This window comes from Melopsittacus undulatus, chromosome Z (assembly GCF_012275295.1).
Source record: "Melopsittacus undulatus isolate bMelUnd1 chromosome Z, bMelUnd1.mat.Z, whole genome shotgun sequence".
NCBI classification, from domain to species: domain Eukaryota; kingdom Metazoa; phylum Chordata; class Aves; order Psittaciformes; family Psittaculidae; genus Melopsittacus; species Melopsittacus undulatus.
The window spans coordinates 33,078,550-33,222,728 of NC_047557.1; the positions used below are offsets into that span (position 1 = coordinate 33,078,550).

General features: G+C 38.6%; 1 protein-coding gene across 1 annotated transcript; it reads right to left on the reverse strand.

Annotated features, from left to right (window-relative positions):
• Positions 1 to 13,553: 13,553 nt before the first annotated feature.
• On the reverse strand, positions 13,554 to 96,248 carry MPDZ (multiple PDZ domain crumbs cell polarity complex component). Its single transcript, XM_013130535.3, has 45 exons — positions 96,233 to 96,248; positions 95,674 to 95,840; positions 87,285 to 87,506; positions 86,201 to 86,340; positions 83,960 to 84,173; positions 82,059 to 82,187; positions 80,649 to 80,852; positions 77,530 to 77,644; positions 75,755 to 75,843; positions 73,845 to 74,040; positions 72,465 to 72,554; positions 70,275 to 70,351; positions 69,424 to 69,570; positions 68,049 to 68,216; positions 66,916 to 67,101; positions 63,998 to 64,207; positions 62,136 to 62,252; positions 59,702 to 59,860; positions 56,830 to 57,111; positions 55,813 to 55,936; positions 51,450 to 51,648; positions 43,960 to 44,064; positions 43,704 to 43,796; positions 42,999 to 43,176; positions 40,787 to 40,897; positions 33,037 to 33,199; positions 32,223 to 32,419; positions 30,126 to 30,217; positions 29,765 to 29,849; positions 29,342 to 29,422; positions 28,862 to 28,954; positions 28,692 to 28,766; positions 27,109 to 27,286; positions 25,166 to 25,311; positions 24,758 to 24,841; positions 24,465 to 24,658; positions 24,090 to 24,237; positions 21,002 to 21,088; positions 19,570 to 19,666; positions 18,871 to 18,914; positions 17,685 to 17,807; positions 16,677 to 16,781; positions 16,446 to 16,558; positions 15,112 to 15,235; positions 13,554 to 14,287 (listed from the first exon to the last, which is right to left on the reverse strand). The coding sequence occupies exons 1-45, from the start codon at positions 96,246 to 96,248 to the stop codon at positions 14,141 to 14,143; spliced, it is 6,114 nt and encodes a 2,037-aa protein (XP_012985989.2). The 3' UTR covers positions 13,554 to 14,140.
• Between the last annotated feature and the right edge of the window lie 47,931 nt (positions 96,249 to 144,179).

The following is a 144,179-nucleotide window of genomic DNA, read 5'->3' on the forward strand; positions in this document are numbered from 1 at the left end:
TATCTCTAAATGTCTACAGCAGACAGCATTGATTTCAACCCATGAAGCTCTAAATAAAATTTGGGCTTTGCTGGTTTTTCAGTTGCTCCTCCCTGCAGCACTGCAGCTTTCCTGGATAGAGAAGGTAAGTGCACCTTCCTAGAAGCTCTACATTACAATCTTTTATGGGAGCCTCATTCCTTGACGGGAAAAGGGGTAATGGTTTTAAACTTAAAAAAGGGAGATTTAGGTCGGGTATAAGGAAGAAGTTCTTTATTCTGACAGTGATGAGGTACTGATACGGGTTGCCCAAAGGAGCTGTTGCTGTCCTATCCCTGGCAGAGTTCAAGGCCAGGTTAGACAGAGCCTTGAGCAACCTAAGCTAGTGGAAGGTGTCTCTATTCCATGGCAGGCGACTGGAACTGAGTAATATTAAGGTCTTTTCCAATCCTAACTATCCTGCGATTCTATTCTATGATTCTATAACTCAGTGTAACTGGTACAGGTCCTAGATCCAATCCAAAGGGAAGGTGATCAATATTTGGCAAAGAGCCAGGAACACCACAGATGCTGTTTGTGATTCACAGAATCACAGAATCCCGAGGGTTGGAAGTGACCTCAAAAGATCATCTAGTCCAAAAGATCATCTAATCCATTCATTAGTGGCTTAATACCTTAAACTGAGGACTGATTTGTGAAACTGCACTGGCCAAGTAGTAACTTAAAGAGACAGACTCTGGATGTTGTACAGATGCATATTTCAATTGCATTTCCTGAATGCCATCTATTTTTTCCTTTATAAAATGTGTGTAAGAAAAAAAGATGATTTCTTCTATTTTTTATGGCTGTGAAACATGGAAGCGTTTATGCTCGGGACAGGACTAAAGCATATGCTTAAACCCCATCACTTGGATGTTGTTCTGCATAAGAGTGAACAAGCTTTACCTAAGCCATAGCCTGTCTCCTCCCTGTTTTCCCACAGCCTCTTACATGCAAATACATTCGTTCTGTCCTTCATCTGAAACAGGTTAGATCTGGACCTCAAGTAAACACTAACTCTATCAAGATACAGATACAATAACAAATCTGTTGGTTAAACAGTTTCTAAAAATTCTCAACAATTTTGATTGGTAGCAACAACTACCTTATATTGTCAAATCTTTATTGCAAGTATATATACTTTTGTCTGGGTTTCCCTGCATGAGCACTTGAGTCTGCATCGGGACTTTACTTGTGTGGTATGATTCTGACCATGCTAATTCACCTCATATGGTGGATCACCCAAATTTGACACCTTTTGGAGGAGACTGAAGCTGAAACTGTGCCACAAGAGCAGTCAGCTGAAGGAGCCACATGAGAATTTGCTGAGAACAGCTACACTGAAAAATAAATAAGATGTATATCTTCAGAAACAAAAGTTCCTCCTTAAAAATCCATTTCTTTGGAAACATACGTTATAAATGCATCTCCAATATACCTGCATATGCTGTTGCTATGCCTCTCCAAGTCTCCTGGAATAATCAAGTCACAAGTGAACAGTGATGTGGTAGCTAGATCTTAACAAAGTCAAGCCATTGGAATAATCTTAACTGGTAGCTCTGCCCCTTTTAAACTGTATGATGTCTTCAGGATGATACCTGAAGCCTCTACATAAGCTAAAACAAACTCCAGAATTCCATCACATTGTCTGCAATAGCAGATAGTCCTGCACATATGCCAGACTTTTCTGGCAATCTACATCATCTTTGTTCCAGATAAGTAAAAGTATTTTGTGAGGATTTTCTTTATATTCTGTTTGGGTATTTGAACAAGGTTCTTTTTAAAGGTCATTAATTTATTTTAATGGGTGGAATCGTGTAGGTGGATTAGCATCACAACTACTCTTTGGCTTAAAAATATACATTTGGATGCAAAATGAGCACTTCCACTGGCCCAGAAAGCCCTGATGCCACCCACTGGACTGATCATCCCTTAAAGCATTTGGACCATTGTCAATTATTTTTATATAACACTAGATCCAGAAGATGCTTGCAGCACTACGGCTGGAATCTTCCACTGAGCAGATGGTAAGGGGTGTGTTACTTTTAGTTGGGCTGGCTGCAAGGCAAACGTACGCTTTACAAACCTGATTCAGATCTTCCTGGTTTGATGTAATCATTAATGCAAAGACAGCTGCTTACTGTAGTTGTCTTACCTCTAGTTACAGTTTTATTCACTGAAGTAGTAATTATAGGCCTTCATAAAAAGCAAGGAGGGAAACAATAATTATGCAGATGGAGAGGGAAGACTTTCCAGATTAAATTCAGATTTATCTTCCCACATCACCTAGCTTAGGAGCCTATCAGTAAAGCATATAATACCTATACTACTGCCCTCTAGAACTGACATTGGTTTTAAACATTACCCATCTTTCAGACTGTGTGCTGCTTGCCTCATCACTCGTCTGAACACTACAAAGCCTGAAGACAGTTTCCTGGCGTAACTGCACTTTGCAAAAGACAGCTCCTTTTGTTTTACCATGGTGATGTCCCCGTTTAATCTTAACTGGGCTTTAGGGATCAAAACACACACATCTGAACCACACCTCAGGTGTGTCTCTAAAATGTGTGGAAGAAGTTTGCTATTTCATGGAAACAGAGATTGCTTACCAGATCTCCCTACTGATTCTTAAGGACAGAGCACAGTTTCCCCAGGCTAGTTGCTGTCAGCAGAAATACCTAGGAAGGAAATTTGACTTCTCTGATCCATCCATGCTTTAGATGCATTGCAAGCACCAGAAACACAATGCAAAGCCTTCCTGCACCTCTCCTGAGACAGGATAGCATTACGTGGCTCCTAAAGTTTGAATACCTTTGCTCATCCTCACTTCCTGGTTTGCCAGCAACCACATATGCCACTGCTCACACAATGTTTTACCATCTGTCTTCCACATACTTTCACCCTGCTTTTTTTGGAACCACATGGATCGTTGACAAGGATTCTGTCTTTTCCATCTTCCATTTCTCCCCTGCCAAGCACATTTTCCTAATTAAATAATGCTGTACAGTGTACACAAACAAACAATTACGTACCCAATTTTGGTGCAACCAAGTTTAAGACCACATTCACAGTAGAGAGGAAGTTGGCTTTATTATCACTACTAAAATGTGTGAAGTGTGGATTTGAGAATTGTTTTTAGTCAGCAAACCATATGATTGTATTTTATGGTTGGCTTTCACAGAACAAGGATGAGCCTAGCTGAAGTTTTAATAAAAGGCACACCTTTTCTTACAAAATGGAGGGCCATCTCCCTGTTCCTGACCCTTTTCCTTTTTTGATCCTTCCTCACAGATGAAGACTGCATTACCTATCATTTTGAGACTTCACTGAAGACACAGCCTCAAAGACAGCCTTAGCTGCCTTTGGGAACTGACTACAATAAATAAGGAAGGATGCCTGGCTTCCCAAGACTTAGCAGCCAATAGGTTAAAGAAAGTTTGTCCCTTCAGCTCTTGATGTTGTTTTGTATTCTGTTGCTTCTGATGCTTGCACATGTATCATTCTCAGTTGGTCTTACCAGTTCACCCTGCCTTTATACTTTTAGCTACAGCAGTGTTCCTGGGATTTTGATCAATAGTTAGTTCCCATGGCAAAAAGTGAATTAAGGAAAAATTTACCCATGGTGATTTAAGCAGTGTTGCATCTAAGCGAAGGCATACCCAATGCAAGTGAAACACTTTTTGAAACCAAAAGGGGAACCAAATGCCTCAGGCCATTTTATCATCTGAAGTACATAGGTGTAAATATGAAAGGTCTCTGATGTAGATTAACAGGTGTCACAGGTATGTAAATTACCTGTTTGGCACACTATAGAACTTACTTGTTCTTAGATATTAAAATATCCTGAAGTGTGACTTCACAACACAGAAAAAGCTTTTCTTAATTCCCTACAACAGCTCTGTGTCCTTTTAAAATACTTAATTAGAAAACTTGTAAGTACTTTAAGGATGAGAGGTTACTCGGCAAAATCCTTACTTCAAGTTTCACTGTAGGTTAAGAAATATTATTAGAACTCCAAAAGACCCCCAAAACTAAAGCACTAGACTGTCTTCTCATTTTTCCTAGGCTGCACTAGTGTAACCCTATAGCCATCAGGTGTGGTATTTTAATTTACATGTGTCTTTATGTACTTCTCCTTTTGCAGTAACCACAGCTCCTTCGCAAAGGAAAGCATCCAACAGCAAGTACTTTTAAAAATCACTAGTTAGAATTAACGTGGCCAACTCAACTAAATTTTTCCACCTGCAGTAAGCTAAATGCTTCCTGACATTTACCCAAGCATATGTGTTGCATCCCTTTGCTGTTACTTCTGAACCTTCCCAGCTCAGGCCACATGTGGGCTTCTAGGCACAACCTCACTACACCACTGAACTTACCTGAAAAAGATTCATAATGCATTGACAGCTGGTCCCCAAAACAAGGACTATTTCCCCAAAAGAGCTATTGAATTATGTAACTCTTAGCCTACAAGGCACTATTCCCCCACCTCACCCCACCCCACAAGGAAAAAGCTGCTGCAGAAAGGTTTCTGTGACTCTGCCATAGCCTACCTAAAAGTTTTTTCACACATGCACACAAACACATACACAGATTTTACCTGTCTCTTGGCTTTTCCACTTTCCAGCTGCAAGTTAATAGGTGTGAGAGCAATGTCAATACATGCCACTTTCAGAACAATCTTTTATGTAACCCAGATTAAAATTTAACAGGCCTGTTTCACTATTCAGTGTTTGCAGCCTTTTTCAGCTGGATCTGATAAGGCTCAGTTTTGCTGCAACTTGTTTTCAAAGCACTTACAAAAACAGCTTCCCTGCCACTGGCACTTGGAGCAATACAAATCACGGAGCAAACGCTGTAAAATTTCCTGCATTTTGGAATGAAGTACAGTAGTAGCCTGGCCATGCTTAGTATAGTTTTATATGCGTAATAAAAAAATAAACCCCAAAAGGGGCTGGAAGGATTTGCAGTACCATGTCAGTCACTAATCTTGCATTAGCTGCACACAATGCTAGTTCACATCCCAGTCCTGTAGGTAATTGCTTTGCTGGCCTGCAAATAGCTGTCAACTAGGAAAGCATGCCTGACGGAGGCTGGAAGCGTGATTGACACATCTCACTCAGCTCTACGTTTGCATAACTGACTGATATCATGAAGCAAGTTCAGCCCTCCAAGCTGCAGCTGAGGAACTGGCATGGGAGGGAAAAAGATGGCTGCAAAATCTTCAATGAGATGGTGGAGAAACAAATGATCAGCCTTCACTGCTGCTAAATCTCTTCTTTCAACATATGCCTCACACACTGATGGGAAAAAGTGAATTTCTATAGAAAGCTGGTAGGTAATGATATTCTGCATGTACTGTAAGTGTAAGCAAGCCTCAAAGATAGCCCGTGCATCTCTTGGTAACATTCTGTCATTTCTTCAAGAAACAGCTTACTGGCTGAAAGAATTCACACATGCATCAGGTGAGTCCACTGAGAGCTCCTCTGAGCTTCTATCAATGGAAGCCAAGACTGCAGTCCTTGAAGTGCCTGGACCTAAGCTGAAACATGCCTACTGTAAATAAGCTGCTGTACAGTTCCATATTTTGATATCATCCTGTTTAATGTGCTTCAGAAGCAAGCCACATGGGCCAGATGCCCTGAGCTCATTACGTATTTGTCCTTCAAGACAAGCATTTAGGTGACTTTACTCTAGGAGTTCAACACCTTCAAACTTCAAATTTTACATCCCTGCCAAAAACTCTTGCAACATGTTATCAAAGTAGGATGTGGCACCTGGGCATATGAACCCCTTTTATAGATAATAGAAGAATTTGTGATCACCTATATGGTACTTTGAAACAAAAGTCAGGAATGCAGATTCTAGAGATTACCAAGTTTCTTACCTTGTACAACATCATGCATATATGTTTATATTCCTCAGGACTGCCAGAAAAACTTAATGAATGTGCAGATCAAAAGAACTTTGGTGCCTTCAATATATGGTTTACAAGAGGAGTGCAAAACCTATGAAAAAGCATGGAACAAGCAGGCAGTTGCCCATGCCTTTCTCCCAAAACTTTTGTGTATTTCCTAATCCCTTAGAAAAAAAATCACATGGGACTTCTTGAAAGGCTATCAGTAAGCAAGCAGAAGCAGTACTCTTACCGTTTTTCACAGCAGAGATTAAAACCATCAGTTTTTGGCTTCCCACTAAGATGGTCAGTAATGATTTCTTCATTACTTTAAACTCTTCCTGCAATGTTAGAAATGCCTAGCAACTTTGTAAAGCACAGAGTAAACTTCCAGCAAGTGACAGGCACAGACTGCTTTTTACCTGCTCTGCAAATTACTTTTGTTGAGGATATGTTTTTGGAGGCATAATTTTGGAAAGCATATATCCCTATGGATATTTTTAGAGGTGCATTCCTCCTTCAATTTTAAAGTGTTCATTTTGTGATGGCCACTATAAAACATTTTAGATTTAATGCACTTTTTTATTTAAAAATGTTTTTGGCCTTCAATAAAGATGAAAAATAATAAGAAGAGGGCTGGAGCCGGATAACTTCATGCTATTTCTGTGTATTTTTGGAGCAAGAATACATCAGTGTAGACATTTTAAATACACCAGAAGTTAAAATAACTTTCTTCTGACTGAAGACTTTCCATTAGGCTGCTGATCAGAGCTGAACATCAACGACAGACTGCAGTGGTTGTTAGTTCGGGAGTGCTGAAGTTTTTGCAACCCATGCTGTTTGCGACTTACTTTGATTCTCTAGTGCTATCTAGTGGCTAGTACTGAAAATGATTAATGAATGCATAGAAATGCAGCTACACAGAAGCCATCACCTATGGACAAATCTAGGGTCCTCTTCTGTGGCTAGTATGAGCTTGAGGTGTGCATGTGGGTCTGGGTACTGCAGACAAATAGCCTCTCCCACAAGCCTTCAGCACCCCCAAGCTCCCAGGGTGTCTAAGCTGAAACCAGCACCTGACTTCTTTTTGTCTTATACCAAAGAAACACTCATGCAGGCAGCATTATCTTGATTGCTGGTGGCCACCTCCAAGCCTACTTGTGCCTAAATGGGTGAGCAATTCCCATCTGCTGCTCCTGTTCACTTCGGAATTTCAAACTTCATGCCTGGAAGTATCTGCAGGCTAACAGCTCTTACATTGTACTGTTCCCCAAAATACACATGTGTACAGAAAGCCTCTGACATGCTCCCCTCACCCTTATTCAACCCAGCACAACACAACCAAATCAGAAGAAACAGTAGCAGGGGAAAGGCATGCAGGAATGGTCTGTCTGCTGGCAAAATAAATAGCTTTGAAGAGTCTCTGACTTTTTAGGGTGGGGAAAAAAAAAAAAAGAGGACACTACATGACAGTAAACTGAATTATTTCTACTAAAAGCTAATATTCCATAAAACTGCACTTAAAGACAAAGGTCAAGTTATGTAGTGACTGCCATAAGAAAAGTAAATGCCTATTTCCAGAAGGAAAGCGGCTATATACATAGAATTCTGATGGTCAGCTGCCATTTGACAGGAACAAAAGCCAAACTGTTTGTAGGGAGATAAGGCAGAGATTGAAAAGAGAGTGTGCTTAGTCACAATAGGAAATTCAGCGCAGTCCAAGAGGTTCCAACCTTGTCTTAAGCAATTCACTTTTCTGGCCAGGACAGATTTATACTTACTGCAAAAGCTTTGTTAGACACAAAATTTAACACAAAGACAATCACTGCTGTTGTTCAGTGTTGTGAAAGGGCCTGTAAAAGCTTCACCAGGAGACTGTGTCCGAGGACATTTTTGTGAAGTTATTAGCACACATACTTGGTTAGAACAACCTCTGACTCTACATTAACAATAAATTTGAGCAGATTACTCATTATGTATATGCTTAAAAACAGCAGTATGTGAGAGAACTGGAGATAGAACAAATGCAGGTCCTTTCCACTCTCTTTAAAGCCAAGACACTGAAGGCTACATCTTAGGAAAAAAAACCCCACAACCAACCAAACAAACAAGGAGGTTGTGATTTCTAGGACTGCAAGTGAAATTTGTCAGGTTTGTGGTCCACACATGCATGCTGACTGAGAGCCCAGTAGACATCAATCCCACCAGTGAGTGACCCTGGATTCTGCTGTGCCCAGGGGTGGCTTTTTGACCACCACATCTCTCAGAAAGCAAGTCTGTCAGGAATAGCATCAAAGCTTTTGTCTGGCTAGGACTTAAACCCCATAATTTCTCATACAGACAGAAACCTATAGCCATTCTTCAAAAATAGTGCTGGACCTTGTCTTCCATTAAGGCATGATTTGCAAGTGAAATGGTAGAGCCTAAGCCTTTTCTTTACAGGAACTTTTCCAGGACATGGGAATTCAAGAACTCAAGCAGTGAACTGTCTAGGTGAATGCAAAAAGAAACTGCAGATGCAGCTTGTATTTGGCCCAGCATTTAAGATGACCATGAAACAACACTAATCTACTACATTAAATATGTCTCTTATCCCATTTAATCTGCAACTACTGAAAATGAAGCCCAGATACTATATTTGGATTTGCTTGGTTTCCCTAGAAGAATTCTAACATTAAGAGTGACATTTTCCTTCACTGCTCCTATTTGTATATATTCATCAAAACTAAGGAAAATATGGTTTTTTTTCTTCATTCCAAGATTATTAGAAGAATAACACCTGCTCTTTACAGGCACTTTACACTTGGGGAAAGGTATAAAATCTGGAAAATAGAGTTGGTGTGGACTTACTAAAAAAAGCACTACAAAAATATGAATATTATCATTTCTTTCTTCTGCTCTTGGTGACAGTAACAAAGGCTAATGCTTTCCCCATATGACAATCTTTATTATCACTTGCCCTCAGTGGTTCCTGTCGCAAACAGGAATTCCAGTGACATTTGCTGCTTTAGCCATTAGGATTATATTAATATTTATGTAACTCATCTGCAACACTGACCTTTCTGCTCCCAACAGGCATATTCACATTTAACACTGAGTAACAAATTTTTTAAGCCACAACAAAATGTGTGTCTTTGACAGTTTCAAAGAAAGATTCTCACAAAACAGAGAATAACTAATTTCTTGTTAAGTACCCAAGGTGCTGCTCCCATTGCTTTTTGTAAAATCCCCCAAAATGTGAAACTTTGAAGCACTGGGTGTGGTGGCTATACATCCCCATGATGAGAAGGTACTTGAAAATTACAGCCTGCAAAGACCTTTAATGTGTCTTGGCCTAAGCGCTTGTAGATGTGCCCAAATAGAAACCCAGGCTCCCTTATTTCCATCTGGTATGCAGTGTGGAAAACTGATAAAGCATCCTGCAAATGTAGCCTGTGATCTCAGCCTTCCCAGTCCTGATATTGTACAACCTATGAAAACACACCAAATTGCAACACGCTGTTGCTGACCACTGCTGAGAGTCTTACAAAGATATCCCTCTTCCCATGGAAATACTCATGTAGAACATTCCGTTTTAGCTATAATGTTTACCTTGCTCAGTCCAAATATACTCTTGAACAAACTGAACTACACTTTACAAAGTGTAATCTTAACCATTAAACTGCCAAAGGAGAAATAACAGAAAACAGTAAGCACTGAAAAATTCGAAGCCACCCATCTTGGTGAAAAATCTTTTACTTGTCTATCCCTGAGTAAATTGGATATCTAACTGCAAGCACTTGAATATCTAATGTCACACTCTCAGCTGAGAACACAGATAATGTTTATTGTATGTGATTCATCTTTTTGTAATATATAGGTATCTAAAAGTTACATATTTAAAACTACCTATTTGAAGGTCAAATACAATGGACTGACAGAAAGTAGCTTGATGAGAAAGATTAAGTGTAAGCCTGCTTGGTTCACTTTCTGAAAACAATTTGCTGCTGCAATTTAACAAAAAAAATCTTGTATTAAAAATTAATAATACAGTTTGGATGATTCCATTATCTTCAACTGAGATGTATGCAGATTTCAGGTTTAGTAGCTCTTCAGAAATCATTCTCCTTTCTACTGAAATAAGGGAAGAAACACATTTTTTTCTGCCCATTTCACGTGATCATTTTCACTGGGATTAGATATTACCACAGGAGAATGAAAACTTGTAGAAGTTAGGAACCTCAATCTATTTAAGCATCATGTTGCATTAGCAGGTATACCACTATTAAGTGTTTGAAATTAATCAGTCTAACACATAACTCCACAACACTGGCTATGAACTAAAATGCATTAAAATCAAGATCTACACAGCTGTTGAGGAAGATACATGATCTGTAAATCAGAGAGAAATAAAAATAGCTTTTATATACACTGCAAGTGTTGAATATGCCAAGGACAACAGTGTTCACAGTTTTAATATCATTTGTAAAGGAAGTGAATTTTTTCATCTATTCTTAGTAGATTCATGTAGTACCCAAGACAGAAGAGTTCCTTACACGTGAATATTTTATATGCATCAAAGAATTTGCTCTAAAAAGCAAGAAAAAGATATGTACAGGAAACCACTACCAGCAACTTTCCAATGTCACTCTCACTTTAAGATAAGGCTTACTTTTGAAAATACTAAGTTCCTCCACATTTCTTCCAAGTCTGTCAAGAAAGCAAAATGTCTCTTTGCCAATTTAGAACAAAGATGACAATGTCTTATTTTTTGTTGTTGTCCGTTTGTTGGGGTTTTTGTTTTTTGTTTTGTTTTTTTTTTTTCTTTAGGCTAGTATATGTCTAGGTCTACAGAATATATAGCTGCCTTTTTCTTTAAAGAGGCTGGATATAGAGTAAAGGGGAAGGATTCTCAATGGCTACTAAATTCTACCCACTCTAACAACTGTGAATTACAATACAACTGCTACCATAAAGCTAACTCAGAAGCAGAATCCAGCAGAGGACTGAATAGGAAAGCAGCTGTGCCAATGATACGTGCTCACTGCAAGAAATGAAATATGTGTATACCCATGAACCAGCTGTCTTCTGTCCAGACCCATGCTTACAAAGTGCTAATCTTTTTCATCAGTGCCACTCTAAGATTACCAGTGTTGAACAGCTGAGAGGTAGGCACAGTTAAAAGAAAGGACTGGGTATCTGAACAAACAATGGCCTGGAATCTTTAAGTCACCAGGCCCTTCAGCTCCAACACTGTCAAAAGCTCCACAGTTAGCACAGTCATATGTTAAAAATGTAACCAAAACCAGAATACCTGGTAGAACTGGGGACACAGTACCTATCACTTTACAGGAGTAACCCCTGTGATACAAGAATTGTGCTGATTACCAAATGATAAAGCAAATTAAAAATCCTAAGCCTGCAAAGTGTATTACCCCCCATGGTCCAGTGCATGACAGCCACTAAGCAGTGGTCATGAAACAGCTTTCCTGGAGTGGGGCTTCAGGGAGATCCTGTGCTCTGAAGCAGCAGCATGGGTCACAGCTAAACACAAAGTCCCAAGCTCCATGGCTCACTGATTTGATTCCTCGTGGCAAGTCCCATGCCCACAAGAATGCTTTTTAAACAGGCTGATTAATGCTGTCTCTTTCAGAAAGGCAAAGTAGCTTCATATTAATTCCTAGATAGTTTTGATATATGGTCTCATGGATAAGAGTTTGCAAGTGAATATAAAATCTCAAAATCCAAATAAAGCAATTTTTAGCAGATACTTTAAAGTTCACATAAAAGAATAATGGTTTTTCTTAACTGTTCTAAATAAATCTTTCATGACAGAATGAACAATGCAAGCATGCCATTGTAAGGCAACCAGAAACACACCTGCAACTTTTTCATCATAACAGTTTGGAATTTATTCACTCAAAACTTCCATTTAGACAGAACAGCAGTAACAAAATATCTGTACACTACTTCTGTTACAAATATAGATACTATTTAAGGTGACTTTACATACTCCAATGTAGGCATTTCTCACTCTAACCGAGAAATAAGTATAGAAAAACAATTCCTAACAACAGTATCTAGTAATGGTACCATCTGTTTTCTTTCATCATACCCTACCACAGTGTAACTTCTGGAATAGTTAAAAAGACAAAGAGGGTGGTTTATTTAGTTAATTCATTTAGACATAACTATCAATCTGCTAATACTATCTCACAAACATTCCTAATACTGCTTTTGTGTCCCACTAAAACAAATGTTAGTCTTTTTATCTCCCCTTAGTAACAGCCTGACCATTCCTGACATTTTGAGTTCAGATTTCTCTTAAATGACAACTGACATGGTGGCCTTTCTTGCTACAGATTTATTTTTGCTAATTAACACAAAGGTTATTGTTGGTAATTACAAATCCCCTTCAAAAGACTTAGCACATTTTTCTGCAGGAAGGTAAATCATAGGCAAAGTGCACTTCACCTGCTAGATTCCTAAGAGCCAGTTTAAATGAGAAAGGCAGGCTACAGTTAAGGGTTTGGATAAAGTCTTACTGGCGATCCCAGCTTATGAAATTGAGTTCATAAATTTATTGACCACACTGATAGTCAAACAACTGCTCCATGGACTAAACACTGTCTTCTATTTGTGCCTTTAAACTTAAATCTGAGGGCCCAAACTGGTATTTGTGGCCCTCAAATCTTCTCTTCTGCTTAATGATGATACATAAAGACCTTCACTGTTGTCTTACTACTCACCTCTACCATGGTAATTTTCAGCATTTACCTACCCTCAGCTCCTGGTTTTAGGTCTCCTCAGTCAAAGGAGGACCCAACCTTTGCTGCTAGTGGCAATGGCTCTAACACCGTAACATCAACTTCTTCCACCTTGGCTTAACCAACATCCACAAGCTAAGCAAACCTGCCCTCACAGGTTTGTTTTTGGCTCTGATTCAAGTAGCCTACACAAAATACATTGGAAAAGAGCAACTTTCTCTTCTAGAGAAGACTGAGAGGAAATCTCATTAATATGTTTAAATATCTCAAAGGTGGGTGCCAGGATGATGGTGCCAGACTCTTTTCAGTGGTGCCCAGTGACAGGACATGGAGTAATGGCAATAACCTAAAACACTCTAAGTTTCACCTAAACATGAAGAAGAACTTCTTTACGTAGAGGGTAGCAGAGCACTGGAACAGGCTGCCCAGGGGGGTCATGGAGTCTCCCTCTCTGGAGGCATTTAGAAGTCATCTAGATGTGTTCCTGTGTAACCTGCTGGTGGTCCTGCCATGGCAGGGTGGTTGGACTGGATGATCCCCCAAGGTCCCTTACAACCCTAATGATTCTGTGATTCCCTTACACATCTTTCACATTGGAAAGGTTGCTTTCACATCCACATAGGCTAAAAACACTACTATTAGAAAAGAATTCTAGTTGTTCTAATACTGCAGTTGCTAGGCACTCTCATTCTCCAGGAGTAGCTTCCTGTAGCAAATGGATTTTTCAGCCTTGAGCAAGTCCTCTCCTTTCAAAACAAACACACATACACCCCTGCCTCAAACAAAAGAAAACCCCAAACAAATAACAAACCTAAATCCTCAAACCTAAGCAAAACTAAAACACAGATTTATTTTTATTTTAGACACACCATGGCTTATGAAATTTAAATATGCAGAAAAAAAACCCACCCAAGCCACCCACTCAGGTCCTCCTACTTGGATATTGCGAAATAACACAAATAACCACGTAAATACATTAATAATCTGCCTCCAGACTACATACTATTTCTTCTTTTTGTAGAGGTTGATATTTTGCTAATGCTTTCTTCAATAACCTTTTTTCTGTTTTCTGACTATTGCCACTCTTCCCACCCCCTTGTTGACTTTATCATTTTTCCAACATATTTCAAATATCCAAAGCTTCTTAGCAGAACATTCCAGTTTTGCTGTGTGGTTATTAATGCAAACGTTCCTTTCTTTCTTTTTTTTTTTCCCCTGGTGACTGAGAAGCATTCAGTATAACACTAATAAGAAAAATATCCATGTCTTTACACAGCTGACATAACTTCATCCCAGCGGCTTGACAGTAAGAGAAATATTTCTATTGTATACAAAAATGTGGTTAAATGTTGTTATTCTTCAGTGTTGTAACACAGTTCTGTGAAGCTGAAAAAGCAAGAAGGCTACATAAACATTTCCATTCTCTTTGCTATGTGGAGTGTAAATAACAGTCTTATTGACCCTACACCTTCAGGTAGCCAGCTCATGACAAAACAGTCAAAGTGACTGTTCCTTTTGTCCTTTTCAGAATAGCAACAGCTTCCTCATGGGTCACCCCTTCTAAACTCTGCCCATTCACAGCAATGATTTGATCCCCTCTCTTCAGGCGTCCATCTTCTGCTGCTGCACCCTGAAATGATACAACATGTAATTGCAGACCCATGCATTTCTTTTCCTCCCTTTGGTCTGAAGATGGGCTCCGTACACAAAACCCCTTAAAGCTTTTTGAATTTCAATGATTCAAATACAGCCAATTGTAGTACAGCCTGCTACTACTGCAGTATGCCCTGCCTTCTCTAAGTTTCACAACATTTAGAAATCAGGTCTGTAGGACTTTTTGTTCTCTTAACCCTGTTCACACAGCCAATGTAACAACTAAACTCTACTATAACAGAAGTAAGATTTTCAGGACCTGAAGAAGTTTTCACCAATTGGTACAAAATTTTACTAATCAAAACCTAGCTCTGTACTTTGATTTATTATAAAAGATTGGGATTCTTGATTCCAGTTTTCTTTGACTCAAGGCTGTTTCCTAGGACAGTCCAATCTATCAGTACGTGAACTATTCCAAAGGTCCAGACTTGAGCTTAATTATTTAATCTTGGTCTATCCTTCAGACTCTGAGTCAAAATAAACAAAAAAGTACCTTCTACTACCTGAAGAAAATACACTCTAAACTTACGGCAAGAGGGCTGTTTTTCTAAGTGCACAATTTCATTTTGGAGAGCTGAAGAAGACTACCATATGCAGAGTCACATACCTGGAAATTCTGAATCTTCCTAAGGCTATAGCGTTCAAATGCTGCAAGCACATTCTCACCAGCATTTGCACCAAGGAAGAAACGCTGTGAGAAACTAACAATCCTTTGGCTTCAAACTCAAGCCATGGTTTAAGATAGCAGTTGCTATGAGCTAAGTAATAAATTGACTGAACAAATTTAAAATTTACACTTACCTTTGCAAACACCGTCTTCACATAAATAGGTAAGTCTCCATGGGGACTGCCATAACCACCCACAATACTAAAGCCTAGGCCATCTGGTCCTCTATCCAGAGTAATAGTCTTGTACTGAGGAGGTCTAAGAAAAGGAAAAAGAGTATTGCAATGTTGGCTGAACTTATGACTTAACCTGTAGAATGGTCAACAACAAAACCCAAAAAAATTTAAAGTTAAGCAATATATTTGCTAGCAGTGTTGAAGGCCAGGCTAGATGGGGCTTTGAAGCAACCTGCTCTAGTAGAAGGTGTCCATGACCATGGCCGGGGGATTTGAACTGGATGACCTTTAAGGTCCCTTCCAACCCAAACCATTCTATAATTCTATGACTCTATTCCACTGTTACTACAAATGGTTTTATTATAATGAATTGCCTACTTTAGTTAATGTAAAACACCGTTACTGTCTAATGTGCTCATTATTACTCAAAGGTAGCTATTTCAAACATCTCTTCCACCCAGCTCAGGGCACAGTTCAACTGCAATGTCCCACTAACAGTGCTTAGTAGTAAAGACGAAAACCCGTAACTCAATTCTTTGTAACAAGTATCTACTTTAAAAATCCTGTAACTCATAACACACCCTAAAAACCATCTAAAATTAGCCCAATAGTTTATTCTGTAAGGTGTAATTGCTTCCCTCTTCCTTTAATGTATAAATGTGTATTTCTATACATGTGTTAATACAGACTATTTATGGGTATATTTCCCCACATATACTTTACTAAAGAAATTTTCAAGTCCAATCCTTTGAAATACGTCTGTGTGGCTAAAAAAAACCCTTTCCCTCTTTTCCTAATCTTAGAAGAATCATGCCTCAGATTTACAACTGAGTTTGAGTCAAAACTTGTTTTCATAGCTGTACCTTGCAGTATACCACAAGCAGTGTATCTTGTATATGAGGAAAATCTGACACTCTTGATAGCCCATTGCTAGAAAGCACATATGGAAATACACATAGCATTGTGGAAAGGGTCTTGCTATTTAAGTCTGAGAAAAAAACATTTTGGGTGTATCAATTAATCCCAGCTATCAAGGCCAAGTGAAACAAAGGAGGCTGTATTCACAGAGAAGAAATCAAATCACAAGTCTACAAAGGAGCACAACAAAACAGCACAGCAAATCATGTCACAGAGAATGCAGAAGAGGATCTACAGCCTACAGGGTCCATGTATTTCAAATGTGTAGGTAATGATTAAGTCATCCATTATTTGTTAGAATTTTTAAGTTTTTCCAGGCTGAGTTCCACCTAAAATAACACATTACAGAGGTTGCATATTCTATAGTTACTGACCCTAACTCATCCTGAAAAATGCTGGTTGAAGTTAGTCCTGCAAAGGAAAGACTGGACGTCGGTGGATCCTGCTGATGACCAGTTACGACACTCACTTCTCCTCCAGCTACAACCTAGGAACAGAGTTTGGAAATGAGTAAAATGAGAATGCTGACACTAAAATAATTCATTGTAGCAGCTGGCAAAACCGTATTCAGAAAATACTTCAAATGTCACTGAAGATTTTTTTACCTGCAACTCAATAGTGCCTGAAGCATTCTTTAAGAGACTAACAGCTTGGGAGTGAGTCATGCCCTCCGTAGATGTTCCACAGATGCTAACAATCCTGTCCCCAACCTGCAGAAGAAAATGTAGAAAATCTAGCTAACAATAACTTTCATTACATAGATTTATTTGTCAGGTTCTTTCAATAATAGCAGATCTGTGCATTTGTATTTAGCCAGATTTTATTAGTGATACACTGCAGAAAGAAAGAAATCAGTAACTGTTCATGGTACATTTTCTCTTGAAGGCAAATCATCTTTGAACTACATAATGACCCATTGCAAAGGTAGAAAATTCAATATCACAATTAGCAAATTACACTGGTTTACTGTATTCTGTGCAAAAAAGTAATTATGCTTTACAGAATTGATCCTAAAAACTAGAAATATACAGCACATAAAAAAGACATGCATTTTCAATGTCATTTAGCTGAAGTTGTAAATTATCAGAGATTGTATGTTTGAATTCATCATGAAATAACACTATTTTCAAAGGAGCATGAGTCAAATTCAACTACATACGGTCAACTGAATACTGTATGCATGTAAGTGCTGTATGATAGAAGACCTCCCACTTTAACTAAGAACCTAAAAAGTACTACCTCTATCCCAAGACAAATAAGCATGGAAAACATGATAAAGACTGCATACACACAGACCACCATGCTTACCAGCAGAGCTCACTTACAGAATCCATCACTCTGAACTACGCTCTCTACTTTTGATTTTCATAAGCTGACTACCTCTGTTATCCAAGATTCCTAGCATGGTAAGAGGTAACTGCTGAAAGGTAACTAACTTGGGGAAGGAAGTCCTAAAGGAACCCGAGTTCCCTTTCCATCAATCCAAATGGCAGAAATTCTTGTCACAGCCAGAAGCACATATGACTACATCATTAAACTGCTAACTTACTGCCTGCCTAACACAATTACTGCGCAATACCCATGAAATCTTTATAACCTTCTTAACAACTTACTCTGAGTTTTTGAGTCTGAGCTGCAACTCCATTCGGGTGCATCATGGCAATAAATATAGAAACATCCCCAAGAGGACTTCCTACACCTCCAGCAATGCTCACTCCTAGTGAATCTGTAGGGCCCTGTTATCGTAATAAAAAAAAAACCATTAGATTTTTCTGGAAAGAAAAACACATGCAGAGAATTGTAAGCTTATCTCAAATAATTACGAAAGCCCCGCTATTATAAAATTATAATTCCAATGTCTCAAACCATTTTTTAAGCTTAACCATTTCACATCTTTTTGAGAAAGGGCAGAGAGCGAAATGTTTCTTCCTGTAAATGTTAGGTGACAATCTGTTGACTTAGATGTATGCTCTGTCTTAACCAAACTAAATAATTACAGGATCCAGTGTCAAACCTTTACTGTCAGCATAGAAAGTATGGGCAAGGAAAACTGGACAGGTGGAATTGGTTGTCCTTAATATTGTCTGTATCAATCTCATGCTACAAACCTCCCGAAGACTAATCTTTATGCTCCCCCTAGTGTCCTATTATTGAAGAACAGAACTAGCTGTTCACTACTGTACACCTAACTGCAAAAACTGCTTTTGTAAACTAGTATTTGCAGATTCTACCATAAAAAGAGAATGCCTAAATATAACACATGTAGTTAAGCTAACTAGATGTTGGGTAAAGTCAAATCAATATAAATATTTTGGACAATCAGAAACAGTCTGATCCCATGCTCCTGTAAATAACAAAATTGACTGAATTTCACATTTGAAAACTTGGCAGCTGTCATGTAAGAGTGTACGAATTAAAAATACGTATATAAAAAAAAAAAAAAGAAATACCAAGCAATAGGCTTGCACCTTTGGAACAGTCCCCCTGATTTCACTAAAACAGTCTGGATATAACAGTCTCTTAATGGTAAAACTAGCTCCCATTATCTCTTACTAGTCCTTCTTCCTCTTGCTTTTGGGTCACAGAATGTGATAGCATATAGATCACACTGCTTTTACATAAACATATAGGCAGTGGAGATCATACAGTGTTGACCTGAAAAGGCAGCCAAATGAATTAGGCATATAAATTCTTCACTCAAATCAGCTAACAGGGCCAGACTTCTTTTCTGTAAACACACATATTGACAACATCTATGAAACCTGCTCCTGATATATACCACTTCATGTTGTAACTTACCTTTTTTATTTCAACTGTTCTTAGTCCCTGTATTTCAGAAGCTGCTGTCAACGAATTTAAAAAAAAAAGGTTAAAACTAGCATTTTTAGGAAGTTTTAACATGACAGTTATTCAAACCACTATAATGATTCTAACATTCTGCTGGGCTACTGCAGACATATTTTTAAAGCAGATTTTGAAAGTGTCTGTCACTACATTAATAGGACTGAAATGCTTCCAGAATGGGTGAAATTACTCATTCCATTCTCTAAATTTAAATACCTTTCAGAGTAACACTGTTGTGCATGCAAGAATGGAATATAAAAAATTATTATTTGCTAGTAGTACTTTTGCTCAAACTAACTTTGTTCTAAATTTGAGCATGAGACAGCTATTCCATATCTAGTCTAATTTAATTATACAGTATCTGGATTTCTATGAATGAGACAGCTTGACTGAAGACATATGTAGACTAAATAAAAATTACGACAACTTAAATTCTGAATATCTATATTTCTGGTATAAGAAGCTGACAGTTTATAAAAAAGTTACTCAAAGATATATATGACCCACTGTACAATAACCACCCCTGCAGCACTTTAATGACTAACAAATCACTTTCAGGCTTACAGCACATAATGATAACATTTTAGGGAAAGTGAAAGATCTCAGCACTCAGTTCACATGTATAAAATACTGAAAGCACCAAAGAAACCTTACTGGCATTCTTCTTTAGACCACTTTCAGAGACTTCAGGTGCGCTGGACCCAGAAACCGGGAAAGTGAAGGATGAGAGACTGCTGCTTCCTTCACTGACCTAAATACAGTGTTACACAGTGATTAAAGAAAAGCTTCAGACACCCAGTTAATAAAACTCACCCATGGTACTTAGTGTATTCTGCTGTATTTTACTCTTTCTGTGCCTAGCTAAAGCTAACACAGTGAACCTCCACATATTTCTTGGTCACTCTAGAGGGCTTGCTTGTTTGAAACATTATTAGACTAACAGAGACTGCATGCATAGAACCACCATGAAATGTTTTGAACCGCTGCTTTTGAGGGTCAGACTATGACCCTATATTTGCACCCTCTACAACCCCACCAAGACCTTCTAGTGCAAAAGTCAGCAACAATTATCAAGGTAGGGACAGAATGTAAAAGACTGATCTTTACATATCCTCATGTATCTTATGGTCACCCACTGCATGAACTATAACTAAGATATAACCGTGCAATTCCCAGACAGATATTCACTGTACCAGCATGGCAATGTAAAGGAACAACATGACTCCCAGTGAGACTGGTTTGCTGACTGTTACAGATTCTTCAAAACCTTCAACACTGTTAGCTTCTTCTTACTTAAGTACTTACAGTTCCAACCACTCAGAGCCTGCATGTTTTCATCTTGTCTGGCAGTACCCATTTTGAAAGGAGCCTAACACTTCAGTCTTATCCAGTCTTAACTTGCTCACTTGAAACTATTTTGTTATTATTTGTCTTTAAACTGTTTATTTTCAGTAACTGATGATCTGCATACCCAGCTTATAACCAGAGAAATTCCTAAGGTAACTTGTGAGCTCTCAGAAATACAGACCTGCTGAGGATAATTACAGTATGAGCTGCTACCACGTAAAAGATGCACATTCAAATGCAGAAACTGATGCAAGTTGGAAACACTCCACCATGAGATCAATAATAAAATAAATGAACTTGAGAGAAGTCTGGTGGCAAAGGTGCAGGTTACCTGCTCCTGATGACAAAGTTTATGGTAAGAAGATGCAAAGAATGAAGAAATTAATTAAATTTACTGAAACAATACAGCACTGCAGACCAAGATCTCTAAAGTAACAAAGAGGTTAAAAATCGACTCCCATTTTCTTGTGGTATCAATGAGAATCATAGTTCTTTCTGCTTCTCAGGCTGGAACCATAAAAATCAGACTAGGCAACACAGCAAAACCATTTCTGGATTACATTTCTGGCTAGATCACGTCTTTTAACAGATACAATATGCTAAAGTGAACATATTAGATAAAAACTACTTTTCTTCATCTTGGATCAGTAAGTGGAAAATCACTGTCATCATAAGCCCAATTATTTTTATTTGCTTTCATATTTAACTGTTGTTTCTTCCAAACTGAACAGTTACATACCTGGCTGCTCTGGGATGTTCTCCTCTCAGAGTGAAATGGACCAGCTTTTATTCTTCCGACCTCTAGTCTTACCATACCTAGAGAACACTAAAGAACCAGTCACTTACAACACATCTCCCACATGTACAACATTAAAGACTGACAATATTTAATTCACTTATTAGATGGTGGAAGAACTAAAAAATATGGTCAGAGAGGAAAATAATGCCTTACCAGCCCTGCAGTGAACTCTGACCAGATAGAGACACAGAAATGAAGTACAGTGTGATATTCAATACTGAGCAGGATACTTGCTGGATTAACCAGAATTACAATACAGATGTGAAAATTTCCCAAGAACCAAGAAGGCTAATTCTGTTACCTTCCACTTAATAGGGGAGTTTTGGCTTCTCAACTGTAATGTCAACATATATTTTCAAGATGACATTTTTCAAGGAATAGTGAAATTGACTATTTTGACAATAAGCACTAAAAATAGTAAAATACCTGAAAACATCAATCATTATTTCTGTTAATATAACTAAGAACATGGAATTTAAACTGGTAGTTAGTCATCTCTCTCCCAGTCTTGAAATTATATGTTACTCTGGATCCATACCAATGTAACTAAAGAAATTTTGGGCAGGTGTTTTTCCCAACATCAAACATGGCCCTTCTGCATCTGACTCACAGCAGAGTCAGATGCGGATATGGGTGATATGGACTGTTTGCACATTGAAAAATCCTTCCACTGCTCTTTAAGCTTTTTATTATGACTTTAAGTATTTACATCTCTGCATAAAATGCATGCCCCAGAAGAAACTCTACCCTACAATGAAATATTTAGAAACCAAGATATTAGGCTGACTTTGGAAACAGATACATTATCACAAACAATATTTAGAAAGGTGAACTTCCAGAATAACACAAGTAGTGTCAATAGAAAGCTACCCATCTGCAACATGCTCAATACAAAAATTTCAAAGTTTTGTTGCTATTTTGCTTTCCTTTCTTTCTTTCACGAACTCCTGTATCCAAATAATTAAGTACTACGTAAGTTTGCCTCTATTTATCATGTACTATCGTGTAAGACCAATATATCAAAACCAACAGCAGGACATGTCCATTCAAACAGGGTTTCCATACCGCATACCCTGTTGCTATTCTTTCAGGAGTGACACTAGAAGGCTTATTACTAAGGTGTTCTTTATTTTTTAAATAACATTGGCTTCACTGTGTCCTGGGAAAAACTTAATCAAAGCTCAGGCAAGACCATTCTTTCCTGCTTGTATTAAACCATATGGACAACTCTTATCCAAAATGGAAAACTGAGGAAGTAGCCTACACCCCTAAAACTATTACATCCTCCCATGAAATGCAAACCCACAAATGAGATTTTAAAGTTATAATGTGTCAAAGTGGGAGGTAATACTTTCCAACAGAACTTGTGAATACATGAGTTCACATTTAGTTTTATTACAGCTTACTCCCTACTCCAGAAATCTCCCATTTGATGAATCCCTAAGATAAATGAGGGGGAAAAAATGATCAACTTTTCACATTTTATAGATACTTAAAAAGAAACACTGCACGAATAAGTAGAATTCTTAGCCTGACAACACATTTGAGTGGTCTCATGCTACTTAAAATGTATTAGGATTTTCCAAATATTATAAATAATTTTTTAGTCAGGTACATTTCAGTCCATTCAAGACAATTCACTCCCATGATCTTACACTCATGAATGAAACAGAAAACCGACACCTGAAATAAAAATGGGAAATGCCCACATGTGAGTGATTGTGCTTTCTTCCATTTATATTATGAGAATAAAACAGAATCATTAAGAATAATATATCTGAGATGTTTTAAAGACTCATTCCTCAGAGCTAGGGCAATTAATTCCAAGTAGTATTGAGTGGGATGAAATATTTAATACATAAATATAAGAATGACAGGTGGTAACTAAGAATCTTCAATTAGATAGTTCAAAATACGTGCCAGAATTAAATTTTGACATACATGTCGAAAATGGCATTTTAATTTAGAAGAAATGTAAAAGTTAGGTGTATGAAGAACACACTGTCCTTAGATAAAGTATCAGGTAAGAATGGAAAAGTAGCATTACCCCAGAAAAGCCTATTAATGACTTCACTGTCAGAACAGAGACCTGGCATTCTCAGTTCTCACAGGCTAATGCTGAAAATAGGGAAAATTTGCTCCTAGCTCCCCTTTCTATTCCCCTTTCCCCTCAAAAAAGGTCAAGGAACTGTTCAAGATCTAGAAAATTATATCTTTGAATGCTGAGTGCAAAGAATCATGATTGTGTGTCCATGAGTAGTGGGTGTTAATTTTTTTCAGGTGGAATGGTTTTCTATTGGAAAATGCTGACTCAATGGAATCCTTATCATGCAACAGGAATGATTCAAAACCCTGGATTGAAATAGATGAGCTAGCTGACCAGCTGGACTTCCTGCCAGGAAACGTATATCTGACTTAATTCTGATTTCTAAATAGCAGGAGGACATCAGAAACACAAAATTTATTGAGAATAGAAAATCTGGTTCCAAGAGCTGCAGACAGGAATTTATACTTAATCTTTGTGAGAAAGCAGTTTCTCATACTAGGTGCTTTGGTCACTGGAAAACGTGTTATATTATTTAATGGATGTAAGGTGACCTCTAGATGTCCAAAAAAAGAAAAAAGATGAACATTGTCAATTATCAAAGTAATCACTTTTTGGCACAGATACTGTGATGAATTTTCCATCATTTAAAGTCAGCTCTGTGTATCTTTCTGAAAATGTGAGACAGTTAACCAGCTATCAGTTTGTTGGAAAAAATACAGATTAGTTTTTAGCTTGTTCTAGGTACTGGTCTTCTGCTGTCTTATAAACATATGACATTTTGTACCACCACTACTTCCATTTTCATCAGGCAAAGTATCAAAATCTTGATGCTTTAGACTACAGGAAGCTTATATTTGGATCCAAAGGTAATTCTCACTGGTATTTCAATAGCAATCTGAGCTCAGTCTGAACAAAACTAAAGCTTTCAAAAGATCTGGACAACAATTCTTCACTTTTATCCACCTTCTCTTTTCCAAATACCTTTAGCAGAGCTGCAACAGCCTCCTGGTTAGCATTTCGAACATCTTCTCCATTCACTGTCAGTATCTGGTCTCCTTGCATCAATCTTCCATCTGCATCTGCTATTCCTCCTTTGACGATGTCTGACACAAACACCCCTGTATCATTTCTGCAAATACACACATGGAGTTTGCATTACAGCGTTATTGAGGCCTACTTTTATGTCTCTCAATTTTCTATTGAGTAATGTTGCACTAGCTCTTCTAGAACGGCTAAATAGCTTAAGCACAAAAACTACAGATATGGCCCTCAAGCCCACAGGATCTAAGCAACTTGCTGAGTACGCTGAGCATACCAAGCAAGTTCCAGATATTGACTCTCCAGGTATATTCATACCTCTTCCCAACAATACTCAGCCCAAGACCTTTGCCAGGCTTCTTTTGGAGCTCTATATTGAGTACATCATACATGTCTTCCTCCTTGTATTGGGCCTCGTCTCTGTATACAGTCAGACGAACTTTTTGGGGAGTCTGTCGGAGGACATTTATTGCTTCATCATGTGTGGCATTCCTGAGGTCAATTCCGTTCACCTGCAATGAAAACATACAAAGTGTGGAGGACCTTTCAGCAGACAAACAAAAGATGCCTAGCTAGCAAGTGATAATAAGTGATCAAGGAAACCACTGCACCTCTAATATCTGATCCCCAGCCCACAGTCTCCCATCTTTAGATGCTGCTCCTTCTTCATACACTTCATGGATTATAATTGCTCCCTGTGAATACATAAAAATAAATTGCCTGTTGAAAAAACGTGCCCCTGCTTTGAAGCAAGACCTACTGAAAATGCCTACTATAATTCATCAGTGACAAACAGAACAGTCAGATGTATGATAAACAGATCACCAAAATATTACAGAAAATCAATTATTCTTTCAATTTTAAAAGTCCTTTCACTCTCTTCCGCCCCCTAACTGGTATTTTTAGTATCTTTCTATAAATGCTAGAGAAACAGATGAAGAAAAAAATCTCTTTTATCAGACATTTTAATTTCATTATTGTTATTTCACTTTAGTGACAAATGTATTTTTACAACCAACCAGCAAAGTGTCTGCTCCTCCAACAATGCTCAGACCAAGACCAGTCCGCCCTTTGGAGATATCGATGGTTGTTTCACATCCAGGAATGATGGGACAAGTAGCTGGGTCAGAGACTAATGTGGCTGGAGTTGATGATCTGCTTGTGTCTGAAACAATTAAACATTCTCATTACAGTAAGATGGCTTGGTATTAGAAAAGTGACTTTAAACCAGCATTTTGAAAGCCCACTTTACAGCTATACAGCAAGAGCTGAACAGATGACCTACAAAGAACAATGGTGCCAGCTCTTTGCTCTCCTCAGACAAGCACCGCCTTGTAGTTTTAGTCACAACCATCCAATTTTTATACCAGCAAGCACCTAGATCACAGTCTGGATAGCCAAAAGAAACTATTGTACACAACAGATTCTATTTAGGACGCAACTTAAATTAAGCACCTATACTAGCAACTATGCAATGTAGACCAGAGATAATTGAGGTACATAATAAGTATTAAACACATGAATTCAGGGATGTCAGCCCTGCACTTTTGTCTTATGTTAAGTCAAGGTACATCTAACTAAATATTTACTCTCAGACAATGAGTTGAATAAGAAAGATTGTTAAGTATGAATCAAATGTAGTGATATTTCACAAATCCATGGTCAAGTCAAACATTTTATACAATCACTATTTAGTGGCATTCAAAAAGAAATTTTAACTGACACATCTTTTGGAAACTGTAAGTTTTGTGGTAGAAATATTTATTCTCATAGTGCAAGTATTTATGGCATACTTATGCTGCAATTTATCTGTAAATTCAGTATCTCTGATCTGCCACAAATGGGTCTTTGCCTTAGCATTTCAATCAGTTCTGTACCCTTCACAGAAGAAAAAAAAAAAAGACTAAAAATAATAGGAGAGGATATTTTGTTGCAACTAAAGGAAAGAATCAGCAATTGAAATGTCTGGGATATTCAGATTATCTCTGTTATTTATATCCCCTGCGCTTGAAAGAAAAACCACTAGAGATGAGTTGCTTATTTAGAAGGAGGCTGTTAAGAGAAAACAAGGTGCAGAGGCAGCAAAAAGTTGGGCCTGGTAAAAGGAAGCAGAAGGATAAATTATAAAATCAGGTGGAGAACAAAGAGGAAGGAGATCTTCCAACAGCTGGGTTGTGGATGCCTGTAAATGGTAGTGAAGCCAAATTGCAATCACAAATCCCCAAGATGCTGGAGGGAGCACTGCCAAAATCTCCATCAGGTCTTTATCCCTAGGACTTGCTGTGGCAGGCTAGAGATAGAAGGGATAGACTTGGACAAAGCAATAGATTTTACCCCAGAACTAAACGCAGAACAGAAGACAATAGTTATTATTATCAGGTCTCCTGTGGAGTCTTTATAGAAGTATAACTGCATACCTATACTACTGCTTGTATTAAGTAATAGAAACACGACTTAGTAATACTTGCAGTGATGTACATATAAACTGTGATATGTGCACAATTAAGTTATTATTAGCTTCTTAGTAGTGTAGTGCTTAACCAACTGTTATAATCAATCAGACATCTCGACTCTCCATTTTAAAGGGGGAGAGTCAAATGTGGATAGTTATAACTGGCAAGACAGTCTCAACCATTCCTCTGTTCTAGGAAAGACAAGATGACTTTTCTCCCTCAGTAAAAGGAATGCCTACCACTTAGTTTCAGACAACCATGATAGAGGCACCTGCTGTGCAGCCTTTGTGAGGGAGGAGGAAATTCCCCCATCCTCCTGCCTCTGCAACAGGCCAGTGAGAAAACAAGAGGTAGGTCTTTGGTGTGGAGCCTCACTGCTTCGTTTAGATGGATTTATAATTCAAAAGTACTAGAAAATGCAACTCAGCTGAGAGCATACAAAAAGAGAGAACTTGTTTACAGGCTCAGTCTTTTTTTTTATGTCACAAGACACATAGGGAGAACCTTACTTTTCACAGTTTCTGGTTCTGGTGAGCTGGAAGAGGGAAGACATGCTGGTGGCTGCATACTCCTCCTCTCTGCTGGGGCAGTACTGAGAGGAACTGGTGCCGCAGTCAGGCTATCTGTCTCCACTGAGTTGATTTTAAGCCTCACCATAGTTTTGGATGTCTTCAGCAGATTAATAAACTGAATGACAAAGAGAAAAGCTGGTGAAGAGTGTAACTGCACTGTTCAGTTAGAAAAAGAAATACAACAGTTGTTCTGCAGACTGGAGCTACAAGGCACAATCCTGCAGGTTTTCTTGGTAATGACCAAGACAAATATTGATGTTTTTTTTATAAGAAACAGCAATAGAGAGAACTGTGGGCCAGTTAGCTGATGTTGATCAACTAGCTTCCTTGAAACTTCACCAAACTACTCCAGATAGCTTCTTTGGACAAAATAGTATGTTTATAGCAATTATTAGAAAAATTGTAAAACTTATGTCTTTTAATGTTTGGGGGTCCCCAGTTCTGATACCACAGAATTCAACGCCAAAACATCTACTGATTAAAGTAAAAGTCCTACTGCCATCCCAGCTCCTTAATCAGATGCAAAGCTGGAAGAAAAATCTGAAAATATTACCTGAACTATGGGAGGGAGAAGGAACTAGGTTGTAACACAAAATCTGTGTTAAAGGGATACTGAAAAACCTTTAAAATCAACTACCATCTCACAGAAAAAGACACCAAATCCTCCTAAGAGTTTATATTTCAGTAGAAGTATTTTCAGAAATTACCTACTTAGTCTTTCTGTCTCATCTCTTAAAGCCTACCTACTTCCCTGCAGGCAACTTCTTACTCAATTCTTCTGAGACAGCAGTGCATCCAAGAGTAAGATGGATGCTCTCCTAATTCCCCTTTTAACAAACAGAAAGTAATCTTCTCATGCCAAAAGAATCACTTTTCTTTGTAGCAAGGCAGATGCTAGCAAAATGCTCTTCTTGATTCATAGAGAACTCAAACTGAGTGTATAGAGACAGAAGTCAGAGATAATCTTGTTATTTAGGAAAGGTGATTGTTTTCTCCAACGGCTGAAATAGGTCCTTTCCAATCCTAACTATTCTATGATTCTATGAAATACCAGGCCTGGAATACAATGAGACCATTATTACAGACATTCCCTACATATAAGCACAGCTCACCCATGTAAATTTACAGGTATTAATTTTTGCTGTTTCTAATACTTTCAAAGTTGTGCAGCTATGAAAAATCATTATTGAGCAACAGTTCATGGCTCTTCTCTCACAGATAAGCACCTCTCAGTCACCAGACACAAATCACAGGGAAAACAAAAATCACAACTGTAGCACAAAGACAGATGATTCATGTAGTGCATTAATGTAAAATAGCAGCTGAGCTTTAAATTCAGGCTTTAGCTAATTCTGCAGTAGTTTCCTTAACCAGATAATGCTTGCAGATCTTTGTTTTTTCAATCAGCTTTGAAAATGAACAGAGTATAGCCACAAAAACCTCACTCTTTGTTTAAGACATAGTCATACCCTACATTAACAGGTGTGATTTCTGCAACATTCCTGACAGTTCAGAAGCACCTTTTCTACTGGATATCCCACAACAATTTCATCATCCACTGCCAGGATCCGATCTCCAACTTTGATTCGTCCATCCTGGAAAAAAAAACATAGAATCAGAACTCTGAGCTCTGGATGCTGTTTCAAAAGACATTTGTCATTCTTTATTTGGATTTTAAATGTTCTCACACCTTTGCTGCTGCACCATGATCTGTTAAACTCTTAATAACTACTCCATGAATTGTGTCTTCCTCACTAATGGCAATTCCAAAGCCTCCTTGATCCTGGGACAAAAAGAAAAAAGCAAATACTTATATACTGCATTTATGAAAATATAACAATACATTCATTAATTAATCTGCCAGTTCATTTACTTTGGACAACAATAGCAATGATTTTACCTGAGGCACCACCACCAGCTGGTTAACAAAAGGTCTTCGAATAGGACAAGAGGTGACATCTTCAGAGACACAGAGCAACTTGCAAATTTATGTGAATTTAAAGAGCCTCATGTGGTTGCCAAAGACATTATGTTAGGAAAACTTTGGGGTCCATTCACAAAAGACCTCTAGAAGACTCTTCTAACTTGTTTGCCATAAGAAAGTCCATTACAAAAAAGCAACCTAGTGCATAGAAATATAGCTGACGTAAACTTAATTTTCAGCACATACCTTAGGGAGTTCCACGTACTGAATGTTTTTACAGGAACTGAAGTCAGAACAAGCACTGGAGTTTGCAGCAGTGATATCAATCTAGCAGAAAACGAAAACATAACTGTGAGCAACAACATTCAGTATTTTCCATCAAAATGAAGTGTCACACAAACATTTAAAGTGGGTCTGGTTATTTTCTGGATTCATTTAAACTGCTGTAACTGTATTCATGGAAATATTAGATTCACTTCATAGTTTAGACAAATATAAAATAGAACAGAACTGAGCACAGCTGCACTAAATTTAGCAGGTTTACTAAAACCTCATTTGTTTTTCCCTTGGATTTTTTTTTTTATTTTGTAGTATTTGCCAAGCAAACAGGGCAATCCCTTATCCAGAACAATGTTAATACCTTAGTCAGTGAGAAAAACAAAAATTTACCTCTGGAAGAGTCCCTGAGGTACACTGTGAAGCCTCTACTGACTTTGCAGGGCAAACAGCCATCTGATTTACTGCATCTTTATTTCTACAATAGATTCAGTTAAGAAATGTAGTGAGAATGTAGTAATATAGCACCAGATTTCTTAGAACAAGTTTAAGCCTAGTGCTTTCCTTTATTTCTGGCACTCACATTGCAAATATCAAAACCAGAAAACAAAAGACACATTTAATAATTAACAAGACCTGGGTTCAAAAGCATACCTACCTTAACCAAAATGAACACTAAACCAGAAACACTTTTTGCAAAATTTGAGCATATTAAAAATAAACCTTTTTAGCCAGATCTTTAACCAGAACTTACCTGATAAAGATTATTTTTACTTTAGATGGTGCACATTTGATTATTGAGGAAGCATTCTGATGAGTCCTTCCATAGAGTATTTGTCCATTTATCTGCATAAAGAAAGGTAGTTATTATGTCCCCAAATATTTTAATTCCCTTAAGCTATTTTTTTAAGCTTTAAAAAAATCCATTATCCCACATCGCTGACTAAAGAAGCAATTATATTGAAACAGCAGAGTATATTGTGTCCAGCTTCCACTCCCTTCTTCCAGTATAAAATTTCTTACAGTTTGATTTCAGACTAACATTGTCACAGTGCTAAAAATGCCATTGTCTGAGTTATACTGCATTGACTTGGCATGTCATCTATTTCCACTTGCCATTGATCACCTCATGACTGATCCAGTGGTAAAGCAGGGCCATGGGAAATTCTAACCAGAACAAATAAATGGATCGCTTATACCCAGCAATGAGATATTATTTACCAAGTCTCAACTCTGAGGTAGGCACTTTATACAGAGGAGTTTGAACATTTGTGCATTTACAATGTGAAGGTCTGACGTGATGATCATTGTCTTCATTTGACAGAGCAGACTCATTGAAACCCCTTGAAGCTCAGATATGATTCAAGGTATCAGTGTCAATTTCCAGACTAAGGCAAATTCACTTACAATTTTTTCAAGCTACATTTCTTAGAAATGGAAAAACTACAGTGCAGAATTCCACTCTAGGAAAGGGGAAATTATTAGAAGAGGACAGTTTGGACCTACACAAGGGGAAAATAATGCAATGCATACTGAATTAGTACTAACAGAAGCAAAGTAGTGGCAACAGTGAGCAACAGATGCAAGACACTGAACTGAGGGCTGAAGCTGTGTCCACCAGGCACAGTCACAGGGATACGGAGTCTTGTGATCTACACTGAAGGTGACAATCCAGTGTTAGACATGGGCTTGTGAAGAACCAGGTAAGGCTGTCAGCTGCTGGATGGAGCACGGTCTCCCACAGCTGAGACAGCTACTTGGGAACACAAGGAGCAAGCTCAGATGTCTCCTCTCAGAGGAGGCTGAGACAATCTCTTGGCATCGTTACAGAGGTTTACATCAGGTTACAGTTAGCAAGACATCACATGAGAGCAGACTCAGACATACATGTTTCAATGGGTCCAGAGGATACTCAGTATCTGCAACATCAAGGTTTAAAACAAAACCATACCAATTTAACTTATCCAAGGGAATCATATAGCAGGTAACATTGGACTGTGCAGCTATTAGGTCCCTCCGTGAGACTGGGTCCACAGCACAACAAATCCCTAATTTTCACTCCTAGTCTGCAACTGCCAGTTTACATTGCTTACACTTTCCATGTCTCCCTCAAGCTTCGCTCAGTCTCACCACTGCCTCCCTGTACCATCTTCCCACCACAACCTCTAACACCTCCGCACACAGTTTTGAAGTTACACAATGCACTTCTGTGAGGGTAATGTTACCTGCTGCTACCAGAAAGTATCAGTAAAGCTACAGCAGAGAACATATCTGCAACTACCATCAGCTGAACTGTGGTAATATAAAAATGGACTTTATGCTCATATACATATTGGGAATGCACTTTCAGTGGTTAGGTCTGTCCATAAAGCCACTAGTAAACAGCTCCAAAGTGTCATGAGATAAAAGTCCATAATACAGATGGATCTGCTGCTGTTTCTACTATTTAAATTCCACTGTATATGTTACACAATATAAAAATATTCTATCATCATACTTCCAGTAGACACAGAAGTAATTACAAATTCTGGAACACTCCACAGATGGATGGACTAATGGACTTTTAATTATTTTCCGTGGTCTGCAATATACTGCCCTTCCATACATCTCCATAACCCAGAAACTGCTGTCATCCCTCATTTTTGTCCATTTTAAAAGCACATATATTAGTACTACTATAACAAACTGCAACTATCTGGCAAATGATGGAATGAAAATCTGGTAGCATTGTGATGTCAACCTGGATAACTTGGGGATTTCAAAGCCCACTGAGGAACATCCACCCTGCAGCAAGAATCAAATATTTTAATGCATTTTAAGTTGGATTTCAGTAGAAATTGCAAAAACTCACCTCTAGTAACTCATCTGCAATCTGTAACCTGCCATCTTTTCCAGCTGCTCCATTTGGATCAATTCCCACTACAAAGACACTCATCCTGGATCGGTCTTTGTTACCAGCAAGACTAAGTCCCAGACCTGTTCTTCCTTTTTCCAGTTCAATCATGTGTAGCTCCCCGGGAAGACTTCCATAGCGCTGCACAATCTTTTCTAAATGTAAAAGTGTGGGCAGCAGAGGTTGGATTTACACTGGAGAGGTTCACAAGTCACCTACAGAGTCAAGATCAGTGTCCAGTGGGCAGTATCCGATAGAAGAATACCAAACTGGGTGAGAAAATTTTAATACACACCACACTTTCTTTTAAGCTAAGCCTTAGGTGACTTACAACAAGACTTCCAGTTCCTTGCCTACCTTCTAACTGCAGAAAAGATTAAAACCTCCCTTACAAAAAAAAAAAAAAAAATTAACAAAAATGCAATAATCTTCCCTCCAGTAACAATTTCAGGTAACGAAAGCTATCACATCGATTACTGCCATCAGTTACCTAAAGTACACTGAAAATCTTCAAGGAGTCCTACATGTGAAGCAGTGAATTTGGACCATGAAGGGAAACAGAGATTGGAATGCAATGAAGACAAACAAATTAGGTTTATATTTCATTATGTGCATCTGACCAAGCACAGCTGGAAGCTGACAGGCACACTTAACACCTAAAACAGAAACCACATGAAAATGAAGAAGTTCAAACTGGATCCTCTCATATCTTTTGCTACAGTGCTATTTCAACAGTGAATATTTAAAACATTGTCATATAGGATAAACTTACTCCAGCTGTAACCGAACTCATCCTCCATTTCCCTTTCCTCTGGGACTCTGCTAGAAGACGATTGTGCAACATCACAGCTCATTCCTGAAAATGCTGAAGGTGAAGGCACAGGCAAGTTACACAGTGAAGTCTTCTCTGGTTCTAAATCAGACTGACCAAATACCTGTGGAAAATAAGAAAAACACAGAGCCTAAGCAGATGCAGACTCTGTGTAGGGCAAACTAGCATACAAAAATGTCAAACAACAATGACTATGGCTTTGAAGTTTAAATATCAAGCAGCTGGAATTCTAAATTAGTAATACGGCACAGAAAGCCTGCAAGAGATCAAAGATGGAAACAAACACCAGGCAAGGCAAGAGATAACATCACTCCAAAATGTATTCAGAAGCAAACAGACCTCACAATAAAAGCCCAATTCAGTAAGTTTTATGTGCCACTTCACATTTCACAAAAATCTCGAATAAAGACTCTTTTTTTTTTAATGCCATATCTGTAAGAGACTTCTATTTAATTTTATTTTTAAAAGCTACTGCACATAATTTCTTTCTATCATATGCTTTGGAAGCCAAATAGGAGGAAAGGGGAAGGAAACAAAGAACTTGGTGCTTTCAAAAAATGCCCTCAGAAAAAAGAAAATAACTGGCATATTAAATGAAAGGACAATTTAAAAATAAAAGGAACAGACAATATCTGAACTTTTTCAGTCTTATTTACTGGTTTCCTATAAGCTGCATGGGAGAGATAAAACAAAGGAGGATAGAGATTAAATCATGAAGGAGACAAATACTTCTGTTGTTCATGTATGTGGTCTATCCATATTCACAAAAAGTTCGGAATTGTTACTACACAACTACTGCAATGGTTAAACACCCAAATCCACTATCTGGCAAGCCTCCATTCAAGTCAGTTCCCCTGAGGAATATGAGTTTTATTAGGGATTCGGCTAAGGGTTTGTAATTTATGTCATTATGGCTTGCTCAGAGTAAACATGTAGTATGAAACTTGTACCGGAGCATCATCATTCTGAAGCCTATACATATTCAAGAGACAAAGAGATTTTGATACTTGGCAGATCAGAAGCTGATGTAAAAAAAAAAGGCTTTAGTTGAAAATAAAGTATTTTTCCAACAATAGGATTTTCAGGTGTTGCCCCAGCTTCATAGGCCTGTTCTCATCATTTCAGTTTTCATTACCTCCATTAGCTTAAGTCTGAACATATAGTGTTCCTTGGTACTGAAAACACTGAGACATCTTCACTAGAGGCAACAGTGAAATGAATTCCCACACACCTTGGGAAACTCAAATCTGCTTTAAATTAAAGGCGTTGAAAAAAAACCAGTTTACCAATTTAATCATACCGAAATTTAAGGAAGGGCCCATCTCTCAAGGAAAATTAATTACCTTCATTCTCTGTCTATCTGAAAGATTTAAAGAAAATGAAAATGCCTTATTTCTGTTCCTTCATTCTGCTTCTGCTCGGAAAAAAAATAAAAAAATCTTTTCATAGAATCACAGAATCATAGAATGATTTGGTTTGGAAAGGCCCTTAAGATCATCCAGTTCCAACCCCCCCACCATGGGCAGGGACACCTCACTCAAGACCATGTCACCAAAGGCTCTGTCCAACCTGGCCTTGAACAATGCCAGGGATGGGGCATTCACCACTGAATTCAGGAACTTGTTCTAGGAGTTTAACTAAGAAGTCATTAAATGTCAAAAGTGTGGTAAGTTTTAATATGGCACCCAAGCCAATCATTTTACAAAAAAAGCATATAAATGCTATATGATTTTTGTATCATATCAGTCACATTGATCTGTGTTTGAAATTTAAGGCAATGTCATCCAGCTGAGATGACACACTGCATCACCCAACTTCATGTAGGCATTATTTACAGTTTATGCAAGTTATACTCTAAAACATGCAAATCATTACAAGGCAGAAGTAAACCCAACTAAAGCACCAAAATTCTAGCAAAGACATTGTTATCCATCAGAATAAGAGCTGGGTGGAAATGGTATTTAGTAACATTCACAGCAATTTTTCATAATCAAAAATTCATGTATCCACCATGGAGAGAATTTGGTGACAGACCTCTACCTCAAGAAGGGGTGAAGGAAAGAGCAGTTCTAGAAACCTACATTACATACATTAAAAAATTACATACATTAAAAAATGAGGAAATAGAGGGTGAGAGCAGAACAGATCAACAGACCCTACAGTAGTCTCTGTGCTATAAAATGAAAATTAATATACCAATTTAGCGGTACTCTTGGTAAATGACAGTGCCCAAGAACTTTGCAAAATCAAACAAAACATGACCAAACAAAAAAGAACATAAAATGCTGTCAAGAACCTCTGCGAGATCTATAATGCACAGCTCTATGGCTGTCAGATTAGCATTTATGAACTGCAGTCACCACGATTTGACAATAAAATGTTTCCTTCTGTACCTCTGTGCAAGTGTACACAAATCTGAACATGTCTGATGTTCAAGAAAATGCTGAAACTACAGTAAAAGCAAGGCTCCTTTGTGAGAAGTGTATAAAGGGTGATGAAATAGCATTTGGGTGGAGGGGACCATGTCCTGCATCCAGAATACAGCCTGCCACACATGCAACATCAGCAGCAGAGGCTGGTCCCAACCATTTATACACACATAAGACTTTTGCTCCCTGAATCGGGCCACACATGAAAAACCTAAAATGCTCTAACTCATGAAATACTTTCAGTGGTCAACAGCACAGTATTTCATTTAAAATGCAAAGCACCAGATACTGCATGAACCCATTTGGGTCAATGATCACAGCTAAGCAAATATCAGAAATGTGGAGCAGTATCATTTGCAACAAAGGAGGCACACAGAGAGGAAGAAACGTATCACAGGCCATGTACAAATGTACAGCACACATACAGTAGGACCTACTCACTGAAATCAAGACAAACCTTGAATGGTGTGGGAGCAAAAGGGTTAGTTGGGGAACAACGGAAGGTAACCCTAATTGGATTCGATACCTCCTACAGTAACAGAAAACAGTAATCCATGTTACAGCACCTTTGGCAATACACAACATTATTAATGAATAACCCATTATGGATTCATTTTACTAACTGCAGCAACTTTATTAACTCGTTTGTAAATGGACAAAAGTATTTTAGGAGTTACTAAGGACCCTGATTCAGCAAAAATTTCTTACTGTACATGAACCTTAGGTCAGACAGACAACAAAACACCATTCTTAATGTTAAAAAAGGAATTATGAAGAACCTTCAAAAACATTATGTTTTCTCTACAAATATGCGCAATTTTTTTTCAGAAATACTTCTGAAAATATAGAAAGTACAAGCCATCATTTACGTAACACTTCTGTTCCTCAGAACTGTAGCAAGCACAAAGAGAGATTTCAAAAATACACATGCAATTATACACCACGTTATCATAAATGCTTGTTATACATTCAACATATTTGACAACATGAGAAAACAGACAAAGGGCACACTCACTCCCAAGATGTATAACCAGCTAGGAATTGTTTTATTAATTCAGAAATGCATGCACATAAGAATGAAGCTTTTATTTATTACTGTGTTAGAGGTTAAGTCTGTTCCCAATATGAGTAACATGCAGTAAGCACTAACCACAGGAAACAAACAATAAAATTCTTTCATATTTCCAAAGATGTCAGCATCTTGTTTATGGTGCATTAAAATAATTTTAAAGAAGCAAAGGAAAAATATTTTCAGCAACACAAAATGAAAGCTGCCGGTGTTGTTTGGGGATTTATTTTTTTTTCCTAGTGCAAAAACAAAAGAGATACCAAACCTGGAAAGTCCTAACCACATGAAAGGAAAATGAAGTATGCAACAGCAAAACACCTCACACTGATGAGAGAGTTACACTCTGGTAGATATCTTACATAAAACACCAGGTCTAATTTTGTAAATGAGAACCTATTCCTTTGGTATCTCTGATTATATCAGATTTAGTGATTATGATTAATGGAGCTGGCATTTTTTTTTAACTTCTTCAAAACTTTCTATGTGCATGTGTGTCTGTGGCTTTCTAATTCACAACACAGAAATTCCACTCTCATCAGCACAGTATTTCACCCAAAATGGTATAAAAGAATTTAAATGCAGACATACTAATGGCAAAGAAGCACACATATAATGTTTGGTGAGTCAAAGGCAGACAGTGTGTCATTATCCAACCTTGTCAGTGTTGAACTGAGAAGAATCAGCAAACGGGTTAGTGCTGCTGAAGACAGCTGGCCTACAGAAGAAACTGTTCTGTGGGAAAGGCAGGGAAGGGTTCTAAAAGGTAAACATAATAGAAACTAAACAAAAACATTTTTACATTTTTACATGAATCCTTACTGACTCATAAAACAACACATATTTAGTTAGCTGTTTGTGCTATCCAAAGTCTGCTTTCTGTACTTTGCTATAGACACATGAAGGTAAGCAAAACTATATTTGTTCAGTGTTTTCATCAGCTATGTTTAGAAGACCATACATGAAAAGCCTCCTCCTAACTGTTCTAGCCTATAAAGTGCATAAAGTGCAGAATTCAGCAGCATAAACAATAAAAAATTATTTGTTAATATTTGATATTTGTACCGCTTTGTCCAAGCATCTCAACATATGGGATATTCTTATACATTAGTTACTCACAAAGTTGTGGTTTTCCCAATTAGAATAAACACAATTCTCTGTAATAATGCAGTAATTTAGTTTTATTTTGAAAGCCACTGATTAATTCTCATTATTTGATTTACCTCCTGTGGTAACATACTCACTGTCTCACAAAAGAGAAGGTTTAGTAATATTAGGCATGTCTAAACAGACTTCATATTTAATAACAACTTTTACAGATCAGTTTTTACGTGTCTGCACGCATCTATACTTTTCTGAATTTATAGTTTAATAAGACTAAATTTTCTAGTCTTCTCCTAGACACATACATGAAGACAATACAAAAAACTTCCTTATTAACACAAAATCAGTTTTCATATTTAGACGAAAGTAAAGAATTTTAAAATAATTAAAGTATTAGTACTCCTTGCACAGCTTTTGTTCTGTATTCTATTTTGAGATCAGAACCTGTTTAATAAAGAGGGAACAGCTCTGATTTTTGCATAATAGTTTGGAAATACTGTTCAATGTATACTTAAAAGTAATATCTATGCTAGGTGTATCCACCTGGCAATTAATCAAATGTTGTAGGGCTCTAAGTTTAACACTGCTGGAAAATAAGAAGTATAGCAAACGGAAGGGAATGTGAAAGTTTTGCAGTATCAACTGATATATTTACATTAAAGTAATTTAATCCAGGTACATGCTGCTGTTTAAAAAATATTTTAAAGCGCTTTGTTTTCTTAAATGCTCCTAAAAATAGAAAATGCATCCCTAAACATTTATTCTGAAATATCATTTTGGAAAAAAAAAAAGGAGTAATGTAATTTGGTAAGAACATATGTCTTGGTTCTACGGTATCTTCATCAATGACAAAGTAGAGCTGTGTGTGAATGGTTGCCCAGAGAGGTGATGGATGCACCATCCCTGAAGACATTCAAGGCCAAGCTGGATGTGGTTCTGGGCAACCTGATCTACTTGAAGACGTCCCTGCTCACTGCAGGGCGGTTGGACTAGATGACCTTTGATGGTCCTTTCCAACCAAAACTGTTCTACAGTTCTATGAACAAGGTTTCTTCACTTGTGAGTCAAAGTTAATAGGCAGTTTCTCTGCAAGATTTTCTGTTTACATATACGATTCACATTTGATTTTTAATTTTATAAAGGGAAGTTTAGGAAAAGTAATTTGCCAGCGTATTGACCCTACCATATTACATCTGTCATCTGCATAAAATTTTAAATTGAATCTTGGTAAAAATTCATGCAACTAAAATAACCATCACAAGCATTTTGTATACAACCAGTGAAATCCTAGTAAAGAGAAAACAAAAGATCAGTCACAGTAATTCAAAATCTTGGCTTTTGTATTTCATCATGATAGTATAGCACCTAAAACACTACTGCTAGCTCAAATTCTAATGCTTGAAACAGCACTGTTATTAATGTGCTATTAATGGACCAACTACCATGAGAAAAAAAATACAGAGCAAGGTTTAGTACACTTTCTTAAAAAGTCTAGGACAGGAAAAGCAAATGCTACAATAAAGAGTATTTTTCCTGTTACTGGGTTGTTGGGGTTTTGTGCTGCTTTTTTTTTTCAAAACAAACCCTAAAATAACAGGATTTATTTTATATTTGTTATTTTTTATTTAACTAACTTTTGTTTAGCATTTTAATATGTCCAGGATACTGAAGTATCACAGACTAGGTAGCATTTCCTATAGCACAGTGCTGTAACCCTACAAATTACCTGGGATCATAACCATTGTGATGGATTAATTCTTACTCAGAAATACCCAGAGCAGTGTCAGTATGAAAGACAGATTTGATGGATAGTTTTTATGGCAGGAAGTTATCAACTAGCTTTTCACAGTTTATTTGCATTATTTGGGCATTATTCTGGAGTACACTTAGGATCTTTTTACCAACTACAGAAGCCTAAATGAAAAAACAAAGGGAAAGAAACTGACTGGTTAGCAACACATCACTTGAAACTGACTGCCTTGCTAAATACATGGTGTTACCATATTAAATATAGCTACAGTGTGCAGGCAGCTAGCTATCTGGGTCACTGCACATGAACGAAGGCAGGAAATTCCCTTGTAAGATCTTATTATAAAGTACAGATGCAAGTTTCGTAAGATGAAGACAATAAATATAATGCTATTTACAAAGATCACACAGCAACAAACATGTACAGTGGGATCACTTGCAATGTTTCTGCTTACAGAGAAACAAGGTTTTGTCAATAAACAGCCAAGAAATAACCTACAAACTTAACAATTGAAGAATAATGAGAACGAAGAGCTATAACTAAAAATAGCAAAGGAGCATTCTCTAAAAAAACGCAAGTTGTGATAAAGTAATGGAATCATTCCCATCCCAAACGGGCCTGAACACTGAGCAGTTGCATTTTTGTTCACATCACAGCAAATGCAAATCCTTACTTTAGTATCTCGAGCATCAACAACCAACATTCAATAGAGCTTTTCATGCAACTTTACCTTAGATGACTGATGATAAAAGGGGTTAGTAGTTTTCTGCCCACAATGAGCAGAAGTTGAAGAAGGGCTATAAAGAGACTCTGGCTGGGGAACAAAAGTTATGAGACAACTAGTAAATAAACATGCAGCTTACAGAGACTCTACAATGAGGAAGTTTAGTTTCTAGTGATGCAAACAACTTATATTAAAACTCAGTAGCTTTTGTCTGCAATGTCCATGCAGCTTAGTGACGGAAAACTTTTGTGTACTTCTAGGTCCTTTCATTAATGTCCAATGATTTTTTTTTAACAGGTGCCGTATTTCTGCATGTGTTCCTTGGACATGCTGTCAATCTCTAAGAGTTGGGTTTATTAGACTCCTACTCTGCCCCTCAACAAATTATCTTTCTTGAGGCTTTTCAAAATAGTTTGAGGACGGCGTGCTGGAGGGCAATTCCAAATCCAAATCGATTTCATTCTAAATGGAAATAATACTTAAATCAAATATTTGCTCCTACAATGGCTGAGATGGAACTTTAAAGATTAAATATCCCATTCCCAAACACCACCACCTTGAACACTGTTTTATCTATTACTATGTATTACGTCTCTTTTCATATTCTTTATGCTTACCCTTGGTTTGCTTATAATGCTCTGTACCATAAAGACTACAGGATTGCCTGCCTTCCGTATGGCTTCCACAGCTTGTTCATGGCTGGCATCTCTGAGATCAATTCCATCCACCTGTAATTGGAAGGCCTCATCTTAAAATTGCAAAAAGCTACAAGAATCATGAGTGAGCTTTGTGTTTTGGTTAGGGAACTCTGACTAAAACCTAAGCCCAAACCTTTGTTACTGGTGCAAAGGTTTCAAATGACTTAGCCTGAGGTCCCTCACACACAGGTTTGAGATTTCTAAGAGCACTGAAACGACATCAAATAAATATTCTCCATGGTTTTAAAACCAGGATGTCAGTGTTCTTGGTTCAGGCTCCATATGTTTTCCCACAAGCAACATAATAGAAGAGATATGATAATATGATAAAGAAAGAGGAAATAAGATAGTGTGAAGACAGTGGTAGCATTTGCCAAATATTGCTTCCTGTAAATCCTATCTTGGAATAAGCTTCCTCTCAGGACTTTATGAGATTTACAAACTGAAAATTGTTAGGTGTTGGAGAATCTTTCATTATTGGGTATGATGTCAGTACACTGTACTTTTATTTCTTTTTTTTTTTTTTCCCAAACACGGTAAGACAAGTTTAGCTACTAAATACTTTCCACAGAAGGTAAACTTTCAGGTCAGCTGAAAAGCTTTCTCTTCTAGAAGAAAGGATTTACAAAGGATGAGGAAAGACAAATCTTTGATTGGTTGTTTTTCTTCATTCCTTTGTATGCATTGATGTGTAAAACAGTTTGCCTTGAGATCCAGGTAAGAACAATGTTACGGTGAGGGTAGCATCAGTAAAGCACTCTTATGGTGGCCATAATGAAAGCTAGAAGCTAACATAGAAAAGTTATTTGTTAGTGGCAATTCTTGAACACAAAGTTATAGAATAAGGATTACCCCTACCTTTTTAATTGTTTAACTCTATCCTAAACTTAACCATCCAATATAAATAAAAAGAGCACAAAACCAATCTGAGAGAGAAAATTCTAAACCTACAAGGAACTGAAAAATTATACTAAGGCACTCTGACAACCCATGAGTGAAATACTGTATGCAGTAGTACAGGAAAGCCTTGATATGTCACAACTTGAGAAACTGAAATAATCCATTCAGAAACAATCACATTAACAAAGTATTAGTTACTTAATTTCAGTCACTGCAAGTACCACTGTCAGAGACAACATGCATTTATAAAAAAAACACCTGTAAGCGATGTTTTTTAACTTTTTATCAAGAAAATTCCACCTCCCAACTTGTCATACACTGGAAACTCTTCCACCCTACTGTAGAAAGTCCAATCTATATTAAGGTTCTATTTCAAGTTCCTTTATGATCTTGCGGCAGAGAGCAAACTGAAGTTTAAGTACCACTGTGTAAAGCCAGCCCAGTCTCAGCTAGTGGAAGAATCACCACTTCCATCACCCTGTTTGTTATGTTCTTACTGACAAACAATCAGCTAAGGACATCCGGCAGGGTGTAGAGGAGTGCAGCTCCTAATGACTTGACACTGGCGATGAGGTAATGTCTGATTTATGAAAATCATCACAGGAAAGACACACTCCTTTCAGTATATTCATTCTTCAAATCTTTAAACAAGAAAGCACAAGTGGCTGCATTAACACCGGACTGGCTAAGCTGAAGAGAAATCTATATAAATTCCTCCATGTGACACCACTGTCTACCCTGTCCTCAGGCATGGACACAATGCTCCTACATTCCTTTGTATCAAATCCAGCTTTCGTCATGTAAGCAGGAAAAAAACTCTCTCACCCTTAATTCCTGCACAAGAATTATGTGATCTGAGAAAGATTAATTAGGAAACAAGCTTGGCATTTATTTGTACGATTTGCTAATCACTAGCCAATATGCAAAGGTAAAGCCTTTTAGCCTCACCAAACTTAAGCTTTCTCCTACACATGCTGGTTTGACCACAGGCAGGTAGAACTGCTGGCTTTGTAGGTCCCCATGTGTTTGCTCTCAGAGTTCGTCATCTATGCTTTAGGTTGTATATTCAGCTTTAAGCTGTCTGCACACAAACATCAGCAGATGGTACTACATACACTCTGTATGGCTCAAGAGGTGCCAGCTGGAGCAATTACACAGCTGTTGGCCCAGGACCACCTCAGCAGCTCCTGAGATGCCAGGGTATTGCAAGCAGAAGGCACTCAGCTGGTACCTCCACGATCCGATCTCCGGTTTTTAGCGTCCCATTTTTGCCGGCTGGGCTGTCTTCCAGGATGTGCTTGATAAATATCCCTCTCATCATTTCTCCATTACTCAGGCGGCTCCCCATCCCTCGTCCTCCAACAATGCTGATTCCCAGTGACTTGCTAGGCTCTCTCCAGAGTTCAACCCTGTTGTGACAAAAGAAGGACCAAAATAAATGAAAATCTGCTGTGATTATGACAAAGCTGCACAATAGAGACACCTGGATTTGCACAACAGATTAAAAATAAATAAATAAATAAATAAATAAATAAATAAATAAATAATCAGATACAGCTCCTCCTTGGAAAGTTGGTTTGTTTGGCTTTTTATTCAGTGAGAGTTATATACTGAATTGCTCAGAAAGTCTGCAATTGTGTCTGCTGTTTCATTCATTCTGGATTCTACTCAAAACTTTTAATACTTCTTTCTATCTCTTCTTACTGGTTCCCAGAGAGTCAGTGTATAAAGACAAATTACTAAAATAAGCAAGAAACTGCAAGATTGCAGAAATTAAGGCCAATGGCAAAAAAAATCAACAGTGAATTACTCCTACAATGCATAACATACATAAGTGCAGCAATTCTGTTGTTTTCTTATTCATCTTAAAATATAGGATTCAAATTTTTTTCATTTCAGATGAAATTTTATACTGTGCAACTAGATCTGCACTTACTTTCTGGGTTGGTTCCAGTTACTGAAAGCTGCATTTTGAAGTTCACTTTCTTCTCCCTCCCCCTCTTCACGTTCTGGAAGCTCTGGGAGTTCCCTGCTGATGAACAGGAACAGCTTTTTATTGTAATGGCTGCTGGTCTGAAGAAAATTCTCCATCTTTCAGCTCTTCTAAAATAAAACTTATCTTCCTAAATTGTACGAAGTGTACAGAAAGTGTTACATCTGAGAGTTCTATGCGAGAAAACAGTAAGTCTCACCTAACAGTATGTGAAGACAAAAGCTCAAGTGGCACAGTTCCCTCTGTTTGTTGTCCCAAACTGGCCCTGTACTCGTCCAAATTTTCTGCTGGCACATATGTAATACTGCAATAAAATGGGACATGGTTAAAGTAGCACAAGGACTCCTGGTCCTACCGTTTGTGTGTGTGAAGGAGTGATTATGAAGAAGCCTCTCAAAACTACTTCATGGAGTCAATGACTTCAAAGCCACAGTGCTGGTATGTTGGGAATAAGTAGTTTGTATGAATCCTTTGTGACTTTGCAAAAAATATGCATTTATGGTCAAATTAGGTAGCTGACCAGCACCTAATTTTCTGAGGGTTGTCCATTCCATTTTAAGTAAATGGTGCTTGAACAATGACAAGAGTGTAATCCAGCCTTAATCAAAACAGATTCCTTGTGCAAAAAAGATAAACACTGACGATCTGTGAAATGTGAAACACCGTTACCATCCTAAATGCTGGCTAAAAATGCTTCTTGAAGTCAGCTTTCAGGAGGTTTTATGCTTTCCTGGGCAGTTTTGTATCTATTTTAGGTTTCTATACTTTTGGTGAAAAATATTGCATGGGTCTGGACTTACAAATGTGTTACAGCACACCACTCGCACTGCCGGAAGCAATTCCCTGATTAACTCCTTCCTCTACCCCTTCATGCACTCCCAGTCAGCTTGGGAGAGTCAGACAGTCAAGTTTCACCAAGCAAATGACATGCACACTCCAGAAGCCCTGGTGTAACTTGACCTTGTTTGAATGCCAGGAACAGAAATGGCCCAATAGGCTGGGGAGGGGGAAACAAAGAGAAGGAGAAAGATAAAGCCATAAAGAATATTTCTTTAAAAACTTCCTTCTACAGGCAAAAGGACACCATCATCTAAACTGGGCTACTTAGATGGCCATCTTTTAATGATGCTTTGTCTTCTTAAAAACCCTTAGCTGTTCAATAAGCGACTCAGCTATCAGATGCAAGTCTGCCAAGAAGTAAGGCTGATGGAAAAAGAACCCCATAAAGTGCCTGTCTGCTCATCCATCACTTGGTTAAAACAAACATGAACATATTTTCTCACAGAACAGACATGGCAGAAATAAAATAAAAATCTTGACCATTTCATAAGGACATCTAAGCTACTGAGAAGAGACTTCCTTCAGCTCCAAGTCTAACTTTGAGGCCTGTTCTGTCCATCACTACCTGGCTGCCACCAATTCCCCCTCTCACTGGTTTACTGCTGAATAAAGAAAGTAGAAGAAGGCAGAGCAGATACACTTTTAATGCTGTCTGTCCAAAACACTCTACCAAAATTAACCTAAGGATCATCTTTATTTGTCTTCTTCATCTGTGCTGAAGCATGTTCCCTGTCTCCTCTCGTATTTACCACGTATATGAAACTGCAGAAGATGGTCATTAAGGAAGTGCCTAGGGTGCTGAATAGGAGGAACACTCCAGTTCTTTTAATGGAGATCTAAACCATTCATACTATCACCAGTTTTGTTCTTCATTAAATCTCTCCCCCTCTTCTGCTTTGGCCTTCTTTCAAACACACATGTGTTATGTGCTTGACATAAAGTGTTTTTATTTTTAAATGCTGGGGAGTTAACATACACTAGGGAACAAACACTCAGCATGTCACTGACTCTAGTCTGTGTTCCCTAAGGACTTCCCAGCACTGGGAAATACGCAAGATACACAACATTTATTCTGCAAAGTCCTAGCAGGGAAATGGAGAGAAGAGGAAAAAGAGATTTTGAAAAGAATCACTACTATTTCTGAACCATCTTCAGGTCCTCATGTGTTGAACTATAGCAAAGTGCTAGCAGTATGGTCACAAAACACTCAATGTAAGGTGCCCCTAATTGTGGAAGGTGGGCTGGAACTTTATGTTCTTTAAGGTGCCTTCCAACCCAAACCATTCTATGATTCTATGTTTTGGGCAAATGCTGCTGAAGAAGCACCACCCACTAAGCCCATAAGAATACCTTGCCTTTACAAAACCTACAAGATGTGCAAGCTACATAGAATCATAGAATAGAATAGTTAGGATTGGAAAGGACCTCAAGATCATCTAGTTCCAACATCTCGATAAAAGAAAATGTGTGATTCATCCAGTTAGATTCATAATTTTATGATGATCCCAATGAAATTCATCAATATTCACCCTATAAAAATAAGTAGGAAATAATGTATTTTCCCTTGAAAGACAGCTGCAGTAAAGACACGAGAACTGCAAGCAAGATTTCTGCTGGCTATGAGGCTTGGACAATCTTTCCTGCTAAACTGCAGCTGTAAGCTATTGTTCAAAGCATGGGAAGGAGAATGGCAGCCTGCTAAAAATGAAACCGATATGCCCAGATTCAGCCTGGATGCAGACAGTTGAGTGTGATCACTGATAGCGGAGTGTCCAACATCTTTCAACTCCTGTCCAGTCCTTCTGTGCAAGGATCATGTAGCGAACATTACACAGGGTGTCAAGCTTTAAAGGCAGTAGTAGATTTTAACTCATACTTCTATGCAACATCAACAGTACAGATCAGGTAAGCAGGAGGTAAACCATATGCACTGTGATACCCTGTTGTTTTTCACTATATGAATAAGTAACTGACATTGTGCTGAGACATTCAAAAGGTACGGCTCAAAGTATGCTCTCAACCAACTTTATATACTACTTACAAACATATCCCAAAATCTCTCTTAGGTAGCTAAGCTTCCCTTTTGGTGAACAGCACAGAAACTGAGAAGAAAAGAGGTCTACTCCACCATTTAGAAAATGCATTTGAAATCGAATAACTGAATTACCTAATTGATTTCCACAGACGGAGTCAAAATTAGATAGTATCACTGGGAGCTTTTACATTTTAGCTCTTTGGAAAATGACATTATTTTTATCCTAGTACCTAACTACACAGTCCTAAGTGCCTAATTTTAAGCACACAAAGGAACATTCAACATGTTTTTAACTGTTCATTCTTACTTACAATAATGAACTTCAATAATATGTCAGATTCTTCATAAATCTAAACCAGAACATTTACTTGTGTTTTGAAAAAATAAGCATAGAAGAGAAAACTAAATTATATGTGTCAAATGTATGAAAAGGTATATTCTGTGTAGGAGTTCACCTTTGTCTCCTGCTCATGATTTCCAAAGTTCAGTTAACTGCAAAGTTTTCCCTAACTGCTTTTATTAGCTAAGCTGCATTACTGATGTAACTGTACTCCTCCCCTATCTCCTTTGCATGTTATTACTGAATTGAGGAAGTTATATAAAAAAATCTAGTTTTGCTGTAAATTAGAGTTTTAGGAAATATGCGTACCTGAACATCATCTTTGGTCAGTGGCTAACCTGCCCTGCCTTCTGTGACAGGCAGCAAGGTTGTAGTGTACTAAAAACCTTGAATTTGAATCTGCTAAGAGTTTTTTTGCTGTTTAGTACTTCATGGGCAGACATGCCACAATTATCAAATCTATTTGCTGTATTGCTACTGTAGCTTACTTCTTGGAGGTCACAGTGAGGTCTGAAAACATTCAGTATCATCCTGAATATCCTGAACAACAGTCCCAGTGTGTGACTGGGTTTATGAGAAGCCCAGACAAAAAAAGTGTTGGACTCCTTTGGTCAGCTCTGTTGACCCTTGCACTGTAAGTGGAAATAAGAATCCATACAGCCAACTGAAAGGCCCCTGAAAAAGGGATAATTGCCTTGCTGTGTTCACAGAGAAGAAAGTAATAGATAGATGTCCCAGAAACTAAGGATGAAGACACAGCAACCAAGAAACAAGTAAATGACTGCTCTACCATTGTGTTGCATTTCTTATCTGCAAGAGAAGTTAAAATCAACAATTTAAAGAGAAAGAATATGCAGTGTTTAAACATTCCCTATCTTACACAGCAGTACAGTTTGAAGGAAAAAGTGTTCTGGATTCCTTTCTTCAAAGCTACAACCACCCTCCTCCCCACAGAGATATACACTAGCAGTGAAAGAAGCAACAATGGAAACACCAATGGTGTACATATGAAAATATCTTGTAAACACAAAATTGCATGCAGTACAGAAGAACATTTATCACATGCTTGACTGAACAGCCACACAAAACCTTGAAACACTAACAAACCAAACAACAAAGTATGAAGAATGCTCAGGACAAATTACTGTTCTTAACATTTAAGGTCTAATTTGAACCTTTTTATACAAGAAGCAAGTAAAATGCAAGTGCCACAGAAAATATGACACTGAGATTAATCCAGATATCAGTACATCATCCTCATGGCAGCTTTATCTGTGAACCCTTTATACACGCACACACACACATACACTCGCTCTGACCACGTTCTGGAGTGGCTGACATAGATTAAATTTAAAAAAATTAGCAATACTTTTTTTTAATACAGGTGTTTTCATTCCAGTCGTAAAGTATGCTCCAATCTTCCAGGTTAAAGCAATATACACATACATATATACCAACACACACTTATACCTTTTTTAAAAGAAATGTATATAAACATTAACATGTGCAGCCACATGTACACACACAAAGAGAGAATATGTACCTATATCTGGATATATACCTGACTTTACTATGGATGTCATAAAAGCATGGAATGATTTTACAGACAAATTGCAACACAGAGCCATAATGAGTGTCTGAATTGCCAATACTCACACATAACAGAGGGCCTGATCATCAGCAGGTGCTGGAGAAGATCTAGAATGTGAAGCATATGAGGTAGTATCTTTTTACAATGGTGTTAACAAATGTCAATGTCTCATGCTGAATGTGAGAGGCATATTTATGTAGTTAAAAGTGTGAGCTGCTTTTTTTTTGTTTTCTTCCTCCTTTTTTGTTTTCTTCTTTTTTTCCCCCGTTCCACCTCCACTTCATCTACACCTCCCCCAGAAAGCATCTGCTCTTTATTATTTTCTATAGCAGTGATTATTAACAAGCATGGAAAATGGAATTGCCATCTATCTTTTATTTCTTGATCAGGAATTCATCCCCATGTTTTTGGCAGGTGAATTCTGATTCAGCTCTGTAATTATCTGACAGATGTTACAAACAGCTGCTGCTGAGCACAAAACACTGGCTATTATTACAGAAATATAAGAGCTCCTGGCAAGGTGGAGTGAGAAGTGAAACAGAATGCATTCTGTATGGCCACACATCCGGTTTTCTACACACAAAGGGGAAAAAAATAAATACCTTAGTCTGAAACTCATATTTCTGGTTCTTGAGCTATTCAAAATCAAATTTCCTTCAATAAAATAAAACAAAGTCTTTATGTGGCAAGTAAGAACAGGTTTATATTGTCTCAGCAAATAATGTATGCCACTGAAATAAAGCTTTGAAATGAAAATACTTCTACTTAATCACTTCTTGAAAGGCATTTTGCTACCCAAAAAAAGCTCAGTATTAATGTGCCAACTTTGCAGCCCTGTATAGATAAAGAGGAATGATATGTAGACAGACTCATCTGAGTGCTTGTGCACCCTTGTTTCCCACAGAAGACATCAAAGAGATACAACTTGCTCATCAGAAATGCTGGCCCTTAAATAGCAAATCCTGCATCATGATGCACCACACTAGCTCTGCAATGACATCTACATAGCTGGGTATCTCCCTTGGAAAACACAAACATCCGTCATAAGATAATGCTTCACATCTCCAGTTTCAGATCCCGGACATCACCCACATGTTTTTAGTACAACATTTTTCAAGAGATCCTGTACTGCTCTCCTGAAAGTCCAAATTACAGAAAAGTTTAATTATCCTGAATAGGTTTGTATCAAAACTATGTAGGCACAAAAATATTGTCCTTATTCTTGCTATAGACTCCTTTAGGTGCTACCAAATGTTTTGACCTCTCAGTTCTTTAAAGTGCAGAAGCCAGCTTCACTTTAAATCCTTATCATGGGAATGCACCAAAGAACATAAATATAAAATGAAAGACAAAATATCTTATTACAAACATGAATAGCAACTGCCACTCTTTTGCAAGGTCTTTCAGAAAGGGGATGAACTTTCCTCTGCAAAATCTGAATATTCATGTCTAAGACAAGATTTTGGTATTTCTGACATATCCGTAAAAACCTACAAAACTTGTAGTCACACAGTGTAAAGTGCAGCAGCTATAAAAGAATAGGCACAACTAATGAGCACATCTGTGTTTGGTTACGGAACTGCAGCACTAATAAAAGACTCCTCACAGGAGGATGGTACTGTAACCTCTAAGCAGATGCATACACGCATGCACGTATACCAACTGATTTCAGTTGTGGTAGTCAGAAGAATAATAAGATTTTGAAAGCCTGTAATAAAAATCAATGTCACATTTTATCAGAGACACACTGATTACAGAATTGACAATAATGTAATTCATTATATGAGCATATCCAATTATTTAAACAAACTTGCATTACACCATAATCGTAATCTGTGACAACTATGGGGCAATTTAACTTACTACGCACAAAGAAGATACTTTGCCTATCTGTTCCCAAAATGCCAGATCTCGTCAAAGCTAGAATACTTCTGTGGAAGAACCAAATGCCCTGCAGTCAGTTTTGAATTCACAGAAACCACAGTTACCTGTAACGGCACCAGGACTGAACTGACTCAATCCATATTACCATGCATATGAGAAAAACAGCTGCTAGATTACTGGAGCTGCATTGGTGTGTCTAGAGCACTGTCTACAAGCTAAGGAGCAGCCTTATTTCTACATAGTGTATGTGGGTAAAGCTAACTCACTAACCATGACAGCAGAAAGAATTGTACTTTAAGGGAAAGTTAAAGTGCTGTAAAATGAGTGAACTTGAGAAAAGAAACTTTCTCATCAAGCAAGCATATTTTTCAGAACTTGTATCAACTGCAAATTTAAAGTAGTACTCCCAAGAGCAGACATTTATGGACTAGTGCAACAGCTCCTTTGCATGTACTAATAAAAACTTGTGACTTCACAAAATAGACTATTTCTGCTCTTTGTCACAGATGTACTGAAAACATTTTAAATTTTACTTTTCTGCATTAACATCATGTGTCATACTTTCCGTCTGGCAGTCAAAGCCAAAATCCATTAGAAACATCTCCATGAAACTAAATCACCTGTGCAATGGCCAGGACAGTTCACCTTTGAGAAACACAAACACCTTGAGGAAACACCCACTTTCTTTAGAAAAGTCATACTATGAAAGCAAAACTCTAATACCATTTCTTCAACATTACCAGGCAGGACAGTAATGATCATGTTTACCAGTGACAGTAATAACATTAGTTAGAACATTCAAAGCCTCTCACACAAGTGATTTTATCTTTCAATCCCATGAAGTTGTAATCTGAAGGTGAATTATCCATCTGACACTGTAACTTAAAGGGAAATTCAAGTTGTAAAAATAAACAAAAAAAATTATTTAGAATGCTTCCATGAATAACCAAATTTTGATTAGTCTCTTCCTACCACAATTCATCATCTAGCTTTACCTACTTTATATCTGGTCCAATGAGCGAATGCCTCCTTAGCATAGCCCGGGCTTGTGCATTGGTTATGTCAGTGGTTGACTCTTCATTAATGGACAGGATGCAGTCCCCTACACCAATCCGTCCATCACGACTTATTGAGCCTCCATGGATGATGCTGCGGACTATCATTCCTGAGACATTTTTATTGGAACTTACCGTCATCCCTACAGTGAAAAACACATTAAACAGTTAGTAATGTCTTCAAGAGCTAGCTCTGAAAAAGAAATGAAACCTACAGCAGGGGAAGACAAAAGCCAGCCAGCCCACCTGGCAATATCAGCAAGCCTATCAACACTGCTCTTATTCTCTCTTGCAATCTCCTCTTTCCAATCAGCATTTACGAATCACAATCTCAGCATCATTACCTTGTGTCATTTCGCATACCAGGCTCAACATAAAAAAGCAGAAAATAAACAAAAAAGGTAATTAAAATGTTTCTAAACCAGTCAAATTTACACTTTTCTGGATGGTTTGCCGAGTTTATATACCACATGTCAATTCATTTTATGATGGTTCTCTTTGGAAAGGCCGTAAAATGATTAAACAGTTTATCAGGAGCATCGGGACAACACAGCCACATGCTTACTTTCAACAAAAAGCCTGAATAAGAGGCCATTGACCTAGTGGCTGCCCTCCTGCCCTCCTAGGAGGGCCATTGCTTAGGTCTAGAAGAGTGTCCTGACATCTGTGACAGCCTGTGCATTACTGATGGATACAGTCCACTGCCTAAAATACACCATGATTCCACCCGTGGCACAGCAAGACATTACTTCTTAATGTTTATACACAACATATAACTCCACTTTCTTTTCACTAATGGGATATGAGATAGAGATGCTCTTCTCCCTCCTTCCCAATGGGAATTTAAAGGGGACTTCACATGTTTTTGTGACTGTTGTTAGGCTCAGGAGTTCCCACTGTTATTTTCAGGACAGTTGGTGCTCACGAAATCAACCCTGATGACAGTTCCAGGAAAAGTTCTTAGCTCTTTTCTAATGGAAAAGTAGCTGAAAGGCCATCACTCTGGAAGTCTAGCCAGTGGGCCTAGCTTCCACTATCTTAATACTGCCAAACTCATTTTTATTCTCTTTTGTGTGCTAAAGCTTTCCTCTACTAACAACATGAAGCCACTGAAGAGAACCTTATAGAAAATATCCTCTGGAGAAGGAAGCAGTAACTATTCTGCTATGTGTTCCCTTGGTTTTGCACATAAACATCAGGCTAGCAAGTACTGGAAGTGCAGCTGTGTGTCTGCACCTTACTGTTAAGGCTGTGAATCGGTACCTTATTGTCCAGACTGTGAGTGGAAGATGAAAGCTACCCAGAGCAAAACTACTGACTACGAAAAAATCCCAACCATTTATATACAAACACAGCTACAGAAGACAGACACTGAACACTTTACTCTGTGACCTTAGACCCTGGGAGACAGACTGCCTGAAAAGAATTTAGAAGGCAGCTTATAGCTACTCAGACTCAGCCAACTATATAAACATCTGCATATATACATCTGTCTCAGAGAAAAAAAATGAAATTAACCATTTAAAAAACAACACTAATCTGGATATTCATTTGTGCTTTTTAGGACTCCTTCCAGGAAATAAACATCTCTTAATAGTGTTGGCTCCTCACACCCACTTGTAGCTGAGATCAACATAGTTGTCTAAAGTACTAAAAGGTGGCCCTAACTAGCAAGGAGAGGCCCAGTAAGCTTCCTAGACACAGAAATACACCTGCTTCTCTATTTTGGTATGTGGAAGTTCACATTTCTCTTTTGGAAAAACTGCAAAACGCATCTTCACGATGGTACTTTATATTAAACTAATGAAAGAATATGGTGCTACCTTTGACTGGAGATTTATACTTACGATTTGAAAAAAAATGATGTCAGCTGTGGTCAAGTGTAATTTAAACATGGGTACAGCAGATCTGTGATACAGACACACAATGCCATTGACACTGCCTTGCTACCAGAAAAAGCAGAGGTAAGCTGCCTGTCACCTACCTCTCAGATTAGTAATGTTACAATGTTAAGCACATCACCAATGGCATTTACCAGAGCCGTCCTGCAGTGGATGCCCCACGATTTACACTCACATATGCCTTCCAAAAACTATCTCTCGAGAGATCTGCTCACACAGGTTATGCAGTCATAGGTGAATGTAAATAAAACACTGCAACAAGAGTGGTCTCCACCAGAACACAGGCAGTGTGCACAGAAAAGCAAATTGCCAAGGAAACAGCTGAAATGTGGTTTGAATTAGTGAACCTAAATTTGCTGCTTGGTTAAGCCAGTAACAAACAACAATATTACTGAGGGCAGTGTAACAGCACTTTAGAAACATATCACCCCCAGTTTCTATGCTGACAATCTCACTACAATAGATCTGCAAGGCTGATGTCACACTTTGGACAGCTACAGTTTCAGGTTAAAAATGCAAATGCCACTGTCAAGTTGCCAAATGCATCACACAGGGCAATGACATTTCAGCTTTTCTGGCATGTGAGTCCTCCATCCTCTTACCTTTTAAAAATCACAACAAAAATGTTAGAGCTCCAGCTATGCCTGCTCTTGAAGAGCTATTGCAAGCTGTAGATGACACCATTTAAAGGGAAAAAAGAAGTGCCAGCTCTCAACTGAAATAATTGATGCAGCTGCAGCTCTCAACATCATTCACAGCTCTTGATTTAGCTCCTTTTGTAAAAATGAAAGTTAAAAGCAGTGCAGCCATGTGTATAAATTTGTTGTGGTGCCCAGGCAGATTCCCAGGCCAGAGCACACTGAGACTGGAAGAAAAAGACCACAGTCAAAAGCCAGGAGAAAGCATTATTCACATTCATACACTTAATTAGAGGTCAGTCTTACTTTTCATGCATGTAATGTCTGCCAGTCTGCACCCTGCCCCAAGTTTGTCTTTTGATGCTATATTACACTTGACAAGAAATTTGCTTTCTATGTTCACTGCACTTAAAACACTCCTAGACATGCATACAGACTGCTTTTTTTAACAAAATCCAAATGCCTGGAACTGGTCTGTGATCTGCACATTACACAGCCTAGCAATGAAGCCACTAAAGACAGTAGTTACCCAAACATCTCATACCAATGAAAGCTAAAACTTACACCCACCTCAGCCTTCCCTGCAGCTTTATATTCTGGGGAGGCTGATTTTATACCAGATCAGTTTCTGATCCAGTTTGGAGGCTGGCTGTATCATGAAGAAGGTGATATGGGGCAAAAAGAGCACCCATCCATCAGAAGATATTTTATACCATGCAGAAGCAGCCACTGAATTACCGCATCACAGCGCCCCATCCACCTCTACATAGCAATGAAATCCTGAGTGGTGTCTGTTTATGAACAGCCTGTTCTGTAGACAGCCCATATTAAAGCATTTGCGAAGTCACCAAAAACAGCCAGCACCCTCACAAGCTCTTACCCTACCAACACCAGAGTCTTCAAGAACATGCAGCTGTCCAGAAGAAACAGGACCAGAACCTAAATCAAAGTAAACGAACACTCCAGCCATGAACAGGAGGTGAGCACCACCACTTCTCATCAGAAAGGCTCCCTCCTCCTGGCTCTAGAAACTGTCCTGGGAGGATGCAATCCCCATTCTCCCCCTGCCTGGGGCCACACCAGAGTCTATAAGAGGACTCTGAAAAAGATTTCCATATGTTGTGCTTATTCACTCCAAAATGTGTCTCTACTCAATGTGCTTTGGAAGTTGCAGATACTCAAAACTCTGAATTTCTCTACAAAATTATAGTATCACTGAGCTAAAAACACAGCCTATTAATTGTATCAATGATCTGAATTTCAGAAATACTGAGGCACTTAAAACATATGTATAAATCTGTAGCAAGGAAGCTAACAGCTTGCTAGACCCTCCGACCATCCTCAGAAAGCAAGATCATTTTGTGTCTACATACATTTGAACCTCTGCTCTGTAGCTCTTAAACCAAAGTGTTCTACAACATTCCTTGGCTGTATCTTGTTCTTCCCCCACATTACATTAAGGTATAGACATAAAAAAACAATGTACTAAAATTATGTTAACATTTAAGAATTACTAAGCTCCACTACAGAGAAAAAAATAATAAAATCTCAGTGATACTGGAGACTTTACTTCTGTGTTCACAGTGACAGAAAATGGATTCACTGCCACCAGAGCCAAGCAGGGTAAGAGCAGCAAAAAAAATAATATTCCATTATGGTTTCCATACTAAAGGCAAAATGCTTAATCTTTAATAATAAAACAGAAAACATATGAGAAAAACAGAAAGCCATGTTCCTGAAAAGGTTACAAAAATGTTAGCTACCTTACCTAAACTTGAATTGCCTTTTGCAATAGTGATAGTCTTCTCATAAACATTTTTGACTGAATTTGGCATTGTGGAAATTCCCTCCAAAGCTACAGGGCATCTCTTTTCCACCAAAAGCACTTGATCCTAACACAGGGGAAAATAACATGGGATCAGAATACCGCAATAAAATATACAATTGGACATACTGAACTCAACTAATCATACCTTCTACAAAAGCTAGGTGCATAACTAATATATATTCCTTATGCAGACACTTGAAAGGTCAGTCTATCAAAGATCAAACTGACATATATATTTTCTGTTTTCATGCAGGTTATACCGTACATCTACCGCAAGATATGCTTTTAATTTAAGGACTTCAGCAACACTCTTGGAATTAGCAGGATGAATTCAGGCGTTCACAGACTTCTTTACCACAAATGCCTGACAATCTAGCAGTGCTAAAATGACAACTGCTGCAAGAAACTGCAGCTCTTTAAAGAATTTCTTAGTAAATCACTGAACAGAAGAAAAAGAAACATGTCACAGTGACTGCCATATAAAGGAATATTATGTTTGCACACTGTGGTGTCAGAGGCCAGCTTGTGAGCTGAAACACACAGGGTTGCACAAACACCAGGATGCAAGCTGTTTACACCACTCCCCCTTGGCTTCCTAAGCCTGGTTTTCAGCCATGCACCTCCTCCTTGCACCCACACTTCTGCAGAGGCTAACAGGGAATATGCTCAAAGGGCACACTGTTGTCCAAGAGAGTTTACTGCTGTTAAGATACGCACAGACTTTTATATACCTCTGTACTGCCACTCTAAGAAATTACTATCTAGACACTAGGAATTATCTCCTGTTTTGGAAAGTTGCAAATCTGATGTAAGCTATGACATCTAATGTACATTTAAAATGAAAGAACCATACATGGCTGCTGGCCAGCATCAGTTCCTGGAGGAGATACTGTGGTGTAATATGGCCTTTACAAAGATTTTTTTTTAATGACTACTAAAAAAAACCCAAAACCTTACTTTGCCAGTGGGATCAAGCTGCATGGTAGTAGCAAGGCCTGTACTTAGTGCAATTTCTGATGTTTTCTGAGATCCAGTCCATGTTGCTGTGTTTTCACTTTCATTTTGGTTGGTATCCGAAACATCCAGAGGCAGAAGATCCTTTTTAGTAAAACCAGTGGCAGTCTCCAGGCTATTCCCTGCTACAGGCTTTTCCTCTCTCTGGTTCAGATCCATGCTGTACAGATTCTTGTCAGACACATGGAAACTGGCTGCAGCATTTGAACATTCCTCTCCAACAGACTATTAAACACAGGGGGCAATGAACCCTCAACATTACTTTGTAGTATAAACTACATTTAATTCTAAAATCTTAAACAGAAAATAATCACACAGGATTTAAACATATCTGTTGTAACATGAAGCATTTTACTATACCATTTACTTGCTTCCTCAGTCAATTTCTTGTTTTAAAATACCAAAAAATCAATGAAAATAAGTTACTGCAAAGGCCAAACTCTTATTTGATACTCATCAATAGCTCTCCACTAACAAAAAGCTGCATTACTAAGATTAAGTTCAGTACACAAAATTTGTTTAGACTTTCAAGATTTCAAGGTCCTACATTTCAAATATTTTAAGAGATTTCAATAATCACAACCTCCTGGAAAAAAAATAAAAATCTTCAAATATTCTCTAGCTGACCTTTCAAAATAAGTAATTTTAAAAACATTTAGGCCAATAGATATTAGAAGGATATACTACAGACTTAGACATTGTATCAATACTAGGGATTTTTGTATCTATATTAGGGATTCTTCTCTGAAATGTAGTAAACAATCACAAGAATGTCTACCTCTATCTGTCTTGGTTGTTATCCACTGGTCCTATTAATTATTCTATCACCATTTAAAAAAGTGGAAAATATATGTTTCCCAGGATTTCGGGATATTTTGCAACATTTTCTACCAAGGGCATTAGAAATAATTGTTCTTATCTTTTATAAAGTGCATATATGCTTGTTATGTCCCCAGACAATCATGAGAAAAGGTTCACCTGCAAGTAAGTGGTTTTAGTAACATCTGAGAAGATAATTGAGCAAAGCCTAAATACAACTAATCTGCATGATACAATCAATGACATAATTTCCTACCTTTTGGAAAACAAAACATCAGAACTGTATTTACATTATTCTGTATGGCTTCGAAGACAGCTGGGACATATACTTTTAAGTCCGGTGTGTATGCATTTCCACAACAATGAAAACAAGAACAAGATAATTCCCAATATTTATTCCACATGCCACATATACATATTAAAGTTGCAGCATATGCCCATATTAATTTTTGTTTCTCTTAAAGAAAAGGCAATGCTGTAATTTTTGAAGACAAACATGACTTCAGGAATTTGTAACTGTAGCAACATGTGGCCTCATTAAAGAATTTGCATCACTTTGACTTCGAGTTTTTTCAGCACTTATCTCAAAAGTGACACCAAAGGCATTCAGAACCTGTCAACTGCCCTGAAGTCAAAAATAGCTGAAATGCTCGTGCATTCCTCATAACACTGAACAGCATTTTTTTCATATTTACAGTATTTCATTTGCTTCAGAAGTCATCTTTAATTAACATATTTTCTTGCCACAGTTACTTTTTGAAATCATTTATAACCACAGAGTATAAAATGTTACTCAATGAGAATGTAATACTTCATACTGGTGAACAGAGAGGAACACTGAAAAGTCAGGAGCATAATCCTTAAAAACCCATGAGAACCGAAGCCATTTTTAAGTCAATGCTGAAAATAACTTAAGACTTTCCAGAGCCTCAGCATAACATATAATGTAAATCCAACCTCTATCTCATAAAATGCTTCTCAGCATGCAAAATGCATAATCCATTTAAGTAACAATTACAGAGCTAAACAAAGCAATCTGTCCCACTGGCACAGCAGAGATGTGCTCTTCTGTGGATTAGGAGAAACCATTAGAAGATGAATTTAGCTTTCCAACCAGTGTTTTAGAAGGACCGAACATATTCCAGAAGGATAAAGGGAGCTACTGAAGTTGAAGTGTGGCAGAAGAAGCAGCAGCTATTGTATTCCAAGACCACAGACTGCAAAAACTGGAAGAAACCCCTACAATGCTTTCAAAGATGACTGCTAGGAGAAATTACTTGGAAACCTCTGGATCAAAATAAAACAAATCTATATATTGTCAAGATTGTAAAGAAAAAAAGAGCATGGAGAGCCATCAAGAATCATTAAACACCAACACTGATATAAACAAGTCATTATGGGTATGTGACCAGAAGAAAAATGATGCTGATCTCAATACTCTTACAGAACTTACCTTCTTTTACTACCTTTGAATAAATATTAACAATCAGTGATTTGAAATATATGGAGTGATTTTTAATTACAGTAACTGTATGAACATTTCATTCCAGAACACAGTAAAAGAATTAGCAAACATATCAGCTATGAAGCATAAAACCAAAGCTTAGGATGAAAACTTACTCTTGTTCTTTATACCTAAAATACTGTAGAATGATGCAGCCATTTTGTGTTACCACTGTTTGCTATGCTCTTAGATAATAACAATTAAGTTTTTGTAGCAGACTGCTCACCACAGCTTTGACACTACAATCATCTCACCACACTTTATCTGGCTACAGAAAATAAAAATACAAGCTTTCAAACTTCTGGCTGCCTCCCTCTTCAACACAGATGTCTGTCTGTCTAAAAGACACCAGTTATACCCTAAAGAAAACTACTTTAATCTGGTAACAAATAGTGCAGTTTGAACCAGGATGACATAAAACATATCTAATAATACAGGCTTTTCATATTTATAATCAAAAGTTTTTATCAATAAAACCATCTGCCTTTTTACCTTGGGAGTTGACAATGGAAGACAGAAGGTGTAGTTCAGCTCCCCGCTACAGGCACTGCCATGAAGAGCTATCATTGAAGCCTGGAACACGTCACTCTCTAGAGAATACTGTGATTCAAAGGTGGACTCATCCGGTAGATCTGCCTCGCTGGAGTCCACCTAACAATAAAAGCAATTCAATCAGGCAGGCTGTTACCTTCACACCACATAAGCCCCGGACACATGCACCTCAGCCACTACACACTGACTGACACTTTTCTTGTATTTCTTTTTCCCCTCCAAATTTTACATTGAAGTTATACTTGCACAGCACAGTAGGAAAGATTTCTGCTTCCCGTGACAATTGATGTTACTACATCTTCAGAGGTTGCAAAGAATATCTGAAGTAAACTGAGTCTCAACTGGAATGAGTTGTGGGGCAAAGGCAGCCTCATGACTGTTAATAGAAGTACGAGGTGTTGGAGAATTTTGCTGTGCTCCCTGACATAAACATTTTGCTTTCTTTAGGGCTTTTTTTAAATTTCCTTCTAATTTGATTGTACAAGAATTAGCACTGAAAAAATTATGAGATTCACTTAGAGCCACCTGTCAGGAATGTCGCCTCCACCTAACTTCGCAGGTTCAGTTGTTTTTAAAAGGATACAAAAAAAAATCTTCTGGAAATTGCAATGCTTTCCAATACATTTATGAGGAGGAAAAAATTATTTTTATGATTTCCAAAATATTTTAATTTTGACAACAAGACTAATATGGACACTTCTCGTCTTACAAGACAAATATAATTTTAAAAAGGCATGGACATGAGCAGTACTTTTTGTGTGCCTCTGTGGTGAATCATACTATGAATTCTGTATGTCAGATTCACAACACAATCACAATCTGCACATTTACAGTATGCAGTGATTGAACTTACTGATTCCTTTCGGGAGTACAAATGATCCATTTTTTAATTGTCTCAACCCTAAAACCTTAACATCTAATTAAAACTGGTCCATTGGTGTAACTTACTCTCAGCCCATTTTCTGGAAAATTCAGACTAGTGTTTCCGAAGGTATGCCTAAATGCCTAAAAAAGGGATTGTGAAAAACTGGGACGGATCTGTAGAATCTGAGGGTAGATTTATCTATGAAAAACAGTATTTCATGAGTGCACTCTGCAAACATCTTCATAACAGTGACTGTACGTTCATTTTAATATTTTGCACATTTAATTAGTTGACAGAGTTGAAAATCTATTATCTGACATATATTTTCATTGTTCTTTCACAATTTCAATTTTTTGTATGGATCACATATAGAAGTAAAATTTCTAAATACTTAACTTTTAATCTGATTTTTTCAACACATCTTTACTAAAAGGATATTTGCAATGTATAACCTAGCTTATTCATACTTCTCAATGAACAGAAGAAGGCAAACACTACTATCTAACTACTGTGCAAAGGTAAAAACTGTCTTACTTAAAAACAAGCTACTAAAACCAGCTTGTCATTTTGCAAATGTGAAAAAATTGCAAACATACTGGAAGCTGGAACTCAGAGATTTTTGCCTTATAAGAATCCATTTCAGATTTTTTGTTAAATTTTGCAGTTGGGGTTTTTTTCTGCTTAGTTAAGTTCTGGTGTTCAGTAGAAACTGCTTCCTACCCATGTTCCTGAAAAATGAGAGCCAAATAACTTCAATATCAAATTCAGACTGGTAGAAATAACCATGAGAAGACATTCTCAGAATACTTACTCTCAGAATATTTTTTTTTATATTCTGGTTTGGTTGGTTAGGGTTTTGTTTTTTTTGTAAAGTTGTGTTTCCCTTGCCTTTTTCATCTGAGCTCTTATTGGTAACTTCTGGGCTATATAAGGCACTGAATACTCAGGTAAGCTGCATTGTTAGTACAAGTGAACACCTTTTGACCTTGCAAATCTCATAATCACTGATTGATGCTGAAGCCTAAATACCATTAGGAGGAAGCACTGGCAGCTTTTGAAGATACACAGCATTCCTTGTAAGGCTGGCTTACACACAAAAAAAGAGTTCCAAAACCTCTTCAAGGTAGAGAAGTGATGCATTATGCTATATAGGCAAAAAGATTTATTTATTAAATAAGCACATGAACATTTCCCTACACAAGGTGAGATTTTCAAAAGGATACTGAGTGCATGCAAGGAAAAGTGAACAGCCACGCACTTTTGAAAATCTCAGCAAAATACTTCCTTCTTTTACAGCAACTAACATATCATATGCCAGATTCACAGGTCATGCAAACAGCGAAAATCTCCAGATGCCAGTTTCTAGCACTTCAGGTTCCATCCCAGCTACAGTGGATGAGTAATATGGTGACAGAAAACACTAAAGATAAGCACGAGCAGTGACAAAGCAACCCCTTTCATTACAAAATGCAAAAACTTAAGAAATCTTCGGTAAGTTGGGCCACTAACCAGAGCCAGCTCAGCATGGAAGAGGGCTGCATCAGCTGGCCCCTCCTCCTCAAGTGACTGGGCATCGTAGAAAAAGCATTCTTCCTTAGCAGAGACATAGCCCTCCTCTGGTGAAAGCTGCAGAAAAAACGAAGCTCTGAGTTGGATGAGTGGCCAGGACACAAGACGTGCACAGTGCGTTTTGTGTTGCAGTTCAGTGAGGCAAATGAATTTCAAATGGAGCAAAGAGTTCATTTGAATTAGTCACAGCATTAAGTAGGTAAAGCAACATATTTTTTTCCAATTTATTTGAACTGATTCAGCTTCACATCTGATTTTAAACCCCCACATAAAGGACTATCCAGCTTTACCACACAGCTCACAGTTTATTCAAAACACATTTTCAGTTTCTGCTCTTACTAAATATATACCAAAACTGCCACCAGGGAAAGAGCTTAACAGCAGAGGCCTACAACCTTGCTAGCTGCAGAGTAATCTTATCAGAAGGCAAGGAGACTGAATCATAGAATCATCTGGGTTGGAAGGACCTTTTAAAGGTCATCTAGTCCAAACTCCTGCAGAGAGAAGGGACATCTTCAACTAGATCAGGTTGGCCAGAACCACATCCAGCCTGAATCTCTCCCCTTGTAGTTTAAAAACATCACCCCTTGTCCTGTCACAACAAGCCCTGATAAAAGTCTCTCCCATCTTTCTTGCAGGCCCCTTTTAAATACTGAAAGCCACAATCAAGTCTCCCCTAAGTGTTCTCTTCTCCAGGCTGAGCAACCCCAACTCTCTCAGCCTTTCCTCATAGGAGAGGTGCTCCAGTCCCTGGTCATTTTTGTGCCTCTTCTCTGGACACTCTCCAACAGGTCCACACCTTTCCTGTACTGAGGACTCCAGAGCTGGACACAGTTCTGCAGATGGGGTCTCACCAGAGCAGAGTAGAAGGGCAGAATGACCTCCCTGGAGCTACTGGTCACTGAATCCACAATCTGTATTTTAAGATTGTATCTGCTAGATAGAATAGACTCAAAAGGACAAAACTCAATTCTGACTGTATACCAGTAGTTTTTTAACATAAATTGACATTTGGTGTCTTTTTCCAGTACTAAAAAGAAGTCAGTGATTATTCAATCAAAGAAGCCAAAGAACCCTGATCAAGGACTTTTCAGTCTCTCATGCTCTGCCAGTGAGGAGGGGCACAAGAAACTGGGAGGAAGCACAGGACACCTGACCCAATCTAGCCAAAAGAGTATTCTTAAGATGCCATTCTACTGATCTTAACACTCTAGGAATACTAGTCCACCGGCATCCTTACTGATGCATTATCCCAGTAACCTTAGGTCTCCTTCAACCTCACTCTTCTAATTGTTTCAGACTACCTTCTAAAATCAAGCCTGAAGGTATTTATAGCTGTACTAAAATAATCAGTTTGAGCTATATGAACTGAAGGCTACTCACCACTGCTTACACATAAAGCATGCATTCTAAATACAAAGGCTACAAAGGAATAGGCAAATTCCAGGCAAATCACATAAAAATGACTTTACATCACCGTCTCACACATTCAGAGAATCCTGTAAAGTGTACAATATTATGCCTAGCAGCCCTGAAAGACTGTGCTGGTTGAAAGATGTTTCGCTATTTTCTCAGCTACAAGATGGGTCTGCTACGTCCTGTAATCACTGCACTAGTCGTACACTACACAGGCCACTCCTACATGCAAAGAGATATAGGAACATGTTAAAGACAGCTTCCGGATGTTTTGAGCCACCCAGCTGTACTCCAAAGCATACAGAGTGTTTGCAGATGTCCGGATCATCATGCACCATGTTAAATGACGTAAAGGAAAACTACCCATTCAATTCTCAAATCCTTACAGGCAGTGGTTTGGCAACTCCTATTTTAACTGTTCCTGTTGGAGCTCCTTTCAGTGCTTGTACTGCTTCCTCCAAGCTGCCATTTTCCAAGTTTGTATCATTGACAAACATAAGCCGATCTCCAGGAAGAAGTCTGCCATCTTGCTCAGCCACTCCCCCAGGAACTAATGAACGAATTACAATTACGGTGTTCGCTGGATCAACAGGATCCTAATTAAAGGAAGAAAAACATTTCATATTATTTACACTTTCATATCTTGAAAGTGTAATTTTTATGTTGAGCTTTTATTAACCCAACAAAGAAATTGGAGCTCTGCTTGAGATGAAACCTCAGCAGGAACATACCCTGCTGTCCATACTGCCCACACATTTATACTCACCTATTTTTAATTCTTAAATGTAAAAATTGTGACTCCTTTCCAGGTGATGTCCCATAACGTATAACCAGCATAAAATACTGCTAAATTGCAGTGTTATTTGCATTGTAATGAGTAATTACACACCAAAAATTCAAATACTTTCTACTGCAATGAACTTGTTGCAGACTTCGTCCTCCCTTACACTCACTCAGTGCCCTGGGAACACAGCTGGGCAATGCAGGCCAGGACAAGTTAATACATGCATTCTGGTGGAACATGATGTTTATTTTCAATAACTCTTATACTCCATGGCACCTGATCTTGCTCAGCTGAGAAAGTACTTTCTAAGAGGAAAGTCCTTCTGCATGCCTCAAACAGTTTACAGGACATGGGAACATACCAATACAGCACTAATCAACAGGACACAATAAAGTGGTGTTTGCTTTTAAAGAAGAAAAGTGCTTTGAAGTCCCCATCCTCCAATGCATTAATATTTATAAAAAGGCTAGCATCAGATAGTAGTAACAGGAACATGAGATTCTGTACTAACAGTTATCAGAGGTGCTCACATTTGCATCATGCCTATAGAATTACATTCACAAGGAACATTATTACATGTTAATACTCCCAACACATGGCAATTCACTTGTGTACATGCACATTGAAAAACCAGAAATGTAATAATGCATCAACTTTACTGATAACAAAAGGAAAACAAACATCTACAAACTGGCATGCAGGTGTAGTAAGTTTCTGTGTCAAAATGTACATCTGAAAGTATGCACATCATCAAGGCAGCACCGTAAATCACAGGAATGGGAGACTGTTGAAAGCTAATGTGAGAGAGAAGCACAGAGAGAGGAAGGGCCACCAAGAAGATGCTTTATACTTCATGGCAGTTAATTCAAGAAGAAGAATGCCATGGAGCAATAAAGCTAGCATTGATGGAGATAGTGCTTAAGCCTGAACTCTGATATCTTCCTCACTACTTTAACAGGTATTTATGTTGTCACTTTAGATGACACTGCATGACACATTTTTGGGGAAAAAAAAATCACTTCTGTAGTTTATACAATAGTCTTCCCTGTTGTAAGAAATTATGTAGACTTTCCTACAGACCTGCCATTGTATAAAACACGAGGAACATATTAGTATGAACATAACTGGCCTTAACTTTAACCACTGTTCATTGAAAATTAATTGACAATTTGATTGAAACAGCAAAATAGAAAGATGAATCTATCACTGTAATCTTATTTTTCACAGTCCCAGATGAAAACAGAAACTTCACTGAAATACTTTAACCACATGTCAAAGGAAAGAGCATAGGACAAATCACAAATACTGTAACAAAAAAAAAAGGTAAGTTTCAGAAATCTGACTAGAGCTGTAGGATATGGTCAAACTCCCCTTTGCAAAATATATTCAACAATTTAAGGTATTTCTCACAACCCTTCAGTATTACCATCCATAAACGAAATTCAGTAGATAAAGACTATTTGTGTCAATGCTTCAGAAGAGGCTGAAGCAAACATACACTACTTTGTGCTAATGTGGACTCCAAATACTTAGGGTCAGCTATGGTGTCTCACCCCAGAGCATCATTAAAAAGTAATCACTGTTTCATAAAACAGAGAATTGACTATGCCTGTACCCTTCAGAATATTGAACTACTCTGCTCTTCACTTTTACCAGTGTGCAAATACAAAATACTGTTGAGGCATAAACTAATTCTAAACCTTGATCTGCAGGCATAACTTTTACCCTGAAGTGACCTCCAGATTCAAATGTATACACCCTTAGGAGCTAGATCCAGCAGATACCTGGGAGGGGACCACATCCTGCAGCACCACTAAACAGCAAAAACCTATGCTGACCACAAGACGAATTACTTAATGTCAGAATAAAATTATCCACCATGACAACTAGGAACAGGAGGATCCTAACGAGGAACCTGTGATCCTGACCAAGTTCAGGCCGGGAACAGGCACTGAGTTTCATTGAGATACACCAAGAATCACAGCTTGAGATACTTAGGAATTCTTAAGTCAAACACAAAATGCATGGGGGCATTTAGGCATGTCCTGCACAGACAGCAGCTAAGCAAGGGATTTAAGAATTGCAGCTCTGGATTTTCGTAAATCCTGTTTTAAGCACCTAAGTCCTTTATTGGATCTTGCCCTAAGTACTTCACTGCAGCTGCAAAATACATGACTAAATGCCTGAATATTCTGACTACATCATTCATTGCCCCTGGGGCACTAGAAGATTAGCTTTCTGGAGACCCTAGGATATTAACAGATTATCTATTTTTCTGGACCAGAATTACCATTATCATTAGAATCTGTAGTCTTGACACAGTAAGAAATATATGTAATGTAGCTAGTAGGATGCCAACAGGGCCAGATAGTACAGTGATAATAATAGTGATAACCATTTCGCTTTACTGTATTGCTTGGTTTCTATTAATGTTTACCCTTAAAATAAGTACTTCGATCACACTGCAAGATCCAATACGAAGTATTCTGGACTGCAATGAGAAAGGAGTGCAAAAGTTACCTGGTAGTCCAATATGCTAAATCCAAGTCCTGTACTCCCTTTCTCAAGCTCAATGTGCTGGACTTCTGCTTCCCACATCGCCAAAGATGAGCTTTGCACCTCCTCCATTCTCTGACCCTCGTCAGCTATTTCCAAAGCTGTTCCCTCTGTGTCAGAGGAGCCAATGAATCCAAGATCTATGTGAGCCTGAGAAAAAGTGAATGTTCACCAATAAAATACAAATCTTTGTGAATCTGCAGAGACAAAACTCTGTTTTCACAATAAACAAGATAAAAACTAAGTGATGAATCTCTAAACACAGAGAAAGTACTCAGCAGAATTAACAAAAATTTGATAAACACAAAATCCATATGTCCTTGTAACAAAACAGCTATGCTGCAAATATATAAAAGTACTCACTGGAAAAAATATTTACAGAATGGAATTTCTGTCAAACTAAAAACTTCAGAAAACTTCATTAGTATATGTATTCAAACATATAAGAAATATCTACTATTATACAGTACGTCTAAAAATATGCCTTGCTTTTAATATAACAGCTTTGACAAGAATCAGAACTTTTTAAAACACACACACACACATACACACATGTATGTTCTTGCTTTCACAGAAAAGCACAGCAACTATAAACTGAATTTGGTGCCTTGTCCAGAACTTAGAATTAATTGTGTCTGTTTTCATACAAATGTTATTGCTTTGCATACTATACTACAGGCCATACTGACATTAACCATACTGACATGGTTAATACGTCATACCGCCCAGAGATTTGGACTTATGACTGGCAGCCACGTTTCTACCAGTGAATGCACATACAGTTCTGACCAACACAAACCCCAAAAGTTCAAAACCAGACTGAATATATTCATATTCTAAAGAATATACAGTTCAGTTTGCCATATCCCCATGGCCCACCTACACAACAGAAGCTAAGTACTTAGACAGACATAGATCTGCATCTAGTATTTCTGCCCATGGCCTACCATGAATGACTGGTGGCGTAAAGTACAGTTGACAAACATAATTTTCTTCATTTGATTTATCTGGTTGCAGGTCTAACCTTGTACAAGAACTTGATGAGATTTTTCTTAAGGAAACAGTAATCCACCCAGTGATATTTTACGACAAAATACCTTTTCTGTGAGCTGAACCTCAGATAGACTTAGATTCTCCAGTACTTCTGGGTGAGTGATGGGGGAAGCTACTGGACGACAGCACACCATTGTCACCTTAACAGGCAATTCTTTCAAGATATTGACAACATCCTTGTGGTTTTCTCCAAGCAAAGATATCTCATTCACCTCAATAAATAAAGAACACACAGTATTTAGAAGTACACAGTGTTAGAAACACATTGAAGAAAAAATGGGTAAAAAAAAAAAAAATCCAAGTCACTCATCAGCTCATTTAAAAGAAAAGAATAAAACACAACAAAAGCCCATGCTAACAGGCATTGTCAACCCTTAATTTCTACTCAATTTGGTGCTCAGAACTAGCACCAAGGTAAATTTTGAACTGAATGGATAGCCTCATAAATTGCGTAACACCACCCTACAAACACCCATACTTTGTCACTTCATTTTTCCTGCATCCATGTGAAACAAATTCTCATTTTAATTTTAATAAAATTATTTTGAAAAGTTAACAAGTGTTTAGTCCTGTCCTGGTTTCGCCTGGAATAGAGTTAATGTTCTTCCTAGTAGCTGGTGTAGTGCTGTGTTTTGGCTTTAGTCTGAGAACAATGCTGATAACATACCTATGTTTTAGTTCTTGTTCAGTAGCACTTACCCTGACAAAGGACTTTTCAGTCTCTCATGCTCTGCCAGTGAGGAGCAGAGACAGGACACCTGACCCAAACTAGCCAAAAGGGTATTCCATACCAAAAAGCACATCATGCCCAGTATATAAACTGGGGGAGTTATCTGGAAGGGCAAATCGCTGCTTGGGTAGGGCTGGGTATCAGTCACCAGGTGGTTGGCAATTGTATTGTGCATTGCTACTGTTTGTTGGTTTGGGTTTGTTTTTTTTTTAGTTCTCTCTCTCTTTTTGTGATTTTCTTTTTCATTATTAAAATTATATTGTATTTTAATTATTAAACTGTTCTTACTGCTACCCACAGGTTTTATGTATTTCCAATTATTCTCCCCATTCCACTAAGGGGATGAGGAATGAGCAAGCAGCTGTGTGGTACTCAGCTGCCAGCTGGGGTTAAACCATGACAAGTCCCTACACTGTATAAGGATATTCCAATTAAAGCTTTTGCTAGGTATACTTTTTTGGTGACCTTGAACTATTTCAAAAATCAGCTATCAGCTGAGAAATGCATGTAAGTGTATGCATTCACATAGATATATGTAAGCACATGTGAAATGACTGCTAAAGCACTTCTGTTCACAGCTAGTAGGCAGTTAGGTATGATACATTCCCAAAGTCATAACTTGTGAAAGCAAGTGATTGCTCAAAAACCTTACTGAATGCAGACTAAGATACAGTAGTACTTTTTCTTACTTCCAGCAGCTCATCTCCACTGAACAGCTTGCCGCTTCGTCCAACTGGCCCCTCTGGTAAGACAGATCTGATGAAATGATGTCCCACTGTAGCTTCAAGGCTTATCCCCAGTCCACTGCTTTCACTATATTTGTTAACTACAGCCACCTAAAAAAATAAGAAATTGTTACTTCTGACATATTTACAACGATACCTATTACTTTCTGCTTCAATTTACATAAAATGAGGTGAATATTCCAGAAATGAGAAACCAGAAATATTGTCATATGCAATGCAGACAGTCAGATAAAAATTGAAATTTTGATCAGCTATCATTTCAACATAAACAAGTGGCAACTGTGTATAACAACATATCTAAAAATATATATATTTGCAGATATTACAGCTCTGACATATAATTTTGAAATAAAGTACTAAACTCAAGATACTGCTTTTCAATTGTACCTATAGTTAAAGTCTTATGTGTTATTTAAATCACTACATCAAGCACTTTATTCAATATGCAGAATGGGTAGGACACTTCAACTTTGGTTAATAAAGGAAGCCTCAAAATTCACCTTAAATATTACTTTTTTCTTTAGTAGACACTTATTGTCTTGAAGCTAGGAAGTCTGTGAAGCAATACTCTTAGATACAGTAGTTTAAGAAGCCTGTAATTATTTTCCTAATATCAATAAAGAAAAAATCTTGACTGGATTAAAAATTAATAAACAAAATAAAATCAACAGATTAAGGAAAAATGTATGATTTTTATAAATAAAGGAAAAACAGAATACAAACATATTTCTATGTTAGCAACATAAGTAGGCAGATCAAAGAGCATTTAATAATAGTAATCAAAGTTTACCTACCACTATTTCATAATTTGAACCCATAATCCTCTGCCACTTTGCCTTTGTAACTGCTTCTTCTGTAGTTAGCTGGAAATCTAAAAGTTATGTCTGAGATTACTGTGACAAAAAAATAAAATATTCTGCATATATCCATAAAACTGATAAAGTACATGAACCATGCAAGACTACACAACTATTCCTATGATGCCAGAGCTGTCCTAAATGTGACTAAAAACTTGGCATGTTTTGTCTTACCAGGCTTAGGTTTTTCACAGGAAAAACTTGCAAAATAGCATTAGATACCAAAACTATTTTGAAAGACATGAAGTTCAGTCAAAAGATTTGGTATGCAAGGCTAGGAAGAAAGGACATGTATTTAAACTAGCCTTAGTGTTTATTGAATTTAATTCAACTTAACAAGATAATAGGCGCAAAACACATGAAGAAGCTACATGCATGCCGCAGGCATCTGTTAAACCAGGCTGTATGCAGGCTGATCAGACTGATTCAGGAAAATGGCTGAAATACTTACATATGGGATACTGCATACTGATCTTTTCATAAGACTCTGCATTTTGCAGAGAGTTTCCAAGGAAAGCTTTAAAAAAAATCTGGGTTTTTTTTCATTTTCAAAACTATGAGCACAACTGTAAAAGACAGATTTTTTTGAAATTGTAGGCCCTAGAGGGCAGTGAGAGAATGCAAGTCCTAGATTTTTTGTTGTTTTTGTTAGATTCACATACTTGCACATAAACTATAAGAAATAATTCTAATTGCTAAAAAGCAGCAATAAAATTGGAGGACAACATGGGGAGAAAAGTAATGATGCTGTGAAAAATACAGCGACAGACTACACAGCAAACTGCAGCAACTCTTAACTAATTGAAAGTTTACCTGTAGGCTGAAAAAAACAGAGAAATACTTTCCTCCTGCTCATTTTGAGACCTCGTAGCAGCCTTCCAGTATCTGAAGGGGGCCTACAGGGATGTTGGGGAGGGACTATTCATTAGGGACTGTAGTGACAGGACAAGGGGTAACAGGTTGAAACTTAAACAGCAAAGGTTTAGACTGGATATAAGGAAGAAATTCTTTACAGTGAGGGTGGTGAGGTACTGGAATGGGTTGCCCAGGGAGTTTATGAATGCTCCATCCCTGGCAGTGTTCAAGACCAGGTTGGATGAAGCCTTGGGTGACACGGTTTAGTGTGAGGTGTCCCTGCCCATGGCAGGGGTGTTGGAGGTCCTTTCCAATCTTAACTATTCTATGATTCTATTCTATGATTTTTCCCTTATTCACAGTATTTAGATTCTAGGACAGGAAACAATAAGAAGCAGTATCTAGATACAACATCCAGCAAACACAGCACTACAGGATACTATATATGACAGGCTGAGGGAGTTCAGCTTGCTCATCCTGGAGAAGGGAAGGCTCAGGTGAGACCTTAGAGAAACCTTCCAGTACCTGAAGGGTCTGACAGAAAATCTAGAGAGGGACTTTTTACAAGGGTATGTAGTGACAGGACAAGGGGGAATGGCTTGAAACAGAAAGAAAATACATCTATATTAGACATTAGAAATAAATTCTTCACTATGAGACTGGTGAGGCACTGGCACAGGTGGCCCAGAGAAGATGTGGATGTCCCGTCCCTGGGGGGACAAGTTCAAGTGTTCAAGTTCAGGCTGGACTGGGCTTTCAGCAACCTGGTCTCCTGGAAGATGACCTGGCCCATGGCAGGAGAGTTGGAAGAATATGATTTTTAAGGTCCCTTACAACTCCAACCATTCTATGATTCTAAATACATACAAACTCAGGATTTCGTGAAAAGGAAGATTTGTCAGAGGAGGCGTGAGCTCTGGAACTGCAGATGGGCAGCTGCAGGCAGTTGGAAAGATAAGGCATGTTGGGGAATGAGGAGGGGAAAAGATTAATACACAGCTAGAATGAAAATAATAAAAGTTCTAAACTAGACTATACAGGGACCTGAGCATGCAGCAAAAGCACACTACTTCTTGTGACATTTCTGGCACATACAGTAGTCAATGGTCTTACAGCACTCATGCACATGCACACATGTATGATTACTTTCACTTTCTAGCTGTACCTCAGCTACGCACCACAAAGAAGATGGAAAGGCACACAAACACCTGATCTTTGTGTAAACACACCCACATGCATCTTCACAAAAAAAAATCTTAAAACATTGAGAACCTCTTTCCTGTTGTTTCACATCCTCTCCAGTATTTACCACACTGGCATTGCATGGCAGGGATGAGGATCCCTGTTCAGTTTCACTGTTATCTGGAAAAAAAGGAAAAAGCCTTTTCAGTTATCTTACGTGTTGTAATCTTAATCAAGGCCACAGGCATGCCTCAGGGCACTGACCCTCCCACTGTATTTCAGAGCATCCATATTTGGCAAATGGAATCTGGCATGGGGGCCAAGAAAATAATGCCACATTTTAAAGATATTTCATCTTCTGTTAATGTTTTGCCTTCTCCAGTGGATTTTTCAATGAATCAAGAAAAAAAAGTGCAACTATCAGTAGCTGCATCTCTATAATTGTAAGTACAAGAAAACATTTAACACTTTAGCACTTCAGGACTTCTTTCTTTTTCCCTTCCTCTTCTTTCTTTTATGTAAGATGACACTGAAAAATGAAAATCCTACAGACTTGGACATCTGTATAGCTGACAAACTTTTCACTTGTAGAAAGCTTCTCCTACCACAGTGTGTTCTGTTAGGTACATTGCTGGCTGTCAGCTGTCTTGATTACCTTTAGGCTGGAGAAGCAACACTTTCTGAGCATTTCCTCTGTAATTTTTGCAAAAGGTGGGAATGAGACGATGCCCCACATATAACATACTACTGGGTCTTTTAAAGTCTTGTGCAAAATGGGGATTATGCCTCACTCTACAAAGCTGACATCAACCTATATATAACACACATAGCTGAAAAACATCCGTGCATCCAGCCTCTGTGCAGATATTCTGTTCAAACACTGACTTTAAAGATCTGACATACACTTCAAGGTGTGCACAGTTTAAAATTAGGCTTCACTAATCTCAGCAGTAGCAAACTTAATATTGGTCATCTGCTTCTGAACTTTGCACATATAAAATAGTTAATGCCCTATCAGATTATTAATAACCTCTACATGTAGGCTACTCCTCTCATACCTAGAGCCTGCAACACTGACACAACAGCCAAAGGAACTTAGACTTGCTTTTGCTCATTGTAGAAGGTATCTCTTTGCTTGTTCTTGAATTCAGCTCTCATCCTTGAGCACAAATAAACCACCCACTGCCTCCTCACCATTTGAAGATTTGCAGGATCAAAGTCTTGAAGCAATTCAGCCAGAAATGCAATGCAGTGCAGAGATTTCAATGCTCACTTTGAAAATGTAGCAAATAATACCCCTGTGTCTAAAAGATTAATGAAACCATAGTAGACCAAATTCTCCCCTCAAGTACAACAGCTCTGCCCTCAGTAATAGCAACCCCGAATGAATTTGGCCCATTTTATTTCCAGTTTGCAATTGAGAAGAAAAGTGTTTCAAGACAACTTTAAAGCAAAGACAGTTTTAATTACCTTTGGCTGTGCTACTATCCATTGTTTGGAACAGTAAGTCCTTTTCAACAGCAGCACTTAAGTCCTCCTGGGGCTGAATATGATTTTCCTGCTTAAGCCCTCTTCTGATCAAAGTGAGCCGAACTGTTTGTCCTGTGTGCCGCAATACGTCAACTGCTTGCTGGTTAGTAAAACCCTGAAGATTTGTTCCATCCACCTGAAGGATTAAGCAGCTTTTCAGCCCGCAACATGATCCATAATAAAAAAAAAAAAAAAACACAACAAACCAACATCCAGGGGAAAATACTATGGTGACCACTCAGCATCTGTTAGCCTGTGCACAAAGCAAGTGGAGGAACAAGAACAAAAACCTGGAAGACTTAAAGCATTGGATACAGTAAGCACTTTCACTGGACTACCCCACAACTAGGTAACAACTAGTACCACAGCGAGGTGGGGAAAAGTCATCTGGGCGCTCACCACAGTGGGGGCCAGGCACTGGGAAATGGGAGAGGATGCAGCACATGCTGTGCACTGCACATTGTGCAGCTTGCTTGCTTGACTGATTTAGCCATCCCCAACTCCAAGGAAAAAGTACTGGGTGAATAAACCAACACAGCCATGGCTGGGAGAGCTGGGGAGGGGAGAGTGAGGGAAGACACATTCATCTACTGTGCAGAAAAAACTGGAGAGCACAGCCATTCCGAGGCCAAGTAATCTTGGACATGGTGAAGCCTGAACACTGTGAAATCCATTTTCCTAGTGAAACACTGCCCCAGCCAACCAGATGCAACCTCTGTAATCTCTGGTCCATCATTTTAATTCTTTAAAGACAGAATTTTAGCCTTTTCTGTTTAAAGCTATCACATAATCTCTAATTTCTTTTGTTTTCCTGAAACTCTAGACTTTGGCATTGCTTGATTTCATCCCATTATCCCTAATAGACACCACTTTTTTTTTCTCCTTCTCCATGCAAACTTCATGTTATCCTATTCTTTCTCTGTCTCACCCCACCCCCTAGTACCTTTATTTCTGAAAAAATTCTAATACATTTCTTGACTCCTGTAGTTGTTTCAGCATATCTATAAAACACACATATTCCATTATTTTAATTCCTCCTGCATGAAGAATGACTTCCTTTGGACCCTAGCCATTTTGTTGCCCTTCTCTGAACTTCTTGCAACTCTGGTGCTCTTCTAAATATTACATAATTAAAAATTAGGTTATTTAATTTTTCCTCCACACTTAAGCAAACCATATTTTAAAAGTATTCATTATTCTACTGCCTGAGGTCACTCAAAATTTTTTTCTCTTTCTGCATCTGCAGTACGGAGAAGAAATCAAAATTTGGAACATGCAATTTTAGCCATTCCACATTTAAATCATTATAGAAGCCATATATACTTTCACATACAAAAATGCAGGTACATTTGTAGTTGGAGAGAGACTGTAAGTTGCTCTTAGTGCTGACATTGCATAAATCCAAGGATAGATCTATGATAGACATGAAAATGTGGTTCCTGCATTCATGAACTGATTTTCACCACACTACTAACATTTTATGCATGAAAATATTTTCTTGTTTCTCTGCAAGTATTTCTCTAAAACTTAATGACATACTTTAAAAAATAATTTTGAAAACAATTGACTAGTTCGAACTAAACTTTGAAACTTTGCCTTTTGAAACTTTGCCTTTTGAAACTAAGCAGTCTCAAAGCTCTTACTGATAAGATACACACACACAATATAGACCTTTTTTTAAGAAACACAGTTTTTACATGGGTACCAAAATGTGATCAAATAGTCAACAAAAGGACTCACCATTTCAACAACAATCCTAAACGTTTTAAACAAGTACTATATAAGCTTTCCTTCACAACTTAAAGTAGAGGTTTGCAGCCAAGTGATCTCATTTCTTTCTGTTTACTTACAACTATAATTTGATCTCCCACGTGAATTCTGCCATCATGTTCAACAGCACTGCCTTTTGTAATGCTTTTCACAAAGATACCAGAAGGTTCTATGATGAAGAAACAAGAGAAAATTAATCAATTTGTTAAGACAATTTAAGTAATGCAACAATCTCCAACTAAATTCACAAGCCAAAGGAAGAAAAAGAAAGAAAACATAATCTCCAGTTAAGATAAGGAAAGAATTAGCAAGAAAGTATCTGCTTTAAGTAAAACATATACGTTAATATTTTCCAAAAGGGTTAGCCTAATTAATGTCAGCTTGAATTGGACCACATTTTGTTCAAAATCTTACAATGCCAAATTCCCAATTCTTTATGCAAAAGAAGAAATATTCTAACTTATTTTAATCTAAATGTTGAAACCAAGATCAATATAAAACCTTTCTCCAACTCAGTCAGATTTAAAACTGCAGGACAGAAAATTTTGCTGGAGTATATTAACCAGGTAAATTCTGTATTTTTTTAATGTACTTAATAACTGTTTAAGAAAATGCACGATTGGATAACCAAATGCAGAAAATAACAATATTTAACTGCTTCAATATGATAAAAGCACAAAAGTGAGTCAGATATGTTTTCCTCTAACAACTATATTCAGCTTAGGAAGAATAAGACTGCAAACATATTTAAGTCACAAAATTGACAATTTTTTTCTGTTTTTTTCTTAAGCCTTTATTTTCCCAGGTTTTCTTAAGTCATAAAGCTAATCGACATGAAAGAATGAGAGGCAAGAATATTTTCTAATGCAATTACATGCAGCACAATAATTTAATAATTTGCAGCAGCATAATTATTTAATAATTTAATTTAATATGCTATCAGATCTACCATGTGTTTAACACGCCTTTTAAAGATTCAACTGGATGCTGCTGAAGAGTTGACTTACACAAACTGTGACCATCCTTTCCTATGGATTGCTAAAATCTGGTCCTGCATCTCAAAGCCAATAATTATGCCTATAAACTGCTTATAATATGGGATATATATATCCACATATTTTTCGAACAATACATTCATGGGCATAAGCCAGACCAACATCTCTTGAGAAATTTTACAAGACATTTGTCAACTGTGCCTTCCTAGCAGTATTGCATTTGCTAAATCCTCCATAAGGGCGGCCTAACAGAGTTCTAGATCATTTTTCTGGAAAACGTAGTGGAAATTACAAAGTGAAAATACACAACTGTACACAAACACTACTGCATTTATTTATATAAATAATTTTTTTTATTTGCTGCAGCAAACCAGGAGTCAACAAGCATTTACTATACCCAGAAGTGACTAAGAAATTCTTGGTCTGCCAGCAGTACTATACACATTGTTTAAAAAATAATAACTATGCCTTCTAAAACTACTTGCAATACTAATGCATTATCCTGTAAGAGCCTTTTAAAAATAAAAATGTCATTTTAAAAGCCCAGCTAATTCGAATGTAAATGGCTCTATTTCAGAACTGTTTTGCAAAACATATAAACACAAGGTTTAGCCAAGAATGAATATAAAAACTGATTAAAAAATGCTGAGGGGAAATATTATAATAAAATTGATTGCTTCTGAACTGAATGTCCTTCTCACAAAAGGAAAATAATTCCTCATTCTTTAGAAACCTTAAAAGTTTTTAGATTGTAAAGGTTTTTTTAGAGGTGCTATATCAAAACTAAAATTATGTCTTTGATGCGCATACACCACAGTATGCAGCAGATTGTATAGTAAACTGCAGGAATTGATCATTACCTGATGATTTGTCTCCAATGTAACCAGCAATAGTTATTCCTAATCCCTGGTTGTTTTTAGTGAGTTCAACATTAAATTTCTCCCCATCTTCACAGCTATCAACAGAAACATCTGCCTAATAGAAAAAGAGTGATTAGAAAAGAAGCTTTTTTCTTCTTTAAAGATCACCACATTCTTTGATGCCATTCACATGTAAATTAGACACAAATGTAAAAAAGAAAGCACCAACTTTGATTCTGCTCTTATTTGGTGTCCAGCAAAGAAAATAAACATAAGTACCATTGCTCACAGTAACACAATGCAGGTCATGCCCTCCCCACCTTGCTACCCTGGAATATTACCCTCTAACCTACAAAAATCATTATTTGATTATTAAGAAGACTGGTGAAATTTGTACAAATTTAACAAGTATTCTTTTCTACAGTAAGTTATGTTAACCATGTTTAAACACTAGAATATGTAGCTTTTTGTCCTTCTGGGACCTCCTCAAAACCAGCTTCAGGCTGTTGTGTTATTAAAAATAAAAAAAATAAATTAAAAAAAATCAATATTATTTTTTGCGTACTATTTGTCAAAATTTCAGTTCAATAACTATGGCTATCTTTTCCTACACATGCCAAGTTTAAAACAAAAGCTACTACTTATTGAGGCAATTAGGTTTGATTTTGAAAGACTTAAATATTCTGTTTTAGAAAGTAGCAATTATACCTCCAGCTAGTTAAATAATTACAATCTCCACTACTATCTACTCAAATAATCTAAATTTCAATAACAAAGAATTTTGAGGGTAATGAATTTATTTACTTATTGCTAATGAAAGCACAATACCTACTAAAGTCCCATTTCTACAATATTGCTTCAGTAGTACAACAAAATTTCTAAAACTTAATTTCAGCTTTAAAAAGGTTTTTTTAAGAAAATTTTCATCTCTTAGTTGTCTGAAACTGTTAACTAGCCACTTCCATAGCTGATCGCGTGATTATACAACTACATATAAAAGGCTTGAATTTCACTGTATATATATATATATATATATATATGGACATCAGTATTCCAGCACACATTTAAAATGGCAATTCATAAATACAAGTCTATCCAGATCCTGCTCTACTCCTATTTTATTCTGGCTCTTCTGCATGACAAAATAGCAGCTAGCATTTTTTAAAATGCCAATACAGCAGTCAGCCAGATACTAACTAAACTGAGTTTAACTAGATGAGTATACATGTGCCAAAAAAAAACCAACCCAGACTTCAGGAGAGATATGATGCTACTTGCAAAAACAGTAGTACTGTTTATCCACTTCTTTATCTGAAAAACTCCACCCAAAACAGCAATCAAACATAAGGAAACTCCTACTGCTTTAACAGCCTCTCTGCTTGATAACAGAGGACTATATTGGCCACAGGTAATACCACTAAAAATCTGCTCCAATTTCTACAACCTCATCAATTTTGACATGATAAGACATCTACAGAGGAAATGATGACAAGCACCCCTTTTGGAAAGCCATTCTGCACTCAATAATAGCTTTAAGAGCATTATGAAGTCTTCACCCATCCTGCATTTGCCAGGAAGAAATTAACAAACCAAGTTATTTCTAATATTGTCTTCACTCCAAACCCAACTTAATCAGGTTTGCAGCACCATCTTGTTCCCTTCAAGAACAAGACTTTGTGCAGGCAGAAACTAAGAATAGCCTGCCTCCAGCCAGGAAAGATGTGCCAGAAGCAAAGTATTTAAAATGATGGAAATGGAAATTAAGGTGGCAAAAAGGCCAAATTTTGCTACTTGGTAGCTTTGAACTATTTCTTTGGCAGAAGAAATCTCACAAATCTGCACCTGCAGATATGGCCTTCAACACTGCATCATATAACCTCAGAAGGAAAATAATGAAGAAATTTACACAGATGAAAGTACCAAATTCAGCTTCTTTTTTGAGATTACTGCTTTTCAGATTAATAATATTTAGGCTCAATATTGATCCCTTTATCTAAAATACAGCCATCTTTTCCTGCCTCTGAGTGATGAGAGACACAGAAGTCTGTCTATCCTCTTAAATGCTCAGAGGACTCCATGTTAGGATTAATTTCCTTTGCCTTTTAGCTGTAGAAGAGTGATTCAGTATTTTGTTTGTTTTCCACAGATACCACTACAATTGACAGAAGAAAAAGAATAGTAATCATATGAAAAATGTTAAGGCCTTTTTTTCTTTCAAAGTGACCTAACTGAAATGTAAATTGTAACTGGGAAGAAAATGTCTAGATAAAACAATGTAAAAAAGTAAAACAAAAAATTCTTTATAAGGCACAAATTCTATCTAGTTGGAAGCTCAGAAACAACCACCTTTTTATTCTCTTATTCATTTTGCATATTCACATTTACATGTATCTGGTCATAACTATATGTGACAAAACATATACAGCTGTAGTTCCTGGCTCACACAAAATCAGGTTCTGCTGCTAACATGGAAATGACCTATTTTGTAGAGGTTTTGAGCTAACAGGACATGATAATATTTACAGCATTTTTTCAAGAGGCTGACAGTTGTAGGAGAGTAACAGCACAGAGAATACAATCATCAGCAAGGGAAGAAGAGTAGCAGGCGGCTGGCTTTTTTTTGGTAGATACCAAGCAAATGAGCAATGGCAGGTGATGTAGAGAAGAAGCAACACCTGTGTGCTGGTTGGCACAGGAAGGAACTGTCTGATGGATAGCTGCAATGATACGGAATTAAGAAATGTTTCTGGAGAAAAAAAGGACAGGGAGGCAGAGGAATGCTAAAAGGCAAGGTTGTGCTGTCTGAAGAAAGGACTGTACAGCTTCAGTTGTTCCCAGTGTAGTACTGCACAATCACAAGTAAGCCAGAACCAGACATTATTCAGATAATACTTATGGAAGCCCTAAGCCTTGATCCCAAAAGGCTTCAAGCCTATAGTTCCTTGCATTGTGAACTCATGACATTTAGACACTTCCAGACTGTCAGCTGAGGATACTAGTGGTAAAGAAAATCTTGGCTTTTGAGAACATAGTTGTGAAAGACATTCCAATAGCAGTTAAAAGAAAAGAAGTTTGAGATACACGTTTGGCATGAGTTAAGTATATTCATGCCTGCTCACCTGCTTCTCCAGCATGGAGCTGGGTACTGGTGTACATGGAGGGACTGCTGGTGGAGATGGCTCCTCAATAGGACCTCTTGCAATTACCAGTTTCACTCGATTTCCACACTGTCTCAGAACTTGTGCCACCTGCTCACTGCTCATTCCAGCTAGGTCTGTATCACCAATTTTCAAGATGTGGTCTCCACTGCATAATCTCCCATGCTGAAGGAAGAACAATAGATTTTTTTTTTCATCATTAATATCCTGCCATTTCTCCCACATACCATTCAACTAGAAAGACGTGGCTTTAGTAACTTATAAGATCTACAAACCAGGAGACTTCATGGGGATAGTGGGTCAATATTCTGGCAACATGGAGAAGAAAAGTAGGTTGCCTAATGACGTATTAATTTTACTAGAATTTCCCTAGAAATATACAGGACATCCTTTTCCAAGCAGTCACCCAAGCAAAGGAAAATAAATAAATAAATAAATAAATGCATATAGTTATAGTTACTACCTACTCTTATTTAACAACTGCATGTAGATTACAGAACTTCAGGTTTCATTTCCAAACAAACTTCCAAAATACAGCGTACAGACATACATTCAGCTTTGCATTTCTGTTTAAAAAGTGGCCCTCAGGATTAACCAGAATTTCAAAATAAAATACATTTCCTCCTTACTGTGATGCAATTTTTCATATTGCTTTACACTGGTTTAGTCTCCTACTAATTTAACCCTAATCAATAAAAAAACTTCACATAAATTTAGCCCATATTAAAAGTATTATCGTGACAGATCTGCTAAAAGAACCCATCTACCTGCTCAGGGAAACAGTGCAGCAGTAAACCTTGTACACGCATCTCCAGGCCTTGTTAATCAGTTTACACACTTCTGTGTTTGAAAGACTGACCAGTCTCTGTGCCTATTCAATCCTCGACCATTATTATGGTAGCCCTAGACACTTGTCCAGTGGACATGCTTTAAATGAGCTGTGATCACCAAATTCAATTTTCATGAGTCCCCCAGGCAAGAGCAGAGCTTGTGTTCCAAAGCAGATGCATGATGCCACATGCTTGTTCCCAGCTTCAGTAAGCCCAGCTGAGAGAAGTAGATGCTCTTCATAGGTGTCAGGGAAGAGCAAGTAAGTGGTATCCCCTCACACCCGTGGCTTACAAACAGTACATGCCTAAATGCACCTGCACCAAATGTTGGAAAATATGATTTGGAGCCTAATCCATCTTTACATTCAAAATGCACAGATCCTCTGCACTAAACACACATTTACTGAGGATAAATTTCATCGCTTGCTCTCTATTTTACACTGATGAGGAAAAAAAGCTATCACTATTTACCGTGATTATAAAAGTAAAGGGTAACTTCACACCTTATGGAACAGTAAACAGATGGATAGCATAAATTTACCTGATCAGCCACCCCTCCTGGGAGTATGGTTTTAACAATGACTCCAGTTGACTTTCCTCCCACTATCCCAAATCCCAGACCTGAGCCATCATTCACCAACTCAATGGTCTCCACATGCTGCCAGTGAACCTAAAAGTAATAAATATAAGCTTGCAAATTACTAAATTCATAGAATCACAGACTTGTTTCAATTGAAAAAGACCTTTAAGAACATCAAGTCCAACTGTTAGCATACACATTAAAACTTGCAAAGTATCTTCTCTTAATTCTTGGATATGTTTTTGAATAAAGGAAGACAGGAGGAAGGTGTACGTGTGGGACCCTTCTAACAGTTACTATTAGGTATAGGATTACATAATATTTAAGCAAAAACATTACTCATTCTGTGACAGCTGGAATTTCTCTGAAACAAACGAGAGCTGTGTCATGGGTCAGGCCTTTCAAGAGCTTGCTGAATGAATTTAAGCTAGCAACCTAGGGCTGTTATCTCTATGCTCCATTGCAATCAGTGAGAAAAATACTGTTTCTAGGAAATCTCACAGGACTGGAAAAGAAAATCTTCAGACAAGCACATGCTCACATCAGCCATCATAACAAAGGACAGGAGAAAACATAAAACCAGTTCAGAGGATATGGCTGGAAGCAGCACCAGGTATTGCAAGGCAAGCATTAGCAGAACTGCCCCTGTGCAACAAAAATTTACTTCATGATGTCAACAGGCATCATGAAGTAGCTCTGATGGCAGGCCACACGTTCTGATATAAGAGTGGAACTGCTCTGAAAAAAGAACAACTGCTTGCTTTCTTGCAGGGGGTGGTACTGAAAGGCCAAGTGGAAGACCCTGAAGAACAAACCACACAGTAAACACAACTTAAATTTAAAACCACCGCTGGTGCTCCAGCAGATAGGATCTTGAAAATAAGTCATTATTTTAGAATAATTAGGATCTTTGGCATGGTTTGAAAGGCATGTTTTTCAAGCAAGGGAATATGGAGGCAATCACATACAGAAAAGCATGCCACAGGCATACTGAAAGACAGCAGGCCTCTCCTATGCGCTGACAGGAAGTTAGGTCAACCAGCTTTATACCTCCACAGATAAGAATAATTCTGAAATTTCTTCACTAAAGTTCTTATGCTAACGATTAAAATAAACAGCAAAATAGCTTTTTTTCCAGGCTGATTGCTCTGTATACTTAGTATTAACTCCCATAAAGAAGGGCCACAGATGACTGAACAGTGAAACCTGCAGAAACCAAAGATAAGCCATTTCATCCCAGGACAAGCCATTACATGAGAAAGATACCAGGAAGAGAAAATAGAGTTAATATCATCCTATTTCTGAGCTATGTTCTCTAAACATAGATGTGCAAAAGTTTTCAAAAGAAAGGAAATGTGGCACAGCTGTTTTCTGGTGGTCCTAAAGTGTGTCCCTATTCATGGCTATTTGATGACTTGCTAGTGTTGTTTTACTTAACTCCACTGCTAACAGACAACAGAGAAACAGAAAAGCATGCATGAGGCTCATGGTGCAGATCAGACTGCAGTGTCTCAAATACTTTTAGTTGCCCAAGCAGTAGGCAAATAGGAAAAAAAGATCCTGTTTACTGCTACCTCAAAATAAATCTTCATAAAGTAATATAAACGTGCTGCACTCACACTGGTGGACAGAGAGAATTTGGCAGATGGGAAGAAGAAATATATACAAGATAAAGATTCTTTCCCCCCCCCCCCCCCCCGAGCAAGCGTGAGTATTTTCTATTCTTTGCATAGGAAAAGACAGAACCCTCAAGAACTATGAAGGAAACATATATAGAAGTTGCAAAAATTAACTAAAATACTAGATGCAGTAAGCACATACATGCCCAGAACTGAATACACAGACATCTGGGGTATACTCACCGGGTTGGAATGGGCGGAAACTGTGCTAGCAGCAGAGGGAGACCTGGAAACTACAGGACTGACGAGCTGAGGGAAAGCACCCCTGGCCACAACTAGCTGGACATTATCTTTTGCTTTCTGTAAAATGCTGATAGCTTGTTGATGTGTAATTGTCTGATCAAGGGCTTGTCCGTTAATAGCAAGGATTTGATCTGCTTCCTTCAGCTTTCCATCTCTGTCACATACATGTAAACAGCAAAGGGGTTTGACAAAACAAACAAGAAAAACCAAAGAAGTGTTGCCAAAGGAATGACAATATTTTGACAATTTTCCAGTATTTTTAATAACCTGGTCTCTATTCCCCCCACTTTTTAATCTCTCCCTGCAGGTTTGCTGAAAGGAGCTAATGCGGCACCCTGGTGATCGCTTCCTTTGAAGCTAATCCCACTGCCACTCTCCTCCGGCTACTACCCCCTAGCTAGCTTTCTTCTCCCTATACGCCCATGTGAGACTAAGCATATTAGATCTCAGTCGCTCCTAAGCATAGCCTGGGAACTTATGTTTATTCTTGTCTTTGAGTCTCTTGCTTAACAGACCAAGTGCTCCACTTTGTTCAGTGTACTCATTCTGAATATTCATCAAACCTTGGAGTGGAACACATTTTCACCAAGATTTTATAGAAACAAATTTTGTTTTGCACAAAACGGGGGGGGGGGGGGGGGGGGGAGGGGGGTGTAGAGGGAGGGAGAGGAGGGGAAGAAAAAAGGAAGGGGAGGCAGAGAGAGTAACAGAAAGAAAATTATAAAAACAGACCCCTTTTACATAGGGGTACAGGGAGGGAAGCCCTGAACAAATTAAAAAAATAATCACTTTCTGACAAAGGAAGCACTACTGTAAAATTAAATACTGAGCCCTTTCCCAGACCTACTTCAAAGGGAGTGTATGAAGCCTGCACAGATGTGTTACCCTTTGCTTCCTCCACTGCTTCTATTGCTTTTGCAATGAGCCAACAAAAACTCTGGAGTGTTGTCTTCAACATCGCAAAGTGGCAATGCTTTGAAAACAAAGGGCAGCAACAAAAACAAAGATCTCTATTACTTTTGTGAGCACCTACAGCATAGAAGCCAAGGTACCAACAGCATTCAGGAAAAACACTGCTTAGTTTCAACTCATAATATTTCTCTTGTGAATTTCAACCATTTTTCAGAGTGCTGTCGAAGGCTTATTACTGCCAGAGCCTTTCTGATTTATGAGCTCTGTTAACAGCTGTTGAATGTTTCTCTTCTCACCAGTGAATCAGGCAGGGCCTGATTCAGTAAACATAGGTCTCAGCTCCACAGAATAACAGAAATGGAATCTAGGCAGGTTAAAAAAAATATTGTAATGACATTAAAAGCATGCTGCTTTTCATGACTGAATTAATTCTGTAGGCCATGTTCTGCCCTCTCTTAAAAGTAAGTGTTCAGAATGCAAATAAGCAGAAAATTTCTCCCTACAGCACAGTGAGAAACAGCACTGGGATTACTCAGCTGCCCCACAGAACATACAGAGCACACTACAAAGCAGCTCTGGTCAGGATCCTGGTCAGCAAATCCACACACACACTCTACAGTGAACCAGTGCTGCTGCTACCATTCACCACTGACTTCGTTTGCACCTTCGTGCTGTTCTTACAGCAGAAATCCATTTCTCTAAACACTACTTGTGGAATCAGGATTGACACCTAAAGTATACTTGCTGCAAGCTATTATTATTGCTGACTTTCTGGTAACATGAGCTGAGTATCTAATTTTAAGAGTCCAACAACTTTAGGTCAATCCTTGCTTGGCTTAAAAGCTGTGTTTCACGGCTGTTGAGTGGGACCCTACCTAACAAACAATCCTGCCAATTACAACCAATCTTTTCACACCAAGCTGTTTCTCAGTACATTAAAGGAAGGCAAAATTTGTATTTCAGCCTTAAAAGCCATAACACTGAACAGCAAATTCCCCATTTTCCCTCTTGGAAAGAAGACACTATACAAAAAAACACAGAGGAACTACATCTGTATTTTCCAGAACCTCTGAACAGATAATACGTTGCCCTGTTCCAAAGTTACATAAACTGGAGAGGTAAGTAATAATATTAAATCTGCTATAATGCATAACTTAAGAGCATGAGAGACACATGCCCTTGTACCACAAAAACAACAGCAATAACACAATGAATTTGCAGAGTCATGTTAAGACTTTGTATAGTAAAATATTCCAGTAGCAATCTTACCTATGTGCCACACTTCCCTCCTGGATTTCTTGCACAAATATTCCCAATTCACCCCTGTTTTCACTCTTGAGTCCCACAACACTGAAGCCCAGACCACCACTTAAAGGTTTAGTAAGCTCAATGGTCTCAACAAGACGACCCTGTTCCATAAAAGAAAAAAAAAAATGTACAATGTTAAAAATGTTGAAAAGCAGTATGAATTAACATGATAAACAACTTAGAAATTAGTTTTGGACTTGGACAAGGTTACACTAGCGAATAATTGAAACACAGTTCAGTTAAGACTCCTCGCTATCATACTGAAAGGAACAATTATGAGAGATTTGAGGAAAAAAAGATTATTACAGCCCAAAAGAGAAAATCAGGAAACAGCAACTAAATATACCAAGTTTAGGCTTAGTAGTGACGAAACTATGATATATACGTCTATAAAATTTTAGAGGGTACAGGCCAAGTCTCAAGCAGAGCTAGGAAAAAGGTCTGAATTCCAGAAAGTAAAAAAGCAGGACTGTGAAAAAAGCTCTTCAGGGTGAACAGCAGAAGACTTCCCCTATTACTTGGCTCTATTACAGGCTAATCAGAAAAATGCTAGAATATATGCCTGGCCATTCTCAAAGCCACTGAAGGAATCTGAATGCCATTTCTGCCTACCACAGGAAAGTAGTAAGATTACAGGACAACACACAGCAAGGCCAAAAAGGAATTTTCCACCTTATTTCCAAGCAAGTCACAGAACTAGCTTTCATTAGTTATGCATACAAAGAGCTTGCTCTGACAAAGCATCTCCCTCACGCGCAGAGCAGCAGTCCTACAATGAGCAAGGAAAGATGGCATGCTGACCTGTGAGAGGCACACTGCCCAGCTAAGGACAGCAACTCAGCAGAAGGCTACTTTCCAACTGTTTTCTCATTTACCAATTGTTCCTCAAATTAAAAGTTTTTTTTTGTTTCATTCTGTTTTTTAATGTAGCATGTGAGTTCTAGTTCGGTTAACAACTCAACTGCTTTTAAATAAACATACCTACACTTCAATCTTTCAGACAATCAGTGATCTGCATTTTGTGGTTACCAGACAACATGCTTACCTGAGACATATTTCTGATCAGCTGCTCAAAGTCATCACTAGAGGATTTCCCATTAATCTGAGGAGTAACAGATCTCACCGATGCTTCTAGCACATTAGCTGGGCTGCCATTCTGCTGAGCCAATAAATATGACTCATTATGTGGCAAGGGTCCTGTATTCATACCATGGTGGAGAAGTTGTGGTAATTCACCAGTGGAATGTACAGAAAGTGTAATATTTGCCTGTAAAAGATTAATGACAACATAGATTGACAGACAGAGCAGAAACCACCTTTTTATCCAAAAGAACCATACTAGGCCAACTGCTTGTTAAAAATATCCAGAATTCTAATCTGTAATTTTAAAGAGATATTTTAAAAAGAAAAATTATCATTAATAAACGATGTAAAGTTGTGAATTATCGGCACAAAAAATGAAAGAAATTTATGAAAATAATAAAAAATTACTTTCTATACTCCCAACTAAAATTCTTTCATCGTATCAGCATTGCAGCTTGCTGGACTCCAAGACAAAGGTAGAGGTAAATAAGTATGAATAAGCTTTTCTACAGTCCTGGTATTTTGAAAAACAAGTGTATGAATTATTTCACAAGAAAATTAAAAACTGTCCTGGATTCAGTAGTAGCAGTCATTTTTCTCCTTCTTAGTAGCTGGTCCAGTGCTGTGGTTTTGACTCTCAGCCTGGGAACAATGTTGATAACACCAATTTCAGTTGTTGACAAGTAATGGTTACTCTGACCAAGAACTTTGTGAGTCTCATGCTCTGCCAGGGAGCAAGGGAAACCAGGAGGAAGCAGACACAGGACACTGGACCTGAACTAGCCAAAGAGGTATTCTATACCACAGCACGTCATGTCCAGTATATAAACTGGGGGCAGTTACCTGGAAGGGCTAGATCACTGCTCAGGTCGGGCTGGGTATCATTCAGCTGGTGTTGAGGGGTTATATTCTCTTCCCTTGTTATTTCCCTTATCATTATTATTATTGGTGGTAGCAGTAGTTACTAGGCTGCTCTTATTTCAACCCGTGGGAGTTACATTCTTTCGATTCTCCTCCCCATCCCTCCTGGAGCCAGGGGAGGAAAAAGTGGGGGGAGTGAGAGAGCGGCTGCATGGTTTTGAGTTACCAGCTGGGCTTAAAACACAACAAAAAAAAAAAAAGAAGAAAAGAAACACGACCAGCTATGTAGGGAACAAATTTCACTGGTCAGGGTTTCTACCTGACTATGCAGTATGGCTGCCAATGTGACCCTCTACATGAGCTACAATTAAATACAAAATTACTGAACAAGTCAAAAATCACCAGGTTGATCAAAAGAACACAGCTGTGCCTTTACACAGTCAGTCCTGACAATACACTCATTTAAGGAGAGAAAACATGAATGTTCTCCTGCTTTGGTCAGCCGTAATAAATTACCTATTTTCAAGCATGTCTGCACTGACAAGTCTAATGTCTGGCTTGTGGTGGTGGTGGGAAAAGCTCAGGTGAACCAACAACCCTCATTTGGCTGTTGTCCCACTTTCCTGTTGACTGTCAACAGCCACTGTTTTACTCCACATCAATCTGCTTCATATCTGCCTGGCACACTAACCACAATTTAGGACCACAGCCTCAAATATTTTTCATAGCTTTACAGTACAAATTTTCTAGCATTCTGCACCACGATAAAAAAGGCAAGGATTCCCCTTCCTTGAAGTCTTATTTTTTAAATTTCAAGTAGCAACAACAATTTTCAAAACTGTAGTTGTATTTTAAAATGTCTACTGCACCACTCTCAACTGTTTGAGCATGCTACTTCCATTACCTTTATTATGAGTCTCCCAACAGTCTAGTCATTACAAGGGCAGTATTGTTTTCCATCACACAATTCCTTTTCATCTAACACAATAGAATAAACATAATTTGTTGAACACCACCTGTGCCTATGAAGACCCTCAAGTTAAAGGAAAAAAAAAAAAAAAAGCATTGAGAAGAAAAGTCCTCAAAATCACATATCTTGCTCTGCCATAAAAAAAATGGAAAGAGGAAAACCAGGATGTTTGGAATTGAGTGATCTCTATCACACAGTAATTACAGCCAGCTGCACATATTTGTGAAGAATCACTTGGGTTATGTGTAAAATAAATAATAATGCCTAAAATATGCATGCATATACTTTCTTTAATCACATACAATTATTTCAAAAAGCTTGTAAGGCACAGGCAAATAAATCTTTTTTCACAGTTTGTAACATGTAACAGCACCCAGAGACATAATCAAACTCTGCCTTTCCATGAATACAAGATTTCCCCTTACTTTATATGCATGGACTTGAAACTAATAAAGTTTATGCCATACTACACTTCTTATGTGAATGAGTCCATATAATAGGTTAATACACTTCCACCTTCCCAATGTCATACATTTTAATGTATAAAAATGTATTACTGAACTTGGTCAATTAATGTCTTTTGTTTCTTGTTCTCCTCCACCTTCAAATTTTCTTATACATCCCACTGTCATGTTCCTTCCCACAAAGAAATGTCATGGTTCAAATTACAATTTGTAAGAGTACCTAACACCACTCTAATTATTCAGTCTTCCACTGTTTCTATTTTAAAAAGCATTTTTACATTTCCACAGCAAGATAAAGCAGCGTTAGAGTATATGAGATGCAAACCCAAAATACTTCCCATGTGCACCCAAAGGTCACAGCACATGGGTCTGATATCACAAATGTTATTCAGTCATGGATATAAATTAATTTTCTAAATTGCAGTGCTCATTGTATAAAATAGGACTGAGCTCATTTGGTGAAAGGATTCACTATCAAACTCATCACCTGCTCAGGCAAAGCCAGCAAAGTTAACCTAAAGCAACAGCACAGCATGAACAAACCTACTGATTTTGCACAATGCAAATTAGTGAAAGCTCACGTAACCTCTTTGGTGAAGCCCTTAAGAGGGGTAACCTCAAACTAAGTAGGCAAGGTTCAACAGCTGAGAGTGTAACTCACTCCAGTTAGTGTAGTTAAACTTAAGAGAAAAATACATAAAATGCCTTCCATTTCTTTTAGTACCCTTCCAAGTACAGCATTACTCTGTCTTGGGACCTTTTTAATGTCGGAAAAGCTTCCTGAGATTTTATTCTTCAAAACGTCAGCAGGGGAATGGTCACTGGTATTGCTCATTGTCCTATAAAACCCAACTATGCACGATTCCCCTCTTTGTGTGGAGTGTGCAGTCATCTCCTAAGACAAAAAAAGAAAAAAAGAAGAAAAATCCTACAACAGCGCTAAGAGGAAAATTTGAGACTATGTAGAGAAACCTAGAACCCCTTCTGTTTTACAAAGAAAAAGCCATGCAGACAAAAAAGGACAGAAACAGAATTTTAAGGCACAGAAACTGTAGCTAAGGAACCACTGCTGTGCCCACCTTACTGCCTATTTCCCTTTTATCTGCCTTCATGAATTTCACTTTTAAGTTTTTTCCATGTTACCATATGGTATGCAGACTGCTAACACAGTGGCAACCCTTATCTGTGAAGCCTCTTTATAAAAAGCCAAGTCTTCCCTTTTAGATAGAGCACTGTTTTACAAAGAAATGTATAGGGAGCAAATTGCAACAATGGAAAAATCATGCAACTCACATAAAGCAGATCATAGCCACAACAATCTTAATTGTGACATTTTTATCTTAATATGAATGATACAAATGGTGTTTACATCGTGATACTGTTTTTTGTTAATATACAATAAAACACCTTCCTTATGCACAAACAGCAAAGATAAAAATGGAGCTACACATCAAAAATAAAAGGCTTACATCACACATTGCCCATATGATGAATTGTATTATATGCCTTCTATGAACCTAAAACACTTCCTGTATTACTCAATATCCCATACAGCACAACCTCAGCACGTAGAGCTCTGTGCCCATCCTGTACTTCGTTCTATGTATGTCATTCTAGTACTGCTTAACAGAGAATAGCTTTCAACTGCTTGTTCCACTGTTTATAATGTTTAAACCGCAGATTACCATGATGGGCAGATTAAATTTCACCTGAGCATGTGCCCAGTATCACCATTTTCTTCTCTATGTAAGTTTCAAAGAGTTCTTCAATTAAGATATGACAGTCTCCTTAGGGATTTATGTTTCTCTCTCATAGAAAATTCACACTAAGCTAAAACTGAAGTAGAAACACGCTAATTAATATTTTAGTTTTACAGCACATGTTCTCATAGACCAAATCCTGTTCAAACTGGCAACACAGTGCCCACCTTCTCATCTATTTCATCCCTTCTGCATACTTATGAGTTGGGACATTACTGCAAACATACAGTAACTGACCAAATTATCCCATTCCTTCTGCCTTCTAAACCAGAAGGTAAAATTTGTTCATCTTTTTCAAAAATATTTTCCATAACTGATTATTAACTCCACTATTCTGAAGACTGGATTTGCATGAAGGTTGAAATACCACTGACAAGTAATGTTGAATAGTGTATGTAGGAGGAAAAGGCAACAATAACTGTCCAATCCACATTAACACGCAGTTAAGAGAAAAAAGTTTTGGGTATGTGTGTGCATCCTTTATGTCTCCTCCTCAGGGCAGGCAAAGCAGATTCAAAATTAGCATTTCCTGTAAGCACTTAGTTTCACAACACCAACAAGCAGCGCTATATAGAAATGGGTCCAGGATGGAAACAAAAGGGCTCCTCTATAGTTAATGCAAAACACAGAGTTAAACAAGTGCTTACAGACAATATGGAAAGACACAGTTTCTCCATTTCTTAGAATCACAGAATCATAGCACAGTTTGGGTTGGAAAGGACCTTAAGATCATCTAGTTCCACACCCCTTCAATGAGCAGAGACACATCATACTAGCCTGTGTTACCCAAGGCTTTGTCCAGCCTGGCCTTGAACACTGCCAGGAATGGAGCATTTAGCACTTCTTCAGGCAACCTATTCCACTGCCTCACCACCCTCATAGTAAAGAACTTCTTCCTTACATCTGACATATATTCTTCCCTGAATCCTCTTCAGCTCTGACACCCAGCTATCCCATGCAACCCAATACATGCTGCAGTGCAGAGGCACGCATCCTCACTACTGCATTGTGAATGAGAAACTATGGCCAAATTCAAAGCAAAAAAATCTGAGGAATGCAGCCCAGCCAAGGGAAGGGTATTTTGTTCAGGAAGAGCCCTGAGTAGAATGGAGGCGAGAGGAGGAAGAAGACAAGGGAGAGACAGAAAGGAAAGAAGCAGGAGAGGACTGTAAGCACAATCTGATTATTTTCTTTAAAATATTTTCTAAATAAATGAAAATCACAGGATCACAGAACCATTGGGGTGGCAAGGGACCTCTGGAGATCCAAATATTATTGATAAATTCAACACATCACAACCTCTGGTTTTCTTTCCTGTCACTCCCTTATCTTCAAACAAGGCTGCTCTTCAGCATGAGAAAACAAGCATTTACTGAAGAATAGAGATACAAACAGGCAGTAAAACCCCTGCTTTCTTAGTGCTCAAGCCAAGTGACTAGTGAAGTCAGGACAAAAAACACCCCTTTGCTGTCGCTAGACTTCTCCCACTCCAGTTCTTAACAATGACAGATCTGAGGTGCAAACGAATCCTGCCTGCTCGTCTAAGAAAAAAAAAAAAAACAAACAAAAAAAACAACATAAAGCACCTACCAACAAGCACCAAAGCACCAGATCTGCAGACTTCAACATCATGCCTACATGAAGTCTGCAGATCTATATCTAGATGAAGCAATATACCACTCAGTCCACACCACTGCATATGCAAAACAAATGCAAACTACAGGGGCTTTTACTAAGCATACACCAACTAACAAAAGGTATCAATTTCTAATTAACACACAGAAGCTTTAAGGAAATAGGACACCAAGTCTAAAACATCTCCATGCATGCAGAAACACACTTTTTCAGGTGTTCTTTTCATGCTTAAAAGATCACTATCTGTAGGGGAAAAACAAAAGGGAAGTCTACTATTTCAGGCCATAAAAAATGGCAGTAACTCTCACTGAAATGCAAGGAATATTTGTCTGCCTAAACTGTGTATCTGCATCCTATTTTTTGCTAGGAAAACATAACAGATGTTTACAACATTTGCCAGCTCATTTTTCAGACTCACTGCACAAACAGAAGACGGAGCTCTCACTATCACCTCTTTGCCTTCCAGACACAGTGCCTCAAGACAGGAATATGTCTCACTCTCAAATTTATTCAGGCCACTACATGCCCACACATCCGTCTCAGTGACCTACATCTGCTGGGGTGCTTGCAGGGACTCAGCTTGAGTTGGAGAGTAAACTGTCAATATTCCTTCTCCGCACTCATCCTCTCTTTCAATCTATACTTCCCACCTCCCACACTAGGGAGATGACCTCCTGAAAATTTTGCAGTAGTCTTATAGCTCTTTAAAAACATATAAATTATTTACAAATACAGGAGCAGTTTAACAGACTGCCCCTTACACTTCATCTTGAGAAGAAACAGGCCCCCATTCAACTGTCAGTGCAGCTCAACATGAAGCATCAGAAAATTTATGCATCTTAGTCTTGAGTGGGTAGAAGCTTGCAACATTTAGCCATTGCACAGCTCAGCACAGCACAGCTATGACTGCAAAAGCTTGGGAAACACTTGCCTCCTTCCACGGACACACGTGCTTAGCCAAAAAGCCTGGTCACTACTGACATGCCTTGCAGTCTTCACCAACATGTAGTATAAGAGCTTCAAGAGCAAAGCACCTTCCCAGCCGTAAAAGGAAAATAAAAAGGTATCCTTGAACAAAACTAAGCCTTTGAAAATGTCAAGAAACACTTTTTCTTTCTTGTTTTTTAACATGATTGCCTATTTCATGGTTTTATTCTCTGTCCTGTTTCAATGTGCTTTATAAATGTGTAAATAAAGCAAAGAAAAGAAACGTCTCATGCTGTATTTTAGGGAAGAATCCATAGAGAAAATACAGGATATTTTCTGAAGAGCTGACCCAAATCTAAGAATGGCCAAAACCACATTTGCATGTGTGGGTATTCATATGAACATGACAGGAAAGGAATTAAAATCCAAGTAGCTCCCCTGTCAACTAGATTGGGTATGTACCATGCAACATGCATGGGCCACTAAATCTTCTGCACAAATAAACCTGTAGGTTTAGGGCAGAAGGTAAAATTATTATTTGCTTTTTAAAAACTACACATTGGAAATTACCTGTCAATAGTTTCAGCTGCTTCATTTTACTGATTTGGGTGACTGTATTTAAAAAGAGAAGCATCCTTTAACTTCACAGCTGATGTCTGGAAATAAAATTTGCTTTTTTATTAAATTCAGATAATTCACATGATTTCTGGATGTTACTGTTAAATTATCCCTTTCCGGTAGCAGAGCAAACAAATCTCAGAACAGGGTTTTTTTTCTAAGTTTTTTAAATCACTCCAATGTTATCAAGTCTCTACATACTAAACATGCAAGTTGTGACATAGTCACACAGGGTACTATAGACACCATTCCAACCTATTTCTTGTCTGTGAAAGATAGCACAAATATGATTCAGACTGTGCTCTTCTGCTGTGCATCTTAAGTAGCATAAAGATCATGAGGGCTCCTCACCAGCTGCAGTACAGAGACTGGATGCAGCTCCATGCTGTTGATAAGGTCAGTGTGCATGGGCTGCATCCTCCCACTTTGGCATTTTTACATACTAGCCAGAGAACTACCCATCTTGCAGGAGTCACAAGAACAACTGTTTGCAAAGCCAGATACACACTTTAGTCCTAGTTCAGTTACTGAACTACATTTATATTCAAGTTTTTATTCTGCTGACAAGGAAATTACGTTACAGTAATAGATAATAAAGTATAGTCAAATTGCAGCCCTTTTTCTCATCCTCACTAAAGACATGCAGAGAAATACTTTTACTTAAAACCCTGAGCAAGGAAAAAGGAGGTATGAGCTCTTGCTTCTCTTTGATCTTTTATTCCTACACACAAAAAAAAAAGCAGATCTTCATATTCTTCTGAAATCAGCACTCTGCAACTTCCCTCATCTATTGTCATTTAGCAGGGTAAGACAAAAAAGAGCAATGAAAGAACACTAGGAAAAAAAAATCATACAAAACACTTCATTTTGAAGGACAGAAACAGAAGGCCTTATGTTAACTCCCCACCCAGGATCATAATTTCACTGTCACACACATTTTTTGTAACAAGCAGATATATAAAAATGCACATACATACACTATGGACCTCAATAAAGCCCCAAAAAGTCAATGGGTACATCCCCCTTAGATCCCTGAAGCACTAACAGACATTTAATTTAGGATATTTTTGCACCTTCTTAGCAATTCTCTTGCACCTGGGAGGCTGCTTTTCCTACCTGATCTCTCAGCTGCTGAACAGAAGTCTGAAGGCTGAGAATCTGGTTAAAGAGAGGACTCTGCAGCACTGATTTTAATAAGCTCAGTTTCTCCTCATTTGCAACGTCACCTCGATCCCGAAGTTTTTCCTGTAAGCGCTCCATGGCCTGGAGGGCCCGATGTGTATCTGTGGCAATAATTATTCCTAATCAGTAGCAGTTTAGGAACAACCACATACAAGCAAGTAACAAAGTTCAGTTACAGGAACTGTGGCTAAAGACAAGTAAACAAGTAGTGCCAAAAATAGCCATAATACAAAACATATTTCTTTGTGTACAAACTTTTTAAATTATAGTAAAGATTAAAACAATTAAATCAAAACAGCAAGCTAAAACCTAAACACACTAAACAAATGATGGTACAGCTTTTGTTTTCAAATACAAAATACAAAAACTCAAACACACCGTATATTTCTAAGCACAATAGACATTTTTTACAAAACCTCTCTCAGCAGTATATACCAGTCTCCTAAATCTATCAATTTGGCCATAATAATAGTGACACAAACAAAAAAATTACCAATTGTTTCCAACATGTCTTCTGCTTCTCAACTTTTATTCCAATAATAGCAAGAGGCAGCAAATACAGTATTTCTCTGAAAAATAACAGAACAAAAAAAGGGTCACACTTATAGAAGCACTAAGCTCTGAAGGAAACAAGAAAGCTTGACTTCTGAAAAAAAACAAAACACCCCACAAAATAACAAACCACAAAAAACATATCTCCTTGGATGATTAAAATAACCTTAGAGCTGAACATATTCTGAGTTACTTTGGAGCTTTAAACCTCCCTGAAAATTGCTTTAGGAACATGCTTTGTGCTATTTTTACATTTCCATATCAAAGCTGCTGCCTTCATACTGTTGCATAACATGTCCTGCACTGCTTTAATCAGAGGCTATGAATCACAGCTGTCACTGATACTTTACACAGTTTCATTGCTTTCCTTTTCAGTGATTCACAAAAAAACATTCCCTGCAGGATCAGTTTTCAAGCCCTATGTCGACCATTTCAGGTGCATGAGCCTTAGCACATTTTCTGATGTCACCTTTTAAAAAGAGAAGTCAAGGGACTTAACTTTTCACATTACACAGATTTGCAGGACTCTCATGCTACATCCTCCACTATTAGCACCTACTGGAATTGAGGATGAGATCTGGATGACGGCTGGGTTTTTGTCAGTGTGGGTTTTCCAGCAAGAAATTCTATTCTGAGAGGAAGAAAATCTAAAATTGCTTTATTCTTTTTTGCGGCTTTTTGGGGTTGTTTTCAGGAGGGGACTTTGGGGGGGAGGTGGGAGGTGGACTGATTATTTTTTTTTTTGGGGGGGAGTGTTCAACAGTGTATCTGCAATTGCTCAGAAACTTGTAGTGACAGAGTATGTTTGATTGAGACAGGTAGCTGAGAAGTGAGTTCAAATATCATTGCAGGTGTATGAACTGAGCTGCACATTTTATCAATGGTGCTTTTGTTTTCTTGATAATAGGGAAGCAATTCAGTACAGCTTCACAACTTAAATCTGGTAAGCTTACCAACATGCAGAGCACTGTGATCTTTAAGCACTCAGGAAAGATTAGTTTTTCCTGAAATTTTGGAGAAAGATAGGGAAAAGAATGGTGTTGACAGAACACAAGCCAGGATGAACATTTTTTCATAAGACTATATTATTTGTAATTTGTGCAGAAAAAAACAAATCAAGTGGGTTTAAAAGGTTTTCAAGTTCCATCACAAACATTTCCCTAGTTTCGATATGCCTGAGGCTTCCTATCAGATTATTTTATTGCATTTGAATTTGCCTACATATTGGTATGGGATTGCTGATCACCCTTTTTAGGACAATGTACCACTTAGGGACAGATATTCAAATCCTTGGAATGTGACTTTGCCAAGGTAACCTTATTCCACAATCCAAAATATACAAATCAGTAATAAATAAAAACAAGCCTTCCTGAATTTGTTTTCTCACTTGCCAAGACAAATCCCAGCACATGATCACCAGATCTGAAAACCATGCCAAATATCTTGCGTTGTCACCTTGTCAATCTATGAAAACAAGACAAAAATAAGTCTACATGGAAAGGGCTGGATGAGACTATATAAACATTATGAAGAAAGCTGGCTTCCCCAAACCTTAATCACTCATAGGTTTTCTTTCTAGGTTAGCAAACTACTATCACTTCTTCAATTCAGAGCCCCCAGTTACAAATAGAGATCATGTTTGTGTCACATAGTTGGTTTTCTTCATGGCACTGCCAACCAAAGCAGTTCTTCCCTGTTTCACTGTTAACAGTTCCTCCCCTATAGCTACGCTTGGGGCTCTGCTGTGGATGCAATCAGAGAACTTTGTGAACAACAACAAACAAAAGATATGGAGTATTTTCAGCCATTTCAGAGCAATGATTCGGTTTGTCACAAGTACTGTATGCTCAAGCACATTGCATCATACATTCAACTCTCGTCTTCTAAGGAAACTAATCAGCAAAATACAGAGTTACTGTTCTGCTTTAGCTCACTAAGAATCTCAAGAAGACACACAGCTTTAAAAAGTCCATATCTTCTGAAGTAGCTGGATATTGCTTTATATTATGATTCAACTTGCCAAAAATCTCATTCTTGGTGTGCCATGAAAGACGTGTTGCAAGTGACAGAATAGACAAGGTCACCACTGTCTTTGTGCAATCCCAGAGGTATGAATTCAAAAGATTGCAATGGAAGCTTTCTAGAAGCAGACACAAGTCCTAAACATACTCTGTTGATGGAGATAATGCTGTCTAATCTGCAATGAAAAGAAGTCCTTAGCTCTGCTAAGACAGTCATTATATATTTCATATTTACCTCATGCTTTAGAAGGAGGAATACTGCTCCAGAGCTACCTTAATATCAGCAAATCAATTTTTTAATTCTCAGTTTAATTCTCCTTATTTTGCATGTATATTAGTGGGGAATCCCTCCTCAGCTGATCAGCTTCATGCTTTTGTCAATTGTGGCACTAAACAGGAGCAAGACCAAAACTGCAGTTAGAATGTTTTCCTCCACAAGACTTCCTCTGACGCAGAAGCAATGCAATGAGACACACCAGCATTTCTACATGTCACAGCCCAAGATGACCCCTGTTCTCTCTGCCTGCATCCTGAAATGGCAAGAAGCCCTGTGACGGTACTCCTGCTGAGCCACATACATGATAACAAGTGGGATCTGTCAGCACCAGCTTAGCGATGCATTAACATAGCCGAAGTACAAGGGAAGCAAGAATTCATTTGCCCAACATGCACCACAGAGGCATACCCACAACACCACCTACCATTACAGGCCTCTAAACCAGCTTGCTTCTGGATATTTTAACAATAATGCACTGCAGAGGATTATGTAGGCCTGCATGATTATTTGTCCAAAGGCACAGATTTATCATTTGCTAGAGTGAATATTTTTATAACGCTGTCACAGACTCCTGGATATACAAATGGGAAGTTTAATTCTGTTTCTCTCATTTTGCATACTGCTGGCAGCCTGTCTCACATGAATCTGAAGCCAAAACCAGTCTTTCTATACAAGATACAAATACTGTTAATGCCTCAAAGAGCTTACTAACTTAGCTCAAAGTAGATTTAACTATTTTTGTATTTCAGTGCTAAAGTTCATTAATCTCTTCATAGTAGTAAGAACACAAAGTAAATGAGTTAAGACTTTGTTATCTGCAACTTGAAGAAATACTGTTAAAAAGAGTAACAAGTTACATTCACAAGTTTCAAAGGCATAGGTACCTGGAAAATGTGGCTTTAAAAAGAATGAAAAAAAAAGAAAAAGAAAGTACCTTTTTGCATCTCTTTTATTACAGGAAAGTAGAAAACACAAGCAATTTTATATAGGTACATGGTAAGAAACATAGTCTTCTAAGCACGCACAAAAGTTAAAGATGATCCCTTTCAAAGATGCACTTCTGAAATTTTATTCTTTCCATGCTAACAAACAAAAATGTGTTATATACACATTTTCCCACTCTATGCTGCCCTTCTGTAATATCAGTTGCCAGAAAACAGCTGCCATCCTGCAGCTCTGGTTTCTTTGTGCCCACTCCTAAAACAGTCAAATCCACAGGTGTTAGAATTTCAACAGAGATGCAAAATTTATGTTGGTCACCACCTTTCCACTGCAACAATGTAAACCACTTATTTAAACAGATAAAAGATTCATGAAAAGGGAAAGACTCACTTCCAATGGCTACTCTTTCACACATGATCATGTACTTCCTGCAAGGTAACTTACTCTGTTTCATTGACAGATAATGCATCTATTATTTCACAAAGCCATTTCAGATAATACCCTGGACACTAACACTCACAGCGCTGGCTTAGCAAACATGTGATGCCAAAGATAGAAAACACAGTAATAGGCTTTCCTCTGTCACTCACGCACTACTTGAAGTACTCTGAGGATACAGAGAAAACTCGTATCTTAAGAGTGATCTGTAGACCCAAACCTTGGCTAGCAGTCACTTGAGATTAAAACTAAATATGTGTCAATTAAGCAGTATGGTAAGTAATTACAACATGCACTTTATAGCTGCTAAAAGGCATATTTCAAAACTTCTGATCTAAATTTCAACACCTGGGCCTGGATTTAACTAGGCTAGAAAATACTCTTTCATACTTGATTTTTAACCCATGCTGTTTCCCTCTCCTTCTTTCTGGCTATACCTCAAACAGGCATGTTGTGGTAGCACTGCCTGACACAGAACAGAAATCAAACCAGAAAGAAGTGGAAGATACAAATAAACCTTCTGCTCTGTTCACAGTTTCCAAGACCTGTTCCCTCGCACCCAGTTACTTCTCACCTGCTGGCTAGCATTTCTAGAAAGGAAACTAAGGTGATTCCCAAACTCCTTGCAGGGAGAGTCTTGTCAATATAAAAGCAGCAGAAGCCATTCACAGTAAATTCAAAAAACTCACACTTTTATATATATATTCTTCCACTGTCATAAGGTCAATTTTGCTGTTGCATCTCAGATTATGAGCAATACCAAATCACTTTCCAGGATTAAGAGCAATATTACAAGGACTTGACAACTGTAGCCTGAGTGGTATAGCCTTTGCTACTCATAATGAAAGAGATACACATACTTCAGCATGCAGTAAAAGGGTGTGAAGGGAAATGCAGGACAGCAGAGACAGGGAAAGCAAGGATAAATAAAAAGTGGAAAGGAAGAAAGATGGGGAAAAAAAGGCAAGCCTACCATATTATTGACAGGACATGAGTGTGAGAAATTAACATCAACCACTTGGTTTCATCAGCCAAGAGATGCTGGACTGCATGCTTCTGGATGACAGAAGAGCAAACTGATTCAAATTAAGGATTTAATACAAGGAAAATAAAGGTGCACTGCACCAAAAGGAAAACAGCGGATTTCCACTACCTGGAATAAAACAGGCAAGCAGGAGAAGCCTGACATTTACATTTAAAACCTATACTAATTAAAATTGTTCTAAAATAATCAAAGCAGAAAAAAAAAAGTTCAAACACAAAGCATATATAAGATTATAAGCAGCTTGAAAAGTGATGTTACTAGCTTCTTGAATTAGGACAATACTGAATGCATCAAAAAGATGTAAAGAGATTATGGTATTGGCACTTTATGTTGAAGTAGTGTGATAGAATTGAAAAGCATCTTGTATTTTGAATTAACTATGAAAACAGAATTTTGAACGTTCAACTATTTTTAGGTTTCTGCACACATTACACTTATGCATTAGGGAAATTTACAATGCTTTTGGATGAACAAGCAATCTGTTCACTGTGTTTAAATAATAATATTCTTTAACACTGTAGGGAGCCCTACATGAGCATAATATCATGTTAGCTGATGTTTAAGTTATAATTGCAACTGGGAAATGAGCCCAAACTACACTTAATGCTTTCACCTACTGATAAGCATGTGTGATACACGGCATTCAACAGTAATTTGTAAAGACAATTGCAAAACCAGCAACACAGTAGGGGAAATTTTTATGGTGAGATTTTTGGTGGCTTTTTTTTTCTTTTCTTGGTTAAGGAAACTAATAGATCATCTGCTTACAAAAAAAAAAATCTTTCAGTAAATATTTTAAATTGAAAATAATTGGCATTACTTTCTTCTGACTTTCAAAATACAGGATTAGCTTCAGAAACTGAAAAGCAACTTTTTAGTATATGCAGAATATATACAACATATCCTGAATTAATGTATGAAACCCAGGAATGCTTAATATTGCCTCTTTATGTTTTCAGCATAGGCAACTGATTAGCATATTCATTAAGCTCAGTTAAACCTAAGGAAAACACTGCTCCTACAACAGTTGCACCTCTTAATGTATACTGGATTCTTCACAGAGGTGACAAGAGAATACATAAATAAATTAATAGGAAGATCCACTGAAGAGCTGCCAGTAAGCTTAAAGAAAGAGTCACCACTTTCCTTACAAAATGAAAACACAAACTTCTTTGTATATTCTGGCAATTAACAGGTGAATAATGCAGGAAAAGCAGAAAATCATCAAAAGCAGTATGTTACATGACTGCTGCGCAAGGTGTCTCAGATGCAAAGTCAGGTTCTGAAAAGCCTGCAAAAGAAATACTCCAATACTGCCCAGGCAAAAACAGCATATTTATATATTGACTTGTCAGGAAGGCCAACAATGAAACAAAACTGTCCTTACCAATGATGATAAGAATATTGCCAGCATGGCATTGTATTGGCTTAAACTGATCCAGCATCACACTCATATGTAAAGCCAGTTAGAAAATTTACTGGGTATACTTCACAGAATTTTAAATTTCCTTACATGAAATGTGGAGCAAATTATTGAAAAGGTCTTTACAATGGTTCCCAGTACACTGATTAAAGTGCTATCTATTAAAATAAAAGCATTTACAGCGATCTGCGAGGCTGAGTTCTATGGCATTTCTATCTGAAGAATTCAGACACAGAGCCAGATGGAATATAAAGATCATCCATTAGTATGTAAGTAGTGCATTCTCCTTTCCCTGCTGCCAATCCTGACCTAACTTTCCTAGTGAACTTTCGCGGAGAAAGGGGAGGATGTATCCGGTCCTGATTAAAAAAAAAAAAAAAACTTATTGAAAGCACAAAGGAAGCCATTAGAAACACCAGTACTAATCAGTAAAGGCTACATGCATATTACTATTAACAAGATACAGAGAGATAAAAAATACATAACTAAAAATGTGTAACAATTTTAGGTGAAAAAAAAAATATGTCCTCTGTCATGAAAAATTATGCCAGTTAAGATGGGTATGTCCTGAGATACTCATATTTTGCGTTCTTCTAATGTCACATTACTTTCCATTTCCATTTTTCACGGAAGCCTCAAATAACATTTCCCCAAAAGATTTTACCACTTCCCCTTTTCCAGCTCAGTTTCTTCCCTCCCAAAGAGTTGCTGATATCTTGGAAAACTCAGTGCTGATATGGAAACCACAAGGCATTAGACAATAGACTTCCTCAACAGCAGAATTCAGACCCTTCAGCCTAATTACGGTAATCAGTGCTCTGCTCCCTGCTACTTTTTCTGGCACCAAAGCCAGTAAGGAAGTTTCCTGTTCATCAGCTTACACTCACAAAATCTACTTATGTTAAAAAGCAAAAATATAAAGGGATGACGCAGTGTTTATAAAAGCAAAGGAAAAAAAATAGAGCATTGTTCAGCCGAATAGTAAATCAAATCTGTTGCATGTGGTACTCGAAGTTCAAATGGACGGCTTTGTGAGAGAGCTTTTCTTTCTCTTGTTTTCTTCCTATTACTCTTTGCAGTAAAGCGGGAAGGTACAGCAAGGGCGGACACCACACGAGAAAAATTAACCCAAACACCAGACCACCAAGGGGACAGCTGAGGGTCGCGCCTCGCCATCTACTTCCATCCCTCCCAGAACAGCCACGTTTAAACGCAGACCGGGAAAATGCCAGACAGCTGCAGCGGGCTCCGAGCCCGTGACAATCGCCGACACCAGCACGGCAATAGGTACCGGCGCAGGCACCTGGAGCCCGCAGACCCGCCGCGGGGGAAATCGCCGGCCTTGCTCGGGCCCTGCAGCCGGCTCCGACCGAGTCTCCAAGCCGCCGTCCGCAAGCACCGGGCGAGGGCCACGGCCGCCCGCAGGTCTCCGGCAGGTGAGGAGCCCTTTCCCCCGCACGACACACTACCGCGGGGTTAGAAAAGGCAAAGGTGTGGGGAGCAGAGGAAGGGAGGAGGGGCAGAACTCACTGTAGCAGCCGGAGGAGGCTCGGCTCCCGTTTACTTGAGGACGGCTCCAAGCCAGGCCGCCCGAGCCTGCGGACATCCCACAGGCCCTAGGCCGGAACCGCGGCTCGACGTCCAGAGCCCTCCCTGCCGCCCGGGGGCAGCTCGGCCCAGGGCGAATGATGGGGGAGCAACAGGCTAGGGCCCCCCCGGCGGCTCCACGGCCCCCAGCCGCCCCCTCCCGGCCCCAACAAATCCCGGCATCAGCAGAACAATAAATAACACTTCTTGAATTAAACACGTTTTAAAAGGCCGCTCCAAACTCCAGCTACGCGGCTGCTCCTCCCCGCATTGCTCTGCCCTGTGTACAGAACAGCACAGGCGGGCTCCCCCCGCTCCCCAGCCCAGCGCCCCTCTTACCCCAGCGGCTCAGCGGGCCTCACGGCCCAACCCCGCTCTCCGCCTTCGCCCTTCTCGTCCCTAAGTAACGGCGCCGAGCCGCGCCGCGGGGGAAGCTCACTCAGGCACGCCCTGGCCGCCTGAAACCTAATCCTGCCCCGCCGGCCCCCCCCTTGGCCCGGCCCGGGCCGGCCCACACCCCCTCTCCGGGGGGTGTCCGGGCGCGGAAGCCCCCGAGGTTTCTAGGGCGGCCGCTCGCAGCTGGGAGCCAGCAGGATGGAGCGGGTCTGCGGGCGCATCCCGTCAGCGCGGTGGGTAGGGCTTCGTGGGACACGTTCGAGGGCATTCCGGCCCGCTGCCCCGCCGGCGGGTCACGTCGCAACCCAGCCAGCAATGTTGGTCTCCCCGCGGCTGCAGGCGAAGCGGCAGACGGGGCCGAGCGGCGGAGAGCACGCCTTGCCGGGGATGGCAGCGACGAGCTGGGCTGCTTGGTTCTCCCTCCCCAGCTTCCCCGGCTGTCGGCTTTCTCGTGGGGGGACAGCGGTGGCACGGCGACCCCTGCCCCGTCCAGGTGGGGCTGTGCTTTCTCCGGCTGGGCTTGGCCCTGCTGTCCTGCAGGCGCTGCCCCTGCTTGCTGCACTGCTAGCCACCAGCTTTACCCTTCCTGGTTCGACACGGTGCGCCTGGGCTGGAGCGGAGGAAAACGGGTCACGTCTGGAAAAGTTAAAAAAAAAAAAAAAAACAAACAACAAATCACAAACCAACAGACAACCCATAATGAAGCCGGACAAAATTATGAATAAGGTCATAGGATTAATGAACGGGTTTTTTTTTCTGCTCTCAGCAACAGCTGGTTAGTATCTTAACTAAAAGTAAAGATGCTGGGTACCATATGTACATTGTAAGAATAAAGCACATGATACAGGAGTGTTTGCAAAGACCACAAAAAATACTTTCTGCAAAAGGTGGAAGTATTTTGCTGTTCGTTAACGTTGTTTCACCTAGCAGATGTTTCTGGGATCATGGTCTCCCCTATCTCCCCTATTCCAGGAGATAATTCTTGTAGATGCATTCATGCAGCTCTGTTGAGATAACACCGTGCACAGGGAAAGGAATCTGGACTGTTCTGCTGGGTGCAAGGGCCCTGGCTCTGCAGACTCTTGGTGTACTATTCCTCTGCTTACCTTCTGATGTGGTTTGGTTCTTTCTCCAAATGGATTTTAACTGCAAGCATCTTCATATTCAAGCAATAGTTGTTTGAGGTGGGTTTTGTTGTCCCACAGGCAATTTAAATAAAGTTTTTGGTTTGGAGATATCATGAAATACTGCCCTATTTATTTAAGAAACAATAAATGCAATCCTGGTACAAACACTTTCACAAGCAGAACACTGATCATGTAAACTTTAAGAAATGCAGCTCTTTGTACATTGCATGGATTTTTTTTTTTAATTTAGAAGAGTAACTTCTGAAAAAAAGTTGTCCCTCCAAACACTATTTCTCTTTCTTATTACAGATTGAGGAATTCCAGATGGTTAGCTACCTGTTACTGTGCTGTACATTAAAATATGCATGTAATTACACCTGTTTAACAGTCATTCTTTCCATTTCTTAAGTTAAAAAAAAAAAAATCAAGGTTTTACTCAGAGATTGCATTGTTCAATCCAGCATGTGCTGGTGAGAATACCACTTTTTTAAATTAAATATAGAGGCTCTGTTTGCTATAGCTGAGGCATTGAATGCTCTATAAACTGTCCCACCAGCATGTTGTGTTATATGACCCTTTATTGAATCCAGAATGAGATCTTAAAACCAAGGTACAATTTGTTTGCGTCATTGTTCAACAAGTAAGCCGCAGTAGATAAATGCAAAATCAGACTGCTATTGTTATTTTTCCTGTTGCTGAGGCTTTAACCATAGCATCCCACTGAATAAAACACAATGACTCTACCAAGTTTACTTGGAGCTAAAAATGGGCCAAAATTATGTGCAGTGGTGCTTTACTCCTCATGCGTGACAAACCAGCTGTGTAATAGTTCTTCCCAGTACAATTTGTGTTTGTATGGGGTATACCTTTCAGATATTTTTTTAACATGCAAACTGGTATTCTCAAGTAGAATTGGATTTTCAGTTATATTCTGATTTTTTCAAGTCCTGTGAAGCATATATTAAGTAGATTATAACTACCAAAGTTCAAAATATCATGCTACCTTAGGCCTTGCCTGTTTTAAAAATATTTGCGTGGGTATAATTATGCTAGCATAGCTGAACCCTTAAACCTAGCCCTCTTGGTAAACATACAACACATCTGTAATGGGGGTTTGCATCATGGTAACACAAAAAGTTCTAATGTACAGTAGCTGATGACCCTTTATGAAGAGTCATGCAGACACGGTTCTAACAGATAGTGAAGCAGACTGTTAGGGGTTGGAGTACACTAGTGCTTTTGTGGATATACCTGCTAATAGGTTTAGGAAGATAATTAGAAGGAAATCAGCATTTAATTATTTCTTCTTTGCCGGAAGTGTTATGAAGTAGACAAAAAGATAGTCGTCTCACTGATTCCACAGTGAGTAAAACAAGTTACCTCTCCAGCCTCTTCGCAGAAAAAGAGAAGGTCAAAGGGGATGGGTTAGATGATGTACATAACGTTTACATTTGTCATGGCTTCATGAGTGTAAGTAGTGTGGCCATTAATGTTGTGTAATGTTGAGAGATGCTGTCCTTAAAATGTGAAGAAAGACAATCTACTTTGTATTTCAAATCTAAATGTGTTTAAAAGCTAAATATATGTATATATATATCTACATACATTTATCCATGCAATTTTAATGAAGAACTGCAAGCAGTTACTTGAAACACAAGCTTTCCTCAAAACACTTATACTATAACTGCTAATGAAATATATTAAGTATGCGGTTATGCATTCTGTCGTTATCGATCAAAATAAGGCTGGATCACCATCTTCTTTCTTATTTTTCATGGAGCTCTTTAGAATACAGTACTTTTGTACTATATGTACCAGAAGTTACATTAGCAGAAGAATACAGTTAAATCAAATGTATTTTCCATCACCTCAGCATACAAGTTATGCTTCAAAAGTCATATGGCAGCAAGTAACTATGCAGTTGGAGGTAAATGCCATGCATGTTGTCATGCAGAGTTAAGAATTAGGAACTTTCTCGTAACTTTGGTGCTTGGAATTTATTCAATTTTTGGATTATTATGCTGGCAAGTACAGAATATTAGTTTCATTTACTGGAGCATACATATTGGCGAGAATGATGCGTAGATTTACATTTTAAAGGTTTTTAGGGAAATTGTCTCCCCTGGGGACATACTTCATAACTGTTATTAGACATGTGTGTGGAAGAGAAAGTATGCCCCGTAAGGTAAAAGAGACTAAAAAAAATCATAAAAGGTATGTTAATTATTTATAAATACAAAAAAAATACTTGAAATTAGGGCAAATTAAAGGGGCATTTATTTACACATAAACAGGATTGTTTAAAACCACAGGCCTTGCCCATAGCAGAGAAGTGAAGCCAAATAAGTGACAAAGCATATTAACCTTATCGTAGATTTTTCAGACACATAATACCTACAAGGAGAGTCTGGTTTTCTCAGATTAAGGTTTTCTTTCTTTTTTTTTTTTTTTCCCTAAAAATGTTGTGTTTTGCCAAAGGTGGCCACATATTTGACAGACCCCACTCTTAGACAATCTAATTTAAAACAGGTTTTTTTGGAAGTGCCTCAAGGGACACAGTCCAGAGCAACATGTGATCTGGAGTACTTAGCAATGCAACAGTTGTTCCAGTATTTGAAAAAAAACGAGAATATCTCATTAATAAATTTTGCGCTAGAAAAATTGGTATGTCCTACATGAGATTTTCTTGATTTATAAAAGAATTCAGAATGGGAGCAACTGACCTGACTAGTTCAGGATTTTGTATGTTAACGTTATACACTGAAAATGTACCTACTTGTCCAGTGTCCCTTGCTGTTTGATGTTGGAAACTGTGAAGTTTAGATTGGATATTGGGAAAACAATTCCACTAAAGTGTTGTCAAGGGTGGATCAGGCAGCCCAGGGAAACTGTTGAGTCAAAATTCCTGGAGGCATTTAAAAGATGTGTAAATGTGGTGCTTAGGGCATGGTTTAGTGGTGGCCTTGGCAGTGGTAGGTTTACAGTTGGACTTAATGATCTTAAAGGTAATTTTCAACCTAAAGGATTCTGTGATTCTAAGTGTTGGGATATCAGAACAGTGATATAAATTTATCTGAAAAAATGCCAGATACTTAGTAAATTTTACAGCCAGGTAACCTACAGTACATTAGATACTTAGAAGAAGAAAAGGAAATATTTCTGTGGCAGGTTGATTTATTTTCAGAATAAATCCTCTTAAAGATTAATTGGTGAAACTAAAGTAAACCAGAACAGTATATATAGATCAATTTGTCATATGACCCTGCAGTTTATCACTGTACATATAGCTTGTATTTCCCTCTGTGTGCACTATTTACCTAATCAGTGTGTTTGAGACACTGTCCTATACAGTGTATGATGCAGATTAGCCTTAAAAGTGCACATCTTCAATTCTTTGCTTCTGGTCTAAACTGTGAAAATGGAGTGGTGGTTCTGTTCCACTGATTTTCGGAGAGACCTTGCAAACAGCCCTCCTCCATGACCTTCCACAGATGCTTTTACAAAGGGGCTGTTTCCACATGGCTCTGTGTGATTTATATGAATTTTAAGCGGTATGTAGAAAAGAGGCTAAAATGTACATCTGTATCCTTCTTTCAATTTATTTATGGTGTAGCTGCACTTTGGTTAAGGACTAAAACCATTAGTATTATTAGTATTACTGGCTGCATTTAACAGCATGAATTTGTAGTTGAGTTGAATTATTACAGACTAGGAATTACCAACACAGTGTTGATGATGATATTGAGAATTTAATTCTGAGATCTGAACATGCAAAGTCCATTTTCCTCTGCCTCGGAACTTGAAAACTATATATTGCTCATTCACATCAGCCCAGTCTTTTGTGGATGGCAGGTAACATTTCCAAAGGAGATAGCTGTGATATCTTCAAGAGGTTACCCAGGAAAAAGGCTTTCTTAGCCATTTTCCATGTCATTCTGTACAAATGATATTTGGTTAAGCAAGCTCAGCACCTGTAAAAACAGGAAGAGCGGGATGAGCCTTTCCTATATTGAGAATATCTTCTGTTCAGTGAACTGGATGAAAGGAGAAAACTTCTGATGTTTTGTGCTGCAGACTGTTGGCCCAGATGTGAATGTGCACGTCTGTAACACGCGGAGTTTTTAACATCTCACTGATAAAAAATCCTTACAGTTTGCTTCCACTGGTGCTGTACTTGTCTTCCTCTGTATGTGCTTAGCCACTGCAAAGGAGTTCACTGTTCCTGCACACCATCAAGAAAGTACTAAGAAAAACTGAGAAAAAATAAAACTACAGTGAGAAAAGAGGTTTGAACTGACTAAAAGACTTTAAAAGGTTGTAGGTTCTGGGATAAGCCCATTTATACAAGTATCTGACAACTGAAAGGTCCATTTTACTTTATTGTAAAATAGAAATTTAGCACTAAGTGAAAATCACGTTAGCAAATGAACAGTTCAGCTGTATTCTCACCAGTGTTGAAAAAGCTGTGTTAGAGCAGAAAGCTGATTCACTTAATCCCTTTTTTCTATTGAAGTGCACTTTGGTTTAGGTCAGCTGCTTCTCCTTTAGATAAGACTTCCTTCTCACAGCAGTATTGCCATGAGAAGCTCTTGAAGATTTTGATATGAAACGTAAAAATTTGTCCTTAGCTGCTCAGTATGTGCCAGGAACTTCCATCATAAGTAAAAATAAGATTGGATATTCCATAAAAACCCACACAATGTAGTTAGCTGAACACCTCACTTTCAGCAGTAAAATGGTTGCCCATCTGTACTCACAACTTTGTATGCAGAAAACAGTTCATTTTCTAGCTAGATGGTATTGCCACTGTCACTGGCTAAGTCTCCATTCTTTTTCTCCTTCCCTTTAAAGATTCATATAGTGTGCAGAGCACAGGACGAGATCTCATGGCACTGATAAACTTCCTCCAGTTTTCTGGCTTGAGCCAACATCAAGTCTACAACCAGTCAGAATCTCAAAATGTGTTATGCAAAGAGGCCCAGATGAGCTGCAATGTTTTTTCATCATATGGTTGCCTTTTAATTTTTGTTGCCAAGGGGACAAGCAAAGAGGAAATGGATTTAACAACTGCAAAGTGATAAATTTTAAAGCTGCTGTTACTAATATTTGAACTCCGAATATAATTTGTATGCAGGAGGAATGAAGAATAATAACCCAACTAAACAAAAAAAAATCACCCTTTCCCTCTCATGGTCTTCTCTGTATTGTCCATATCATTTGATAACTTGAGCTTTGAAAAACAGAACTGTAAATGCCCATATGACGACAGAAACCTGGGAAGGTAAAAGGCACAAAAATATTAAAGCTATTAACTCATAACCTTGTATTATTTGAATTACTCAAGAATCAGGTGTTCTTGAACATGAATAGAGTACAAAATGCACATCTAGTTTGGAAAATCCTACTCTAGCACAGAAAGGATCTGCTGCAGGCAGCAAAAGAGACAATCCTACATGTACCTCTCCCCTTGGAATGTTTTCAACAGGAAGGAATTGATGAAGAGACACAAGGGGAGCTGGCAGCAACAGAAAAACCCTTACAGCTTTTATGAATATTCTTTGCATAAACTAGCTGGAATGAGCTGTATGGAAACTTAGACCACTAGTATGCATACAACCTCCAGCCCTGCAGCATGGAGTTCATCATCCCAGTCATGTAGCTACAAGCAGCCTTTTTCCTTTCCTCTTCCAGGTTACTCTGTATGTCCTCCTTTTCTGAGATCTAATGCATAATAGTTTGTGTGGACTCCGCTGCAGGAACATAGCTAGTGGCTTCAGACATCTGTGCCTGCAAGGTCACCCTCACAATAGACACCCTTTGCAGATTTTATTTCTAATGCCGCTGTCTATTCCTCGGTATTGAAATAAATGTTGGACCTGAATGCTAAAAGTGTCTTCAGAACAGCTTGACAGAAACAGCTATTACAGAATTTACTGGAGATCAAAAAGCCTTTCGCCAGATCTGTCTGAGTACCTAGACAAGTCTACCAGTATTGTTACACCCAACACAGCCTCACCCAAGTCTGCCATACCCCATGTCTTCATACTCTGAGATCTGTCAGCACTATGTTTGTGACATTGAATTTACCTAGATGATTCCATCTTTGTTTCCTAATATGCTTTTGGTCTACCCTTTGGTAAGCACTGCTGAAATTCATAAAGCAGACATTTTTCTACCTGATTTTGAGGTCTGTATACAGACTTCTCTTTTAGAAGATACCTTCCTGTGCAGGTACCACAACAACAAAATGGAATCCTGCTTCTTCACCATTTTTAAGGAAGAATTTGGTACTCAATCAAGTGAATTGAGATAGCTCTTGGAAACAATTTAAACTCACATTTCTTACAAAAATAAGCTAGGCTATCCTAGCTAATGGTGTGCTAAGTGGAATACAGTCCGTGCCTTTGACTTTGAGACTGTTCCATCTTGCAGCCTTCAGTGTCTTAAATGTCAATAATGGCATTATTGCCATTTAAGAAAAGAAGTCTTTAACCTAACTAAATCCAGGAATGTCATAGTAGTATACTTGACCAAAAAAGCCCTCAGTCCAAACAAATGGAGGAATGAAAATTGGAGCAGCGTCTGCTACACTCCGAATGGAGAGTCTGCTCAGCTAACTATTCCGTGTATATGTGGACATCGCCACATGAAAAGGAGCAAGCTTTTGTTTCAGGTATCAACTAGCCAGAAAATTTCATGATCTATGAATCTTATTAGGTAGAAAATTACTCAGTCCAAGGAGGGAGAAAGATTTGAATGGTTTTATGTTCTTCCTTGCTAAGGCAGCTTTTGGCCCTGCATGATTTCATTAAGCAAATGCTCTCTATGCATATTTCAGTACTTTCATCAGGGCCCTGAAAGCCATAGCAAGGATCAAGCAGCCAATATATTTATACCAAGCTGGACTAATCATGTTCTCTTTGGATCTAGGTCCAGATTCATTACCTTCTACTTTTTGTCTCAAGAAAACATCCAAACAGGTCTCTTACTTTATATAATGCTCTCAGCTTTAGGAATATTTGTATTTGAACCCTTTTTATCAATTATAGATTAAATGCTTGGGGGGGGGGAAGTATTTATCAATTTTGCCTTCTCACTTTTAGCCTGCCTAAAGCTTTCATTAAGACATAAGCATTAGGAGTCTGATAGGGGAGTGTGTACAATCAGCAGTGACAGTCGTGCATTGCTTACAAGCGTATTTTCCTTACAGGTGTGGCAGGGGATAAGTGTTTTTTCAGCTGAGATGGGAGATCTAAGAAATAAAATTTTCTGTGCCTTGTAACCAGTGGTACTGAAGACACTCATTAAGACAAGGGGGGAATTGCAAACTCTGGAAATTAGGGAATTTGAACATCTGCTAAAACTCGATAAGCATTTCTCCAATGAGTGAAATCATAAATCTGTTAGACTTTCAGCATAGAAGTTTGGAGAAAATCATTAAAAGAGATTTATACTTCAATTTAGCAGATGGTTCAAAAAAGGGTTTCTTAATTTCTTTTCAAAATTATAACTAAATCAGTTGAACACCCAAGAGAAACTAAGAGAAATTTTGGGACTACATTTACTAAGTGTCAGATGAAGAGAGGCATATAGTGTAATCAAGTATCCATCATTACAATTTGCTTAACTTATTACAAGCTCATAAAGCAGTAAAGGCATCCGGTCCCTTATAGTTCCTCTGCAAAATTGGTCCCCAGGGTGGTTCAAGCTGTTTCTGGGACCAGTCCTAACTTGTTGTTGCTACTGAACACATCACGTGCCTACATGAAGATAGGCAACCCATCTTCAGGTGTTCAGAGATGGCTTAGGATCAGTAACACTAGATCCACATTAGTGTAGTATCTTGACTTGGCTAATTAGTTCTGGGCATCAGAGCATTTTAGCCCAGGTGGACAGTGTGCTTATGTAACTGTCCTGCTTCTGGTACCCATATGTTTGCATCATGTAGACACACACAACTGTTAAATATACACTATGGGAAATGAACAATCCTCAATGCATGCAGGTAATTAACATACCATCACTGTTTTACAAAACAATAAAATACAGGCAATGTTTTTAGTGAAAATTATTGAAATTGAAGATGTGCAAATTAGTTGACTGGTGCAACATCAAGCATTTTTCTTCACCTGATGCAATAATAATTGCTACAGTCTTTGCTTACAAGAAGCCAGCACTGATTGCGGAAGACTGTAGTGCAGAAAATGGGACAAAGAGGGAAAAGGGGAAAAGAAGTTTTGTCTCTTCCAGTACAAGTACTAGGACACCTCAAATTAAATTTAAAGTTGCTAATTAAAACATAAAGGGATATTTTTTGTGCAAGACGTAGAGCTCCTTACCACAGAACAGAAGTTTACATGGGATCAATACAAATTTAAAAAAAAATATGGAGGAAAACCTATTAAGAGACTTAAGCACGGAGATGTGAAAAACAAGGGGACAAAGTATTAAGTGTATTTATGATCATAATTTTCTCATACTTTTCAAAACCAGTCAGATAGTGCCTGGATGCCTTACTGGATGAAGTACAGTAACTATCCAGAAAGTATATTTTTATTAAAGGAGATACCAATCAAAGGAGATACCAATCAAAAGAAGATGCTATGTAAAATCATAGAATTGTGGAGTGTTTTGGTTTGGAAGGACCTTTGAAAATCGGTCAGTCTTACTCCTGCCATGGGCAGGAACATCTTTCCCTAGACCAGGCTGTACAAAGCTATGTCCAACCTGACCTTGAATACTTCCAGGGATGGGACAGCCTCAACTTTCCCAGACAGCCTGTGCCAGTGCCTCACTATCTTCATTGTAAATAAGTTCTTCTTTATGTCCAAGCTAAATTTAGCATTTTACAGCTTAAAATTGTTGCCCAATTTCCTGTCATTACAGGCCCTAGTGAAACACCTCTCTCCATCTTTCTTATAACCCCTATTTCAATTACTGGAAAGCCTCAGTAAGAGCTTTCTCTTCTTCAGGCTGAACAACCCCAACTCTCTCAGCCTTTCTTCACAGGAGAAGTGTTCCAGTCCTCTGATCGATTTTGTGGTTCTCTCTAGACCCACGCTTAACAGATCTAAAATCTGATGCCGCAGACTACAGAGGAAGACAGGCTGGCTTGCCTAAAGCTACTTTCACGGTCACAGCATCAGTGAATTGATAAGTTAAGGCTGGAATCCTTGTCTTGTTTAGTGACAGTCATCTGAAGTGGGTGTTGTTAAGTACGTGGCATATGTGACCATAGGTGGTAAAATTTTGCAATATATAAGATATATGCTGTAAAATATAGTCATATAGGAATTTAAATGTGAGAGCCAATTACATGAAAAGTTTCTAAAAGCATCTGTAACAACTTACCAGTCTCCTCACCTTTGTCTCTTTTTACAAAAAGCAAGCTCTATTGCAATATTCTTACAGTTGGAAAGTAAAAGGTAAATCTAAGCCTTTTTAGGAGTACTAAATTCTCATTTATATTTAGATTTTCTAGTTACACCAGCATTTCCATAATATCTTCAGTAAATTCACTATCTGCAGCCCTGAATGTCAGTTTGGATTTTCCATTACTGCAGCCTTAGGGATTATTGAATGATACACAAGGATTGTTTTGTATTTAAATATATAAAAAGAATATAATTCTCATCAATTAACACTGCCAAAAAACTATGTTTTTCAACTAATATTTGTGAAGCACTCAGTTGGAGGGCTTCAATGTAAAAGTTGCTTTTCATATTGTTACTATTTATAGTAACAAATAATTAGCCTTTTAAACAGTTTTTCAAATATTCTTTCAAATATTTAAAAAATAATAACCATTTGTTATAAATAAGTTTATATTCCTAGTGCCTTGCTGTAATACCACCCTGGGAAAATGTCATGGCAAGATGGTTAGATACATCCAGATTGCTTGTGATTTATTGTTGTTTTAGAAAGTTACACGTATGTAAAGGGAAAAAACTTAACATGGTTATCAGTGAGCAGTTTCTCTAAACAAATTATAGTAAGTAATGTATGCTTATAATAACTGAAGCATAAAAGGATTCATCTAATGTAATTATGATGTTTAATTTACAAAGAACATAAGATATTCACATGTATAAAGGATCCTCATATACAAAGCTACTGGTAATCAAGACATCTGCCAGGATTTTCACCTCCCAAATTAAGCATTTAAGAACTCTACCAAGACTGCTGCTCTTCTGCCTCAAACTTCATAATTTCTTACTGTTTTAATAAAGTCCAAAACCTCAGATGTGCAAAATATATTCACATTTAAGAAGTGTCTAAAACTGTACCTAAACCATAAATCATCAATTTCAAGGTTGCTTTGTTCAAACTATCACCTTTCTATAATGTGTTATGTTGGTGTTTTGTGTGTCTTTTTAGTGAGGTAGATATAATGATGAGCATATACTGAAATCAAGCAACAGCTGTTATACATATACTGTAACTTTCATTAGTAGATGGACCATTCCACAGATCATTCCAAAGATCCTTTGAAAGACAGAGCGTACAAATTTCTTATCTCAGAGGATCTAAGTTCCTAGTCTTTTTTTCTCCTTTCCTGAACTGACACAGTACCTGTTGTGTCTCCCTCCTCTAGTTAAGGTAAATATATTGCTCTGCAATCAGGGGACTCGGTCAAATTAAAACATTCCCAACACTGGACGTTTTGTGAAATGTGACTTGAAATATAGCAATGAGACAGTGTTTAAAAGGTGAGACCTTGACATACCTTTTTCTTCCTCAGGATGTGAGGAAAAAAACATCTACAATATAATAAAAGTTTTCTATTAGTAGGTTCAAACACTTATGTTTGAAAAAGGACTGACAGCCTCCTTCACATGTTAAATGGCTGAGGGCACATTCCACTGGAAAATTTATTGCATTTAAAAGTTCTTGTTTGTTTGTCTTTTTGTGGTTTAACGACAGATCTGTGTGTGAAAAGCAATTAATTCATGTTTACTCTTCCCTCCCATCAGCTTTTTTTAGCGTGTTGATTTCTAATGCAACTCCATTCTATTTCATTATATGCTCAGCCAGCTATAAAGAGGGAAAAAGGGAAAACTCCTCCAAGAAGTGTCAAAATAATTTCAGTCAGAGGCAATTGTAGAAGAGAGCTGGGTGTCTTTCTGTCCTCATGCAGATGCTATGTTTTAGGACGTGTTTACTGTCAAAGTGATAATACAGTACTGATTACATTCTGATGTAATACTAGGGCTATGTAAATGCTGTTCAGAAAACCTGTGCCTGCCACTAAATTTGTTTTCTATCTTTTTTTATGTCATTGCAATGACATTTGTTAAGTACTGAATTAGCCTATGGCACTCCATCCTTTTCAATACATGACGGAGTGCTAAAAAAGCAACCAAAGTTGGTTGATATAACAACTAACCAAAAATACCAACCAAAATACTCAAATTGCCATCATGGCAATGGTATATTTCATTATGGTGAAAATGCAGTTCCTGAAAATGTATTCCATTACTAGCAAGATGTAAGCACAATAGCACAGCTGGTTGCTTTAATAAAAAAAGTAATAAAAAAAGTAATTGCAGGTAGCAATGCTTTCTTATACAATAACTTACAAGCTTGTAATTTTTTTTATCTCAAATATTACACCTAATAGTTAAAAAATATTATACCAGCAGAGGTCAGTACAATCATTGAACTCAACTATAGTATAGAAGAGTATGTTCTTCTTAGTCACTGATGCAGACAAATCAAAATTAGTGTATAGTGAAACAGTCTGACAGTTTTAGAAAAGATTGAGTCTGTAATTTTAAAATTTATTCATTTATGCTGTCAAGAGCTTGAAGAGATTTTCAGTGCTAAAATTTTCAAGGTATTTTCTAGGCATCTTTACTTGCTGATCAGCATCTCTAATTATCCACCTTCTTTCCAAAAACATTTGTTCTTACATTAATGAATTCATACCATTTCCAGAAATAGGTATTGGGACCTGGCTTTTTCCAGCCAGGACTTGGAATTCAAAATCCATCTAAAGTCATAGCTACAACTTATCAAATATAACTGTAGCTCTCTCTGACATTTCAAGGATGAGTTCAGAGCTCAGGACTATATTTTTGTTCCATTGAGCCTGTATTACAAAATTTTACTCTGACTTTCAAGGGGATGGCAAATTGTGAATAAAACTTCAGATAGTCAATAGGAAGCAACCTTGGAATCGGTTAACCCTTGAAGTAAAGAGGAGGTAGGAATGACATGATAATAACCTTAACAAGTGTAGAACTACATACTCTTTCTGCATCATGTCTCTGCATAGGGGCATGACAAACTTATTTGTCAGCTCTGGACTGGAAAGACTGTTTTCCCACGGTATTGTCATACTGTTTTACCTGCTGCCATTCCCTTTTTGGTATCTCACTCTTTGGGTTTGAAATCCTAATTCCTACCATCCAGGATTCTGGAATAGCTTCAGAATTAACACAATGAATAGAACAAAAATAATCAAAAATTCGTATTTGGGGAAATATACCATACTCACTCTACCAATTTTGATAGTCTAACAGCTAAACCTGCAAAACACATAAACAAATAGTGTCTTTTCCTCAGTATACAGTTCACACACATTTGGTGATACATGACCCTGCTACCAGATACAAACATTGTCAAGTGTCAGGATGCTGAAAGCTGAATCCTCAACATGATTTGATTTTGCTTACCTCAGACCAAAACAGGCCAGTAGCATCCATCAAAATATAGAACCAAAAATTATCCTTTTCCAAGGCCTTCAAATGCCACCTAGACAAAATGATCACCTATCAGAAATGGCGCACATTAATTCACACAGTGTCAAATTCCAGGTTATTTTCATGTCTATTACATTTTCTTATGAAATTTGACATACGTATCCTCACTGCCCTCTACAGAGATGTCAAAATAATCCGAAGGAAATGAAAGTCATGGTTGAGCTGACTTCTGGGCACCTGGATGTTGCTTTCTAGACTACTTACTTTCCTGCAAATGTACTGACATTTCCTTGCCCTGGAGATAGAGAAGGAAAGATGTGGGAAGGTGGGGTCTGGGTCACCCCAATACAGTACCCTGAGGCACAGTCAGGACATGAACTCTGTGTGGGCTGAGCCTAAGGAAGACAAGGAAGACAAGGAAGACAAGAAAGACAAGGAGGTAGTGCAGGATCTCATTTCCATAAGAAAGACAAGGAGGTAGTGCAGGATCTCATTTCCATGCTGGCACTATCGCTTGTCCCTGCTGGTGAATATTAATTGAGCAGTGTTGTAATGGATTTCTCATTCTTGTGCCAGTCTGGCTATTTTTAATGTGTGTGCTTTTAACTGTCCTGCTTTGGGACTTCCTTACTATTTACATGACTTTTGCTTTGGGGCATCTTGGGGCAGCTGTCAAAAAGATCACTTGCAGTTAACATGTGACAGTGACTGTTTTCTCACTCTGTTCCTCCATTGCCACAGATAGCAAAGTGTTTTACAAACTGGAGATGAAAACAAAATGCTGCAGGAAGCACTGTTTCACAAAGGAATTTGCAAAGAAATTTTATTCATGCAAATGAAGAGATCCAAGGTAAGCAGAAAGAATCTGCTTTTGTTTGAACCCCACACACATATTTCACATTCCTCTTATACCTCTATACAAACCTAACTTTTTTCACTAACATGCATGTGTACAGTGTCTTACATAGGCAATTAAATTGGTGGGATCAGATATATTGAATATACAGAATATTGAATTATACAGAATAGCTGAAGATATTGTTCTTCCTTATTTTAAGTTTTCATATGCCAAGATTGATTTTTTTTTTTACTGCAATAGCTGGTGTCCTGACACCCAGCACAGAACAGAAAGTTAGATTCTTCATAATAATTCTGGTGTTACTGATGTCAGTTAACTATTGACAGAGAGAAGCAAAACTCACTCCAAAACCCAAAATCCAAAGTCCATGGCTGTTGTACAGAATGAAATAAGTTGAGATGTTTACCTGAAATCAAAGAAGAAGAAGAAGGGAGAAGAAAAACTGTCTATTAAATGCCTTAAAAAAAAAAATCTCACACATATTACTCTGAAGTTAAACAAAGTCATTATGGGCAAATGGCTCTATTTCTTTAGGGTTTTAGAAACTCATATGAGAACCCTCAAGGTGGAATGCAGATCAGAGTGCACTGAAATGTAGGAATTTCACCAAGGTTCCTCCCTCTTAATTCCTGTTGTCCGTGTCTTGGCTGTGCGCAAATATCAGTTTTCTACAACGAGGTGGAACATTTCATGAATTATTTGAGAAACGCACATTGTTCTCTAAAGACGCCAGGGTAATCAGCAACAGGTCTGTTCCTGACTAATATCCTTCCTGGCTTCATGAATCATAGAAAGTTTAACATCTCTTCATCAAACTTAACAGACTGTATTATTTACAATCTCCACAGTTCCCCTGAAAGTCAATAATCAGTCCCACATTGCTGATCATTACCAGACAGCTGGCATTAAGATGTATAAGGTAAATAATATCCAGTACAGGAGGATGGTTACAGATCTTGGGATGCGTATGCCTCAGTGACACTAAGTTCTCTGGCCAGGTATGTGAACAAGAAAGCAGAAAGGTGAAATCAGGCACACAGGAAACTGTATATTAATACAGCTTGGGAAATGTGGTTAGGATCAAAGATGGAGAAGAATAGATGTTCCATATTAAGGGATGGACTAGCCTCTTAAAATCAACAGACCCCTGAATGCAAATGACAACTAAGATATAATACTACAGAGCCTTTCCGCTGTTTCTCCAGTACTTATATCAATCACACAGCAATAGATACAACATGAGAGAGGCTTGTCTCTGTGGAAGTCAAAAAAGCTTTCTACTTGTTACTCTCTGAATAGCCAAACATTTAAAATTAGTTTTTGATATTTTGACAAAATGCAAGAGAGAATTGGTCCCTTCAGTAACTAAAGTTGAAAAGAGAAACAAAGGCTTATAGCCATCAGGGAGAAGATAAATCTCACATAATATAACATAGCAAGTACAGACTTCCTGGGAGAGAGGGTTGTGTTTAAGTAAGTGCTATTGCATTTTATTTTAATATAACTTTAAAAAGAGACAGGAGACTGCCTGTCTTAAATTGCCAGGCTGCATGATCGTTCAGACCTTGCTAATATTTCCTGGCTGAGTGTTAACTTTGTCATGCCTTCACCATATGAGTAAGGTCTTCATGCATGTGCAAGAGCTCTCAGTGCTTTAATAACCCTTTGGTGGCTTGGCCTCTCCACTAAGTCACAGATCAAACCTGTAGGGAAACTGTAAAGTCCAAGAGAAACATGGAGCATACCCAGCTAGGGTCTCACTGTCACATACCTCCTCTGCTCACTGCTCAAGTGCCTGCTTTCCTTCACACACTGAGCAGTCCCTAGGAGAGGTGACCTGACTCTGGTCCCTAGAGGGGCATCTGTCCAGACACAGGTGAGCTGAGCTCAATCCATAGCCTTTAAAGTGGCTGCTCAGCTGGTGGAGGGTGTCATGACAGTCTGCTGTGAAAAATGATAGCTCACCAGATGGTGGCATCACTTAACAACATATGCAACTTGGCTGAAGCTTCCTTCATCCTACTTCTTTCCATGAACTCAGCAGGTACCAGTTCTGCCCCAGCGTACTAATTCTGTGCTGCCATGTGATAGCAGAATGCTCCAATTTCTACAGCTTTGTTTGCATGAGATATGCAGTATTGCTAGCTTATTGAAAGGCTAAATTGGAGTGGGCAGCTTCTATTCATCTACCCTCCATATTGCATTATATTGTTGCAAAAAAATAAAGGGTGAGCTGAGTAGAATAATAAAGACAGCAACTGTTCACTTTTTTTTTCCTTCCTTTTCAAAAGGATTGCTCCTTTTACTGGAGGCGATCTGCCATAGTGAGAGTAAAGACCCACAAATGGGGCATGAGAAGCAGCCTGCCTTAATAAAGCTCATCATACCAACAGAGAAGAACTAGGCCTCTAGGGCCAGCGGTGGTTTTTCAATGATTTGCCTCGGTGGTACAGTAGCTTATGGCAGAGGCAATACCTTGATGGTGCCAGGCACTGAAGTTCAAACCCACAAACCATTTAGACACCTAACTCCTAGCCAGCAAATGTTTGGAGAATTGTGCAGCCGACCTTCAGTCAGAACAGAAAAAACACATCATCTGAGAAAACCACAAAGGCAGACAATTTGATGGCAAAAAAGCACAAAAGCATGTAAACTAGTAGCAAAAGCAACAAGGTGTGTCCCCTGTTGCAGCCGCATGCACTCTTTTCTATAGGACCCTAGATGCCCGGCCAATCAAGATTGGCACACACAAGGGTGAATAAGGTCACCTTAGTCTATGTTCCATTTGTTCTCACAATACTTAGTAGTGCCCTCAGGATGGCACTGCCATGGCCCCAGCAGCCTGGCATCGACAAAAAGCACATAACGCTTCTGAATTCTTGGAATCAAAGATACTAGAAGGATGTGTCATGAAACTAACACAACTGAATATGAGTGTGCATTGATGGAAGCAATACAATAAGTTTAACTGCTGATGATTGCCAGACCCACGAAAAAAATTAAAAAATTAATAAATTAAAAAAATATCCACATCATCTGACCTGAAACACAGATTACAGAGTTCATGCCCATGGTAGGGCCAACTCAATGTTTTAATTCACAGAAGAATGAATAAAGTATATAGTTTACAGAAGACCAAATTATTCACAGATTACATTGGTCAAAAAAGTACTTTTAAAAGACAGAAAGAAGGGTCTTCATAGAATTCTGAGGAAAATGAGTTTTTTTTTCTAAATGCAGAGTGGCTAACTGGGAACCACAGATGCAACTAAATATTGAAGGCATTTGGAAACCTAGCCCAGATGCAAATTTCATCTTTGTGTCTGCAGCGATCTAACCTCAAAGTGAGAAACGAATATCACAGAGTCTGGAGGTGAAGTAGTAATAGAAATCTGGGTGTGAATTCTGTGATTCATATGTGTGTCTTCATACACATGCTACTTTTCAGGACACCCCCATCTTTATGTAAATGATAGATTACTAAAATGTGTACCATATGATTTGCAGAATGACAGTGCCCCAGTTTTTGCATAAATTAAACAGCAGATCCCGATAGCTAGGTTTTCCCATTTACATTATGCCTCAGTTCCAAATCCATGGGATATAAATGAGAGCAGCATATGGTCCAGAAATGGGAAAGCTGTGGGACTTTCATGTACTCACCATGGGAGCAAATGGCTGTCCCACAGATGGTGGAGTATTTAGATGCATCTCCTGTATGATGGATGCCAACGCGCAGGAGGATGAAGCCATGAACAGCCTCTAGAGGTCTCTGCTGGCTGGTATGCCTTGGACAGATGCTGGATCAACCCAAAGGGTTTGCAAGCTCTTCTTTTTATATCTTGGCTTTCTGTCTGCAGTACTTGCCTGTGTGTGGAATTTTACAGCATCGCAGCATCGCTGAATGATTTTTCCATTAAAGCTGTACTATGGTTAGAACTTGTCCATGAGAGCACAAATAATAAAAATAATTTTATTTCAAATTAATTGCTTCACTTGTGGTTTTTTTCCATGAGCAATGTGGGGAGCAAACACAATTTTTATTCATCTCTTGGCCTGGGGCTGTGAAGAAAAATTCACAAGGCAGCACAGATGATAAGGACTGGAGAAGCTACTTCCATATCCCAGAGTCTTCCTCAGGCATAAGTTATATACAACACTATTAGCACTGACAGAACCAACAGGATCAATATTATTGGACAGAAAGTCAGAAAAATCTTTATGTGAAAAGTAAATCAGTCTGCTGTTACATTTTGAAATACCAAGCTCAATTATTTGGAGATTTGTAAGATGTTGAGAAAAACAAATAGTCAAACAAGCAAAAAAAAAAAAGAAAAGACACAAAAAAATCTCTGAAACAAAACAAAATGTTATGTTTCAAAAACTATTTTGTATTTACCGGTGAATCCTTAGCTGTCTGTAACAATAAATAAATAAGGCCACAGCACCCTTAGCACACTGGTGAATGCCCCATCAGCTATAATCAAAACATGCATATAAAAGCAGCAAAAAACTGTCACAAGAAACAGAAATGAAAACATTTGTGCCAAATGACAATGCTGCACTTACTAAAGCAAGGTACTATGAGCAAACAAAATTCCTCTTCCTGGCCCTCCTCCCATGGCTAAGCGTATCTCCCACACCCTGCCTGCTCCACGTGCTCTCTCTTCTTGACCCCACTCCCATTGCCTCCTCCTACAGCCATGCTGCTTCACCACCCTCCAGATGCTTTCACAAATACTTTATAGAATTCCTGGCATCAGACGTCTTCCTGCGGACTAGGAACTTGATGTCCTTTTGATAATGCCTACTTGGGCTGAAAAAGGCAGGATTCCACATGAATTTTGTAACCTGGAAAGTGGTGAGAGCTAGGCCAAGAGCTGAGAGGATTGATCCTTTTCTGTTATCAGGGTGGGGATTTCTGTGTCAGAGCCTGAGGAGCAGAAGGATCAGCAATATGCCAAACCAGGCATAGGTACAGAGGTGGCGCAGCAGCGGAGTGCATGGGTGGATGGTTCATTCTAGGGGAGTTGATGCTGTTGGGTGATACCCTCTGCTGACACTACTGTAGACACTGAAAGCTCCTCCAGCACAGCACTGAAGGACAGGCATGCCTTCACAGTCATGTTTCCTTACCTTTTTCCCCCTCCTTTTCTAAAACACAGGTAGTTTTCTTTTATGGCACAGTTAAAGTGAGTCAGTAAACTTCCTTGTAAGATTTCTCATAGCCCTTCAAAAAGCTATGCCAGCACTTTCTAGGAGTAAGTGATAAGAGAGAGTAGACACTGCTTTTTTTCCCCCTTTACACTGGTATATCTAAAATCCCAGTTCATTCACAGTATGAAATAGGAATATAATAAGCAGAAGGAAAAATTTGTAAAAATCATGCTGCATTTAAGATTATACCTCAGATGTAAACCTTGAATCTCTCTAGTAGGTTCACTGATCTGGTGAAATCCAAAGAACAAAGCTTTTTCTCTGTGGTCATTCTATAAATCAATAGCAGACTGTATGTATGTACATTATAAAAAGCTTAATCCTTGATTTTTTTTTTCCTGTCTTTCCCTTAGGTATTTCCCTGAAATTTTTATTTAATTTATGTTTACAATTAGTTTTATTAAGGACATTCTCCTTCATCCTACTTTTCTGTTCCAAACATCTGTTTGTCTGCTATTGCTTTGTTTTTTTCCTTGCCTAAATAGTGGTGAATAATTTTTCTTCTCAGTATTCCATCAGCCTTTTCTCCAAAGTGTTTTGAGATTTTACAGGATTGTTTTTTTTCTGTGAAGGCCTTTTCTCCATTTCAGTCCCATTTTTAGAAGCAAATGAGTTCATTGTCTCCTCTTCTGCCTTCCACTTTTTGTATTCAAAATTCAACAGTTTTTAGCATTTAAATGACTTTCTAGAGCTTACTCGTTGAAAACAATATATATACCCAGACTAAAATGGAAACTTAAGATCAATATCTGTGTACAGTATGCTCAGTAAGTAGCCTGCCAGTCTGCAGCAGATACCATAAACACCCATGGTACCATATACATATATATATGTCATTATCTAATGCATCATGGTGTTGTATACCTGGGAATCACAGCTAAACACGTGTGACTGTGTAAAAGACAGCTGCCTTCCCCACCCCCAGTGGGTTTCATAGGGAATCAAATATATCACTGATGTAGCTGCACAACAGTCACTGGAGGAATAAAAAGTGAAATCTGGCACAGAGTATTCTGGTAGAGATGAAAGACCCATAAAAGATCTAAATTTATACTGTATAATGATTCTAAAGATGAAAAATAATTACATGAATAATGGTATTTTTTTCTGATTATTTAATTTGGTTTTATACTATTATATTTTATTGTTACATTTACTCAGTAGGATGTTCCAATTACATAGTTATACACATGAGAACCTGACAAGTTGAATTTAACCTGGGTGGTATCATGGGTTAGTTTACTAAATATTTGTTAGACCAACCTTCACTATTAAAAATATAAAAAATCATGAAAGGATTGTTAGGCACTCAAAATAAATTTCCAAATGAAAAGTCAATCATCTCCTCAGTTAGAAAGGTATAGATGGAAATGATGACCCCTTACTTTCACCAGTTTAATTGAGAAGGGAATTAATCTTAGAGGGTTCTTGGCAGTTCTTTTGTTCTATGTAAGATCACAAAAATGTTCAGAAATTTTTGTGATCTTACATAGATCAGTAAAGCCAGGACAAGCAACTTGTTTCTTAATATAGAGAGTGTCCTCTAATGGCTCAAACAAAAAAGGAAAAAAATCCTGCTTCTCACGAAAATGTAGCAAATGAGCTCTTGGCTTTCACTGTATTTAAAGTTCCAAGGTTTAAAGTTGACCCGTTTATTGGCACCCAAATGAGTAATGGAGAAGTTTTATTTGGAAATACTTTTGGAATGTATTCAACCCAGTACTGGCAGCATTAATTTCATTGTAGTCTGGGGAGATTTTTCACCTTTCTCAGAGTGCGTAACTTGCTGGCATTAACCCAGGTGTAATCTACCAGAATCATATAATCTAGTTTTTAAAAATGTTCAATGAAAATTTTGGGAAGGAAGAGTCACTAAAAAGACATACAATATCTCTTCTGTTTTGCATGTGGTATCTAATCTGGAATTGATCTCCAGATTCACTCACTGTCCCCTATCTCACTGAAATTAACCTGTTCAGGAACAACTTTCAAAATAGAAAAAGAATGCCTTCTCTTGCAAAACATTTTTTTCACACAGCTACTCCAACCCCGTAAGCTCCATTTTGGTGGCTTTTTTTGTTTAGTTGGGTTTATGCTGGGTTTTTTTGTTTGTTTGCTTGGGTTGTTTTTTTGTTGTTGTTGTTGTTCTTTGGGTTTTTTGTTTTGTTGTTTGTTTGTTTGTTTAATTGGAAACTTAAGGAAAACATTTTTTCATTGGATTAAATCGTCTCAGTCATAGAATCACAGGACCACAGTGTAGCTGAGGCTGTCCAGCACCTCTGCCAATTGTCCAGTTCGATCTCTGCTTAGAGCAGGGTCAGCTACAGCAGGTTGCTTAGGGACATGTCCACAATGAGAGACTTCACCAGCCTTTCTGGGCTCTGTTCCAGTATTTGATGCCTTCACAGTACTTTTTTTCTTATGTTTAAACACTATTTACTGCATTTCAGTTTGTATCCATTGCTTCTCATCCTGCCACTGAGAACAACTGAAAGAGTCTGTATCCATCTTTTTCAGATGTCCCATTATGTATTATACACATAGATATGATCCCCTCGTGTCTTCTGTGGGGTAAACAGTCCCAGCAGCCTCTGCCTGTTCTTGTATGCTTCAGTCCCTTCACCTGTTTTGTGACCATTCCCTGGATGCAATCCGGTATGTCCATGTCTCTCTTCTAGTGGACAGCCCAGCACTGGTCACATTCCAGGCATGGCCCCACCAGTGCTGAGTGGAGGGAAACACTCTTTCTAATGCAGTCCCAGATGCGGTTGGACATGTTTGTGGTAAGGGGATACTGCTTGCTCATGATCAGCTTGGCATCTATCAGGACCCCTGTCCTTCTGCAAAGCTGCTCTGAGATGGTTGGCCCCCAGTCTGTGCTGGTGCATGGAGTTATTCCTCACTAGGTGTAGACTTTGCATTTCACTTTGTTGAACTTCATGGAGTTACTTTTGTCCCATTTCTTCAGTCTGTCCAGGTCCCCCTGAATGCCAACATGGTCAGCTCATGTAATAGCCACTCCTCCTGGTTTGTATCATAGCAAATACACTGAGGGTGCACTCTGTCACATCATTCAGGTCATTAAAAAGGCAGTAAACAGTGTTGGGCTCAGTATTGACCCCTGGGGTACACCAGCAGTGACTGGCCTCCAGCTAGACTTTGTGCTGCTGTTTGCAACCCTTGGAGCTGAGGGGTTTTGGTAGTTTTCTATCCACTTCACTATGCACTTAGACCACACCTCATCAGTTTGTCACTGATGATGTCATGGAGAAAGTGACAAAAACCTTGCTAAATCAAGTCATCCACTTTTTGTTCCTCATCCACAGAACAATTTGTCTCATTGCACTGTGAGAATGAGACTATGAGAATCCTCAGACATGATCTGATTTCCTTTATAAATCCATACTAACTTCTTCCAATCCCTTTCTTGTGCTGAACATGTTTGGAAGTTGTTCTTGCTCTTGAGATTGTTTGCTCCACAACTTTCACGAGGATTGAGGTGAGGCTGACCAGTCTATAGTTCCCCAGATCTTCCTTCTCATACTTCTTGAAGACAGGGATGACATTTGCTATCTTCCAGTCATCAGGTATCTCCCTGGATCACCATGACTTTCAGAGATAACCAAGTGTGATTTCACAGTGACCTGGGCCAGCTCTCTCAGCACTCATGGTACATTCTGTGAGGTTCCAGGAACTTGCGTATGTCCAGTTCACTTCAATATACTCTAGCCCAATTCCACTGCAGCGAGGGTAAGGATTTTTTGTTCTGGTTCTATGTCTCTTGGTTTTAACTGAGTGTTCCTTAAACTTATAATTAATTTTGTGAGGGGATTTAGTCGTATGACTCATTAAATTTAATAAGCACCATGAGGCAAACCCCCTACATCACTCCTTGAAAAATCACCACTAAAACTCAGTGATACTACTTTTGTAATTTTTGGACAGAAAAGTTAAGAGTTACATAAATATAAAGAACTTTTGTTGTAAAAGTAGGAGGAGAGGAGTTGGCTGAATGTTAATGAAAGGTTAATGAGAAAACTGATGGCCTAGAAAGTCCTTCTTGTGGAGGTAAACATTTCAAATCATTAGAATCAGAATACATTGTTGAATAAAAGTTGCATCAGTGACCTTTATGAAATGTCTTTTCCCAGTTTTCCAAGACTCTATAGGTATGTAGCAAATGAAAGACAGACTACTGACAACTTAGACCCCCTCCAGAAGCTATCAGGAGAACTGGCTACCCTGGATTTGGTGAAGGCTGAGGTTCTTAATGACTTCTTCGCCTCAGTCTTCACTGGCAAAAGCTCTGACCACACCACGCAAGTCTTGGAAGGCAGACACAGGGACTGTGAGAATGAAGACCCTAGGCCCACAGTACGAGAGGATCTCATTCAAAACCATCTTAAGAACCTGAACATGCACAAGTCCATGGGACCTAATGAAATTCATCTGTGGATCCTGAAGGAGCTGACAAATGAAGTTACTAAGCCACTGTCCATCATATCTGAAAAATCATGGCAGTCAGGTGAAGTTTCCAATGACTGGAAAAAGAGAAACTATAACCCCCATTTTCAAGAAGGGAAAAATGGATGACCCAGGGAATTAAAGACCAGTCAGTCTAACTTCTGTTCCTGCCAAAATCTAGGAGCAGATTCTGCTGGAAGATATGTTAAGGCACATGAAAAACAACAAGGTGCTTGGTGACAACCAGCATGGCTTCACTAAGGGGAAATCCTGCCTGACCAGTTTGGTGGCCTTCTATGATGGGGCTACTGAAATGATGGACGGGGTAGAGCAGCTGATGTCATCTACCTGGACTTGTGCAAAGCGTTTGACACTGTCCAACACAACATCCTTGTCTCTAAATTGGAGAGAAATCAATTTGATACGTGGACCACTCAGTGGATAAAGAACTGGCTGGATGGCCACATTCAAAGAGTTGTGGTCCACAGCTCAATATCCAATTGGAGACCAGTAACAAGTGGTATCCCTCAGGGATAGGTGTTGGTACTGGTCTTGTTCAACATCTTTGTCGCTGACATGGACATTGGGATAGAGTACGACCTCAGCAAGTTTGCTGATGACACCAAGTAGTGTGGTTCAATTGATACCCTGGAGGGAAGGAATGCCATCCAGACGGACCTTGACACACTTGTGAAGTTTAACCATGTCAAGTGCAAGGTCCTACAGCTGGGTCAGAGCAATCCCAGGCACAGCTACAGGCTGGGCAGAGAAGAGATTCAGATAAAGAAGGACTTGGGAGTGGTGGCTGATGAGAAAATGAACATGAGCCAGCTTCAGTGTGCGCTTGCAGCCCAGAAAGCCAACCGTATCTTGGGCTGCATCAAAAGGAGCGTGACCAGCAGGTCAAAGGAGGTGATCCTGCCCCTCTACTCTGTTCTTGTGAGACCCCACTTGGAGTATTGTTCTGATGTCCTCAACATAAAAAGTACATGAAACTGTCGGAACAAGTCCAGAGGAGGGCCACAAGAATGATCAGGGGACTGGAGCACCTCCCATATGAAGATAGGCTGAGAAAGTTGGGGTTGTTCAGGCTGGAGAAGAGAAGGCTGTGTGGAGACCTCATAGCAGCCTTCCAGTATCTGAAGGGGGCCCACAGGGATGCTGAGGAGGGACTCTTCATTAGGGACTGTAGTGATAGGACAAGGGATATCAGGTTCAATCAGGGAGAAGTTCTTTACAGTAAGGGTGATGAGGCACTTGAATGGGCTGCCCAGGGAGGTTGTGAATGCTCCATCCCTGGCGATGTTAGAGGCCAGGCTGGACAAAACCCTGGACAACATGGTTTAGTGTGAGATGTCCCTGCCCATGGCAGGGGGGTTGGAACTAGATGATCTTGAGGTCCATTCCAACCCTAAGTATTCTATGATTCTATAAGCAAAAACTGCTGTAAATACACCTCTATTGAATATTCGAGCTGGGTCCAAACCAAAAATGATCAAGTTATGAGGACAGAGTGCTTTTTGAGAGCTGTACATCCAGGAATATGTCAACCCAGACTAGTGGACTTGTGCAGTTCTAACCCATGTCCATGCTGGAAGAGTTTACTCTTTGCTAGAGAAAAAGAAGATTTCAGTTTGTACAGTCATCAAAATGCTATCTTCTGCAAATGGGGTTATTTTGAAAAATAAATGTATTTTTAATATGTGGAATTGCTTAATCAAGGTAAAAAATAAGTAGTCCAAGCTTGAAGTTATAAAAAACCTATCCCAAACAAGAACAGAAGGATCAGCAAATAATATGCAGACCTTATAACAATGAGGTTACTAATACAATATTTCTTTTCATATGTTAATGTCAAAAGCATGATCTTATGTGCAAAGAAAAGCCATCACATATTTTTTAAATGTGAAATAAGACTGGATGAACCCTGGAAGTACACTGCGCAGGCAAAGATGAGGGACTACATGTAACTTCACTGTTTGGATCCAAACCTGCTCTTTCTTTACATTTAGGCACACCACCAACTGCCGTATGGTACATAGCTCAAAGTAAATGAAGAGTGAGGAAAAAATTGATCTATACCAGCTGGCAAAGAGCTGTTTTTTGCCAACTTCAGTAGGACAGGCAGGAGCTGCTTTGGGATTTAGTGGCTCTGCAAAAATATCTGCATGCTGAAACATCAGCCTCAGGAGTTATCTGCTTCTGCTGGGTGTTACCTGTCCGGAAACAAATGTTCACCACCCAGAAATGTACTTTACTTTGATACAGTTCAGGAAGAAGTGTGCTTTGGGGTGAAGGAAAGCCGGAAATGATCTGGGAAACAGTGATAAATGTTGAAATCAACCATCAAATCTACGTCCATATAAATATACTCAGTGTGAAATCAGGAAACAGGAAATGTGCACAGTGTTTATTACCCACATACAGAAGTGAGACCAGCTGGCTCCATGTCCTGCAGTGGTCAGGATAATCCTGTCATTAATATTGCATTGCAATCGCAAAAAGAAAAATAAATAAATAAAAAATCCTGCTAGTCAGTTCATGCTTGAGGATGAAGGTATGGAGGAAGAGGGCGGCAAACAGCATTTAAAGACCACTTGAGGAACTGACTCCATGCTATGCTCATGACGCAATACTCCTGTGTACAAGCGCATCCTTGGGAGTCCAGAGAAGCCCAAGGAAACTCAGAGAGATTCTATGGGTCCTGCATCAGAACATTTGGTTTCTTAACTTCTGAAGTACAAGCTATATTTCTCTTGGAAGCCAAGAGATGCTACTGTAGAAATGTAACACAAGGCATAATTCTTCCTGTGCCCAGAGGCAACAGAGATATACAAGTATGATTTACTCTTTAAAAATTTGTTTTTACCTTACCACCCATCACCATGGAAAGAAAAGAAATTTTGAGATCACATTGCAGTAGCTGAATGGATGGAGACCACTAGAAGGGGGGGACCCCTTTTTCTATGGATGGCAAAATTCCCTTGGAAGAGAGAGAACTGGGGGGGGGGGGGGGGGGGGGGGGGCAGGGAGAGAGAAAAGGGCAATTTTATTTGAGGCTTCAGTGGATATTCAGTGGATATCTCCCAGTTTCTAAGAAGGCCATTTTCTTCAACTTCCTCTAACATTTAATATGATCAGCCGAATCTGTTTAGAGAAGGATCTGAAGTGTTATCTTGGTAATACACCCACAGAACTACTAACAGGTCATAACCTTTCCTCCTCCACTGACAGATAGACAGAATTCCACTGAGCAGCAGAACATCTTAGTGTTGGTAAAGGACCATTTCACTATGGACAGATTACTTTCTTCCACTGATTTTTCTGGCTATAAGAGAGAGTAGTTTGATGTCAGGGCTATTATAAAGGAAGGTGTGTGTGGATTCAGTGATTCATGACAACTGAAATTATCTGCAGTATTTTAAAGTGAAAAACTCAGCTCAAAAATGGTCATGGCTCATGCCTGTATTTGTGATGCTGCTGTGAGTTCACTCTCTCAAAACCCAGTGAAATATTAATGATTATTGATCTATCATGGATCACCACTTCAACACAGCATACCAGGTTTGACTAACCAGGCTCTGCAAAGGAGAGGGAAGGATAAGCTGTCTGATTTTAGGCAGGAATTGTTTTCCTTCTCTGTTTAGTGGGTTTTAGATCAGCCCCACATGTTACCTGAGAACCACTACCCCATACCTCTGCCACTGAGCAGTGTAAGACCTGATTTAAGGTTATTACCTCCAAAGCCTTCCAATCTATAATAAATTTTGCCACACCTTGAGGTAGGACAGTCAAGATATTGGCAACTTTTTCAGCTGGTAACCCATGTATACACTTAAAATTGCTAAATGGTGTTTCACTTAGCCCTATCTGACACTGGAAAGCATTGTGGGCAGGCTCCTGCAGCCTAAGTCTTTGGGGGTTTCTCCCTGCTCCCACAGAAGACCTCCATTTTGCTGTTTGCCAGTCCCTCTTGTTGTTTCATTTGTCCTAGACTGTTCGTGATGTGAATGTCAAAGCCATGTCATTGTGACCAAGAGTGAATAAATAGTGCACAGATTCTCTGTGATGTTTCAGCTCCATGCCATAAAGGGGGCATGAGCCTTTAAAAATTGCTGTGCCGTACTCTGTTGTGAGTGCCTCATAGCTTAGCAAGAAAAAAAGGGTTAAAAAAATTGATTCATCCTTTCAAGAATACCCCTTTTGTTTTAATCTTAAAATAGCCTCCAGTTCATCTGTGTCTCCCAAAAGGGAGCTGTTTGCAAACAGCTCTTTCCTTTTCTCCCTGCCTCAGCCCCGCCTGCCCAGACCAGAGCCTTCATTCTCCCAGCCAAGGCGAATGGGTTGCAATTCCCCTTGGATTTTATCCACAAATCTCCTTAATTGGCAGGAGAGATTTCCACAGAGTGGTGTGAAGGACTCTTTTCTCCACAGGGGCTGATTGTGCTGCCTCTGCAGAACTACCCACACCTGCCAGCCGGCAAAGCAAGAAGCCAGCTTTGGTCATCATCAGATATGAGCTTCCTGCCTAGTTAGAATGCTGAAAAGAGCACATCGGGAACAAGCTGTGGCGTGCACACGAATATAGCATTATTTTTTGATAGCTAGCACTATTGTGCTTGGGACTCAAAATGAGCCAGCATTTGCAATACAGTGTCCTTTTCTTTCTCAATCGGCTGCATCGTGGGCTAAATAGGGAGTATTTAATACTACCTAGCCAGGGGTATCATTAAGTGGTAACAGCAAGAGAAGAAGGGCCCAGCTAGTGATGAAGTATCAGAGGTTAGCACTTTGTCCTCCATCTGCATTTACCCATAACAGTACCCCTTACATTTTTGCTATCTCCAGGGTGATAACCACAGGAGAGGGTTTGTCCATAGAGATCTATCACCACTGGGGAAAGCAAGCCAGCAAAAAGTACTCAGCAGCATCAGTTTCTCAGTTTGAGGGTACTTACCAGTAGTGAATGTGGAGAGCCATGTCAGTTGCCAGCAGTCGGTTCTTGCTCTTAGGACCATAGTGTGCAGTGCACAATAGCAACTCTTTTCAAGCTGTTGCAGCTGTTCAGCTCCATCAAGCACCTACTGAGTTGAAGGGTAGGCACTTCATTTCAACACTACAGCCTCAATTTTAAAAGGCAAGTGAATTTCCTGAAATGTGCAAAAGTGTTAGCAAGTCATGCAAATAGCATACATGAGCCAGTCATGGTAATTTGAACACTTAATTTGGATAGCTGTTTTCTTAATAAAAAAAAAAAAAAAAAGAAGAGAAGAAAAAAAGCTCTGTGCTCCATCTGTCTCTCTAACTAGCTGGTTATTTTCAGTCTGTTTGCAGGTCCATAATACAGCATTATCTTGGAATGTGTAGGACTGACCAGTTTTATAACACTAAACAAAAACAAGCAAGTAATTTGTAGAAAAATATCTGACTGGAAAATTTCTTGGTTTAGTGATTCATAAAATTCCTGCAAACATGTATTTCTGGGAAAGTTTTTCCAAATTTTTCCTGTAATTCTTGTTTTGCAGTACCTGACAGCATGCAGCTGGACCTGTGTAACTAGCAATATGAAGTTCAGATTGTTCTGATAAGCTTCTGTCAGGTGAACAGGCATTGCACTGAGGAATGTTAAAGCTAACTCAACCCATCCTCTGAATTTTCCATTTAAACATATTGTTGCAGAGCTGAAAATCAGGGCTTGCTGGGTGGCACACTGTTGTCACTCCATGTGTCTGAGTGGTTGCTAGCATGGATCCATGCATGGTGCAATGCTCATGACCCACTTTCACCTGCCTTGCTAGCCATGCTGTAGGAGTGCTGATGACTAACTTGGCTTTGAATGGGTAATAGAAAGAGACACCCCACCTGGCAGTCAATACCCATGCCAGTGGCCATGAAACAGCACAGATGGCAAGTATTGCTCAAAACAACCAACACACCAACCTAAACTTTGCTGAAATAATAGTGCTGTATTTAAACATTCATATTTAAACAGGGGAGATGTCATTCTTGCATCTAGAGCATCCATGTTTTGCCACTGCTGAGTGTGATAAATGTGGCTGCGTCTCACCAGCACATTTGCCAGTTCAACCTTTTGGGTTGGAGAAACTTGCTTAAAATTTGTATCTTCCTGCAGTAAATTGAGACAGAACATCCACAGTGAGCAAACTCTGAATTCAGGGAAAAACACTGAAAACAAAATTGACTCAAAACGCCCATGGATACTGGAGAGGAATGTTGGCACTCTCCATTGTGATGAGACAACGCTTGTTTTTGAAGCAGGAGATAAAGCTCTCACATCTCAGAGGATGAATATTGACGTTTCTTTGACTTCCTGGTGAGAGTAAGATCTCTGTAGGATAACCTGAGAATTATCAGGACACTTCTGAAGACTGTTGTGCTATTTGATCACTTACCCGAGAAGTGTGACATGAAATGTAAGGTAAGATAGGGCTCCAGACGGGCTCATTGTGCAAGAGAAAATTTTATCCAAAGACAATAAAAGCTATGAACGCCTGGAAAAAAACTCTACTGCATAGTTTGTTCTCTGGACTGGATGTAATTCTATAGAAATGTAGCAGTCTGGCCAAGAGAAAATTAAGGAAATTCATTTTGGTGGGGTATGGAATATTTTTGTTTTGTTTTATTTTGTTTTTTTTTTTTTTTAATCAGAGAACCTTATGTCTTTGCAAATGAGGTATTCAGACAAGAAAATCAGGGCTGGGAAAACACATAACTTGAAAGATGAGCCTTTCTTAATTAAATAGGATGTCAGCTTTTGAAATAATTATTTTCTGAAGTTAGTTTTCCTGCTGAAACGTGATTTTTTTTTTCTTATACCATGCTACCTAGGAGACAAAAGTTAGAAAGAAGATCCAGCCAAATAATCTCCTCTTCGTCATGTCCAGTGGTATAACTTTCAGCTCCAGTCCTGCAAAAACTTAGTCTCACTCCATCTGCACAGTTTCAGAGGAACTAGTCACAGTGCATACAGTTCATACTGGTGTTTGAAGACCTCTGTCTCTACATTATATGTTCTCTTACTGTGAATGAACAGCTAAGGAATTAAAATGAAGGCAGAAACCTAGACAATATAAAGGAGGAATAAGATCTAGAAAAAAAGCTCTGTTACAGCAAAGGGAGGAAGCTTCCTATTAATTGACCAACCCCTTAGTTTTAGTTGGAGTTAAAACTCACATGTTCACTCTAACAAACCCTAGTAAGAAATTAAGTAGCATGACAATACAGCTTTATTAAACGGCATAGTTAATACAATAAACCAGGACATTAAGGTTCTGTCAGACTCCCATTATTATGATCCCATCATCTCTACCTTGCCTTAGCATTGAGTTACTGCTTAACATATGCTAGCACATCCATGCAGACAGCATCTGATGGGGTCTTGCCAACACCCTCTTCAGTGCTTTTTTTCTTAACCTACCAGATCAGTAGTTCCAGATGAACGGTTTAGTAACACAAAGTACTACCACAGTTTCCTTGCACTTTTGGGGAAAAATGCACTGGACTTGACTCAAAGGTGAAATTCTTGCTTCATTAAAATCTGGTGGGAGTTCTTCCATTAGCTCAAATAAAGCAGTTTGTCAGACCATCCTTTTCACGGTTACATTTTCAGGTAACATCACAGTGCTTTGCAGCTGCAGCTGCACATATATGCAGTTACCTCTGTAATCTCATTTACTAATGTTGTGTGTGCAGGTACTCAGGTATGAATACTGAATAATCTGGCTAGATTCCACTTTTGGATATGCCTTCTTGAGCTTAATAACAGTAATTTTATGTGGTTGTACTCAGTGTCGTTTGGAACATCCAAGATTCAGCCATCCATTAACATGTTAATATATGAAAATTAGGCTAAAATAAAACCCACTGTTATTTCATCCCATTAAATTCTGGTTTTGAGAACTCAAAATTTAATCTTTTCTCTACATCTTTACTGCTACCATTCAAAATATCTGAAAGAATTGCTACTCTTAAATACGAAGATGTCATGAGTGTCTGTAGATCTTTGCTGCCTTTGTCCAAATTTAAATGTTTTGAATTAATTACCAAAGGTGAGAGACAGAGAAGAAATTACTCCTTTTTCTTTCCCGATACTAGACTCCAATTCAGCAAATCAAAACTGAGTGATTTCTCCACTTGCTCATAGAAATGTCTGCTATTCGCTATCTAAAATACCTAATGAGTAAAGATTACCCTGTGCCACAAGGGCACATGGAAACTTTCAGTTGTTGTGAAGAAGGAAAAAAAGGCTGACAGTCAAGAATTAAAAATTATATTTTCATAATGAAACTCTTTAGCCTATATTCCCTCTGCTAATAACATGTAGGAAAAAAGTTAGTGAGTACTTCTATTGTCATGCCAGACTCCGTGGGTGGTTAATCCTTATTTGAATTCTGATTCAGTTTTAAATGAGTATAAGGAGGGTGGAATATTGGACTAGAACCATTTATAGTGAAATAAAAACTCTGGAGCAGCCTTCACACAAGTACAACTGCAAATGCCTGTATCTGCCTGCAAAAAAAACCCCTCATTTATTCTCATAGAACTTTTTTTTCCTTACTCTTACAGTAATTTTTTCTTCACTGTATATAACGATTATTCTAGAATAGCACAGAAACCTAAATACGTAATACTAATTATTTCTTAAAAGAAACATGCCTGAGCCATAAGGAGTCAGTGTCAACACAAAAGTGTTTGGAGTAGCTAAGCACATTTTGCATTTCTTTCTAGCTTTCTCATATTTTCTGTGGGGGATGGAAAAGAGAGGTACTTTGTCACAGTTGCAATTTCTTGTTCAAAAAAGAGGAAAAAGAAAGAAAAATAAATTGCTTTGAGTGCAATGCCCTAGCATTTCAACTGTATGAAGGAGAAGCATTAGTCAGTGCAGTATCAAATTTCTTACCCACTGGGTTTTGATACACGTAAAATTTTTACTGCACACATATCACATTCCAATGGTTTCCAAAACACAGTAAGCATAACAGTGCAGTTCACGAACTGCTTGAGAAGTCAGCAATCTTTCCTAAGCAGTACCCAAGGATAGCAAAAAACTGACTACATTCAGCATGCTCTCACTTGATGAAGCAACCTGAAGGAAAAAAGGACAATCTTGCTCTTTAGCCACATTGTTTTCAGATAATGTGACAGTAACACAGGAAAGAAGAATAACATAAACAAAAAAGAATATGAAGATGAAAGGGCATTTTGAATTTGGCAGGGATCTTTTAAAGGAGAATTTTGGGAACAGCAGTCTAATCACATTTTTTTTTTTGTGGTCACTCAGCCTGTAAAAATAAATTAACCAACTAATATGATCAGCTAATTGTATGTTTCTGCTTGTAAAGCAAATAAATGCATGGACAAAAACCTGATGTTTGATGCTGTGAGAGAAGTAAGCTAATACTTGGCAATATGCACGCAGCATAGTTTTGGGAGCCATTGAACATCCCACTGAAGCCTGCTGCATTTTACATGAAGGGAAATTATAGGTGTCCAACCCCTATAGTCATCTGTGGTTACAGCATGCTCCCATTGTGCAGCAGTTCCTGGGGAGCATTGTCAAGGTAGACTGCTCATTAGGATTATGAGGCAGCTCAGCCTTACAATGAAGATGTTATTTTCTCTACAGCAGCAGCTCATTGCATCACACATGCACTCTTTAGGTGCCTTTAAATGGCAGACCGTGTAAAGCTAAAGCTGAATCTCCAGAGATTCTCATATTGGGCATGATGCTGGGGAGCACAGGATATTTGTATCTTTTAAAAAGAACCTCATTTCATCAGAACAAAAATGTGTAGGTTTGCTTGTTCTGCAGCCTCTGGCACAACATGGCCCTGGGGCCTATGACACAGCAGCATTGCACAGGGCCCTAACTGCAAACACAGCCCAGCAAGAGTGTCCTTTCCTTCCAGGTGTCCACACACCATGTCCGTATATAAACCCACTGCATAGGAACAGTTGCGTGTCAGGCAGGAGCATCCTGTCAGGAACATATTGACCTCCCCAGGCTGGTGACAAAACCTGGAGGTGCCAGGGCATGGTTCTGCATGCAGACCGCCAAATGTATCCGTAGGGAAACTCAACTACACCCTAGCTGTGAGTAGACTCCCTTGCCCGCCCCACTCCTGACCCCTCTCTCTGGTCCCAGGATTGCAAGCAGGGGTCTTTCTTCCCATAAATGATTGTGATGACCTCTGCTCTTCCTTAAAGACTGAAGACCATCCGTATCCGCCTTTGTCTCAGCTCTTATCTTGGCAGCCCCTGGTCCCTCATCCTCACCCTGAAGCCCACCGACTGGAGTTTCCTGTTTTCCACCCCTGCTCACAGCAATCTCTGCCTTATCTCCCTGCTGGTTTCATTCTCAGCTCCATCTGTTCATTTGACATTTATGAACCTCATCAAGCATTTGTTTTCAAATCCATCCAAATTTAAATACCTTCCATTGTATTTGTGCTTGCTCGGTTCTCACATTTGTCACTAGGATGATAACTGTGCTGAATAACCTAAATTTGGTTCTGACTTAGGCTTCCGTCCTTTTCGAAAAGCCTGTCATGCTTTCAAAGCTTCACAATGAGGTCCCCATGGCTAAAACAGTCCTTTTTTTGTGTTCTCTGCCCGTCAGGCATTCTCCAGATGCATGAAACTTCTGATATAAACAGTTCCTCATCTTGCCCATATCCTCTTCCAGTTTAAAATGTATTTCTTTGTCTTCAAAATCATCTGATTTTGTCATACTCCCTCTTAGTTTCATGCATTTAGTGGCTGACTTTCACTTCTGTGAGAAGCATTTTTTTACTCTTCCAGGCTGATTCTGCCCTCTCTAATTTCAATGGGAAACCTTCCCTTCACTTTGCCTTCCCTCTCAGCAGGAAGGACAGGTTTGAAAAGAGAAGGCTTTTTAAAATAAAATAGCTTCCTCTCACTAATGTTTATATTTCTTGGTTCCTTTATTCTCATCTGAAATGTCTTATCCCTCCATAATTTTAGCTGTAGCAAAGTGTGACATAGATAAAGACAGGAAGGAAACATAAGTAGCTTAATTTATCCTTTTTCTTTCTTTTTTTTTTAATCTCAGCTAAATCTGACTTAAATCCCTCAGTTATTAAATTGGCTCCATTCCAAGTATGCCACCTGCACAGGATACTTCAAGAACTACGATGCAATGAGAGCTGCACTCTGGATAAAAAAAAAACCCAAACAACACACAAACAAACAAACAAACAAAACCAAAAAACCAGCACAAAAAATCCCAAGGAAATAAAACCTCGAAAGCAAAATAACCAATTCAGACTTGCAAAGTGCAGACTAACATTAAGACCTAAACCTTGCAGATTGTCATTTAAAAGCCCTTGCTCTCCAGTCACCTTACTTAAACATCCACAGAAAAGCCATACCCCACCACTGTGATTTTCTTCAATCCATAGACTGCCTATTTTTTCTTTTTTTTAATGTTTTTTTTGTTTGGTTTTTTGGTTTTTTATTGTTTTTTTTCTGAGTCTTATCCTAATATATTCAATTAGTCTTCCGCAGCTTGCAAGTATCCTTTTGAATACAACTGCTAACAAACTTTCTTTTCTTTTCTAGCCTTCACATATTTAGTTTCCCATATTCCCCATTAAAACTTGCTTTGTTCTTGTGCAAATGATCCTGTAAGTAACCAGTTTTCCTTCCCAGGTGCCTTGTAGTGGTTCAGGTAGGTTTAATGGATATTTTTATGTTAAACCAAGTCAATTTAGTTTCGTTATCAGCTTCACTGCTCATGACCAAATTATATTCAATACACCTATATTTCATTATTTTTCAGGAGTATCCCATAATCTTCAGCACATAAATCTCAACACTTGCCATCTAAGATTTCTCAACATGCTGTCTTACTATCAAAAAATTTTCACTTAAAGGTGTTTTTCTCCTCTCATATTTTGCAGCTTAGCCAATAAAATGATCAAAATACAGCCAAAGAATTTTCAAAACATCTCTAAAAATCAATGAAGATAGTTTTGTCAAGCCTTGGAATAAAATTATGATCATAGCAGATATTGGTATGTTAGGATAAAACCCGACCCATCTTATGAAGTCAAAGGAACCCATAAAACTGCAGAGTGTTAATTAACAAGAGTATCTTTCTGAAATGAAATATGACAAAGAAGCACAAGAGAAAAGAGAGGCAATGCAGTAGCTCTGAATTCAGTATATCATGGCCAACATGTGATCAATTAGCAACACCTGTATTAATAGCACAGCTATCTCAAAGCTGACTTCTGACTCTTGCAGGGCATACCATGGGGCAGCAGGATAGATTTGTGCAATTAAAATGCAAGCACCTGCGCTGACTTTTAAAGACCAGATGTGCTTCTATTAAACAAGCCCTGAGGTTTGCTTAAAACAAGCACCTGCTTCCCGCTTACATACAGTCACCTAGTTTCCTGTGTGTGAGTGTATTTTAAACACTGAATGTCCTTGGTTCTCTTTGTACAGGAAATGCCTCTATTTAGGTAATTCTTTGCAAGCAAGGCAAATTACCTTGTCTGCATTGCACATTCCAGATTTCATTCCTACCCTTCAGCTTCCTCCTCAGGTTCTCTCCTGCATGTTGTAAAACATCCAAGAGCTAAGAGCTGCACAGTGTGCAGTCCCTCCTTGCTTAATTCTTTTGCTACACTTAGCTACAATGAACAAAGACAAAAATAAAAGCAAACCTCTAATGAGACAGCACAGCCCATTAAACTACAGCATCCCTTAGGCCACAGCAAATATGGCAAACTTCGTAACTCTGCTCTAGTTTCTCTTGGCATCCTGTGGACATGCTCATGGGCTCTGCCTGGCAACTCCCTGGCTTATAACACCACGGATTTGACTCTGGGGCTGAGTGCATATGCATCCTCTGACTAGGGACTCCCTCGTGCCATCTGTTATGTACCAGCTGTACTGTCCCAGCATGCACTGAAAAAACCCACGCGGTTTGAGACTTGCAGGTAAGACAATGCCAACAGCTGCCTCCTGGTGAGCAGATTCATAATTAAAGGAATAGGACTGTCCGCAGGTCCACACAGTGAACAAATAGCATGGCTTTCTTGTTCAGCTTAATAAATCTCAGGGTCTGCATACGTACTGTACTTAACAATATATGTACAATTTTCAGCACCTAAGAAACTATCCAGGTGGTATCTCAGTCAACATCTCTTTCACACGTTGGCAGTAATGATGATTTCACTGTAAATCACAGTCTGCCTACTTTCCTCTCAGCCTTTGTCAGTGACAGCTGATGCAGATAACAGTTTCTAAAATATCAGGTTTTTCACTTGATTTTAGGGTGCTTTAATACCTACTGGATCTAGGAGTAGTGCAAGAAAACAGGACTTCTTTGTTGTTTTTTTTTCCAGCAGTGTCATCTGCTCAGTGCTAAGCTCTGCAATATGCATCCCATGCTGCCTGGTTTAGCAAGTGATCTAATACAACAGAGCAGAAATACCTTACTTCAGTGAATGAGCAGCCAGCACTTTACAGGGTCTGCTTGGTGGCAGGGGGATAACTGGAAAACAAAGCTGCAGCTGTATCCAGTAAGGCAAGAAGAATTGTTACATGGAAGCAACTTGCTAGGGACTTTCAGGATGATGAGAAAAGCAAAAATGGCATTGACTAGTAACTGCATGGGCAACCAGCTCTTCAAGGTGCTTGTCTCCAGCTCCCTAAGACATTGTGTCACTGCCTAGGTCTTCATTACAGTTTTCAAACCATCTTCATTTTTAGTCTAATTCATTTTTTTATTGTTCTACCCACATAATAAAGTTATGTTTAAATACAGCCTGGAACCAAATCGCTTCTGAATCTTCAGGAACTGTTGTATCTCCAGGGCAGCAAAACAGGAGGAGCAGCAAAGCAATCCATGACTATTTTTATCCGGGTGCCTGTGGAGAGAACAGATATTTGATGATTTGCCTGAAGCACTGGAAGCCTTAGCATCAGCTTTGAAAGTGTAAGATACACAGAGAGTGGGGGGAGGGACGTGAAATGTTTGAGATGTGGCAGACTGGCATTTTGCACTGTCTGATGGAGCTTATAGGGAAGCTTATGGAGCTTATCTAAAGGTGTTCAGCTTAAAGGAGCAATAGGGGAGCTTACACCAGCCCTTGGTGTAGAGACCGAGCATAGGCATGAAAAAATTATGATTCTGTCTACAGCATTTTCAGAGGGGCTGAGTTCATAGCTATTGGGCATCTCCAAATAGGGATGTTTGTACCCATTTGGTCATACCTAGAAAGCAAGTAACTGATGCACCTCAGTAGCATTTAATGAATTCCAGTTCTTTATGCTAATATGGAAAATGCACAGACACATACACAGGTGTATGCATGCACTGGAATGTATTTAAACACACAGACTCACATGTATGAGAAAAAATGTGGAGCTAATAATGAGTTTAATTCTGCTGCCTTTTTCGTGTTTTTAATGAGGTTCCCTGGTATGAGTGTGGTAAACCTCAGAAAAGCACTATAGATGAAAGGAACAAGAGCTGGCATTTTGTTGGTATTTTGATAGTGTAAATCATAGAAATATGGCTGAAAGAATCCTTTATTCTCATAACACAAAAGCCCCTTTTTTTGTGCTAAGTCATCTGAAGCTGTGACTGGTGAGCACTGTGCTATTCATTTTGATTAAGTGCTTTGCATTTCTGTGTCTTGTGATCTCCATAGTTTTAAGGAAAAAGCATTCAAAGATTCAGTGCAAGGATTCAGATTGTTCTTTACCATGGAAGCACCTGAAGAATCAGGGAGAAACTCTCTTCTTTCTCCCTCTAGCAGCAGGTCAAGCTGGAGGCCAGCCCTGGTATTAGGCAAGCTCTGCTGGGACCCTACCTGCCCCTTTTCCCAAGACATTTTGCTTTAGCTCACCCCGCTGCTCCTAAGAGTATAGTGCAGCCTGGGGCGCAGGAACAGAATGTGTCCTCTCCCATGGTCAAGGCATTGCAAATCACCAACAATTCCACTGTCTATGAGGCAGAGGCATAAAGGGAGGGGAAACAAATGAAGAAATAATTCAGAGAGTCAGTTTAGTCCCACTACTATGCAAAGGGATAAAACAGTCACGTGGAGAAGTTCTTTGCTTGCAGAAAGCAAATTAATCCCAGAGATGCAAGTAGGATCTGAGGCTGCAAATTGGTATGTGCATACTGAAATTAGCTGGTGGAGGCCAGGTTTTCCAAGATGTTCAGGCAGCCACAGATGCAGACAGACATGTAGCCCCAGATCCTCGGAAGTATTTAAGCACCTATCTTCAGTAAAATTAAAGGAGCTCAAGTGGGTGTCAACATCTAATTAATTTGTATGGTTTTGGCCCTTGTGAGTTTTGGAGAGGTTTAAACCCCTTATCAGAT

Coding starts and splice junctions, on each gene's coding strand:
- MPDZ (XM_013130535.3), bottom strand. Junction 67,102..68,048: donor AGGTTCAGCTCACAGAAAAG/GTATTTTGTCGT, acceptor ACTTTTTCTCAG/GCTCACATAGATCTTGGATT. Junction 28,767..28,861: donor ATCATGGTGCAGCAGCAAAG/GTGTGAGAACAT, acceptor TTTTTTTTCCAG/GATGGACGAATCAAAGTTGG.